General features: G+C 36.4%; 4 protein-coding genes across 8 annotated transcripts in view; 2 read left to right on the top strand and 2 right to left on the bottom strand.

Moving 5' to 3' along the window:
* LOC104883850 (glycolate oxidase 1) overlaps positions 1-4,489 on the top strand; it is a 6,625-nt gene extending 2,136 nt beyond the window's left edge. For 2 of the 4 annotated variants that reach the window (XM_010668414.4, XM_048634364.2), the window contains 11 exons: positions 312-496; positions 845-969; positions 1,766-1,812; positions 1,926-2,003; positions 2,184-2,308; positions 2,574-2,640; positions 2,734-2,796; positions 2,869-2,938; positions 3,031-3,131; positions 3,721-3,825; positions 3,994-4,489. In XM_010668414.4, the coding sequence (XP_010666716.1) occupies positions 351-496; positions 845-969; positions 1,766-1,812; positions 1,926-2,003; positions 2,184-2,308; positions 2,574-2,640; positions 2,734-2,796; positions 2,869-2,938; positions 3,031-3,131; positions 3,721-3,825; positions 3,994-4,179 (1,113 nt within the window). In that variant the 5' untranslated portion in view covers positions 312-350 and the 3' untranslated portion in view covers positions 4,180-4,489. Of the gene's footprint in view, positions 1-311; positions 501-844; positions 987-1,765; positions 1,813-1,925; positions 2,004-2,183; positions 2,309-2,573; positions 2,641-2,733; positions 2,797-2,868; positions 2,939-3,030; positions 3,132-3,720; positions 3,826-3,993 lie in introns of all 4 variants that reach the window. The other 2 variants (XM_019247460.3, XM_048634365.2) reach the window with 2 other exon arrangements.
* A 12,287-nt stretch (positions 4,490-16,776) lies between these two features.
* LOC104883851 (protein TIFY 5A) lies at positions 16,777-18,451 on the bottom strand. Its single transcript, XM_010668415.2, has 3 exons — positions 18,378-18,451; positions 18,196-18,286; positions 16,777-17,094 (listed from the first exon to the last, which is right to left on the bottom strand). Exons 1-3 carry the CDS (start codon positions 18,449-18,451, stop codon positions 16,888-16,890), a joined length of 372 nt encoding a protein of 123 aa, XP_010666717.1. The 3' UTR covers positions 16,777-16,887.
* Positions 18,452-56,279: 37,828 nt separating this feature from the next.
* Positions 56,280-93,591, bottom strand: LOC104883852 (hypothetical protein). 2 transcript variants are annotated; one of them, XM_010668416.4, is made up of 5 exons: positions 93,163-93,591; positions 86,237-86,372; positions 66,228-66,320; positions 63,469-63,669; positions 56,280-57,204 (listed from the first exon to the last, which is right to left on the bottom strand). In XM_010668416.4, exons 1-5 carry the CDS (start codon positions 93,474-93,476, stop codon positions 56,995-56,997), a joined length of 954 nt encoding a protein of 317 aa, XP_010666718.1. In that variant the 5' UTR covers positions 93,477-93,591; the 3' UTR covers positions 56,280-56,994. The 2 variants fall into 2 exon arrangements, with proteins under 2 accessions (XP_010666718.1, XP_010666719.1); XM_010668417.4 differs by having other exon boundaries at positions 86,237-86,348; positions 93,163-93,582.
* Positions 93,592-106,336: 12,745 nt separating this feature from the next.
* Positions 106,337-116,662, top strand: LOC104883853 (pyruvate dehydrogenase E1 component subunit beta-3, chloroplastic). Its single transcript, XM_048634363.2, has 4 exons — positions 106,337-106,671; positions 106,894-106,997; positions 107,272-107,306; positions 115,313-116,662. The coding sequence occupies exons 1-4, from the start codon at positions 106,593-106,595 to the stop codon at positions 116,283-116,285; spliced, it is 1,191 nt and encodes a 396-aa protein (XP_048490320.1). The 5' UTR covers positions 106,337-106,592; the 3' UTR covers positions 116,286-116,662.
* Positions 116,663-144,179: the final 27,517 nt, after the last annotated feature.

Genomic DNA, 144,179 nt, shown 5'->3' with positions numbered 1-144,179 from the left:
CATGGTATCTAATAGGGTGTACATTTGTTATGTTTTTGAGATTTTACATTGAAATTTTTAACAAATGAATCACCCTGAGTCTATGGCTTATTAATTACACAATTCACTGGATAGTACACACAGGTTGTCTAATTTTTTGCCCTTCTGAGCTTCTCTTCTTTGCCTTATAGCATTAATTTCTGAATTGTTAGCCCGAATGACTTTCCAAGGGACATTTCAATCTGAGTTGCTCTTTTATTTTCTATTTTTTTCCCTTTATTTGTTATTGATGATTGATATGATCTTATGCTTCAATGATTTCTATCTCTCAGCTTTAACCATACAGCAGATTACTACCCCAGTCTCTCGCTATGAGCATGATGGAGATAACTAATGTTTCTGAATATGAAAAATTGGCAAAGGAGAGACTGCCGAAGATGATTTATGATTATTATGCATCAGGTGCTGAAGATCAATGGACTCTTGAAGAGAATAGAAATGCATTTTCAAGGATTTTGTAGGTGTTTCTCTTTTAAAGTAGTAGTGCATTCTTTGTGCTGTTTAGAATGTTATTCTATTGTTTTATCTTTTGACCAGTGTCAATCTCCCAAAATTATGGGTTCAGTCTGTGATGAGCTTGATTTGCACTCTCAAAATGCGTCTTATAAAAGCTTGTCCCACAAATAGTGTTCTTTAAGCTTTTAGTAGTATGTTTCACACCATTAGTAGCTCCTGTGTTTGTAAAAACATGTTCGAAACAGAAGTAAAGCAGTATTTGAAGACTTCATTTTTTTTTTTAACCCCATAGTATATCCTTGGCTTAGATTTTGCAGTCTATTGATTTAATGACCTGATGAACTTTCAGGTTCCGGCCTCGAATCCTTATTGATGTAAGCCAAATAGATATCACAACAAAGGTCTTGGGTTTCAAAATTTCCATGCCGATCATGATTGCTCCTACAGCAATGCAAAAAATGGCTCATCCAGAGGGTAAATCATGATCTTCAGTAGTATATCTTATTTTTTATTTTTTGCTAATGTACTTTGATTTGTTAATATCTTTGTGTTTTTCTTTAGTCATGTAAATTTGTAGAAGCTCATGCAATTCATTGCATTAGCTTATTGGTCTTCAACCCCAATGAATGTGTAAATTGTGAATTGAGACAAGCAAATTATGATCAGTTTTGGTTTATTTTTTCCCCATTTTGGGTGGATAGCAAATTCAAAAGGCAAATTAGACAGCGAATTAGGTAACACTGGTCTTCAGTTTTGAGTTGCGTATGTAACTCTAACTGGTCACTGGTGAGAACTAACATAATGAAAGACACCTTTTGGCTGTAGTAAATATATATGACTCTATGATCTGAGATTCAAAATGATTATCATGATAAATTATATACTTTTTTTTCTTACCAATTTGGTAAACTAGATGTTTCATCATATACGAGTGTGGTTTTGAAACCAAGTTTCTTTGCTGCTAGGAGTTAAGTCCTAAATTTGGTGACGATCAATGTGTGGTCTTGAGTGTCTTCAAGAGGGGGAAAGACACCTTCAATATTTTTCTTGTCATTCGGCACAAAAATTTCCTAGGTATTAGGAAAGGTGTATATATTTTGTGATTCCCAGGGTATTCTCACCATGATATTATTATTGCTTTCTACAATATTTATAATTCCTTTTGTTTATTATGATTTTCAATAGATAATTATGGAACCTTATACTTTGAAATGAGAATAAGACTCGATAAAACTCCCTTTTCTAAGGCAAAAGGATCGTTCTCTTGCAGGAGAATTTGCAACAGCGAGGGCAGCATCTGCTGCTGGCACAATTATGGTTTGGACTCACATAACTTGTAGCTTAAATTCTTTGATAGCTCTCATCCTTTTGTGAGCCTTGATCTCTTAAAGTTCATTCCTTGATCAGTCATTTGTGATTAATTGATCCAGACATTGTCTTCATGGGCCACATCTAGTGTAGAAGAAGTTGCCTCAACAGGTCATGGAATTCGTTTTTTCCAGCTCTATGTGAGTAAATTTCCCGGTTTCTGAATGATTGGGTTTTTCAATCCTCTTAAATTGGTAAAAAATTTTGCTGTTTAAAGAGAAAGCAACGTACTGTGGGATCCCAATTTCTGAGTTTATTCCTTAGGATTCGTCCAACTAACATTGGAGTCAGGTGATAATGATTGTATTCTAATAATCTAGGTGATGAGAGACAGGAATTTTGTTGCTCAGCTAGTTAAGCGAGCTGAGGAAGCTGGTTTTAGAGCTATTGTTCTCACAGTTGATACACCAAGGCTAGGTAGAAGAGAGGATGATATTAAGAACAGGTAAAGAAACATACTGAGAAGATTATGTATATGATGTTTAAGCTCATTTTTTGTACAAGCGAGACTTACAAGTAATGCTCTGTTCTGAAAGTCCAAACACAATAGGTCCAGCCTGCACATGATATTTCGCTGGGTGCAGATTAAGTTCTATTTCTTTTTGTACTGACTGCAATGGGTTTTTGGTTTCTTTTCCCCTAATTTTTTAAAAAGACTATTTCCGAGTATGACCCTACATCACAAGAGTTTCACTTTGCATACTTTGCAGATTTGCTCTCCCACCACATTTGACATTAAAGAACTTTGAGGAGCTGGGTATTGGTAAGATTGATCGGGTGAGTGAAAGTTAAGACAAAAAATACAGTACATGTTAGTCCTTCCAGAGACTCTAATTCAAGCACCAATTTTTTTCTGGAATGAACTTGCAGACAGACGACTCTGGATTAGCTTCATATGTTTCGTCACAAGTTGACCGGTCACTGAGTTGGAAGGTGAATACTATGGCTCTTTGCAATGCACTTCTAAGACTTCTCTGAAGCTTTCCCCATGAACACCTTTGGCAGGATGTAAAGTGGCTTCAGACCATTACGAAGTTGCCAATTTTGCTTAAAGGAGTGCTTACTGCTGAGGATGGTAAATGGAGTGTAGTTCTAGTGATAAATTAGTAATGTGATCTCTACAATATCGTATGTGTATGGCCTCTTAGTAAGTTTTCTCGTTTGCAGCAAGACTGGCAGTGCAAGCAGGTGCTGCAGGAATCATTGTGTCCAACCATGGAGCTCGACAGCTTGATTATGTTCCTGCAACCATCATGGCTTTAGAAGAGGTGTTTTCTCTTTATCTACATACATTTGGTAGATCTGGAAAATTTAAATTCTCTTTTCTCATGCAGAAACTAGAAAGTACCTATTTGTCCTGGTTAGTGGCGGGTACTAAATGTTGTTGATGATATTGAAGTTAACTGAAAATTTGTGAAGAAAATGGCACAACAGTCACCATACTAATGGAGATTCATCCCCCAAACATGTGATGTCTTCATAGATGTGCGTTAACACGCATTACCACCTCTAGAATGGTAATTGAAAGTTAAGAAGAAAAGGAGATTTTTGGAGATGAACAAGCATTATTATCATTTTTTTTCACTAAGTTACCCATAAATTTATTACAATTACCACAGCTTATTACCGCCTCTCAAAAGGGCCTTTTTTGAGTTTATTAACATTTCGTAGCATCCTAACAAAAAGAGAATTGAATATGTTCTGAATCATCATGCCCATAAATGTATCAGAGAATTGCTGAAGTTCTAGAATCCCCTCTGAAAGAAAAATTAGATCTATACTATGACGTACTTAGAAAGAGTTCACGGATGGTTTGCAACATGCCTGATTATAATCACCATCTGTGTTAATTTTCAGATTGTGAAAGCCGTGCAATGCCAAATTCCTGTTTTCTTGGACGGTGGTGTTCGTCGTGGTACTGATGTTTTCAAAGCATTAGCTCTAGGAGCATCTGGCGTATTTGTAAGTGATTTCGGTTTGCTCTATAGTATATGACAATCAAGTTCATATAAATTTATCTGATTATTTGATGTGCTTTCAGTATAATTTAACAACGATAGCAATACGTACTAGTTAACCATTTTGAAAAGTTGAAAGAACAGGCTCAGTTTCTCTTCCCTTCGTTTCCAGATTGGTAGACCAGTAGTTTTTTCACTAGCTGTTCATGGAGAAGCTGGTGTTCAGAAAGTGCTTCAAATGCTCCGTGATGAGTTTGAGGTCACAATGGCATTGAGTGGTTGCCGAAAGGTTGAGGAGATTACTCGTAACCATGTAATGACAGAATGGAACACTCCCCGGATCTGTCCGAAGTTATAAGTCGTGCTCATTAGCATTATCATAACCTATGCGAAGTAGAATTCAGGAGTTGGTGAAATAAGGCTTATTGTATTTGGAATTTATGGTTGCACCTCAAAATATATGTCAAAAAATAATGAAATTGCTTGGATTAAATAAAGTATCAGACGTAGATTGCATAGTACAAGAGTACCATGTAGTTTGTTATAGCACCAAGATTGGTGAGGTTTCCTTTAATTTCTCTCTCCTCAACTCATTAGTCGACATCATTTTTCACTAATTGTATCACCTATTGTTTCCATTTTACAATAACATAAATTATTAAGGTCTCCATCTACCTTTTCTCTTCTATTTTTTTCGTACTCCAGTACCTCTTTCACCTACTTTTCAAATTCTAACAATATTTAAAAAATTATTTGATTCATCATATCAATTTTAGATAATATTAATTAAATTGAAATTCGGTAATTATAATTAAATAATTTTCTTCGAACTAATCCAAGTAAGTCATGAATTGTATTACGTTAACAAAAGCGTTATTTTTAATAACACTAGTTCAATGACTAATTGTTAATATACTATTATACATGATTAATGCTACCAATCGAGCTTATTTTATTGATAATTTTTAGTTAAGCTTATTTGATTGATTTCTTTTTTACGCAAATTAGTTTACGGTTTTTCCACCTACACCCAATTTATTGAAAAATTCATCAGGTACCCTCGTACATTTCAAAATTCACGAGTACCCCTGAGTTTCATGGTAATAAATCAAAAGGCCCTCAATGACTCACGACAGTTAGCTTGGTTAGTCATTAACATTAATTTTTTTTTAAATTAATTAATCCCCCGCTAAAAACCCTAATTTGTAATCTCTCCCCCTAACCACCACCACCCAACCACCACCACCTCACCCCTAACCACACCGCCACACACAGCCCACCAGTCGCCCTACCCCAACCCCGCCCCTAGCCCCACCAATCTCCCTACCCCCACCCCCAGCAGCCACATCCCCCAACCCCAACCACCCACAGTCCCTAGCCCCCCCCCTCTCCTCTCCCTATTCCCTTTCTTTCTCTTCCCCTCCTCTCCTCTCCTTCGCCAGCCTGAGGCCATCATCCAACAAGCGCCCTCTTTAATTAGTATCGCCATATTGCATAAACCTAGAAACCTCAACCAAAGCATGATCTGACCCTTTAGAAACATTTGGAACTCGAACAACACGTTCAAGCACAGGAATCACCTCATCAAACCTTCCTAAACTACAATAAATCGTTGTAGAGAGAGAAAGTGTTGATGTGCAAGAGGTCGTTGAGACGAGGGCCTCAAACTGCTCGAGGGAGAGGAAAGGAGAGAGGGAGGGAGGGATGGGGGGTGGGAGAGGAGGGGCAAGGCCTGCGAGGTGGGGGGAGGGTGGGGGTAAGGGGGCTACGGTTGCTGGCGGCTGGGGTGGGGGTGAGGTGGGGTAGGGTGGGGGATGTGGTGGTGGTTAGAGGTCTAGTGTTGGAGTTAGGGTTAGGGGTTAAGGAGACAGATAGGTTAAAAAGGGTTTAAAAAATTAGGGTTAATGACTAACAGAGTTATCAGTCGTTAGTCATTAAGGGTCTGTTCTCCCCAGCTTATTTTCAGTTCAGTTCAATTCAGTTCAGTTCAATTCAGTCCAGTTCAGTTCAGTTCAATTCAGTTCAGATCAGTTCAGTTCAGTTCAGACCAGTTCAGTTCAGTTCAGTTCAGCTCTTGACAATACTTTTACTCTCACATATCACTATTCATTTCAGTTCAGTTCAGTTCAATTCAGTTCAGTTCAGTTCAGATCAGTTCAGTTCAGATCAGTTCAGTTCAGTTCAATTCAGTTCAGTTCAATTCAGTTCAGTTCAGTTCAATTCAGTTCAGTTCAGTTCAGTTCAGTTCAGCTGTTTTATGCCGAAGAGAACATGCCCTAAGGGTATATCGAAGTATTACCATGAAAGTGAAGTGAATTTTCAAACGTGTGAGGGTACCTAGTGTATTTTCTGAAAACGCTCGGGGGGTACTTGTTAAAAAAAAATCAATTAATTTATTATTTTTTAATACGTGTAATAAAACATAAATTGATTAAAAAAAGCATAGATGAAATTGAACATGAAACCATACAATTAATTTTTGATAAATAATTGCAATAATTTACATCTTTAGTCATCATCAGTATAATTTTGCCAAATATGTTGAGCCCTAATTTTGCAAGTCTCATTGTAAGATGTTGTAAACAATTCTATCCCATGCATCAAATCTCCTTTCCATATATCGATCAAGTCCAACATCATTAAATCGATCAGGCTACACATAATAGTTTTAACGAGTTGATCCGCTAGCAATTGTCCTGTTTTCTTACTCGAAATACAACATATCACAATAATTCTGGTATGTATCTCTCTCATCCTCAACCATCGTATTATGAAGAATAATACAGGCCAACATTATCTCCTAGAACAAGTATTCATCCCATACAAGTGCTGGTTTTTATATTAAATTCTGAAAACGTGATTGAAGAACGCCCAATCCCCGATCAACATCTTTTCGAACCGATTTTTGTCGCTGGTTGAACAAATCACTTATATGGGATTCATTGGAAGTCCAATAGCTGGGATGAACACTGCTTATTTAGGGTATATCCCATGAGTTATATAGTATCTTTTGGTATATGTCTCCCATGACTGTAAAGTTCACTTTAGGAGTTTTATCTTGATATAAATCATTGAACACCGAAGATCATTGCAACACGTTGATGTCATTGCAAGTTCCAGGTGTTCCAAAAAAGTTTGTCATATCAACAAGGTACCAACGGTAACGACTTCTAAGAAACTGTTGCAGATTTGCTCCTTTCATTTTGTAATCCCTTCCAAGCACCCGAGCTGTTCTTCCATTGCCAATGGATGCAATCAATACCGCCAACATGCTTAGGAAGTCCAATCTTTCCCCATCATGTAGGAGGTGCTGCAAATATGTAACAATAGGTCTCCTTAAGTATTCTTCTGTGAACATCTGTCGAACCCCTTTAACGAAGTGAGCAAGGCTTTCTTTTGCAGTTGATTGAGCTATTTCTATGTACTCATCATTTGAATAAGCTGTAGTTTCGTAAGTTGGCTTCCTCAAGCTGCCGTGCAATTATGGATGGGAGCGGCTCCTAGCTTAATTTCCTAGTAGCCTCGCGACGTTGCTGGAAGTATTTGTGTTGTTTTGCAGTATCTACCTCCATAACTCGAAGGAATAGAGACTTACGCATACGTAATCTACATCGAAACACAGATTATGGGTACAATGGACGATCAATAAAGTAATCGTTGATTAACCATGTGTTTGCAGCTTCACGATCTCTATCAATATACATAACCTTATTGTAATATATTCTTCTATTGCTAGATTCTTCTGTGACTTGGGCAACAACCAATTGAGCATCTTGGCTCCAATCCTTTTCTTCATCTAAATATTCGTTCACAGTGATAATGTCGTTCACATTGTCATCAAAGAAATCATGACTTGAACTAGAAGAATTTTCATTTGAGTTCATGTTTGTGAGAAATTTGAAGAGGGGGGGGGGGGAGCTCTAGTGTTTATTCGAAGAAGAGTGTTGTTGTGAAAAACAAAAGCAATGTAACTCTTTTTTTACAGACCTATACATATAGGATAAGATTGCAATCTATGTATACGAATAAGATTGCATTATATCTCTGTGGATAAGATTGCAATCTTTCTCTATGGATAAGATTACATGATATCTATGTGGATAAGATTGCAATCTTATTCTATGGATAAGATTGCATTTTATCTCTGCAGATAAGATTGCAATCTATCTTTACTGATAAGATTGTCATCCATTATTTTTGAACATAAAATTGTAATATATCCATGAGACTACAATCTATAACGTCAGTGGATAAAGTATCAATATTAATTTTTTAGTAATTCCATTATATCACTGAAATACAAGTACCTTAATCATAAAAGACTACTACATAAATCATTAAACCGAAATTCCATTAACTAAAACACGATTACATTTAACACAAAAATACAAGTAAATTAATCTTATAATACTCCTACATTAACCATTATATAACACAATTACATTTATCATAAACCATGTTTTATCCTAAAAACAGATAAGTTACTTCATAAACTCTTCCTTCAGCTTTGCAAGATACTCTTCTCAAATGGTTTAAGAGACGATTTTGTCATCAACAATGGAAATATCTTAAACCTCATTTTAGTTTCATCTCGTTGTTTTTACCTTTTTGATACTCGAGCATATCATACATTCCCTTCCTCATTAGACCTCGCTCACTTTGCATCCCACTTAAAGTGTTGTTGTATTCATCTAAGCTTGTTGCAACACCTTTCAATTTATCTTGGGCTTTCACTTTCTTAAAGCCGTCGGGACGCTTCGCATTCCGCCTTCATCGCTTGATCTCTTAGAACTCCCTCGAGTCACAACGGTTGAATCTATATCAGGCATCCATCTCGAAAGGTGTTGTATTCCTACCCAACAATGGTAAGATAGGAAAGGTTGATCACCCTTTTTTGTCTGTAAAGTTTATGTGCTCCTCTAAGTCGCTAGTATCCTGACCACTTGCTCACATACGCTCAGGTACAACTAACAATATTCAAATATAACCAACACTTTTTCCATTCAATAAATAATAATAAATCTTTTTATTTCACTTTATTCACAATTTTTACTTTTTTCTTTTTCATTCCATTTTTCACTTTTTATTTATTTATCTTTCACACTTTTATTTCATGTTGTTTTCTTTCAAACTTTCAATTCAATTTCCAATTTGACTAAACATATTTTTCCATACTAAACCACAAATAAAGCACTCTAACTCAATATATGTCGAACCAAAACTAATACTCGCTCCCCCAAGTTAGGCTTCGGATAAGAATTAGTATGAGTTCAAAACCTTGTAATGTAGGTATAAATCAAACACGGTTAGGAAAGGCTCAGCGAGGTTAGAGAAAGGATAATATGAAAATAAGAATAACTCTGGAGCTAAGATCATGAAATGAAACACCTCAATCATATCAAATGTATGCACTATCAAATATTAAGGAGTACCAAGTTAAAGTCAATATCAATGCAGCAACTGAGGAACTAATCACACATGAAAAATTTATGTAAGAGAAACAAATACATCCGTTTATAGGCCCGGAAGCTCACTTGGATTAGGGTATATACCAATCTTACCTCAAATAATCTTTTGCGAATAATCGTGCTATGGATTATCATGTACAAGATGAGTGACGCTTAATAAATGTAAAATATCAACAAAGTTCTCAAAAAGTATCAGCAATAGTCTCATAGATGCAACTAAAATAAGATAAAGTCTAATATGAGATGAAATATGCTAATGCAACTAAGAAAGGTATACAATTTTTTTAGATACACGTAAATTCCCACTCCTAATGAGCGGTACAAATCATGCAACATCCTAATAAAGTAGTAAAATCTACACATGAAATCTATACAAAAAAATAGAACATCGCTGCCTCAAGCTAGAATCTACAGTCTGCAAGAAACAAGATTAGAAAAAAGACGCAAATGAACCACAATAATCATCAAATCACCGAGCACTTCACCAAGATCCACACAATGCACCGCTAAAAACACCATATACGAATCCCACCAATCCAATCACTCAAATGAACCATATTTCTAATCAATATGTACAAAAGAATCTCAATAATACCACAACAAAATAAATTTCGAGCAACAATTCAGAATTAACATCAAGAATGCAAACAAGAGAAATAGATACTTACCACCCAATGAAATGGGTGAAATTGTCAAATATGCTCGAAAATTAAGTCTTAATGCTTTGTGCCGGCTTAAATGAGTCCTGGTACAATCATTGATGAAAAAAAATTAAAAAATTCGAAGTTCAAGGGGGGAAAAGTGATGACAAAATAAAATGGAAAACAAAAAAGAAAATGAGATTAATAATAAAAAGGAAAAGAAATAAAAGAAACAATTTTTTTACCAAGTACCCACGAGTTTTCAGAAAAATCGCGAGGTACTTCCCAACTTTTCAAAATACACGGGGTACCCCTAAACTTCATAATAATACAGCAAAAATACCCTTAATGACTAACTGGGTTAACCGTCGTTAGTCAAGAACCCTAATTTTCTTTTTTAAATCCTAATTAACCACTAAACCTAACCCTAACCCTAACCCTAACCCTTAACCATAAACTTAAGATAACCCCCTCCCCTACCCTCCCTAGGGGTGTGCACCGGTCCAGGACCAGACCGGAACTGGAACCGGCTGGACCGATGGACCGGAATCCATGATTTTCTTGGACCGGGATCGAAATTTTTCCAGTCTTGGACCTCTTGGACCGGAATTTGAAAAAAAAACTTTTTTATTTTATTTAAATATATTTATAAATTATATTCATTAATAATTAATTTTAATAACAATAATCCTAAATGAATAAATAGTAGGTTTTAAAGTCTAACTTTCTACCTTTTAATATTTTAACATATAAACATTTTTTTTAACTAGAATAATAGAAATTTCAGTCCAACCGACCCGGACCAGAATTTTCCGGGTTTGGAATGGACGAGACCGGTGGTCCGGAATCCTGATATTTGGCCGGTCCAAATTTCGGTCTAGTAGGTCCAAATTTCGGTCGGACCGGTTTGTGCACACCCCTAACCCTCCCACCAAACCATCAACTCTTTCACCCACCCCCAGTAGCCCTCCCTCCCCCCACCACCCCGTCGAATTCTGGCACCTTCCCCCTACCCCATCGCAGCCCCCTTTCCCCACCACCCCGTCAAATTCCCCCCTAACCCCCGTCGAATTCCAACCTCCCCCTACCCAAAGATTGGTATATCCTAGAGTAAACACGCCGCGCTCGCTGCGCCACTGCTGGCCTGCCGAGTGCTGACGAAGAAGAACTGAAGATATGAAGATGAAGAATGAGAGTTGACTGGTGAAGACTGACGACGAAGAACTAAATAGGGTCAAGAACGACGAGCACAAAGAGTAGCTGAATGAATGGCGAGAATAGAGCTTCAAGAACGGCGAATGCACATATTAGGGTTAGGGGAAGGGAAAGGAATTTGGACCGGACATAAGATAGAACGAAAAACAAAGAAAGAGGCGTGATTACTGGGTGCGATGTCGATGTGGTTAATTGTCTGCTGCGCTTGGATGCGGGATTGATGGTGGTGGTGAGCAGGTTAGGAGGTCGGTATGGTGGTTGAGCGGAGAGCAGGGGAAAAGAAGATGTCAGATGGAGATAGATAATCGTGAGGGGGGGGGGGGTAAGCGTTGATTTGCTGTCCGGACCATAAGGGGCCAGTGGTAAGAGGCCAAAATTTTGAAGATCGATGTCGGTGATGGTGGTAAGATATTTTGGTATTTTGGTCAACCGTTCACTCAAAAATCATAACTATAATCGTACCATTTAGACGTTAATTTTAGCAGTTCGTTAACCGCACCGTTGAAACTTGATTTATCGTTACGGTAACTACCCATTTAGACCGTTTTTGGGTATTTCGGTGGTTTTTCGATTTTGATTTTTTATGAACACCCCTAATCAATAGCACATCGTCATTTACAGGTTTGAAGATGATGCATCATAGGTTCGGGATCGGAAAGTTTGTGTTGACTATTTATTATATTTGACTTTGTACTTTTCGCGCTTGACTTTGACTATTGTCGTTGTCTTTTTTGAGGTTGACTTTGACTTTTGTTGGTTTGATTTTTAAAGTTGACTTTTAAGTTGACTAAGTTTTATTTCTAAAGTTTATTTATTATGTTTTCCGTTGCAAAATTCCGAACAAGCCGATACGTTATCACACAGACGATAATATTTTGATAATTCTCTAAGTTTTATATTAAAAACGTATTTTCAAAATTAGAGAATTGTCAGGGCATTAATGTGTTATAGCTTTGCTTCTTGCCTGATACGTTTTGACAACCTTTTTATAAAACGCGTTTTGAACAATTTTTTTACCTTTAAATCTGAAAATCTGATTTTATGGAATAAAACTCCGATTTTAAAAATATCTTTGAAACTATTTATTTATTAAAATAAACAATTAATTATCTTAAATCTTTAATTATTGGGCTCAAAACTTTTTTTCCGGGCTTAGAATGCAATTAATTATCATGAATAATTAATTACGCTTTAGCACTTTCAAATAATTTTGGGATAGCTTTTCGTACTGCTCGGACCAATTAAGATTGCGGTATCTTTCATCATTGGATCCTTAAATGGGAAGTCATGATTATGTGTCTACAACAATTGATAATTTTTTTTGGCATTTTGGATATAATATATATGTTTTATCAATATATAATACATTTTTTGGCATATTCGATATAATACATATGTTATATTAAATATCATACATTGTAGCGGTCATGGTTAAGAATTCAACTTTCGATATAATGTGCCTATTCTATTCACCTTATTTTCAGTCCTTATTAGAAGAAAAAAAGAATGTTAAGATAAGTTCAGATAAATTCTAACTAAAAGTTTATTTCAACAAATATAAGATTTGACAATCTCACAAAATGAGGTTACTATTAGATAATTTTAAATAAGGACTATAATGTCTGATAAGTTCGGATAAGCAAAAATAAGTTGAATAGAACATGCTGAATGTTTAGGCGTTAAAAAAAATGAACGCTCTGAAATGTTTGATCCAAGATCTACCACTGCTTATTAACTTTAATAGATGTTTGGTTCATGCTTTAAAATGAAAAAGAAAAAAGTTATTACTATCAATAAACAGATGTTGTTACTTGAGGAGAAAGGGAGCGTAACAAACTAGGGGAAAGGGGAATTCATGGTGGTATTGGATTGAGTTAGAGTTGAACCAAACAAGAAGATAACGAGTCAGTATGTGATTTTCTTTCTTAGGGACCAACAATATTGAACTAAATATTTTTTAATACTTTATAAATTCCTATTACATCTAGTTTTTTTAATAAAATAACAATTAGTAAATCGAATAATCTATATACATCTAAAACTCAAATCAAACAAATGTCATGCTGCCACATATTCTCTCCCCTCTCAAGCAATTGAGATAAATTAAATAATAAAAATTTGTGTGTTAAGACTCGAACCCACAACGTCTAACACAATAACCAACTAATCTACAAGCCCATATTGCTTTTTTATTGTAAGTAGAAGTAATTATGCTTCTTAAGTTGACACACAAATTAGACTCCTACATTAATTGATCTATCAAGTAAATGAGTAATATATTAAGATATCCTCGTGTTATAAGTCTTACCGTTTACCATAATAGTGATAACAAAATATCAAATCAACTTTGGTGCATTATAAAAGTTTCTAATGGCTGGGTCCACCAAACCTTAATTTATGTTTAGCTTTTTACAAAAATCATAACCGTAATTGTACCGTAATCATACCATTTAACATCAGTTCAGTGCAATTTGTTCAATTTAATTCATTTCAGTTCAGTTCAATTCAGTTCAGTTTAGTTGTAATCAGTTCAATTCAATTCAGTTCAGTTCAGTTCAGTTGCAATCAGTTCAGTTCAATTCCATTCAATTCAATTCAGTTGAGTTCAATCCAGTTCAGTTCAGTTATTTTATGTCGAAAAGAACATGCCCTAATTCCAACACAAAATTAGACAAACCCAAATTTACATTCTCTTAGCAAGCTCATTTAATCGCATCCTAACCAAAACTATTCCTAAGCATCTCACACCAATCCTGTCATCTCTTCTCTTCTCCTTCCTTTGTTTCCTTTTGAATCTCGAACCACAATATACAATTTTAAGAGCATAACCTAGCAGTCTTAGAAAATGGATTAAACTAGTCACTAAATGGATCAAACTAATAACTGAACGAGATAAAGAATGTGATTATTATTAAAAGGATTAAACTGGTCACTATATAGATTCAATTGGGTTCGAAAAAGATTCAACTAATCACTACATTCAGCAAGATGCGATGTTTACTTTTTATACTGGCCTTGGACGGTGCTTAATTTAAAATTAAAAGTAGGTGATTTTTTTACAAGACCACTGTATTTTTAAAATATCAATAATTTCTATTTTTGTAAGTAATGGATAAGATATAAAAAAAGCCAAAATTATGCAGTAACAAGTGTACATGCAAATTATGATTAAACTGGGTTTTTGTGATGGTTGGATCCAGCGGGTTATGACGCGCCTCTCTAGTGTTACTCGTTCAAGCTGAACAAAAGGGTGGATGGAAATATTATACCATCGAGGGGACTTCGGCAAGGAGATATGTTGTCCTCGTAGTTATTTCTCCTTTGTGCTAAGGCTTTTTCGGCATTGTTAACACAAGCGGCGCAAAACAGGGAGATTCAGGTGCAAAGGTTTGTCATAGTGCGCCTATAATCTCACTTTTTTTTTTTTTTGCTAACGATAGTATTTTGTTTACTAGAGCTACACTTTAGGAATGCTCAAAGGTGGTTGATATTCTCAGTACGTATGAATGAACATCTGGTAGGAAAATTAATTTCAATAACTCTAAAGTGTCTTTTAGTAAAAATGTGGATACTAACAAGAGATTGACAATTAAAGCCATGCTTGGAGTTGAGGAGGTGGAGAGACATTATGAGAAATATTTAGGTCTTTTAACTGTGATTGGGAGGTCAAAGAAGATGGTCTTTACTGTGCTGAAAAAGAGAATATAGAAGAAGCTACAAGGATGGAAGGAAAAGTTGTTGTCTCGTGCTGGTAAAGAGGTGCTGCTGAAAGCGGTACGATTGTATAATTTATTCCCACTTATATGATGAGTCTATTCTGCATTCAGGATGACATCCTTGATGATATAAATTCTATGTGTGCAAGATTGGTGGGGGTGCGAGCGGAACGGAGCATAAGATGTAGTGGGTGAGTTGGGAAAAGTTGTGTCTTCCAAAATCTTATGGAGTGATGGGGTTTAGAGATCTTAAAATCTTTAACCAAGCTCTTTTTGCAAAACAGGGATGGCAAATATTATGTAATACCACTTCTTTAGTTCATTAAGTCATGAGTGTTAGGTATTATAAACATGTGACATTGTTGATGCTCTACTAGGTTATGACCCTAGTTTTGTATGACGAAGCGTTTGGGGTGTAAATTCCCTTCTCCTTGAGGTATTAAGTGGCATGTTGGTGATGGTGGCATATATTAGTGTGTAGACTGATGCGTGGCTTCCGAGTGATGATGTTTCGAGGGTTCCTCCCAAATATTAATAGTCCCACGGACCTCAAAGTGGAGGATATTATTGATAGTGATTGGCGGTAGGGTGAAACTGCTCTTACTATTCATTTCACTGTAGAAGATGCTGCGATAATTAGAGCGATTCCTTTGAGTGGGCAGAAGCCTATTAATGTACAATTCTGGTGGCCGACAAAGGCTGGTATTTATACCACTAAGTCGGGGTACTAGTTGGGGCATATGGGACACCTTCGTGGGTGGGCTTTGCGCTTTGTTGGAGACTCTAGTGAAGCTTGGAATGCGGTTTGGAATATTAACGGTCCCCCCAAACTTAGTCACTTCTTATGGAGGGCTTGTATTGGAGCACTTGCTACCAAAGGAAGATTATATGATCGTCATATCCTTGATAATGGAGTGTGTTGCTCTCTTGAGAGAGAATCCATTGTTCATGCCATCGTTGATTGCCTCATAGTCTATCTTGTGTGCCATCCTTCCCCTTTCATGTCTTATATAGCTTATGATCCCAAAACATCATTTATGGAGTTGTTCATGTGGATGAAGTCACAGGTGGATTCTCAAAACTTTCGCACTTTTGTTGCGCTTGCGTGGAGTTTTAGAAACTCCGTGGTTCATGCTGATCTGTGGAAGAATCTGGAACTTGGTGCGGCGACTTTTCTTCGCCTTGTTAAGGAGTATGGGTCATATGCTGCAGTTGTTATCAAGTGTCTACGCTCGAGTGGTTCGTGTTCCTCTCGTTCGAACTGGCAACCCTCACAAGAAGGGGTTATTCGAATTAATTCTGATGCTGCAATGATTGGGGATGATGGTGTGGGTACCGGTGTAGTAATTCGGAATTGGAAAGGCAAGGTGGTCGTGGTGGCTGTGAAGCGGTTCCAAGCAAGGTGGAGCATGGCGATGGCTGAGGCGATGGCGACTAAGTTTGGTGTGCAGCTAGCGCATAGTTTGGGGTTTACTAAAGTGGAGCTTGAAGTGGATGCATGAAATCAGGCCAAAGCTATTGTTGAGAAGAATTTGAATCGTTCTCCTATGGATCCTATGGTTGAAAGATATAAGTGTGTTAAGTCGTTGATTTGAGTCTTTTAATGTTTTTCATGTTAAGTGGGTAGGTAATTGTGTGGCTTACTTTGTTGCTAGATTGTTCCCCTTGGATGGTCGAAAACAAAGTGTATGTGGACTCTTTTCCGCAAGGTGCTTTAACCTTGGCAGAGATGGATATTGATTAATAATACGTGTCTGCTTTCCACTCAAAAAAAAAAGTGTACATACAAATTAAAAATAGTGCATCTATTAATATAGAGGGAATATTAGATTATGTCAAAAGAATCGGATATTTGGAAGATATTAAACTTTGCATGCTCAAACCTCGGCCATATATTTGATTAATGAGGCTCATAAAAATGAAAAATCAATCAAGACAATATAATAAACCCTCTGAAAGGGAAAAAAACATCTCTGTATTCTTCTACTAATACCTAACGTTTTTAAACTAAGATTTCAAGTTGAAACTAACGATGGTAGGGAGAAGTGGCTTGTATCCTATGCTTTCGCTTCTCCAAAAATTGTCGCAACGATTTCTTCATTGAAAGACCATTTTGAGTGTATAATTCTTGACATTGAACCGTTGGTGAGATATGATCGCCTCCTCCTATTGAAGTTCTACTCTTTACTTCTGACGTTTTTGATTTACTTGCAAGAGTTATTATAGATCTTGCCTGTTACAATAACAATGATACACACAAATTTAATGAGATCATTCGAAAATTACAAATTATATTGGCCCTACTTTAGTATACAATATATATAACATCATGTCATATGGTTATGGTAGAGCTGTAAAATCTTATAAAACAATTAAACCAACACATTTTAAATAGGGGTAGATGAGCCGATGAGGGAAGCTCAACAACACCGGCCCCAAAATTATAAGATCCCGAAGTATTATTTTTAAAAAAGTTATTTCATATTTAAGAAAATCACCTGTATTTTAAACCCTTAATAAACTTCTGAATGAATAATTTTTAAATTGTCAATTTTCTACCCAACCTTCCATCTTTATATATCATAAATATGGACGCCTAATTTTTATGTCAGAAAAGGAGCCCCAAAAACTTTTAAACAACAATTTTAAATAAACACTCCTAGTATAGATTCTCGATGGTTTTCTCACTTCAATACTGATAGTCATGTTTTTCACTAAAAAGGACGTCGATGACCTTCGTTTTCATATGTTACTTATTTTAGTTTTATATATTAGATAGATCTAGATTAGAATTCGGGTTTGAAATTCCTTCCTAGAAAGTAGCCATAAAGACCCTATGAAATAGAACATAATAAGTAAAACTATTGACTTATTAAAAACACTAATAACATTACTAGTTTTGCATGAGGGTTTGTGTACAATGGCATATTGCATGTGTGGTTTTTTTTTTGATTTTTTTTTTTTATAAAAAAGACGGTAACAAGAGGGTGTTGCATATGGGGTACTATATGAATGAGTAAAGTGCAAACAAAAGATTGTCAAATTTTAAAAATCCTGCAATTGGGTTGGAAAAAAAAAAAGTTCCATCCCATATTACTCTTTACAATTTCTAAATCGTCGATCCCACTCTCACATCTACAATTATCTTCCTATGACCATAATGTCAAAATCATTAATTTTAAGAAAAAAATGTTAAAATAATTCAACATTTTTTTAAAAGAAATGCAATAATACAATTCACACATTATCAATAGATAAATCTCGCATAAAGTATAAATTAAAGAGATGAAATTTATTATGATGAACATGTAAAATATTATACATTGGTAATTACCTGAAGTTCCGTAACATCGCAAACACAGATTCTTCCATTATAGAATATCGTCATCTGTTCTTGCTTCATAATTTCTCCATCGTTAGATCCCCTGTAAAATAAAATAAGTAAAACAAACATTAATCACAATTAAATCACATCATTTGCACCAAATTTATTACTCTTAGAGAGAGAAGACATACATGGAAATAGTCGAAGCAGATGAAGAGAAAGAAGTGGAAGAATGAAAGAGGCCAAGCTGAAGATTACAATCCATTTGAGAGAGAAAGGTTACAATTTGTATAGCAGATTAATGGTTTGTTGAAGAATTTAAAAAAATATAAGAGGATGGTAGAGAAAGGCGGTTAGGCATACTTTTTAAGATGAAAGATGAAACATGCGTAATTTATATTCGGGGGCTGGAGGTGGGGTCATGACAAATTCAAAATTGACAAAGTACTACTAGTAGATGCCTATGAATGGGCTGGAAGTTATTCTAGGAAAAGTAACACGTGAAAAATGATATTTTAGCATGCACACTGAATTAACTCTGCACTAACAAACTCTTTAGCCGAATTGGAGTTGTAGGCGCTTTATTTATTTATTTGTTAATGTTATTCACCCACGTGTATCAGTCGACACTACAGTCGGCACACAAAGTGTCCGCCTCAATTCCTTTTCATCTTGGGCTATACCGCTATAGCCTACGGAGTAAGACGTGTCGATTTGGAAACTTAGTTATGTCGGGTTATCTTCTATTTTAGATCAACTTTGGATTGGGACATCTTGAGTCAACGTATCCTTTACACTAGGTTTGATTAAGGCTTTGGTAAACAGTTTTCTCTATTTTACATTGTTTGATATGGGCTGGATAATAAAATGAAAAACTTGGGGTGAAATGTTGTTTTCTATCCAACTGAAAACATTTTCCCTAAAATCTGAAAGTAAATTACGTTTTTTTTTTCTATCTCAAACTTAAATGTTTCACGCCAATCTTCTTAACTCATCTTGACGCTACTCAATCTTCTCTCAACTCATCTTCTCAATCTCATAGAAATCCGGTAAATCTCGTTGTTTTAATCTATATTCTCTTCATTGTTAATCTGTTATTGCGCAAATTCGAATGATTTTAGGGTTTTTTTGCTGGAAATTCTAATGATTTTAGGATTGGTTTGCTGCAATTTCGATCAATTTTATGGTTGTTTTGGTATAATTTAGGGTTTTATTTGATTTTTGATTATTGTGTATCTCTATATTTGCTTTATTAATAACTTTTTTTTTAAAATTCGAATTTACATATTATAATACATATGTGCATATTTGTGTGAATTAGAATAGTATAAATTTTTGATCGATTTTTGTACAATTTAGATCGATTGTATGGTTTTCAGGGGGGGGGGGGGTTGCTTGATGATGCTAAAGTTACCTTATATCACTTGCCCGAATTGTGAGAGTGCTTCTGCTAAAGTTACCTTGATGATGCTAGTGTCTTCTGCTAGAGGTTTTTTTATATTTTTTTAGTCTCAATAATAATATCTAATGTCATGCACACAAGATGTTTGATATATTTTCTCGATGAAAATTAGCTAGTTATTTGAGCGGGTGTGCATGATGCGCTTCTCTAAATCTAGTGCATGTAAATAATAGCTAATAGTACAAGCAAATGAAACACTCTCCTATTTTCATTTAATATTATTCCATATATACCAACTAGTCAACTACACAAAGACCAACATATAACTATGGTACTAAGGTGTTATGAATTCAAAAATTATAGATTTTAGTACTAAGGTGTTATGCATACATATAAGTTCAAATTATATTATTAGTTGAGTTGTAATATTTTAAAAGCATTTTGGATTTTTTTTTTGAGAAACGATAATGATGAGGTGTTTACTTCATGATTGCATAATTCAAGTTGTTGGCATTTTTTTGAGCTGTTATGGAGTCGAATGATGTTCAAAAGTCGCAGGTAATATTACTCTTTTCGCATCTATTATATGTTATTTGTCTAGCTTCTCTATTTTGGAACTAAAATCTTTGATTTGTCAATATTTTTAGATGATCCATAAAGGCATGATTATAGGTGTTGTTGCTGCCATTATTGCTTCCTTCCTTGCTTTAATTGAAGTAGATAAGTCTAGGACCAAAAGACCTAAAATAGTTAGACAATCTTATGTAAACCGGGATAGTTTGAAGGAGGCTAATATCAATAGTGTTTTATATTGTGGCGACTCTCATTGTCTTGACTCTTGGGCAAATTCCTATGAGGCGTAGTGCTTTTTTTTTGGCTTATGTGATGTTTTAGTTGAAAGGGGACTTTTGACGAAAAGTAACCAAATGAGTTTTAGGGAGCAAGTATTGGTATTTTTATACTTGTTGGGTCATAATGTAAGATTTCGAGCAGCCGGGGGGAAGATTATTTGGATCTACTTGGACTATACATTACTACTTCCATATTGTGTTCCATGCAACCCATATGTTGTTAAACCAACATATACTTTTGTGCAACCTGAAATTCGGAACAATTCAAGGTTTTTTCCTTGGTTTGAAGATTTTATAGGGCTATAGATGGTATCCATGTACGTGCATATATTCCTATTGAGATGCAAGATCGATTTCGGGGAAGAAAGGATAAGACTGCATAGAATGTCTTAGCAGCAGTTGATTTTGACTTGAAATTCACTTTTATGCTTGCTTGTTGGGAGGAATCTGCCCATGATTCAAGGGTTTTAAGTGATGTAGTTAAGAGGGGTTTAAGGTTCCTGAAAGTAATTTTTTAACGCTTTTTCTATTGTTACTAATTATGGTGTAGTTCACTTAAATTGATTGGAAAATTGATGATGATTTATCAATGTAGGGAAGTACTATCTTGCCGACGTAGGATATGGTGATTGTAAAGGATTTATGCCTCCATATAGGCGAGTGTGTTATCATTTGAAAGAGTATACCAACAACCCTCCCGAAAATGAACGAGAATTATTTAATCTTCGGCACTCTTCACTAAGAATGTGTATAGAGAGGGCGTTTGGAGTTCTAAAGAAGCGATTTCGTGTCTTAGATACAGAGCCATTTTGGTCATTTAAAACTCAAGTGGATGTGGTTCTTGCTTACTGTGTGATACATAATTACCGTAGGGGAGTTGATCCAAATGACTCAATTACAAGAGAGGCGGACTTAGAGATTGTTGCAAGCTTTGATGTTGATTCACGAGACACCAGACCATCACTTACTCGAAGGGAAGTGCATGAAGAATACAAAGAATGTGCAAAAAGGTGAGATGCCACAGCTTTAGGTATGTGGGATGTGTATAAAAAGCGTCGAATTTCATGAACTTTTTCATTATAGTACATGTATAAATGTTTCTTTTTGTCACCTTGGTGTTCTTGAGCTTTGAGTTAGTTTTTGGGATGTTGAACATTTCTGGAAATTGTAAATTAGATAGTTATTTTGGTGGTGAACCTGTTGATGTTCCTATTTTCTAATTAGATGGTTCCCTGCTTCTTCAGTTGTATGTGTTGCTACTATAATCTTGAATGCATAAATGGAAATACTTGCTTTGCCTTATTATGTATTCAGGGGGTATCAACTACAGTTGTTTAACCAGGTGGTACATCATCTTTATAACTTTGTTTACTCAAGTACAGTTGTTCCAAATTTTTATGTTATTTTCTTACTAACTTAAGGATGTTGATAATGTTATCAGGTGGTGAAAGAAGAGAAGAAATTTAACTTCCGTTGGTCAAAGCAAATGTCCAGGGAATTATTGGGATTTCTTGCGAAAGAAGTGAAAAAAGGAAACCGACCAAATAACACTTTCAGAACTAGTTCCTTTGTAGCTGCTGCAAAGTTAATTTCAGAGAAGTTTCAAACTACTTGCAATGCTGACCACATTGAGAATCACATGAGGACACTGAGAACTGCTTGGGGAACTATACCACAAGTTTGGGGAAACTCCGGGTTTAATTTGGTTGGGATGATAATATAAAGATGATAATTGTGTCTCCTAGAAAATATCTTGCTTATGTTCAGGTATGCTTTAGTTGATCAGTCTCTCCTTTACACTATCTTTTTTTTTGTTTCTTTGTTATGTATTAGCATATAACTGTGTTTGTGTGTGGTAATAATATGTTGTGGGCTGCTATACTGTTCTCTGGTTCATCTTACTTGATTAAACTGAAGATTAGTTAGTGTTCAAATTTGCTCGAAAGCATCAGGTCCAAAATGATTACGAATAGGAACACTAGTTTGTGTGGCTAGTTATATGAAGCCAATGAAGAGCCTAGATATTTAGTTTATGTCACTATGTTCAAACTCTTTTCTTGCTTTCTTTGGTTGCAATTTTTTTCTTGTTTTCTTTGGTTGCAATTTTGTCCTATAAGTTTTATAAACTGATTGGCATGTTTAGTCTACACTCCTTTGATATTCTATCTTTGCCACTTCTCTTTTGTGAGGCAACAACATTGTTTATAGTTTCAAATGTTTTTATTTTGTTTTACAATGATATTTATTATGGTAATGGAGTAGCTTCTTATCTTGTGAAATATTTTAGTTATATGTGACAATAAGAAATTTGTTAATTTTCTTCCGTTACTTAACAGCAATATCGATCACATGACAAATATTTGAACAAGAAAATTGATATGTATGAGGAGATAGCAATAGTGGTGGCTATGGACATGGCATGAGGTAATTTCTCGAACACATTCGGTGATATTCAAAATACTTCAAGTGAGCAGCCTAGTACTGAAATTAAGTCTACCAAAGCAGACATAGGAACTTCTTCTGAGCCGAGATCTCATAGGAAGAGGCCTCGAGTTGAAGATGAAGGGGGTGATTTGCAACATATCTCTACTCAACTAGGAGAAGTTGTTAGTGCTTTGAAAAACAATTCGGACAATCAACTTGATGTGTAGAAACTTTATGAGGAAATCATGAAGATGGATGACATTGAAGAAGCTATCCGTGTTGCCGCTTTTGACCATTTAGTTGAGCCTGAGATGCTTGCTAAAGCTTTCTTGACCAAAAGTGAACCTCTTCGCAAGCTTTGGCTTCAAAAATATGTCAAGACTTTACTCTAGTTTAGTAGCTAACTTTGTGTTGTGAACTATCTACTATTTTGAAGGTTTTTGTGTGGACTATTGCTATGCCTAATAGTCTCAATAGTAATGTGCTATGATATGTTATAAACTTTGACAATGTTATAAGAAAGACATTGTTTTCTAGCAAAATGTTATATTATTTGCTTGAAAAAAAATTCAAAAAATTTACATAGATATTCACCTTCCAATAATAATTTAAGAAAGCCAATAGATATATATTTATATATGAGTTATAGAAAAAGTAACAAAAAAAACAATAACTACACAATCAAGAGGTAGCAACTAGATTAATAGTTGAAACTGATTTTCCATTGAACCAAACGAAGGAAAATGCTTATAGTGGAAAATCATTTACCATGAAACCAAACAATGGAAAATGCTTATGAAATTAAGTTTTTCCATATAAAAGGTTTTCAATGAAAACTCATTTTCAGTTGAAAGTGTTTTACATCCTACCAAACGGAGCATAAATCATGTTAGATTTTAATTTGGTTGGGTTAAATTTTGATCGGTTTAACCTTTTATATGCAAATTAAGCTCGGTTTGATCAATTTTGAGTTGATGGGGATTTTGGATTTCAGTTGTTAGTTTTAAATTTCCAATATACAATCGGTTCTTGATGGCTGGCAGGTTAATTTCTTGTTGGAGACAAATTTGAGGTGGATAGTAGTCGAGTCGTCTCATTGTTAGTTTCCTGTCAAGATCTGTTTCATTTTTAGATATGATACATCAAATCGGGTCACTATCAAGTTTGTTCATGTTCGAATTTAGTCATAAAATCTTTTGTTCAACAAATTCGAAACTTATTCGAAATATCATATTAACTCATCTAAGGCTATATATGTCATGTTTATATATACAAAAATATATGTCAAAGTCCTGATCTAGATGGTTGTATGTGCATATACATTTATTGTTACTTTGAAATCACTTCTAAAATTTGATGAAAATATATGTATGATAGTTATATAAAGAGAAAATATAGTATGATAGGTATATAAAAAGAAAATATAGTATATGTGAAAATATATGTATGTATGAAAATATATGTATAAAAAGAAAATATAATATATACTATATATATATACATATATATATATATATACATATATATATATATATATATATATATATATATATACATATATATACATATACATATATATATCATATACATATATATATACATATACATATATATATACATATACATATATATATATACATACATATATATATATACATACATACATATATATGTACATACATATATATGTACATACATATATATGTACATACATATATATATATATATATATATATATATATATATATATATATATATATATATATATATATATATATATATATATATATATATATAAGAGAGAGAAGAGAAGAGGAGAGAGAGAGAGAGGGGGGGGGGGGCAAGATCACATGAGAATGCTCCTTACATGGGAAACGAGAATGAATCTCAACCACATGATTAGTTTAGAGTTACAACACTTGTTCATTAGAGTTATATCTCTCTAAAAAAAATTTGAATTCAAAAAAAAAAAATTGTTTTTTTTTTAAATTTTTTTTTCAAATATTTTGTTTTTGGAGGTACATCACTTTTTCATTAGAGTTCCTTTACTTATTCATAAGAGTTATAGCGTGTAAAATTCATTCTCATTTCTCACATAAGTATGCATTCTCATATGAACTCACTTATATGTATGATATATGTTTAAGTTCATATGAGAACCACCATTACGGTGAGAACTACTTATTTTTCCTCATTTTACGAAGATTTTTCTCATTTTACAATGTTTTTGCCCATTTTATGTTTTGCTTACTTTATGTTTCTCCTCGTTTAACATTTATATGCTCATTTCGCAACATTTTTGCTCATTTTACGTTTTGCTTATTTTTCATTTTTGCTCATTTAACTTTTTTTCCTCTCATTTACGTTTTTCTCATTTTACATCTTTGCCCAATTTACGTTTTTGCTCATTCAATGTTTTTGAGTCATTTTTTTTTTGGGCTTATTTTATGAGGTTTTTTTTTTCTCATTTTAAGTGGTTCTCACGCTTCTCATCATAAGAGGGTTCTCATTAGAACCCATCCGCAACGTTTTTGCTCATTTTATGTTTTGTTTATTTTTCATTTTTGCTCATTTAACTTTTTTTTTTTTTCTCATTTTATGTTTTTTCCATACTACATTTTCGCCCACTTTACGTTTTTTCCCCATTTAATGTTTTCAAGTCATTTTATGCTTTTCACCCTTTTTTTGGCTCATTTTATGAAATTTTGGTTTCTCACGTTTCTCACCATAAGAGGATTCTCATTAGATGATATGCTTGCATAATAACTACTATTCAAGAACTAATCTTGTTTGATTTGTTATTCCTTATGTATAAGATAATATAATACTTCTATGTAATCAATGAGTATTGAATTTCGTATTATTTGGTGGTAATTAATGAACGGGTTTAATTCGGGTCATTTTCATTTTGGATCAAGTCAATTGGAGGTTTCGTTAGTAAGTCTGGTCAATTTTAAATTGGGTATTTTCTGATTCAGAGTAAGTGTTATTTGTGATTTGAAATATTGTGAAAATGGCATAAGGTTGACCTTGAATGCACATATCTCTCAATATATAATTTTTTTTGATGTGATTCAAATTGGAGGTGATATAGCTTATTCCAAGAGTTTTACAACGACAGGTCGTATGCCCAATTCCAACGACCGAGCGACTTTTAGCCGGACCGGGTGTATTGGTGCGGACGATCGTGCGACACATTGTTTTTCACGGGTTATTCTAATTTTTACCTTAAGTTTATTAAGCCGTCATTAGAGTTATACTAGGAGATTATTCTTGGGTTTATTAGGGTATCTTTATGTTATAAAAGGACCATCTTGGTGATTATCGTCTGACACATACACTCTAAGCCATTGGAATTTTTGTACTCCTAGCTTATATATTCTCTTTTATTTTTGTGCATTATAATGAAGAATCTCTCGAATCCCCCAACTTTGGATGTAGGTTTAATTTGTCGAAACACGTAAATCTTTGTGTTCTTCCTGTTTATTTTCTTTATCGTTTTTTTCATTCTTATTATTTTATTAACTTGTTCTGCATTAATCAAATGCTACACCACCCATTTCTTAACAGATGCGAGTCAATTTGGGTTACATCGAGTTTCTAATTATGTTCAGGTTTTTAATTTTGGATCTTACGGTTATGGTCGATCAGTTGGGTAGGATCAGCTTTGCCAAGTGTACTGATAGCTCACCACTTTTTATGTTGAGAAGGTGGCATGCTTTGTCTAAAGCTAGTTGCCAATTTGCTATCGTAAAATCAAAATGTGATCCATGTTTAAAAAAATTTCACGTGATTTGGAGAAAGACATTATGCGAACTTGTCAAGCACGACTTCCAAATTGTGGAGCTCATTTTGGTGCTCGTATAGCTGTCGTCTGTGGAGCCAACAACTGTATCGTGCAAGATACATGTGAATTAAGAACAAAATATTTCGCTTAATCAGTTCATTGTTTTGAGCTTTTTAATTAATTTACATCTTGGTTTCTATTTCTTTTTCTAATTATTCTACCAAAGAACAAAATATTTCGCTTAATCAGTTCATTGATTTGAGCTTTTTAATTAATTTACATTTCGGTTTCTATTTCTTTTTCTAATGATTCAACAAGGATAATTTTTTGGGTTGTAAATCTTGTAATTGAGCGACTAAGGGTGTTATTTCTATAAGACTTTACTAAGTAAAAAGAAGGCATCCATATTAAGGATAATATTAGTTATGTTGTGTATAATGGGAGAAAATTATTTTAATTCCTCCGTGATTTTTTTTAATTGCACCATTTCGTTTTTCACGTTTGTCAAGATGAATATTTGAATGTCAATATCTCTAATTACGTTAAAATAAAGATTATAAAAATCGATATTTGGAATCCTTGTATTGAGTCAAATATAACAAGACTTCACTTCCCTATATTTTTTCTTATATAATGATGCGAATATAGCTATAACAAGTTTGCTGATATAATGACAAAAATGAAATGGTGCATTTTAAAAAAGAAAATATATAACTAATATAGTATGCGGCTTTAGGTGTATCATGCTCATGGTATGCAAAAAATTATTTTATGCTCATAATTCATTTAAAAGTTCAATAATGAGGAAAAAATTCTACTTATTTCTAATCACTTCTGCTCGTTTCATCCAAACGAACAAAATTTTCGATTCATTTTCTTAAATAAGCAAACAGTTCTACTCATTAGTGAATATTTTTTCTTAAATGAGCAATTTATTTATTTTTTTTTGCTAATTTTCTTAAATGAGCATAAGAGTTTGCTATTTTAAAACTCTAATATTGATTTTCAAATATGAAACCAAGTCCACTATTGAAGAACTCTAAAACTTCGATATTTCTTTTCGCTATTAATGAAGCCCAATTTTCTCAAATCATTTCATACAATTCGTTAGTGTGATTGGCCACGAGGAGAGAGAAATATGGAGGTAATAAACAATCGAGGAGAGTGAAATTTTAAGGAAAAAGAAACAATATAGGGGAGAGAAATCTAAAACTAATGTTGAAATTTAAATTGTCTTTTGTATTTATTGATGACTAATTAAGGCTCGTGTTTGATTCAACTTAATTTGACTTATCTAAAATTATTATATGAGTTTATATTATCTTTTCTAAACTTATCTTATCTGATCTTTATCATATTTGAACTTATTTTATCTTATATGAACTTTACTTATCTTATCTTATCTGAGCTTATATTCTAGTTAATTAGGTATCATAACGTAGTTAATCCATTTTATTTAACTTATTATATTTTATATTATATTATCTTATCTTATCTTGTATTGTCTTGTCTTGTCTTTTTTTTACTTATCTTATCTCTGAACTTATTTTTTCTGAAATAAGCTCAAATAAGTTCAAATAAGTTGAAGCGAATATAGCTTATTTATCCTATTGAACTATGTTGATTTTCAAATCTAAAACTAATTAGGTTTGTGATAGTTTTGGGCTTCCCCTTCCCCACCCCCTCGGGCCAGTTAGTGTCGGGCAGCCCTACCCCTTCCTCCATGTTAGTGTCGGGCTTCCCCTTTCCGCTACCCCCACAGTTATTGGAGTTTCCAGACACTTAAGTCAGGTTTTTTCATAAACATTGTGTTCAATCTCCGAATAAAAGGAGTGTGTTGTTATCGATGGTTGGTTGTGGCCATCGAAAAGTTTCAGTCAGTTGGGCCAAGGTTGGTGGTTCAAATTAGTCTGTAACAGTTAAGTATGTCGGTTTTTTGCTTTCTCTGCTGAGGGTCAAGGTGACTCACGATGTTCGTGAGCAAGGACGAGGTGATGATAGGCTTTTATGGTTGGGACGCGTATTTACCGGTTTTGAAAACTGGCGGTGTGTTCGAGGGATCAACTTGTTTGGCCCTCCTTTTAGCTTGGCATTGACCTTCATGGTCTTTGCCTTGAAAACTTCAAATCTGCAGGCAGCACTCCTGTTGCATCTGGAGGATTACAACACTTCCACTCATCAACGTTTCTCTTTCATCAAGGTTCTTAAATCGGGGCCCAAACAACCTGGAAATGACATAGATGTATACCTTCAGCCGCTTGTTGAAGATTTACAGAAGATGTGGAACGAAGGAGTGTTAGTATTTGATGTGTATGCTAATGAGATGTTCACTCTGCTTGCCATGCTTTTTTGTACTATGAACGATTATCCAGCTTATGGGAACTTATCAGGGTATAAGACTAAAGGAAAACAACCTTGCCCGATTTGTTTAGATGACATGAAATCTACACACCTCAAGGGCTGCAAACATGTGTATATGCGCACACGAAGGCTCCTCAGCCGCGACCATCCTATCGGTTCAAGAAGAAGGTATTCGATGGGACGGTTGAAGAAGAAGTTGCTCATAGACCATTAACTGGTACTGAAGTTTATAATCAGGTGAAGGGCATTGAAATAGTCTTTGGTAAACCTTTTAGTGAGGTTGATTGACCTACAGGATTATGGAAAAAATAGTCCATTTTTTGGAAACTCCCACATTGGAAAGATCTAAAGGTCAGACATTGTTTGGATGTCATGCACATAGAGAAGAATGTTTGTGAAGCTATTATCGCGACACTTATGAATATTCCGGGCAAGACAAAAGATGTTAAGGCGTCACGACTTTACTTGGAAAAAGAGGGGATTCGACCATAGTTGTGGGCTCAGAAAAGGGACGGAAGGAAGAAGAAAAGAGGGGAGGAAAGGGTTGATGATGAAACTCAGAAAAGTAAAAAGGTGGAGGATTCGGAGAAGAAGTATTTGCCACAAGCTTGCTACACGATGTCGCGTGCAGAGAAACGGATTTTTTGCGAGTCATTGTATGGCATTAAGGTCCCTACTGGCTACTCATCGAATATGAAGCGCTTTGTTACCTTAAATGGTGAGTTGAAGTTATCGAGTATGAAATCGCACAATTGTCATGTCATGATGCAAGTATTCTTACCGATTGCAATTCATGGTATACTTCCAAAGCATGTGAGGCACACCATTACAGAACTGTGTTCATTTTTTCATACAGTCTGCAACAAAGTCCTAGACCCGTTGACCCTCGATTCCTTGTAGGCCAGAGTAGTTGAAACTCTATGCAAATTTGAGATGTATTCCCCCCCCCCCGCATTCCTTGACATTATGGTCCATCTCATTGTCCATCTAGTTCGAGAAATTAAGCTGTGTGGTCCAGTTTTTTTAGGTGGTGCTATCCTTTTGAGAGATATATGGGAACTTTAAAGGATAAAGTTCGGAATCCTACACAACCAGAAGGTAGTATAATTCAAGGGATTGTGGGTGAAGAGATCAGTAATTTTGTGGCTGAGTATTTTGCTAGTGTTGATCCCGTTGGACTTCCGACATCCCGACACGAGGGCAGACTTGAGGGCAAGGGTACAATTGGTTCAAAATTGATCACACCTTCTGTAGAAAAGCGTAAACAAGCTCACTTATTTGTATTGCATCACGTACCAGATGTCCATCCTTATTTAAGTGAACATATGGAGGAATTACGTGATAGCAATCCTGGAAAAGGAGTGAGGGCATTGACGCAAATGCATAACAAGACTTTCATTGATTGGTTTCATAAACGAGTACTCAATGATTTGGATGAAAGTGTTCCTGAAACAGTCAAGTGGTTAGCATTTGGTCCTCGTGAAACTGTACGCTCTTATGAGGGTTATGATATTAATGGGCATACGTTTTTGACTGAACGTCAAGATCTGAAGTCAAGATCGCAACAAAATAGTGGTGTTTCACTTGTGGCGTCGTCCACACAATATGCAAACTCGAAAGATAAGTCGCCTGTACATGCTAAAAGCAACTATTATGGGCGAATACAAGAAATATGGGAGCTGGACTACTGTACTTTTAATATTTGCCGCTTGTGTTGCAAGTGGGTTGACGATAATCGACGTTGTGTAAGAAACGATGATCCTTGCGGATTCACTCTTCTTGACCTTAGTCGTCTACGTGAAACTGAGGAGCCATTTGTAATTGCATCACAAGTCAAGCAAGTATTTTTTGTAACTGATCCTGCTGATCATAAGTGGTCAATTGTTGTACCTAGTAAAAGGAGTATCCTCGGTATTGGTGATGTTGATAATGAGGAAGAATATGATGCATTTGAGGACCCCCCCCCCCCTTTTACCTATCCTAAAATTAGTGTGGAAGATGATATGAATATGTCGGAGAACTATATGCGTGTAGATCACACGGAAAGGATACATGTACTTGAGGATCCTAAGAAACGGCGGAAGCTCAATAAATCATGAGACATAAAGTCAGGTCTGTGTAATTTCTCCAATTTGTAACTATTTTGGCCTTTTCGCTCCCATATCGTACTTATCGAGTCATTTAACCCCAAATTGTCTTTGAACATGATTATATGAGGCATAATATAACTAGTGTGTAGATTCTTAGGCTTTAATTTGTTGTTGGTTGCATTTCGGGAACGAAAAGACCATTTCCGGCCTATTTTGGCCTTTTCGCTCCCAAAATGTACTTATCAAATGATTTAACCCCAAATTTTCTTTGAACATGATTATATGAGGTATAATATAACTAGTATGTAGATTCTTAGGCTTTAATTTATTGTTGGTTGCATTTCGGGAACGAAAAGGCCATTTCCGGCCTATTTTGGCCTTTTCGCTCCCAAAATGTACTTATCAAGTGATTTAACCCCAAATTTTCTTTGAACATGATTATATGAGGTATAATATAACTAGTATTAGGCTTTAATTTGTTGTTGGTTGCATTTCGGGAACGAAAAGGCCATTTCCGGCCTATTTTGGCCTTTTCGCTCCCAAAATGTACTTATCAAGTGATTTAACCCCAAATATTCTTTGAACATGATTATATGAGGTATAATATAACTAGTATGTAGATTCTTAGGCTTTAATTTATTGTTGGTTGCATTTCGGGAACGAAAAAGCCATTTCCGGCCTATTTTGGCATTTTCGCTCCCAAAATGTACTTATCAAGTGATTTAACACTAGAGGAAAAAAAAGGAAGGGCTGCGGAGGAAGGGCTGCGCTTTTTCTAAAAGCGCAGCCCTACACAACAGAAGGGCTGCGCTTTTAGAAAAAGCGCAACCCTTCTTACTTCAGAAGGGCTGTGCTTTTTCTAAAAGCGTAGCCCTACTAAGTGAAGGGCTGCGCTTTTATAAAAGGCGCAGCCCTTCTGACTAAGTAGGGCTGCGTTTTTGAAGAAAAGCGCAGCCCTTCTTAAAAAAATTTGAAAAATTCAAGTTCGCGGGCTTCAAATATTAAGCGGGATTCGTCAAATATATCCCTCATTCTTCTCTCTCCTCTCTCACGTCCCTCATTATTCCTTTTCTTCCTTCTCTCACATCCCTCCTCCCTCTCCTCCTTCTCTCTAATCCTCTCAAAAACTCCCAGAAATGTTGCGACAAAAACGCTGAAATGATTTGCACGAATCATGCTGACGGAGTCCGATTTCCTATTGTGATACCTTTTCGGAAGCGGAACGAGCCAACGAGTCAAACTCATCGCTATGCCGTGATGTTTAGGATTTTTAAGCCATCCGAGTTCGTTTAAGCCTCCAAATAGCCATTTTAAGTTTTTTCGAATTTTTTTTCCCCTTAAATTATGTATTAGGGTTTTGTTTTATGTATTTAAACATTATTAGGTTAATGTTTGGAGGTAGTTCTTGTATTTTCAGATCTATAATGTTCTTGTATACTTCTCTTTGTTTATATATTTTGATTATTGTTCTTGTATACTTCTCTTTGTTTTGATTAATGTTCTTGTATACTTCTCTTTGTTTATTTTGATTAATGTTCTTTTATACTTCTCTTTGTATATAATTTCTTGTATTTTCATCTTTGTTTTTGATTAATGTTCTTGTATACTTCTTCTATACTTCTCTTTGTATATTAGTTTTTGTTCCTTTTTTTCATTTTCGTTTCATTCTTATTTTGTTTTGGGTTTAGTATTTTCGTTTCGTTTCTCTTCTCTTCTGTTTAATTTCAGAAAATATGAGATTATGAGTAAAAAAATATCAAAAATGTACTTATCAAGTGATTTAACCCCAAATTTTCTTTGAACATGATTATATGAGGTATAATATAACTAGTATGTAGATTGTTAGGCTTTAATTTGTTGTTGGTTGCATTTCGGGAATGAAAAGGCCATTTCCGGCCTACTTTGGCCTATTTTGGCCTTTTCGCTCCCAATGCACCCCTCCCCCACCCTCCCACTTCCCCCCTCCCCGCTTGCCCCCTTCCCCTTGCTGCACCCCCTCCCCCTGCTGCACTGCACCCCTCCCCCTCCCCCCTGCTGCCCCCCCCACTGCTGCTGCCTGCACCCCTCCACCTCTGCGCCCCCTCCCTGCACTACACCCCTCCCCTCCCCCCTTTTGCACCCCCTCCCCTCCCCCCTGCACTGCACCCCTCCCCCTCCCCCTGCTGCCCCCCCCTCCCCTCCCCTCCCTGCACTACACCCTCCCCTCCCCCTGCTGCACCGCTCCCCCTTCTGCATCCCCTCCCCCTCCCCCTGCTGCACTGCACCCTCCCCCTGCTGCACTGCACCCCTCCCCTCCCACTGCTGCCCCCCTCCCACTGCTGCTGCACCCTCCACTCCTGCCCCCTCCCCCTCCCCCTGCTGCACTGCCCCTCCCCCTGCTGCACCCTCCCCCCCTGCATCCCCCTCCCCTACTGCCCCCTTCCCACCCAATTCCCCCCTCTCCCCCCACTGCACACCCCCACTGGCCCCCTTCCCCTACTGCACACCCCCCACTGCCCTCCCCCTACTGCCCCCCTTCCTAGTGACTTAATTTTTAATTTTTTTTTATTAATGCGTATGTTTGTACAATTTCAGGGACATGGCGGAGGTGCATACGGATACGAGTGCGGAACACACTACCGAGGATGAGTGTTCGATTACGAAAAAGGACGGCGGCAATTGGTTAAGGCTCGTCGTGAAGAAAAAGGTTTACAAAGGCCAAGTAAGAACTTGGAGACGAAAAAGAGGAAAGGAAGGGGACCTACAAAGTCACTAGGGAAACCCACCCTAATGACTTTGGAGTACGATCATTTGGGGCAACCTTGTGGAAAATGGCGTCAAAAGTATGCCATGCAAGTTGGGATTTGCATGCATAAGCTCTCCATTCTCCACTCATGGAAAGAGGTGTCCGAGTCTTTGAAAAAGATGATATGGGAAGATACTATGGTAAGCTTCGCGTACAATAATGTTTAGAATCTTAACACTTTAGTTAAATATAGTATGTAATATTTACTAATTTGTGAAATGCGTTTTTTGTAGAATCAATTCAATATTGCAAATGATAAAGCCAAGAAGAATGTGTTTCTATCCACGGTTGCCCAGAGGTTCAGAGACTTCAAGGCCAAGCTAGTGTCGGGGTGGATCACGAAGCGGAGAAAAGTCAGGGGTACAAAGAAGAAGAAAATCTACGGGGGAGCAACACATTCTTCTTCTGAGGCTTCACCGGACACATCATTTGAGGCGCCCTCCAAGTTTCCATATCAGATATGGAGGCATATCACACTGAGGAGTGGCATGCATTTGTTGCACAAAAAACAACCCCGGAAGCTTTGTAAGAATATTTTACTAGCTAAGATTTAATACTTTTAGATCCAATATTATTATATAACACCATATCTAACCTTTGTTTATATTTGTGTGTTTCAGGCATCTCGTGAGAAAAGTAGCGCGAATGCAAAAGCTAGGAAGTACTATCACCATCTGGGTTCTCAGTCGTATGGTCAGGCTAGAGAATCGTGGATGTATAGCCATTACCCCACGATTGCGTCGACCACGCATCGGGACTAGCTCTACGACGACAGTTGCACAGCCGGCAACCAGATAGAGTGCTCGATTGGTGGTGTTCCATGCATGGGGTTGATGCAAAGGGACAGAGAGTCTTGCCTGATCCCGGAACAAAACAGATAGCTAATGCCATTGTAAGTACATATTATAATTTTTTTGATAAGGTATACATAATAATATAACTTGTGCGCTCACGAGTATTTCTCTCTTATCCTTATGCAGATTGGCTTGAAGGAAAAGGAGGCAACTGTGAGTTCACTCCTAGAGGACAAGTTGATGCCTTACACGAGACTCTAGGACGGGACCATATGGACGTGTGAGGGGCTAGGAGGTGTCCGCCTCGGGGTGAGAAAGGGTATGGTGATCAATACACCTCTACGTCAAAATCCAGTGCCTCCAGTGTCAATTCAGCAGCTTCCATAGATGTGGAGGCTATGAAAGCCCAAATTCGGGAGGAGCTCAGAGCGGAGATGACTCAGAATTTCAACGCCGTTTTGGCGCAGATGGGCTTACCGACTTTTGGTGCTTTCCGCGCGGCAGTGTTCCTATGCACCTGTTCTACGAGCCTCATCCAGATCCGGAGTTCACGGTAATCATTTAATATCACAACTATTGTTCTTAAATGCATGAGTTTCTTACTATATATTGTTGTTCATAGACTAACTATGAATAGAGTTTTTTTTAAAGGAAGAGACACCATGTGAGCTATTAGCTCAAGGAGATGGTCATGGCAGTTTCATTGTCGTTGCTTATGGTCTGCACAGCCCCCTAGGGACCGGGTACGATTGCACAACCAGCCAGTCGCTGATATTCACTATGTGGTCAGCGTTTCAGACATTGTCCCGGTTTCGAAGAATTACCTCTTCCGCTGCCGAATGCAGAAGTTGGTGTACAGTCAGTGACTGATGCCCTTGGCAGTTATGTTCTATGGCCGCGTGCATTGGTGCGGTTATCAGATCAGGTACAATGATTAACATAAGTTATATACATAGTTTTCTTTTATAGTTCCTATATATGATTGTCAGTAATATCTTTTAATTTAACTAATTACTAGGGTTCGGGGAAGGCCGACAGGAAGGGAAAGAAGGTAGCTTCACCTCAGGAAGGCCGACGTGCCCAAGTGGAGAAAGTAAATGTTTCTACGGCAAAGTCTCCACTCATTACGGATATCGAGGTGTGCAAGGCCTTACTCAACCGTGCTTTTGGCTACATGAGTGCGCTAGCATGTAGACGATGAAGCAATGATTGAGATTAAGTTGTCGCACCACCAATTCCACTACTTTGAGGATCATCGACCTTCATTTCTAAGGTTGATATTAAAGAATTCTTACTTGAGGAAGAGTTGAATGTTTCCATGATACAAACATTCATGAGGTAATACTTTATTAGTATATAAATAATAAATAATATACATATGCCTTAATTAAGTAGTATTCAATCCAATAATAACTTCCATAATAAGTAAGTTTTATTTTAATCAATATGATTTCTCAGGCTATTATACAATGATTTGAGGCATCTAGTGAGCCAATGTTTGGTTGGTTATGTCCAAGCTTAGTACGAGATGACAGTTGCGTACAAAACCAAAAGAGGTGAAAGCATATCTCAAGGATTCTTTGAAGCATGTTCTCGTCTTGGATATAAGATCATTCTTTTCCTTACATTGAATCGTATGCTTCTTAAACTCACTTTTTACTTTAATAAATTGACCTATTAGTTGTTCTACGATAATAATAACATTTTTATTGTTGTAGGAACCATTGGACACTGATTGCAATATGTTTGCCACGTAACGAAGTCTACCACTTTGATTCTTTGCGTAAAGAAACAATGCGGTCCTTACTAGTCAAATCATTGTTAAATAGGTAGCCTAATCGAAACTCAATTATGCACACTTATTAATATTAAATGTACATCTAATCTTATAATAATGTATTGATGTAGTGTGATGAAGGGGATTATTGCATCTGGACTTCGACAACCAAAACCTCCTGTTTGGCATTTAGTCGAGGTAACATGAGTAATTTTTTGCATCCTTTTATAGAAACACATAATACACATCTAACATGTCATTATTGCATCCTTTGGTGAATTTTAGTGTCCGGTACAAGTAGGTGGACGTGCGTGTGGGTATTACGTCATGAGGTTCATGCTCGATATCGTCAACCTTGCAAAGATGTTGGGATCTTCAAAATGTATGTAACTTTAGGTTTCAATTGTTGTTTGTTGCATTTCGGAACGAAAAGGCCATTTCCGGCCTATTTTGGCCTTTTCGCTCCCAAACTGTAGTTATGAAATGATTTAACCCCAAATTCTCTTTGAACATGATTATATGAGGCATAATATAACTAGTATGTAGATTCTTAGGCTTGCATATGTTGTTTGTTGCATTTCGGGAACGAAAAGGCCATTTCCGGCCTATTTTGGCCTTTTCGCTCCCAAAAGTACTTATCAAGTGATTTAACCCCAAATTCTCTTTGAACATGATTATATGAGGCATAATATAACTAGTATGTAGATTCTTAGGCTTGCATATGTTGTTGGTTGCATTTCGGGAACGAAAAGGCCATTTCCGGCCTATTTTGGCCTTTTTCGCTCCCAAAATGTACTTATGAAGTGATTTAACCCCAAATTCTCTTTGACCATGATTATATGAGGCATCATATAACTAGTATGTAGATTCTTAGGCTTGCATTTGTTGTTGGTTGCATTTCGGGAACGAAAAGGCCATTTTCGGCCTATTTTGGCCTTTTTGCTCCCAAAATGTACTTATCAAGTCATTTAACCCCAAATTTTCTTTGAACATGATTATATGAGATATATTATAACTAGTGTGTAGACTGTTAGGCTTTCTTTTGATTTTGATTGAATTTCGGGAAGGTATATGTCATTTTTAGAAGTACTAACTACGGTAAAATGATTGAATTCCACACCACGTTTGAGGAACTTCACCAAAGAAGAAATAGATGAAGTTCAGGATAAGTTGGCATCCCACATTACCGATGATTGCATAAGATGACATTTTAGCTCGAATGTATTTATATCAATCTATGTACAATTTTTACATTATAAATATATTTGAAGGTAATTATTACCTTTCTCCACTTGTCATATATTATCGTATTGCAATTTGCATTTTTTTTGTCCAAGGGAGGTTTTGGGTGGGGGTGGGGTGGTGGGGGTGGGGGCTGCTGGGTGGGATGTGGATGGGTGTGCAGGGGCTGTGCAGGGGTGTGGCAGGGGGTGGGCTGGGCAGGGGGCTGGGCAGGGGGGTGGGCTGGGGGTGGGTAGTGGGGGTGGGTGCTGGGAGGGCTGCTGTGTGCAGGGGCAGGGCAGGGAGGGGAGGGGAGGGGAGGGGAGGGCTGCTGTGTGCAGGCTGCAGGCTGCCGGGGTAATTAAATTCAAAAAAAAAATTATAAAAAGGGCTCCTCTAGTTTACAAAAAGCGCAGTGCGCTTTTTGTAAACTAGCGCAGCCCTTCTTCCTAGAAGGGCTGCGCTTTTTCAACAAGCGCAGCCCTTCTAAGAAGGAGGGCTCCTGAAGGCTGCAGCCCTTCTAAGGGTTGCGCTTGTTTAAAAAAGCGCAGCCCTTCAATCTTAGAAAGATTGCGCTTTTTTAAACAAGCGCAACCCTTCAAGCTTAGAAAGGCTGCGCTTTACAAGCGCAGCCCTACTTGAAAAGTGAAGGGCTGTTATTGAAAGGGCTGCTGTCAAAAATCACAGCCTTACAGGTCATTTTCAGCGCAACCCTTCTTCATTTTTCAACTGCTGTCTCTAGTTTTTAGTTGGTAAACCTTTTTTTATTCTTCTTCATTAATTCAGGAATTGTATTAGCTTCTTTCATTGATTTCTTTAATTTTGTTTTCCTTTATCGTTTTAGGTTTCATTATTTATTTCATAATAGAGTAGTTTTTATTTCTAGGGTTTGGGAATCCATGTTTTTATGCTATGATTTGATTGATACTTATTGATAATTTTATTAGTTATTGATATCTCGAATAGATTAGTGTTTTATTGTGGTCTAGATATCTTATTAGTTGAACTATTGATGATATTTTGATAGATTGTAAGTATAAACATGATCAGCCATAACCCTAGATACTTTTAACAAACCCCTATTACAACCGTTTAGATTGTAAGTATTCAATTGTTCAGTATTAAGTGAGTCAAACAGTCAAAGTTAAAAAAGTAATTGCTTCATCTGAGTCGATTTGTTTAGGTTGAGAGTTATTATTTAAGCCTTAAACACATGAGAGATTTTAGTGCACATAACTATAGTGAGGTCTGCCATGTTTTGTTTACTTCAACTTGGGAGATATGGTATGTGGTATGATTTGAGAGTCGATTGCGATACATGACATGCTATGCAGCTTTTTTCAAGATTATTTTGATGTTTCGTTTCTGTAGTGATTATATCTCTTGTGTTAATAGTTGAGTGTTTAGCCCTGTCGTAATTCTATATTGTAGGTTGTCTTACTTTTCCCGTGTCTATATCTTATTACTTGGGGACAATCAATGGTGTAGCTTGGGGGAGCTTGATAAGTAAATATATATATAACGTTAGGTGCATTTAGGTTTCATTTTAGAGCATTTAGAGTCATATTTAGGTTCATTATTGCATTATATTCTTAAGTTGTGTTCGTTATTCTACTCCTATTCGATATGTTTTCTTGATACTGATGAATTTCAGACATGAAGGACGTATTTGGAGTATGATTACCTAAACTTCTGGATTAGGCGCACTTGGAAAGAAGCTACAATGCATAAGGATCGTATTGATATGTAATAGTACGAGCTTGAGCGAAAACAAAGCATGAAATCATTAGATAAAATAAGAGAAATGAATCACGTCTACTCTTCTGATCATAACTTTGCTGTGTTTCTTAGAACGTAGTAGTTCTAGCAGATTTGGAAACTAGACTTGAAGATGTTTCCAATGATAGGTGGCACTTCCCGAGGAGACTTCTATTTAAGTAGTTATTCCTTTCCAAAGTTGGGATTGTTTCTATTGTAATGTGTTTTTGTATGCGCGGATCACTAATTCCGTGCCATTCAATGATATTTTCACTTTTTTTTTTGTAACTCACTTTCCTAGTCATATTAGGCTACCTAGTATTAATTATATTAGGCTTTCACTCTTTCTCGCTCCTCCCCCTTACACGTTATTCTCTTAGTTTTAATTCGTAGTTTTTGTTTTCTTCCTTTTCTCTCTAGTTTTTAGTTGGTAAACCTTTGTTTTTATTCTTCTTGATTAATTCAGGAATTCTATTAGCTTCTTCCATTGATTTCTTTAATTGTGTTTTCCTTTATCGTTTTAGGTTTCATTATTTATTTCATAATAGAGTAGTTTTTATTTCTAGGGTTTGAGAATCCATGTTTATATGCTATGATTTTATTGATAGTTTTTGATGGTTTGATTAGTTATTGATATCTCAAATCAATTAGTGTTTTTATTGTTAATCTTGCAATCTTATTAAATTTTTTATTAAATATTGCTAATAATTATTTGTATTGACCAAGATCATACTTTTAGAGGTTAGCGACCGTACTACATATGTTGAATTGATTGTGTTAAGACTCGACCATAGAATTAACATGTGGTCAAGATATCTTATTAGTGGAACTATTGATGATATTTTGATAGGTTGTAAGTATAAACATGGTCAGCCATAACCCGAGATACTTTTAACTCAGCCCCTATTACAACCCTTTAAATTCATCTTGATCATTGTGTATTCAATTGTTCCGTATTAAGTGAGTCAAAAAGTCAAAGTTAAAAAGTAATTGCTTCATCTTAGTCCATTTGTTTAGCTTGAGAGTTATTATTTAACCCTTAAACACATGAGAGATTTGAGTGCACATAACTATAGTGAGGTCTGCCATATTTTGTTTAATTCAACTTGGGAAATATGGTATGTGGTATGATTTGATAGTCGATTGTGATACATGACATGCTATGTAGCTTTTTTTAAGATTATTTTTATATTTGATTTGTGTAGTGATTATATCTCATGTGTTAATAGTTGAGTGTTTAGGATTTTTAAGCCATCCGAGTTCGTTTAAGCCTCCAAATAGCCATTTTAAGTTTTTCCGAATTTTTTTTTTCCCCTTAAATTATGTATTAGGGTTTTGTTTTATGTATTTAAACATTATTGGGTTAATGTTTGGAGGTAGTTCTTGTATTTTCAGATCTATAATGTTCTTGTATACTTCTCTTTGTTTATATATTTTGATTAATGTTCTTGTATACTTCTCTTTGTTTTGATTAATGTTCTTGTATACTTCTCTTTGTTTATTTTGATTAATGTTCTTTTATACTTCTCTTTGTATATAATTTCTTGTATTTTCATCTTTGTTTTGATTAATGTTCTCGTATACTTCTTCTATACTTCTCTTTGTATATTAGTTTTTGTTCCTTTTTTTCATTTTCGTTTCATTCTTATTTTTGTTTTGGGTTTAGTATTTTCGTTTCGTTTCTCTTCTCTTCTGTTTAATTTCAGAAAATGTGAGATTATGAGTAAAAAAATGTCAAAAATGTACTTATCAAGTGATTTAACCCCAAATTTTCTTTGAACATCATTATATGAGGTATAATATAACTAGTATGTAGATTGTTAGGCTTTAATTTGTTGTTGGTTGCATTTCGAAAACGAAAAGGCCATTTCCGGCCTACTTTGGCCTATTTTGGCCTTTTCGCTCCCAATGCACCCCTCCCCCACCCTCCCACTTCCCCCCTCCCCCTGCTTGCCCCCTTCCCCTTGCTGCACCCCCTCCCCCTTCCCCTTGTTGCACCCCTCCCCCTTCCCCTGCTACCCCCCCTCCCTGCTGCACCCCTCCCCTGTTGCACTGCACCCCCCCTCCCCCTGCTGCCCCCCTCCCACTGCTGCTGCACTGCACCCTCCACCTGCTGCCCCCTCCCTGCACTACACCCGAGCCCTGCTGCACTGCCCCCCCCCTCCCCTCCCTGCACTGCACCCCTCCCCCTGCTGCACCCCTCCCTCCCCTCCCCCTGCTGCCCCCTCCCACTGCTGCTGCACTGCACCCTCCACCTGCTGCCCCCCTCCCTGCAGTACACCCTCCCTCCCCCTGCTGCGACCCCCTCCCCCTCCCTGCACTGCACCCCTCCCCCTGCTGCCCCTCCCCCTGCTGCCCCTCCCCTACTGCCCCCTTCCAGCCCAATTCCCCCTCCTCCCACACTGGCCCCCTTCCCAGGCCCACTTCCCTTCCCTACTGCACACCCCCACTGCCCTCCCCCTACTGCCCCCTTCCTAGTGACTTAATTTTTAATTTTTTTTTATTAATGCGTATGTTTGTACAATTTCAGGGACATGACGGAGGTGCATACGGATACGAGTGCGGAACACACTACCGAGGATGAGTGTTTCGATTACGAAAAGGAACGGCGGCAATTGGTTAACGCTCGCCGTGAAGAAAAAGGTTTACAAAGGCCAAGTAAGAACTTGGAGACGAAAAAAGGAAAGGAAGGGGACCTACAAAGTCACTAGGGAAACCCACCCTAATGACTTTGGAGTACGATCATTTGGGGCAACCTTGTGGAAAATGGCGTCAAAAGTATGCCATGCAAGTTGGGATTTGCATGCATAAGCTCTCCATTCTCCACTCATGGAAAGAGGTCCCCGAGTCTTTGAAGAAAGATGATTGGGAAGATACTATGGTAAGATTCGCGTACAATACTGTTTAGAATCTTAACACTTTAGTTAAATATACTATGTAATATTACTAATTTGTGAAATGCGTTTTTGTAGAATCAATTCAATATTCCAAATGATGAAGCAAGAAGAATGTGTTTCTATCGCAGTTGCCCAGAGGTTCCGAGACTTCAAGGCCAAGCTAGTGTCGGGGTGGATCACGAAGCGGAGAAAAGTCGGGGAAAAAGAAGAAGAAATCTACGGGGGAGCAACACACTTCTTCTGAGGCTTCACGGACACATCATTTGAGGCGCCCTCCAAGCTTCCATATCAGATATGGAGGCATATCACAGCTGAGGAGTGGCATGCATTTGTTGCACAAAAAACAACACCCGAAGCTTGTAAGAATTTTTTACTAGCTAAGATTTAATACTTTTAGATCCAATATTATTATATAACACCTATCTAACCTTTGTTTATATTTGTGTGTTTCAGGCATCTCGTGAGAAAAAGTAGCGCGAATGCAAAATCTAGGAAGCACTATCACCATCTGGGTTCTCAGTCGTATGGTCAGGCAGAGAATCGTGGATGTATACCATTACCCCACGATTGCGTCGACCACGACATCGGGCACTAGCTCTACGACGACAGTTGCACAGCGGCAACCAGATAGAGTGCTCGATTGGTGGTGTTCCATGCATGGGGTTGATGCAAAGGGACAGAGAGTCATCCTGATCCCGGAACAAAACAGATAGCTAATGCCATTGTAAGTACATATTATAAGTTTTTGATAAGGTTTACATAATAATATAACTTGTGCGCTCACGAGTATTTCTCTCTTATCCTTATGCAGATTGGCTTGAAGGAAAAGGAGGCAACTGGTGAGTTCACTCCTAGAGGACAAGTTGATGCCTTACACGAGACTCTAGGACGGGACCATATGGACGTGTGAGGGGCGTAGGAGGTGTCCGCCTCGGGGTGAGAAAGGTGTATGGTGATCAATACACCTCTACGTCAAAATCAGTGCCTCAGTGTCAATTCACAGCTTCCATAGATGTGGAGGCTATGAAAGCCAATTCGGGAGGAGCTCAGAGCGGAGATGACTCAGAATTTCAACGCCGTTTTGGCGCAGATGGGCTTACCGACTTTTGGTGCTTTCCCGCAGGGCAGTGTTCCTATGCAACCTGTTCTTACGTAGCCTCATCCAATCCGGAGTTCACGGTAATCATTTAATATCACAACTATTGTTCTTAAATGATGATTTCTTACATATATGTTGTTTCATAGACTAACTATGAATAGAGTTTTTTTTAAAGGAAGAGACACCATGTGAGCTATTAATCAAGGAGATGGTCATGGAGTTTCATTATCGTGCTTATGGTCTGACAGCCCCCTAGGGACCGGTACATTGCACAACCAGCCAGTCGCTGATATTCACTATGTGGTCAGCGTTTCAGACATTGTGCCCGGTTTCGAAGCATTTCCTCTTCCGCTGCCGAATGCAGAGTTGGTGTACAGTTATGATGATCCTTGGCAGTTAATTCTATGGCCGCGTGCATTGGTGCGGTTATCAGATCAGGTACATGATTAACATAAGTTATATACATAGTTTTCTTTTATAGTTCCTATATATGATTGTCAGTAATATCTTTTAATTTAACTAATTACTAGGGTTCGGGGAAGGCCGACAGGAAGGGAAAGAAGGTAGCTTCACCTCAGGAGGCCGACGTGCCCAAGTGGAGAAAGTAATGTTTCTACGGCAAAGTCTCCACTCATTACGGATATGGAGGTGGTGCAAGGCCTTACTCAACCGTGCTTTGGCTACATGAGTGCGTAGCATGCAGACGATGAAGCAATGATTGAGATTAAGTTGTCGCACCACCAATTCCACTACATTGAGGAATCATCGACCTTCATTTCTAAGGTTGATATTAAAGAATTCTTACTTGGGAAGAGTTGAATGTTTCCATGATACAAACATTCATGAGGTAATACTTTATTAGTATATAATATAAATATACATATTGCCTTAATTAAGTAGTATTCAATCCAATAATAACTTCCATAATAAGTAAGTTTTATTTTATCAATATGATTATTCAGGCTATTATACAATGATTTGAGGCATCTAGTCAGCCAATGTTTGGTTGGTTATGTCCAAGCTTGTACGAGATGACAGTTGCGTACAAAACAAAAGAGGTGAAAGCATATCTCAAGGATTCTTTGAAGCATGTTCTCGTCTTGGATATAAGATCATTCTTCTTCCTTACATTGAATCGTATGCTTCTTAAACTCACTTTTTAATTAATTAAATTGACCTATTAGTTGTTCTACGATAATAATAACATTTTTATTGTTGTAGGAACCATTGGACACTGATTGCAATATGTTTGCACGTAACGAAGTCTACCACTTTGATTCTTTGCGTAAAGAAACAATCGGTCCTTACTAGTCAAATCATTGTTAAATAGGTAGCCTAATCGAAACTATATATGCACACATTATTAAATATTAAATGTACATCTAATCTTATAATAATGTATTGATGTAGTGTGATGAAGAGGTTACTTGCATCTGGACTTCGACAAGAAAACCTCCTGTTTGGATTTAGTCGAGGTAACATGAGTAATTTTTTGCATCCTTTTATAGAAACACATAATACACATCTAACATGTCATTTATTGCATCTTTGGTGAATTTTAGTGTCCGGTACAAGTGGTGGACTGCGTGTGGGTATTACGTCATGAGGTTCATGCTCGATATCGTCAACATTGCAAAGATGTTGGGATCTTCGAAAGTATGTAACTTTTAGGTTTCCAATTGTTGTTTGTTGCATTTCGGACCATTTCGGCCTATTTTGCCTTTTCGCTCCCAAAATGTAGTTATGAAGTGATTTAACCCAAATTCTCTTTGAACATGATTATATGAGGCATAATATAACTAGTATGTAGATTCTTAGGCTTGCATATGTTGTTGGTTGCATTTCGGGAACGAAAAGGCCATTTCCGGCCTATTTTGGCCTTTTCGCTCCCAAAATGTACTTATGAAGTGATTTAACCCCAAATTCTCTTTGAACATGATTATATGAGCATAATATAACTAGTATGTAGATTCTTAGGCTTCATATGTTGTTGGTTGCATTTCGGGAACGAAAAGGCCATTTCCGGCCTATTTTGGCCTATTTTGGCCTTTTCGCTCCCAAAATGTACTTAAGAAGTGATTTAACCCAAATTCTCTTTGAACATGATTATATGAGGCATAATATAACTAGTATGTAGATTCTTAGGCTTGCATTTGTTGTTGTTGCATTTCGGGAACGAAAAGGCCATTTTCGGCCTATTTTGGCCTTTTCGCTCCCAAAATGTACTTATCAAGTCATTTAACCCCAAATTTTCTTTGAACATGATTATATGAGATATATTATAACTAGTGTGTAGACTTTTAGGCTTTCTTTTGATTTTGATTGAATTTCGGGAAGGTATATGTCATTTTTAGAAGTACTAACTACGGTAAAATGATTGAATTCCACACCACGTTTGAGGAACTTCACCAAAGAAGAAATAGATGAAGTTCAGGATAAGTTGGCATCCCACATTACCGATGATTGCATAAGATGACATTTTAGCTCGAATGTATTTATATCAATTTATGTACAATTTTTACATTATAAATATATTTGAAGGTAATTATTACCTTTCTCCACTTGTCATATATTATCGTATTGCAATTTGCATTTTTCTTGTCCAAGGGAGGTTTTGGGTGGGGGTGGGGTGGTGGGGGCTGCTGGGTGGGCTGTGGATGGGTGTGCAGGGGCTGTGCAGGGTGTGGCAGGGGGTGGGCTGGGGGTGGGCAGGGGGCTGGGCAGGGGGGGTGGGCTGGGGGTGGGCAGTGGGGGCTGGGTGCTGGGAGGGCATCTGTGTGCAGGAGCAGGGGCAGGGCAGGGCAGGGAAGGGAGGGGAGGGCTGCTGTGTGCAGGCTGCAGGCTGCCGGGGTAATTAAATTCAAAAAAAAATTATAAAAAGGGCTCCGCTAGTTTACAAAAAGCGCAGTGCACTTTTTGTAAACTAGCGCAACCCTTCTTCCTAGAAGGGCTGCGCTTTTTCAACAAGCGCAGCCCTTCTAAGAAGGAGGGCTCCTGAAGGCTGCAGCCCTTCTAAGGGTTGCGCTTGTTTAAAAAAGCGCAGCCCTTCAAGCTTAGAAGGACTGCGCTTTTTTAAACAAGCGCAGCCCTTCAAGCATAAAAGGGTTGCGCTTTACAAGCGCAACCCTACTTGAATAGTGAAGGGCTGCTATTGAAAGGGCTGCTGTCAAAAAGCGCAGCCTTACAGGCCATTTTCAGCGCAACCCTTCTTCATTTTTCAACTACTGTCTCTAGTTTTTAGTTGGTAAACCTTTTTTTTATTCTTCATTAATTCAGGAATTGTATTAGCTTCTTTCATTGATTTCTTTAATTTTGTTTTCCTTTATCGTTTTAGGTTTCATTATTTATTTCATAATAGAGTAGTTTTTATTTCTAGGGTTTGGGAATCCATGTTTTTATGCTATGATTTGATTAATACTTATTGATAGTTTTATTAGTTATTGATATCTCGAATAGATTAGTGTTTTATTGTGATCTAGATATCTTATTAGTTGAACTATTGATGATATTTTGATAGATTGTAAGTATAAACATGGTCAGCCATAACCCTAGATACTTTTAACCCCAAACCTATTACAACCGTTTAGATTGTAAGTATTCAATTGTTCAGTATTAAGTGAGTCAAACAGTCAAAGTTAAAAAAGTAATTGCTTCATCTGAGTCAATTTGTACTGTTTAGGTTGAGAGTTATTATTTAAGCCTTAAACACATGAGAGATTTTAGTGCACATAACTATAGTGAGGTCTGCCATGTTTTGTTTACTTCAACTTGGGAGATATGGTATGTGGTATGATTTGAGAGTCGATTGCGATACATGACATGCTATGCAGCTTTTTTCAAGATTATTTTGATGTTTCGTTTCTGTAGTGATTATATCTCTTGTGTTAATAGTTGAGTGTTTAGCCCTGTTGTAGTCCTATATTGTAGGTTGTCTTACTTTTCCCTTGTTTATATCTTATTACTTGGGGACAATCAATGGTGTAGCTTGGGGGAGCTTGATAAGTAAATTTATATATAACGTTAGGTGCATTTAGGTTTCATTTTAGAGCATTTAGAGTCATATTTAGGTTCATTATTGCATTATATTCTTAAGTTGTGTTCGTTATTCTACTCCTATTCGATATGTTTTCTTGATACTGATGAATTTCAGACATTGAGGACGTATTTAGAGTATGATAACCTAAAATTCTGGATTAGGCGCACTTGGAAAGAAGCTACAATGCATAAGGATCGTATTGATATGTAATAGTACGAGCTTGAGCGAAAACAAAGCATGAAATCATTAGAGAAAATAAGAGAAAGGAATCACGTCTACTCTTCTGATCATAACTTTGATGTATTTCTTAGAACGTAGTAGTTCTAGCAGATTTGGAAACTAGACTTGAAGATCTTTCCGATGATAGGTGGCACTTCCCGAGGAGACTTCTATTTAAGTAGTTATTCCTTTCCAAAGTTGGGACTGTTTCTATTGGAATGTGTTTTTGTATGCGCGGATCACTAATTCCGCGCCATTCAATGATATTTTCACTTTTTTTTTGTAACTCACTTTCCTAGTCATATTAGGTTACCTAGTATTAATTATATTAGGCTTTCACTCTTTCTCGCTCCTCCCCCCTTACACGTTATTCTCTTAGTTTTAATTCGTAGTTTTTGTTTTGTTCCTTTTCTCTCTAGTTTTTAGTTGGTAAACCTTTGTTTTTATTCTTCTTGATTAATTCAGGATTCTATTAGCTTCTTCCATTGATTTCTTTAGTTGTGTTTTCCTTTATCGTTTTAGGTTTCATTATTTATTTCATAATAGAGTAGTTTTTATTTCTAGGGTTTGAGAATCCATGTTTATATGCTATGATTTTATTGATACTTATTGATGGTTTGATTAGTTATTGATATCTCAAATCAATTAGTGTTTTTATTGTTAATCTTGCAATCTTATTAATTTTTTTATTAAATATTGCTAATAATTATTTGTATTGACCAAGATCATACTTTTAGAGGTTAGCGACCGTACTACATATGTTGAATTGATTGTGTTAAGACTCGACCATAGAATTAAGATGTGGTCTAGATATTTTATTAATGGAACTATTGATGATATTTTGATAGGTTGTAAGTATAAACATGGTCAGCCATAACCCGAGATACTTTTAACTCAGCCCCTATTACAACCCTTTAAATTCATCTTGATCATTGTGTATTCAATTGTTCCGTATTAAGTGAGTCAAAAAGTCAAAGTTAAAAAGTAATTGCTTCATCTTAGTCCATTTGTTTAGCTTGAGAGTTATTATTTAACCCTTAAACACATGAGAGATTTGAGTGCACATAACTATAGTGAGGTCTGCCATATTTTGTTTAATTCAACTTGGGAAATATGGTATGTGGTATGATTTGATAGTCGATTGTGATACATGACATGCTATGTAGCTTTTTTTAAGATTATTTTTGTATTTGATTTGTGTAGTGATTATATCTCATGTGTTAATAGTTGAGTGTTTAGCCCTATTGTAGTTCTATATTGTAGGTTGTCTTACTTTTTCCGAGTCTATGTCTTATTACTTGGGGACAAGCAATGGTGTAGCTTGGGGGAGTTTGATAAGCAAATTTATATATAACATTAGGTGCATTGAGGTTTATTTTAGAGAATTTAGATTCATATTTAATTTAGGTTCATTATTGCATTATATTCTTAAGTAATGTTACTCTACTCTTATTCGATATCTTTTCTTGTTTTTGATGAATTTCAGGCATTGAGGACGTATTTGGAGTATGATTAGCTAAACTTCATGATTAGGAGCACTTGGAAAATAGCTACAATGCATAAGGGTCGTATGCATATGTGATAGTACGAGCTTGAGCGAAAACAAAGCGTGAAATCATTAGATGAAATAAGAGAAAGGAGTCACGTCTACTCTTCTAATCATAATATTTGATGTGTTTCTTAGAATCTAATACTTACTAGCAGATTTGGAAACTAGACTTGAAGATCTTTTCAATGATAGGTGGCACTTCCCGAGGAGACTTCTATTCAAGGAGTTATTCCTTTCCGAAGTATGGATTGTTTCTGCTGGAATGTGTTTTTGTACGCGCGGATCACTAATTCCGCCCCATTCAATGATATTTTGACTTTTTATTTTATTTTTGTGACTTACTTTCCTTATTAAGTTACCTAGTATTAATTATATTAGGTTTTCACTCTTTCTCGCTCCTCCCCATTACACGTTATTCTCTTAGTTTTAATTCATAGTTTTAGTTTTCTTCCTTTTCTCTCTAGTTTTTAGTTGGTAAACCTTAGTTTTCATTATTCTTCATTAATTCAGCAATTCTATTAGCTTCCTTCATTGATTTCTTTAATTGTGTTTTCCTTTATCGTTTTAGGTTTTATTATTTATTTCATAATAGAGTAGTTTTTATTTCTAGGATTTGAGAATCCATGTTTAGATGCTATGATTTAATTCATACTTATTGATGGTTTGATTAGTTATTGATATCTCGAAATGATTAGTGTTTTTATTATTAATCTTGCAATCTGATTAATTTTCTAATTAAATATTGCTAATAATTATGTATTGACCAAGATCATACTTCTAGAGGTTTGCCTCCAATTGACAAATCTGATTATGTTAGCGACCGTACTACATATGTTAATTTGAGAGTGTTAAGACTCGACCGTACGATTTATATGTGGTCTAGATATCTTATTAGTTGAACTATTGATGATATTTTGATAGATTGTAAGTATACACATGGTCAGCCATAACCCTAGATACTTTTAACCCCAACCCCATTACAACCCTTTCAATTCATCTTGATCATTGTGTATTCAACTGTTTAGTATTAAGTGAGTCAAAAAGTCAAAGTTAAAAAGTAATTGCTTCATCAGAGTCGATTTGTTTAGGTTGAGAGTTATTATTTAACCCTTAAAAACATAGAGATTTAAGTGCACATAACTATAGCGAGGTCTGCCATGTTTTGTTTAATTCAGCTTGGGAGAGATGGTATGTGGTATGATTTGAGAGTCGATTGTGATACATGATCGACATGCTATACAGCTTTGTTCAAGATTATTTTTATGTTTTGTTTGTGGAGTGATTATATCTCTTATGTTATTAGTTGAGTGTTTAGCTCTATTGTAGTCCTATATTGTAGGTTGTCTTACTTTTCCCGTGTCTATGTCTTATTGTTTGGGGACAAATAATGGTGTAGCTTAGGGGACTTTAATAAGTCAATATATATATAACTTTAGGTGCATATTTAGGTTTCATTTTAGAGCATTTAGATTCATATTTAGGTTCATTATTGCATTGTATTCTTAAGTTATGTTATTCTACTCCTATTCGATATGTTTTCTTGTTTGATGAATTTCAGGCATTGAGGACATATCTGGAGTATGATTAGCTAAACTTCGGGATTAGGAGCACATGGAAAGAAGCTACAATGCATAAGGATCGTATCGATATGTGATATTATGAGCTTGAGCGAAAAACAAAGCGGGAAATCATTAGATGAAATAAGAGAAAGGAGTCACGTCTACTCTTCTGATCAGAACATTTGAGGTGCTTCTTAGAATCTAGTAATTCTAGCATATTTGGAAACTTGTCTTGAAGATCTTTCCAATGATAGGTGGCACTTCTCGAGAAGACTTCTATTCAAGGAGTTATTCCTTTCCAAAGTTCAGATTGTTTCTGCTGGAATGTGTTTTTGTATGCGCGGATCACTAATTCCGTCCAATTCAATGATATTTCGACTTTTCTTTATTTTTGTAATTAAATTACTTTCCCAGTCATATTTGGTTACCTAGTATTAGTTATATTAGGTTTTCGCTCTTTCTCTCTCCTCCCCTTTACACGTTATTCTTTTCTTTTTAATTCATAGTTTTTGTTTTCTTCCTTTTCTCTTTAGTTAACCCTAGTTTTTATTCTTCTTTATTAATTCATGTATTCTATTAACTTCTTTCATTGATTTTTTTAATTGTGTTTTCCTTTATCGTTTTAGGTTTCATTATTTATTTCATCATAGAGTAGTTTTTATTTCTAGGGTCTAAGAATTGATGTTTATATTCTATGATTTGATTGATACTTATGGATGGTTTGATTAGTTATTTATATCTCTAAGTGATTAGTGTTTTTATTGTTAATATTGCAATCTGATTAATTTTCTAATTAAATATTGCTAATAATTATTTGTATTGACCAAGATATTACTTTTAGAGGTTTGCCTACAATGAACAAATATGATTATGTTAGCGACTGTACTACATATGTTGATTTGAGAGCGTTAAAACTCGACCGTACGATTAACATGTGGTGTAGATATCTTATTAGTTGAACTATTGATGATATTTTGATAGTTTGTAAGTATAAACATGGTGAGCCATAACCCTAGATACTTTTAATAACCCGAGCCTCATTACAACCCATTAAATTCATCTTGATCATTGCGTATTCAATTGTTCAGTATTAAGTGAGTCAAAAAGTTAAAGTTAAAGAGAAATTGCTTCATTTGAGTCGATTTACTTAGGTTGAGAGTTATTATTAAACCCTTAAACACATGAGAGATTTGAGTGCACATAACTATAGTGAGGTCTGCCATGTTTTGTTTAATTCAACTTGGGAGAGATGGTATGGGTATGGTTTGAGAGTCGATTGGGGATACATGACATGATATGCAGCTTTGTTCAAGATCATTTTGATGTTTGGTTTGTGTAGTGATTATATCTCTTGTGTTATTAGTTGAGTGTTTAGCCTTGTTGTAGTCCTATATTGTAGGTTGTCTTACTTTTTCCGTGTGTATGTCTTATTGCATGGGAACAAACAATGGTGTAGCTTCAGAGAGTTTGATAAGTTAATTTACATATAACTTTAGGTGTATTTAGGTTTCATTTTAGAGCATTTAGATTCATATTTAGGTTCATTATTGCATTATATTCTTAAGTTATGTTATTCTACTCCTATTGATATGTTTTCTTGTTTTTGATGAATTTCAGACATTGAGGACGTATTTGGAGTATAATTAGCTAAACTTAAGGATTAGGAGCACTTGGAAATAAGCTACAATGCATAAGGATCGTATGGATATGTCATATTACGAGCTGGAGCGAAAACAAAGCGGGAAATCATTAGAAAAAATGTGAAAAAGGAGTCACGTCTATTCTTCTGATCATAACGTTTGATGTGCTTCTTAGAATCTAATAATTCTAGCAGATTTGGACACTAGATTTGAATATCTTTCCAGCGATAGGTGGCACTCCCCAAGGAGACTATTCAAGGAGGTATTCCTTTCCAAAGTTGGGACTATTTCTGCTGGAATGTGAGTTTGTACGCGCGGATAACTAAACTCGCTCATTCAATGGTATTTCGACTTTTCTTATTTTCGTAACTTACTTTCCTAGTCATATTGGGTTTTCAATTTTGCGCTATGCTCTCCCTTCGAGGTTATTCTCTTAGTTTTAATTTATAGTTGGATTTTTTAACTACAATAATACAAACTTTTACGCGTTCTCTTGAAATAATACAAACTTTTGATTATTTTTTAATAATACAAACTTTACATCAAAATTGCTCCAGTAGGTCAAGTTAACTTGTAACCTGTAAAACTGGACAAAAAAAATTACAAAATGATCTTTCTTTCTCCCTCCTCCCCGAACCCCCACCCCCCTAAACCACCTCAGCTTGTTACCTCCTACAACAAGTTAACAATCAGCATTGCCCTACTGGAGGAATTTTGATCAAAAATTTGTATTATTAAAAAATAATCAAAAGTTTGTATTATTACGAGAGAACGGGCAAAAGTTTGTATTATTCTTGTTAAAAAATCCTTTATTGTTTTAAATTTCTTCCTTTTCTCTCTAGTATTTAGTTGGTAAACCCTAGTTTTTATTCTTCTTCATTAATTTATGAATTATATTAGTTTCTTTCATTGATTTCTTTAGTTATGTTTTATTTTATCGTTTTAGGTTTCATTATTTATTTCATGATAGAGTAGTTTTTATTTCTAGGGTTTGGAAATCCATGTTTATATACTATGATTTGATTGATATTTATTGATGGTATGATTAGTTATTGATATCTCTAATTGATTAGTGTTTTTATTGTTAATCTTGCAATCTGATCAATGTTTGATTAAATATTGCTAATAATTCTTTGTATTGACCATGATGTTACTTTTAGAGGTTTGCCTACAAAAAGCAAATCTGATTATGTTAGCTACCGTACTGCATATGTTGATTTAAAAAAACGTTAAAGACCCGATTGTAAGATTAACTTGTGCTCTAGATATCTGATTAGTTAAATTATTGAAGATATTTTGATAGATTGTAAGTATAAACATGGTGAACCATAACCCTATTAGATCCTTTTAGTTTTATTTTCGTAGTTTAATTAGTTTAGAGCTTTAATTATAATATTTCTGATCTTGTTTAGTTTCTCCACGCCTTAGAGGCTAGATTAGAACGACCATCTCTCTGTGGATTCGACCCTACTTACCCTACTATAATGTTCGAAGGTTTGCAGGAATTATTTTTGTCAGGTATACGACATCCCATCAACAACTACATGAATTGATATAACAAAATGTCCAAAAATATTACACCAAGATACCAGAATAACTTTTATCACTAAATCACATAATCTCCTTGATAGCTTATACAAAACACTTCTCTTATACTCCGTCTGTCCCATAATATAGTACTTGTTTTTTTTTACACGGTCTCCAAGATAAACATTTGACCTTTTATATCTTCAGTTCCTTATTATTAAAAAATATAAAAAGTTGATATTATGAAACTATACATTGAGGCGAAACTAACACAATCCCACATTAATATATTTTTTTATATATACAAATGAGAATATTTGGTCAAAGATTGTAAAGTTTGACCTCAAGCGAGAGAAACGAGCACTATATTATGGGATGGAGAGAGTAATACTTATTGATAGAGTATAAGTCTATTCCTGGGGCCTCAACCATCAGCTTAAGCTTTTGGTTGAGTTGGTCCTTTGACATGGTATCAGAGCCAACGTGAGAAAAAGGTCACGGGTTCGAATCTCATCCACCCCTCATTTCTCATTGGAATATTTAGCGCCAGGTATGAGGGAGACCTGTGCTGCATCCACACTTCAAGCCTAAAGGGCTCTTGCGTGAGGGGGCGTGATAGAGTATAAATCTATTCCTGGGGCCTCAACCATCAGCTTAAGCTTTTGGTTGAGCCCCAGGAATAGATTTGTACTCTATCACGCCCCCTCACGCAAGAGCCCTTTGGGCTTGAAATGTGGATGCAGCACAGGTCTCCCTCATACCTGGCGCTAAATATTCCACTTAGCAATGAGGGGGTGATGAGATTTGAACCCGTGACCTTTATGTCACACTGGCTCTGATACCATGTCAAAGGACCAACTCAACCAAAAGCTTAAGCTTATGGTTGAGGCCCCATATAGAGTATAAATCTATTCCTGGGGGGCCTCAACCAAAAGCTTAAGCTGATGGTTGAGGCCCCAGGAATAGATTTATACTCTATTCTGCATCCACACTTCAAGCCCAAAGGGCTCTTACGTGAGGGGGGTGATAGAGTATAAATCTATTCCTGGGGCCTCAACCATCAGCTTAAGCTTTTGGTTGAGTTGGTCCTTTGACACTTATGATCCCTGATCCATTTGGAGCTTTCACAAAACATATAGAATCACTAATAATGATTCTGCTTCTACTAACAGGTTCCAGAGTACACATTGTCGAATCACAAATTCATTCTTGGTGGCTTAAAACATCTTGTCTAGCTCAACATATTTAAGAAAACAATCTAGTTTGCGGTATACAATAGACGGAACAGACTGAATAAACAATTCATAATTTTAACTGTAGACCCTTCAACTTTTTAAAATTCAGCATATACCGCTCAATCTCCTTCCATCTCACAATATGCCATTATTGACTAACAACTGCCAACGTTTTTTTTATCATTAACGATTGATTATGTTACTACACTTTAATTAACTACTATTTGACCTATTTGCCCTAATAGACCTCCATCAAAACACCATTCATGACGAAAGAAAAAGCGAAGAAAGTTATGGAGAAAGAGAGATGAAAGGGCCATAGTTGGTGCTTTATTGGTGGTCGATTAAGATTAATGAGTCAAATAGAGGTCGATTAGGGTCTATTAACATAATTAAGGAGTAATGACTAAAACAATTGATGATCATTAGACATTCACATATGGTGGATTTTGAAGAAATTGAAAGGTGCAAAGTAAATTTTGAAAAGTTGTAGGATATATTGTGAAAACAAAATTATTCAGGGATATATAGTGAAAAATACGTAACAATTTAATGTTGCCAATAGGGTTAACGATAATACTGTAACATTATACTTCATCCGTTTCGTTTTAAATGCAACAAATGAGTATTATTTGTGAGATAAAAAATATTCATTTGTTGCATTTAAAACGAAATGAAACAAGTATATACTGATCAATGTAATTCACTCCAATTAATGAATTTTTTTCCCAAAATCTAACATATTAGATGGCTTACACTTCAAATCTTAAATCTTCTCTTTTCCCCCCTTCTCTCTTTAATTCTCTCCCCTCGATGCCCCCTATGTCCCAACAACAAAGTATTTCCCAAAATCTAACATATTAGATGGCTTAGACTTCAATCTTCTCTTTCTCCCCCTTCTCTCTCTAACTCTCTCCCCTCGATGCTCCTTATGTCCCAACAACAACTTTGCTATTTAGGTTTTTTAACCTTGTATCAATTATCAAATATTTAAGGTTACATTTTTTTTATTTAAATGAGCAACTAAACATAGTAATGTAGATGAGATTTGGTCCCAGGTCTTGAGCATTACTCCCACAAGATTTTACTAACTAAAATAGATTGCATCCACTTTCTTTACTACTAGTACATATGTACAGTAATAAGTTGTTTTATACTGAACCTTATGCATTTAGAGTTTTTCAAAGCATAGTATATTTACACACAACTAATGAGCCCTAACCCATTCTCCAAATAGGCAACACATGATATAACATATTTGAATGAACTTATAAGATAAATGAAAGCCTATTGATACTTGAGGAGTTGAGCCTTGTTGAATAACAAGTCAAGTTAATGCCAGTGAAGAGCAAACTTAATTCCATCTCAAACCCATTTTTCCAGCAAAACTCGTTTTCCACATTATCCTCGCAAATTTCTGGCACTCCACCCGCTCATGATTGGAAGTAATTCTGGATTTCCAGAGGTTTCCATGAGAATTTGATACATCGTTGAAGAACATGTCAACAATATGATAAACGTACATGACCAATGCAACCAGCATTTGAAAAATTACAAGCAAGATTTAGTGCAACTTTTACTCGACGTGTTTCATCATGTTTCTTATACGTTGGACATGCTCTTCAATGGTGCCGCCCGACCAATGGCCGTGAAGATCTAGATTCATCCGAAGCTTCTTGTCAGCCCCAGCATTAAGTTTCAATCTCTTCCAACGCCGCCACATGAGGTTGAAAATAGTTGCTTTACCTGCTCAACTCTGATTACAATGTGAAGATAGAAAGTGGTGCCTTGTAGCATCTATGACCAGGGCCACTTTGCATCAGTCCAACTAAATTGATGCGTTGTTACATTCCTGTCATCTCTTGGGCACAAACCACTTGTTTTAAAGTCCCCTGCCTTGCAGCAATTTATCATCTTATCACGTGATGCAGCTTCCTCTCTGTATGCTGGATTAGTATACCTAGGATGTTGGACGAATGGAATGTTGTTCCACCAAAGCTTGAAAGCCTGGTTCAAGGAAAGGATTAAAAGGAGGAAAAACATTCATGTAGAAGTGATTCTTAACAAGTTTATACTTCATACATGGAATAACAAATGACACAAAATAAGATTATATTTTGTCCAAAGAATGTTGTGACAGATCATAGAAAAACTGGAGCAAGATCAAGAACTAGAAAGCCCCGGATATATGTGACACTATACCAAAGCAAATTGCTGGATATAATAACAGCTTCGATTTTAGTAGCAGCAAATTACCTGAAAGTTTACATCTTGACATTTGGTCTGGCTCTGGCCAATAAATAAAGGGAAATTTCTTATGATAACCTTAAACTTTTCGAATTTGCTATTGGTGACCCTAAGTTTTTTTTATTCCCACTAGTAACCTTCAATTATTATTTTATTTCCAAATGTCACCTTATAGAGTAAAAAAAACTTTAGTTTTGTTAACCTTTCACTAGAATAAATTTCTCATATTGCGTGCTTGAAAATTGTCTAGGTTTACATGCCGCAAATATGGCTTTGCTAAAGTTTTGGGGAACATTTTAACCCTTAAGGGTCAAATTTAAAGTCTAAATTGGTTTTCATGTCTGAAAATTTGTCGACTACGAAATTGAGTGTCATTTTGGCCCTTAAGGGTCAAAATTGAAAGAAAGAATGATGAAGACCACCTTGGTTTGTGTGCCAAGACATTAGTTCTAATGAAAAGTTAACAAAACTAATGGTTAATTTTTTCCTCAATAAGGTCAAATTTAGGAATAATACAACCATTGAGGGTTATCCGTGGGATTAAAAAAAAATCTTAAGGCCACCAATGAGAAACTCAAAAAGTTCAAGTTTATCATTGAAAATTTCCCATAAATAAATACTATATTTTTGGGCCCCTGATCTAGTCAAATAATATTATATGAAGCCATCTAAAAGTCTGTACAACATGTTCCTAAAGGTCCCACCTAAAAAGTCAATATGGCATACTTTCAAGATGCCCATCAGCTTTTTTAGGTTGACAAGAACTTTACCAGAAAATGCAGACAACTTTCCTTAAAGCATGGATGTTCCCAAGATAGGGTTTCGTGTCTGGGAAACCGGGAAATCCCCAACATTATAAAAGCAGTGAACCCACGCAGGGAATAAGTATTCAATTCTCACCTAACCAAACCAAAACATCTCTCTTTACAATTACTCACTTTCTCTCTCTAACCCAACACTAACTTAAGGGTCAGAGTGACTATTCCGGGAACGCCCTCGAGCCAGTCTTCCTTGTTTTGCAGGGCTTTGAGTAACAAGACTCGGGCTTACGCTCCGGCTTGGGATTTGACTCTCACCAACCATACATCATTCCTTTAACTAGTTTCTAGGCGGAAACAGTTTGGCGCCGGTTGTGGGGACACTACATCTCAAAGTCACGTATCGAGAGCAACATGGCACCCGGAAGGAAAATAACCATAGCGTCACTACTGCGGCCACCAACATCGATTCAGTCCCAATGCTGGTCGAATCGCTCGCGATAAACGACGAGGGATCCACCCTTCGCAATGAAGAGCACTCCATTCCTCGTGAACCTTACCATCCATACCTGACTCCCATAACCATGGCCGATATAGAAACGGTTACCCCAGCAACTAAATGCTAACATGCAGTGCAGCCTGCGGGAGCTCATAACAAGAATCCCCCAACTCAACCAAGGGGTACCCCGAGCAATAACAGAAGGGCCAATTAGAAGAAAACCCACCAAGAGGAACAGGCCCATTCCGAACTCCCCAAAAACAAGAATCCCGTCTAGTTAACCGAGGAGTACTTAACTTCATGACACCCTACATTCGGGAGATCATGGAAGTTCCTAACCCGGGTAAGGTCAAGGTCCCCCTGATCGACTAGTACTCGGGGAACAGCGACCCTAATGATCACAAGGCCCAGATGAGTTTGCAAACCGGGTGCAAAGCCAGTTGGTGTCGTTACTTCCCGACGACTCTCAAAGAGTTAGCACTTAGTTGGTTCTCGAAAATCTCTCCCTGCATAATCACAAACTTTTCGGTGTTAGAAACATTGTTCCACCAGCACTTCATTGTCGAGAGTCGGCATAAGAAGACAAGCTTCCATTTAATGTCAATCAAGCAGCAAGAGCATAAGAACCTAGATGATTATATCAAGAGATTCAATGAAGAGTCCGTGAAAATCTCCGACCTTCAGGACGGGGTAGCCTTCACCGCCTTAATGTCAGGGCTCTGGCCAAGACAAGTTCAAATGGTCCTTGGTTGAGAATGAAGTCACTACATTCACTTAGGCTATAAGTCGGGCCCAAAAGTTCATTCAAGCCCCAGACATTTGCAAACCTGTCATAGAGAAGTCAAGAAAGAGAAAGAAGGAAGTCCCTTACTAGGAATCCAACAAGAGCACCAAGAGCAACCAACAACTCCTCCCGAGAGCTACGGATAATGGGAATGATCCCCGCTTCACAAGAACACACGTGAGATCTACCCAGACATGAAAATCAAGTCGATATTACTCATTCCTCCCCCCATAAGAACTTCAAAGGAAAGAGGACTGTCGAGAACTAAGAAAACCTTGGATCACCTAACTGATCAAGGAAAGTTGAACAGATACATCAAGCACTCTCGGGAAGAAAAGGGGAATGAAAAGGAAGCAAAAAACGATAGTGACAACACCGACGGGTATGTCGGGTTGATAGTAGGAGGCTATACCTGTAACCAACCGAGCCCACAAGGCTCGCCTCCAAGCAATGAAGCTAACACGTTCTAGAAATTGAGCGATGAAGGTGGGGTGTCCCGTTATGACGTTTGGGGAGCCTGACTGGAAAATTCATACAGCCCATGACGACCCCCTTGTAATAGAGATGAAAATTGCCTAACTCCCGCGTTAAAAGGATTCTAGTCGATAGTTGCACAAGCTCAAGTACACCGAGAAGGATATAATCCTGACAAACCAGCTGCTGATAGGCTTCGGGGGAGGATCTATATACCCCTCGGGTTTGTGAAATTGGCAATGAGGCTCGGGGAAAGAGGAAAGAGTAGAAGCCTACCAGTCGAATTTCTGGTGGTCGATACCCCACTGCCTTATAACGCCATCATGGGCAGGCCCATCATGAACAAGATAAAAACGGCCATCTCGGTATACCAATTACTCATGCAGTACGAAACAGATGAAGGACAAGTGGGGAAGATCTATGGAGATCAATAGATAGCCCGAGAGTATTATACAAACAGTTTCAAAATCAATACTTAAGAGGAACGCCCGAGAAAAAGGAAGAGGGAAGACCCCGTGGACACCCCCACTGGTCTCTTGTTTACCTTTCAGAAAATCCAAGGTTATATGAACGGCCTCGACCGATCGAAGAAGATGAAGACATAATGATAGATGAAGACCTCCGGCATGGATTGAGGATAGGCCCAAGCATGAGCCCCAAGACGAAGGAAAAACTTGACGAAGGAAAAACTTGTCAACATTTTGCGAGAATACAAGGACTAATTTGCTTACTCTGCCTCCGACATGCAGGGGCTAGACCCTAACTTCGCATGACACGAGTTGAACATCAAAAGGGTTCTGACGTATAAAGCAGAAACTCAGACATCAAGCGCTTGAGAGGAACACAGCAGCAACAAAGGTTAAAAGCTGTTAGACGCGGGCATTATTGAAGAATGCCAGTACAAAGAGTGGTTGGCCAACGTGGTTTTGGTGAAGAAGGTCAGTGGGGCTTGGCGCATGTGCATCGACTTCACTGAATAAGCATGTCCTAAGGATAATCATCCCTTCCATAGATTGACATGCTAGTCACGAGTTGCTCAACTTCATGGATGCCAATACGGGATATCACCAGCTCTCGATGGCGAAAAAGGACCGAATCCACACAGCATTTGTTACAACTCAAGGCGTGCACTGCTACAAGATGATGCCCTTCGGGGGTAAAGAACGCAGGGGATACTTATCAGCAAACAATCAATAAGATCTTTGAGGAGCAACTCGGGAGAAATATTGACGTGTATGTGGACGACATAATCGTCAAGAGTAAGAAGACGATGAACCATGTCGAGGATTTGGCAGAGACGCTGAGTATCCTACGATGACATGGCATGAAGCTGAATCTGAAAAAATGTGTCTTCGGAGTAAAAGGGAGGAAATGCCTCCGGTTCCTAGTTGATGAAAGAGGAATCGAGGCCAGCCCCGACAAAATCAACGCAGTGTTAAACATGTTTTCGCAGCAAGACTGCCTAGTAGCCGACAAGAGCCTACTGTTTTTCAGTGCACTCAAGAGGAAAGAGTTTGAGTGGGATGGCAAGGCTGAGCAAGCTTTCGAGAGCTTGAATAGCACTTGCCAACATTGCATAAACTCATTTAAATTTTGTATCTCTTATAATATATTTCCTGCCTCCTCTGATATGAGTAGGATGGCACAGACTAAGGAATTTCTAAAGAGTAAGAAAGAGCATGTATGAAATAAAATATCCGTGGGATGTAAGCTGATTTCTTGGCATCAAACTCAATAAAGGCAACCATCCAGGTTATATGGCGGTCTTGGGAGGTGTAAAGGAGAGGAGCCCGGTTTACTAATAGTTGGAGGTGACAACACAAGCTACATAGAGGGCAAAGTCCTAGATACGAAGGGGAATAAAAGGAAATAAAGAAGACGATGTCCTTAGAAATCACCTAGTTCAGCAAGTTAGACGAGACTTTCAACGAAGAAGGCAAAGCAACCCTCACTCTTGGTATCGTTATCACAAAATTATACTAACTTTTGGGGGGGGGAGAACGGAAATGTCGTCGGGTGAGGAGGTTGTTTGCCTTCTTAATGCAACAATTGATGAAGCAAGGGGGATCCATGGGCCAAGATGGAGCTATAATGTGACGACACATGACAAAGGAAGGGCACTGAGGTGCATAGTTCCAAGGGAACTGTTAGTATTCCGATGAAAAAGGGCACTTTCAAGCACCTTTTTTAGGCAAAGGCGGATTTGAAAAAGTTAAGGGTGTGAAGGGAAATGTGACCATGGTCGAAGATGAGGAGAACATCATTGATGCTTTCATGGTTGAAGAGGAAGTAAAATCGACAAGAGCATGGGTATTGGATATGAGATGCGCATTTCATATATGCCACAGGGAACAAGATTTTGTCTGTTTTGGGAGGTGTGAAGGAGAGGAGATTAATTTACCAAATGGATAAAAAGGTGAAGGATGATGGGATCAACGAGGTCATGCTTAAGTAATATATCGATTGTAGGTGAGATAGTGACTTTTGAAGATAACAAGAAACACAAGGAGCTGAGCATCGTTGTGGTGGAACATATGTCAATCACCAAAAGCTCTTGGTTTGAGGGATCGTTAAACCACCACCAGCAGAATGCTCTTGGTTGATGATCATAGAAGGTTGACCGTGTTTGGGCTTGAATGCAAAGTTGTAATGTATGCAAGCTAAAGAGATCAAATACAGGAGTAGGGTAACTGCCATTAGATTCTAGATCTTATTGGATGGCTAAAGTTGTTTTCTAATTAATATTATGGCTAGAAAATCATCCTTTATATGGAGGGGACTTGGGATTATTGGTAGTTAAGGCACAATAACAAAGATGAGAGATCACAAAAACTCCTTGGAAACTTCCTAGTGTTCTTCAGAGGTAAAGGTTGTAATTCACAAAGGTGTTAGGTGGGTTCCTAATTTTCGTTGATTGAATAGTGTTGGTAATTTTTCCCCCTACATGTAAGTGAGGGGTGTCTTCCATGTATATCATTTGCCATAGAGCAGCTATGGTAGTAAAAGAGAAAGTTGGCAAATAACTAAATCTAATTGTGCTCATTAAGCTTGTGAAACTAGGTGAGCCAAAGCACGCAATCAACTTCGCTAAGAGAAAAGCAAGTACTCCAAGCATTCATTCTCTTTCTTCGAGAATGAAGCTCGTCCAAAGCCTGCCAAGCTAAATCCCATCATACAGCTCGATAACAATCGCAGCCCACTTAACCACTGAGCGAAAGCTCGGGTCATTTTCTACCTAATGTATCAGACGGCTTAGTGATTTGAAAGTATTCTTTCAAATTATACTAAAAGAGAAATGGTTAACATCATCTAATCCTAAGCTCATTCTGTGCAGTAATTTCTCAGCTGCAGGGGGGAGTAAGTCATGACCAGCTCACAGTTATTGGAATTACTTGTCGAAAACCAAACTTTGTGGAACTTTCATCCTTGAACAATTTAAATAGTAGGATCAGATAGTATAAGCTCAGAGTACAAAAGAATGTTGTTTCCAATGGAAAAGTATCACTTACATGCCAATATATCCACACAGCAACTTTGTGAGGCATCAACCAGAAGAACAACATATGATCTGGTACCTTCGATGAACTCACTCTCTGTGCTCTTAATATAGCGCAGAAATATTCACCAAGGTCCGGATGCTGAACTGTAATAATAACTGACAGATCATCCCCTGGTATCGTTGCCTTCATTTTCCAATTCCCTTCCATATCCTGCAGGATTTATAGAGTCAACATATTGCATTGTCATTCACCAAAAATAAAAAAATAAAATTGACATTGCTGTAGGAATGAGAAAAAGACACCAAACAGTGAAGGGGTTTGGTTAGTGAGTCATCTAGACAACAGTTTCAATTGCAACACAGAGACAACAGCTAAACATTCTGTACTTCCTAGTTCCTAAACCAATAGGCTAATACAGCTATAGAATTTGATCTTATGTGTGAATACAACCAGTTCACAGTTGGACTTTTTGTCCTTATCTACAAGCCAATTTTATAACAACATAGAATTCCAAATTTCACATTAATTGATACCAAGTTTGGTGTATTCCACAAAATGAGGCACGTCAAGATGCAGCAGATACCCAATCATAATTTTGATTTTTTAGCATTCAAAAATAAAGTTGCATTGGGGTTATAAAGAAGTAAAGAACGTTCAGAAGAAGTCAGTAATCAGTATCACTAATCCAGGATAGGGTACATACAAACATGGGCCACTTGGCAAAGGAAATGCATTCATTTATAGTTCCATCAAGGTGTTACAGCATCTCCAATAGAACAAACCTCTAAGAGTAAATCCTATGACATGGAATAAAAATTTCTAAGAGCAATAGAGTATATCTACGCCACAAAATAGAATGCTAATTCCTGAATAATATATTACAAAAAAAAAGTCGCTCTTAGAGATAACCTGAATACAGAAGCTTGGAGATAGATATTGTCATCCCTCTCGAACCATAACATCCACAAGATACATGTGGGAGCAGAGTGATCATATTACTCCCACTAAATGACATCTAAATTTGTGGCTTTAGTACAAAAGAGAGGTATTTTCAAAGATTTTCACAAATATAAAATTGGACAAGCTTCAAATAGAGTATATAGGATTTGAAAGTAGCCAATAGTAAGAATAAAGGAATAGGGATAAAGAGAGGAGAAGGGAAGCCAGTGTCTACAATATTGAAAAACAACTATAATAAGGGAGGAATAAAGAGACACAAAAATGACAGGTGGAAAATGCAAAGATCTGAAACAATTAAAGAGTAACAACCATTAGAAAAGGGAAATTAATTGCATTCTAAAGTGTGTTCTTTTCACATACATTTCACCTATTAAAATTATTTGAACTTATTGGAACTAATCTGAACATATTGAAACTAAAATGAACTTATCAGAACTTATAAGCCCTTAATTTTCTTCAAGGTAAATAACAAAACACACTCTTAGTCCCTATACGGCCTATATCCGTGATGAAATCTAGCTTAGCTAAGTCCTTCTAGTGAACCCCCTTAACAAAGTTCTTCTTTAATTTATCCTCCTTTCCAACCCCAATCACAATTCCTCTACCACCACACTCTGCCACGTCCACGGCCCTTCCAGAAAAAGATAAAAAAAAAAATTAATGAAGAGTCAATTATTCTCTCAAATTCAGGTTTAAGTAATGTTTCAACAAATAACAAGTAGGAAGAGTGAAGTACACCATACTATAGTTTAAGAAACTAAAATTATTGAAGTAAAGAAGTACAGTAAGCATGTTTATCATATTGTCACGTTTGCTTGTATTTATCCTCTTTATAACCTTTGTCAAATTCCCATTGACTTTAACAGTCACAATAATTGAGCATACAACTAGATATGAAGACCGCTCCTGAACTCGAAAGCAGTACTGGAGTAGCTTAGCATGATTATAGGTCATTCTCCACTTTTCTTGTCTTCTCTTATATTTCAATAAGCTCACATATAAGCTGTCCAAATTTCCCTTGACAAGCAAATGAGATTTACTTACGTAAGTTGGATAAGAGCAACCCAAAAATAAAAGGTCAAATAATCCCTCTTTAAGACTAATATATCCTGGATCACACAGAACATTATGTTGGAAAGACTTTTCAATCCACTTTTTGTTCAGGTAATTAGCTGTATAAAGCAAAACCAAATCCTAGAAGAGAAGATCTAATTATCATCTTAAATATTGACAGTATATAAGATAGTAATCCCGCATCTTACTGATCCTTTTTAGAGGTGACAGTGTCACATGTAAGTAAGTGCTCTATTTCATATCAAAAAACAAACTTGTCATCTTGATTTACAAATGAAGCAAATGATATTATTTAATGAATATAGAGCAAAAGGTTTTATCTTGAAGCCTACTGACCAACTTGTGTAAATTTACACTAAAGGGTTTACATTATCAAAATTGATCAAGGACTATTTGTTCATGTCCACAATGGCAGCCTATGCACCATCTTTTCTACTCGAAACAGGAGCTATATGTAATTGTAAGAACTCATGTCCATTCTCAAGTACTTCTCATTTCAGTTTAATGCAAATAGCTTATTTGATACATACCAAAATATGAAATGCAAGATAAATAATACTAATCATAAGGTTACATGATTTCAGGATAATCCTTATATCTTGAAATTCCCAAACGAACCTCAATATGTCAATGAAATATGTTCCTATTTCTGTCAGAAAATAAAATGATTAATGGAATGCACACTGAAGGATTCAGAGAGAGAAAGAGAGCAAATTAATTTGCCAATATCATACCATGAAAGGACTAACATGTAATGATTTTGCCGCCACGTCAGAGTTTGGATTGAAAACAAATGAAACTCTCTCCCCCCATGGCGTATTAGTAACCTACAGAAACAAAATCCGACACGTCAACATCACAACAAGAAGCAAGTTTGATAAACTTTGTAAGCATTAAAAGGGTTTTTGCAATATATGTCAAATTAATCAAGATTAATGTACAGGTATTTTGAATGTGATGCAACTATTGCAATCCATCTCCTCATATTATGATGTTTCAGTTAATACAACTAGAAGTACATGTTACCTTTAAAACCTTCATGAACCATTGCTTTCAGAAGACGATGGCATGAATACGTTCATGTTTTACCTTTGCACCTAGAAAGACTACTGACGTATAAATTAGTGTGGCCTTTTGGTAGTATAATTTAGGAAAATTTTACATGGTGGCCTCTAACTTTCAATTATTCTACATGGTGGTAGGACAAAAAAAATATTACCTAAAGTGACTCCCAACTTTGACAAATTCTACCTAAGTACCTAGTGACCCTATAATTTATCGATATGTTCTGGTAACATAAAAATATGGGAAATTCTACATGGTGGCCTAACTTTTACTTTTTCTATAATGGTGGCAAGGCAAAAAAAATATTATACAAAGTGACTCCTAACTTTGACAAATTCTACTTAGTGACCTTATTTCATTAATTCGTGGAGAACCAATTGGATATAACTCTCTCTCCCCTCCCTCATTACCTTTCCCTCTGTAAACCACAATCCACACCCCTTCACCGCCACTCAGGCCATCGATGAATGCTAGTGGGTCGACCCACTCCCACCACCCATGTTCGCACCACCAAAAGAGCAAACCACTCCAAAGATTGCAAGACGGTTATACATGTTCCATCAACTCCAAGCTCCGTTAGGATGTGCATACCATATATATAGATAGCTTCTGCCTCTGCCTTCTAGGCAATTTCTTAGCTACTGCACACCTGCCATTTCTTTTCTTTTTTTGAGACGTTTAGCCAACTGAGCTGATTCTCATTTCACTCTTACAAAATTTTATACATTTTTTTATACTCCAATTGTAAGCTTTAGATTTTTGAACACATGAAAAACTTCACATCTTTCTCTCAAACAAATATGCAATTGCCAATTGTCATGCATGTAAAATCCTCGACAAACAAGATGAAGTATGCTATGAATCCACGTTGAAGTAACCGATAATAGTTGTATGGATGAAAATAAGAACAGAATCAACCAGTACAACTCCTCACTAATTCGAGAAAATGAGGAACTCTCCCAATATTATTCATTCACTCAGTATTTGCCTGCCTCTATAATGAGCTAACAGCACTACATATATCACTAAAAGATTCCCTCCAAGAGTAGTGGGAGAATCAGTTAGTTAGAGCTAACTTGCAAAAGAAAAAGCAATTTAAAAACATATATAGCATAAAGACAGTATTGCCCTTTTTCTGTTAAGAGTTTCTGTTAAGAGCTATTCCCCTTTAGTTGCTCTTCTTTCTTCTCGCATAGGTAGCTATGATGGGTGGCCTATCCCAATTCTTTGCATTACCCCCCACCCAAACTTTCACCTTGTCCTCAAGGTGGAAAGATGGAAAGTTGGAGTAGCTTCTTGCACAGTGCCAGGGGATGAGCACCACAGTAGTAGAAGAATCCCCATTAGGAACTTGCCTCACTCCGATCACCTCAGCTCGGGAAACCTGCAGCACCAGCTCAGCTGACAAATCTGGAGGGAGGGTGGGTTGTACTGAGTGGAGTCCGACAGCCTTTTTGAGTTGTGAAACATGCAATACAGGATGAATCCGAGCTTGATCTGGAAGGCCAGCTTGTAAGCCACCTTACCAATCCTCTGAAGAATCTCATAGGGTCCATAGAATCTGGCAGCCAACTTTTCAAATGGTCTTTTAGCCAAGGATTTCTGTCTGTACGGAGGTATACCCAATCCCCTACAGCAAATTGCACATCCCTTCTATGCTCATCCTCCTGTCTTCATATAGTTCTGAGTGACTGAGGATGGTAGGTTGTACTCCTCTGTAGCTTGGTACCTTGTAGCTTGAACAACTCACTCCAGAATTTGCTCATAAAGATTCTCTCTCTATCAGAGACTATGCTGCTAGGAAACCCATGGAGCCTAATGATCTCTTTGATAAACAAAGCTGCTACAGTGTTAGCTGTGAAGGGGTGTTTCAATAGCAAAAAATGGCTGTATTTAGACAACCTATCCACCACCACCAACACACTGTCAACCCCAGAGGACCTAGGCAGTCCCTCTATGAAATCAATAGTGACATCTTCCCAAACTAGGGATGGAATGGGTAGAGGGTGTAGTAACCCAGGCTGGTTTCAGAGTTGAAGCTTTTTGTTGTTGACATACTTCAGTAACAGCTTTTCTCATCCCCTGCCAAAACCATTTAGCAGCTATTCTTTGGCAGGTTTTACCAGTGTGTGATACATCTGTAGGATATTCTGAGTGAGTGGAGAGTGACTGGGAATTACCAGTCTCCCTTTGTATTTCAAGATTCCCTCGACAACCTGGGAATTACCAGTCTCCCTTTGTATTTCAAGATTCCCTCGACAACCTCAAACCCTTTAGGAGACAAAGAGCCCTCTTCAACAACTCGTGTGAGTTGCTGGAGAGCCTCATCTTCTTTAATTACCACCTGAATCTGCTCCCAAGGAACTAGATGAGAAGAGAGGAGATGGTTACACTCCACACTTGAGAGAACCACTCTAGACAGTGCATCAGCCACCTTGTTTGAGGGTCCCGGCTTATAGTGTATTTCAAAATCATAGCCAAGAAGCTTACTCATCCACCTCTAGTACTCAGTCCACTTCCCTCTGCTCCATCAGGTATCTCAAGCTATGTTGATGTGAGAGGATGATGAAGTGCCTTCCCAACAAGTAATGCTTCCACTTTTGAACTGCCAACACGACAGCCATCAGCTCCTCTTCATAAATCGATTTAGATTGCGCTCTTTGACCCAATGTCTTGCTAAAATAAGCAATCGGATGCCCCTGTTGCATCAGCACAGCCCCCAACCCATAGCCACTAGCATCAGTCTCCAACACAAATGGCGGTGAAAAATCTGGCATCTCCAACACAGGAGTTGTTGCCAATGCTGACTTCAAAGCTTCAAAAGATTGTGTAGCCGCAGAATTCCACCCAAAATTGTCTTTTTTGAGTTGTTCGGTCATAGGTTGTGCTATGCTAGCATAACCTTTGATGAACTTTCTGTAGTAGCCAGTTAAACACAGGATTCCTCTCAGATCCCTCAAGTTAGAAGGAATAGGCCACTGTATGATGGCCTGGATTTTGGCTTGATCAACCGCCACTCCCTTAGCAGATATGACATGCCCCAAATAGGCTACTTCTTGCTTCCAGAGTTCACATTTTTTCTTGTTTGCATAGAGCTCATGTTGTTGTAGGCTCAAAAACTGTTTTGCTGAACACCAATATATCATCAAAGAATACGAGAACAAATTTCCTCAAATAAGGCTTAAATACATCATTCATCAAAGCCTGAAAAGTTGCTGGGGCACTTGTCAATCCAAAAGGCATAACCAATAATTCATAATGCCTCATGGGTTCTAAAAGTTGTCTTTGGTATGTCCTCCTTCTTCATTCTAATCTGATGGTATCCTGATTTGAGATCCAATTTAGAAAACATGGTAGCTCCATGTAACTCATCTAGTAACTCCTCAATAATGGAGATTGGGATTTATCAGGAACAGGGCCTTATTGAGAGCTCTATAGTCCACACAGAATCTCCAAGACCCATCTTTCTTTTTAACTAACAATACAGGGCTAGAATAAGCACTAGAGGATACTTGGATGATGCCACCCAACAACATTTCTTTAATAAGTTTCTCTATTTCATCCTTTTGAAACTGTGGATACCTGTAAGGTCTTACACTGACTGGGTTCTCCCCATGTTTCAGATTAATAGAGTGCTCATGATTTCTACTAGGAGGCAAGCCAGAGGGCATGTTGAATACCTGATCATACTGGCCAAGGAGTTTCTGCAATTCAGGGGGTCCTTCTTCTTCAACTTGCAACAGGTTCAACTCCAATGTTTCAGATTAATAGAGTGCTCATGATTTCTACTAGGAGGCAGGCCAAAGGGCAGGTTGAATACCTGATCATACTGGCCAAGGAGTTTCTGCACTTCAGGGGTCCTTCTTGCTCCTGTTCTTCTTCAACTTGCAACAGGTTCAACTCCAACAGCAACCCCCCCTCTCTCCTTCTTGATTGTCTTCATCATTGCTTTTAAAGAAATCCCAATTCTGCCCGGGAGGTTATAGTTTTCCCATTCAGCTGAAATTTCAAGGTATCTGTCTTCCAATTAGTACTCATAGTACCAAGCTTCTCTAACCATTGTATTCCTAAGATCACATCAGAATTTCCAAGGGGAAGAGGCAGGAAATCCTCAATCACCATTGCTTCTTGTAACTCCACTCCCATGCACCGTTTCTCCTGTTCCAATGAGACTTCAAACCTACTTAAGGGTGTAACGGGAATATTCAATTTCTCAACCACAAAAGTTGATATGAAGTTATGGGTAGTCCTCGGATCTATCATGATTACCACTGTCACTCCTTCGATGGCGCCTTTCAACTTCAGTGTTTTAGGGCTACTGATTCCCATTACAGAGTTCAATGAAATTTCTGGTTGTTGGATACCCTCTTGGTATTCAACTTCTAGTTCCCCCTCCTCATCTTCACCTTCATCTCCTTCAATTGTAAGAAGAGCACACAACTCTTTTCCCCTACATTTATGATCAAAACTCCATTTTTCATCACATTTGAAGCATAATCCCTTCTCCCTTTTTTGTTGCATCTCATCCTCGGTTAATCTTCTTATCACTCCTTTGGGTCTAAAAAATGAGTTGGTTTGGGTTTTAGGTGTGTTTGAAGCTGTGGATTGAAGGGAGCTTGAAGTTGAGTGGGTTGGGGTGGATGTGTTTCGGTTAGTTTGGCTATATTGGTTAGGAGGTTGTGGATGGTTAGTGTAGCTTGAATTTCTCGGCTGATAGCTAATATTGGGAGGGGTTGAAGGTGAATAAATGCGGTTCAGCCCAAAACTAGGCCCATTATTAGAAGCCCACCTCTTAGGTTCAGCATTTTTAAATTTCACCTCTAATTTATGTGCTCACTCCATAGTAGAGGTGTCAATCTGGGTCACTGGCTGGGTTTGGGTTGACCCAAGCTGGGTCGGAATGATTTGGGTCGGAATAATCTGGGTGACAGTGTGTCATGGGTCGGAACTGGGTGGGTCGGGTGAACTTGGGTCGGGTGAAACTGGGTGAGGGGGTCTCGGAACTGGATCGGAATTGGGTCGGGTGAGACTGGGTCGGCCGGTATCTGGGTTGGGTGAATTTGGGTCGGAATGGAATAAGGTGAAGTCGGTCCAAATCGACTTTCGAAATGACTTGGGTCGGAAGAAATCGGCTTTCGGAATGACTTGGGTCGGAAGAAATCGGGTTTCGAAATGACTTGGGTCGGAAGAAATCGACTTTCGGGTTACTTGGGTCGGAAGAAATTGATATCGGAATAACTTGGGTCGGAATAATTTGGCTTTCGGGATTAATTGGGTCGGAAGAAATCGGCTTTCGAGTTATTTGGGTCGGAAGAAATCGATATCGGAATAACTTGGGTCGGAATAATTCGGCTTTCAGAATTACTTGGGTCGGAAGAAATCGGCTTTCGGGTAACTTGGGTCGAAAGAAATCGATATCGGAATAACTTGGGTCGGAATAATGCGGCTTTCAGAATTACTTGGGTCAGAAGAAATCGGCTTTCGGGTTACTTGGGTCGGAAGAAATCGATATCGGAATAACTTAGGGTCGGAATAATGCGGTTTCTGGAATTACTTGGGTCGGAAGAAATCGATATCGGAATGAATTGGGTCAGAATAAATCGACCTTCAGAATTAATTGAGTATTCAAGAAATCGACTATCGGAATGACTTGGGTCAGAATAAATCAGATTTCGACTTGCGTCGGCATAAATCGGATCTCAGTAGGACTTGGTTCTTGGAACGACTAAATATCAAACCGGCGGCGCCGTGGCCGCGTGGCGTATTGATTTGGGTCGAGATTGTTATAAACTTATAACATGTGATATTGTGATATTGTGGTATACATTATAGTCATTATACTTTATAGTGGTATATTATAGTAATTATACTGATATTGTGAATTGCGATTGAGTGATTGTGAATTTTTTAGTAATACATTGAATCATTAATAGTTTGATACTTATATTACTAATTTGAAACGTTACTAAAGTAAGACTTATAAGTTATACTTATATTATTGGGCCATTCACCATTATTGGCTATTGGTAATTGGCCTATTGCCTAAGTATCGAATATTAGTTATTCACTTATTTAGTTATTCTTATTCATGATTGCATACGTATTCAAGTAACAAGTAACAACTAACAATTAACAACTAACAATTAATAACAACCATAAGGATTATTGATTATAGACTTAGAGTGTTAGAGTTAATAGACTATTAAACTTTAACATTTTGTTAGTTAGTGACTTACTCACTCTCAAGTACGAATTATTCACTAGATAGCAACAAAAGAGTTAGAATTAAAGAATTAGGTTGACATTAAATCATTTATGAAAGCATAGTAATTCGTAATTAAAAAATTGTTCGACTTTCATCGTTAATGGAACAACTCAACAAGGAACAATGATCAACATTAATCACTTAATCTAATATGTCATATGAAGATGATACATAATCATACACTATATTAGTAGAGGATACGTGAAGTGATGAAGTATGATTTATGAAGTTATGAAATTATAAATAGGAAAGCATGAAGATTATGAAGTTTGTTTAAACTTATGAAATTGTACATTAATAGTGATTAGTGAATATCGATTAATGATTGATACATAAACGATCAAACCACACATAGGTCGAATGACTCAAATCAACTTGTTCGATTTTTTTTTTTGCTATAATTCTAGTTTGTTACTTTGTTAATCACTATTCACTAACTTGTTAATTTGTTAGTTGTTAATTGGTAGTTTGTATTTACAGTTTTACAATTTTGCCTTAACAGTTTCGCATCATCTATAATCATCTTTAAAATCATCCTTCATGCTTGTCTTCAAGAAGATAGGTTGGTTATTATCATGTCATTAATATCTTATTAATGAGAGAGTATATTGAATTGATCGTCTGTCATTATTAACTAATTGAATTTTTAATGTATATTAATTTCTAACAATAAGTCGATAATACTAATTTTTAAAGTTAATTAAACCACTAATACTAAAACAATTAATTTAGAGTTCTCACATGAAAATAGTATCAAATTAATCAAAATCACAAAATTAAGTCCATTGATTTGTGAGAAGATTAAAATGGACAAAATCCAACCATTGATCAAAATAGCAATCCATGTACTTGGTCTAACTCAATGCTCATTCGTCAATAAAGTTAGACATAAATCCCTCTTGAATGAGCAAATCTCGACCCTTCATAGAGAAAAACCAAATCTAAGCCCTTCATTTATGATTTAATTTTCTGAAAATAAATTCACCCTAATTTCATAAAAGGAAATCTCAACCCTTCAATCTTTTCATCCAACGGATGAAAACACCCTAAAAAGCCATAGCCTAAACCTTATTATAAACCCCCTATTTTGAGCCCCACAAAGGCAAACCCTAATTACAGCTTCTGTCACGCCTCCACACATACCATCTCACGCATTCCCCTCTTCACCATCCTCTCAGATTAATTTGCTCATTCTTTTGGTGGCAGGATGATGGAAGATATTGGATTTAATTGGGTTCGAGTTCGAAGCTCAACAATGGCAACTCAACCCGAGGAAAAAGTCCACCATCACTATCACTGACTCTTGCAAGGACTCACGATGGACGGCCAAGTATCTTTCTTTTCCTCTCCTTTCAACTAAACCAATGATTTTTTCCTATGCTATTTCATTTCATGTTCATGTTTTTGTTTAAATATGAACCGTGTGTTGTTGAAAAGTTTAGTTTCCCTTGATTAATTTTTATAGGGAATACTACGAGTTTATGTATGTCAAACCATGGAAAGCAATAAATGATTTTTATTTGGATTGGTAAATGGGCGCTCCACTTTGGCTGGGTTGTTTGGAAATAAGGTTGGTTATTTTTGGTTTCAATCAACTTTTGTGGCACTTGATCTGGAACAATTTTATGGGTTGTGAGTGCTTGAACTTTAGTTATTGGGCCATCTTTTTTAGTTTGTCATTATGCAGGAGAATGAAATTGTGAAAACTCCTCAAAAATTACTTTTTTTGGGAATTGAAACTGAATTCATGATATTCAATGTATAGGTTTAGGTTCTTCTCACAGACCAACTCTAATGAATTTATGTTCCTTAGTCAGTATATGGGTTGGGTACAGGAGATTTTAGAAGGATTTTGGGGGAGGGTTTATTCTACAAGCTTGGCTTGGTTTCTACTATGTAGAGTTAAGTGATCCAGGCCATGGAACAAGAGCACAATTTTGGCTCACCTTGCTTCGACAAATTTTGCTCCTGTATAACCTACTAGCTCAATTGGTAGAGCATTGTGCATTTGCACAAAGGTTGTAGGTTCAAATCCTACGTAGGTTGTGGTGTATCTAAGTTCAAATCCTATGCCCCTGAAAAAAAAGTTCAAATCTTATGTATTTAATGGATATTCTACTATAATTATTATTTGATTTTTCTAACGAGTAAACCCTTAAAAAAAAGTTCAAATCTTATGTATTTGATGGATATTCTACTATAATTATTGTTTGATTTGTCTAACTAGTAAAGGAGTAGAACGACTTTTTATATGCTCTAATATTATATATTATAATCAATGGCAATAATAACGACTTTGAACTCGGATTTTTTTTAGGTTCACTTTCGCTTGTCGCTCCTTGAAGACTCTCCACAACCTCTCATCCTCACTCGTCGAAGACTCAGCCACCATGTTTGTCTCAACTTGAAGCCGCTGTGTTTCATTTTGTTGGTTTAGTGTTCTTTATTTTTTATTTTTATTTTTGTATGTTTTAGTTTTAGATTTGATGTTAGTGGTAATGGTAATATTTTTGTATTTTTTTCATTTTTATGTTTTGGAATGAAGGTGATGTTAGTTTCATCTTTAGGAACAAAAATTCATAAACACCAATATGCAAAGATACATCAATTTTACTTTTCGTTTTTGGAGTGAATTCAATAGTCCCTAGTATGTGTGAATAATATCGTCTCTCAACTGTGAATAATAGTCCCTAGTTTAAACATGTGACGCCCATAGAGTTTTGGGTCGAGTTTAGTTGGGTAGGTTGGTAATTGGGTTGGGTGATAACCGGGTTGGCTCACAACTGGGTTGGGTCACGATTGGGTCAGTGATAATTGGGTTGGGTCACAACTGGGTTGGGTCATAACTCGGTTGGGTCACAACTGGGTCGGTGATAACTGGGTTGGGTCACAACTGAGTCGGTGATAACTAGGTTGGGTCACAACTGGGTCGGTGATAACTGGGTTGGGTCACAACTGGGTCGGTGATAACTGGGTTGGGTCATAATTGGGTCGGCTGCTAACTGGGTTGGGTCACAATTCAGTGGGTTTAACTGGGTCATTGGCGGGTGAAGTTGGGTGCGGGTTAGTTTTGGGTCGGAAATAGGTTGGGTCTGGGTCATTGTTCACGGGTGCTAACTGGGCACGGGTCAACCTGGGTCGGCCCAATTCAGGTTGGGTTACCAATTCCACGGGTTCAACTGGGCACGGGTGGACGCTGGGTCGGAATGGGTCGGCTTTCGAACCGAACACTCTCGGCTCGAAACAGGTTGGGTCTGGGTCGCATGCGGGTTCACCCGTGGGTCGGCCCAGTTTTTGGCACCTCTACTCCATAGCATGATCCAAGTCAACTGGCCCCAGCACCCTCACCTCATCTCACCCTCACCTCATCTCGTATATGTTCGCAAAGCCCATTAACAAATTGGCTCTTAGCCAAGTCATCTGGAATGTTCTCTAGAGGTGCCAACAATTCAACAAACTTCTTTGTATACTCCCCCACCTCACCAGTGTGGTGGTGCGCGAGCCACTGCTCGTGTAAGCTCCCGGCGGCCGTAGCTCGGAATTTCTTCAGTAACATTCCCTTCAACTCTTCCCACCTTCGAATAGGGTGCCTCTGATTCTCCCATTGATACCAAAATAGTGCGTCTCCTTCCAAGGCGACCACCGATGCTTCCACCTTATCTTCCTCGCTGAGCCGGTAAAAGTGAAAGAAACGCTCCGCCCCAATGATCCAACCGTTCGGATTGTTACCATCAAAGAGAGGTAAGTCAATCTTCTTAAAACGCCATCCACCCGCTGTTGTTACCTGGGGGTGTCTCAAATACACCGGAGTTCCTTCCATTTCCCAGAGATTTAGTCCTCCCTTCATCTTCTGGAGGTGGTCGTTCCTTTTGAAACGCCACTAGCTCAGCTCTCAACTCTCTTTGAATAACTTCATTTTCTCCTTGATCTGAGTAATCAACACTTCTTAATTGATCTTAGATCTTTCGATCCTTCCGTCCATTCTCGTTGCATGTTGTTCGACTTCTCCGGTGAGTTTTGCGATCGCACTCGCCATTTGAGCTAGAGCATCTTGCAAGGGTTGATTGGCTCGTGCCACTTCCGTTGCAATCACCTGAGCATTCTCCTCCCTAATAACCCCCACTCGATTTACTCGCTGGGTATTTGTTGCTCCAGTCACCATTTATCCCGGGCTCGTGCTCGCTCTGATACCACTTTTGCTATGAATCCACGTTGAAGTAACCGATAATAGTTGTATGGATGAAGATAAGAAGAGAATCAACTAGTACAACTCCTCACTAATTCGAGAAAATGAGGAACTCTCCTAATATTATTCATTCACTCAGTATTTTCCTGCCTCCATAATGAGCTAACACCACTATATATATCACTAAAAGATTCCCTCCAAGAGTAGTGGGAGAATCAGTTAGTTAGAGCTAACTTGCAAAAGAAAAAGCAATTTAAAAACATATATAGCATAAAGACAGTATTGCCCTTTTCTGTTAAGAGTTTCTGTTAAGAGTTATTCCCCTTTAGTTGCTCTTCTTTCTTCTCGCATAGGTAGCTATGATGGGTGGCCTATCCCAATTCTTTGCAAAGTAATTGTATTAACGGGGGTGAGGGAGGAGAGAGAAAGAGCTAGATTCAATTGGTTAAACACCAATTAATGAAATAAGGTCACTAGGTAGAATTTGTCAAAGTCGGGAGTCACTTTGGGTAATATTTTTTTTGTCCTACCACCACATAGAATAATTGAAAGTTACTGGTCATCATGTAGAATTTCCTCTAAAATATTATAGTGTGTATCATTAAACATTTTCAAGTTTCAATTAATCCTCAAAGTATCCAAATTAGGGGTACTTATTCACAAATACAAGCTATATGCAATACTTCTTCACATAATTGTACATAAAGTAAGTGTGAAACATAAACCTAATTGAGAACTTTAACCAAGAAAGACGATAAATTAAGTGGTCACTTGGTTGTACACAGAAAATAATATTTCTAGGAAATTGATTGTTCCATATAATTGCACTTTGCACGAAGTACAACATTGTGTTTGGTTAATCATGAATAGTGTGTTTGGTTCATTTTTAGTAAAGAGAAGGAAGTGAAGAGAAAAGAAGGGAAGGGAAGAGAAAAGGAAAGAATGGAAGAGAAAGGGAAAAAACCTTAACTTCCCATGTTTGGTATAAATTTTCTCTTTCCTTCCAAATTCCCCCACTTTTGGGAGGAAAGGAAAGTGAAATTTTATTAAAGAGTATTTCCTTCCAATTCCTCCCATTTCCTTTCACTTAATTTTTTTTTTTTAATGAACCAAACATTGGAAAATAACAAATTTCCTTCCACTTCCTTTCTTTTCCTTCCAAATTCTCTCTACCAAACAAACTGGAAAAACAAAATTCTGTAAGGGAAGTTCCACTTAATTAGAAGACCTAAGTCGGTAACTTACTCAATTTTGTGAAACATCTAATTTTCTGAAAGTGCAAATTCTTATGCTTCTTTTGTTGAAACACAAACTTTAAAATAGCATCATTATAATTAGTTTTCTAATAATAAAGTTTTGTTAAAATAAATATTGGTTAGGAAATAGAATTGATATCACCCTTTGTTTGTTTAGAACTAAGTTATAAATATAGGTTTTGGCATTTCATTGTAAGAAAAAAAGGAGAAGAAAGAAAAAGAAACGGAAGAATATTTGAGAGATCTTAAGGAGATATAAGAGGAAGTTTATATTTTAATTCAGAAGAAGTTTATATTATATTTTGGGTTGTAACCCATATTCATTTCTCGTTTATATAATCTTTAATATTATAAGAGTTAGCAATTTGTAAATTGTGTACACCAACATCTGGTATCAGAGCCACAGTATTTTCCATATCACCAAAAATACACAAACTTTTATATGAGGCGGGCCACACCTTCAACTAATGGTGTGGCCACCTCCTTTCCTCTAACTAACCCCTCCCCTCCCCTTCTCTCATGTTGTCACACCCCTTTCCCCTTTTCTCTCATTTTTTTTTAACTCTTTCTTTTTTCTATTTTTTTTTCTCTTCTCTCATTTTGTCCTATTTTTTTTGCCTCATTTCCTCTCTCCTCTTATTTCTCCTATTTTTTTTCCTATTTTCTCTCTCCTCTTATTTCCTCTAGAATTTTACCATTAATTCCCCTCCCCTTCTCTCAAGCACGCCCCCCCCCCCCTTCTCTCATTTTTTTTGTAAACTCTTTTTTTTTGTCTTTAATGTCTCTCATTTTTCCTATTTTTTTGCCTCATTTTCTCTCTCCTGTTATTTCCCCTATTTTTTTTTCCTATTTTCTCTCTCCTCTTATTTCCCCTATTTTTTTCCTATTTTATGATACGAGGAACACATTACTTCATAATGAGTCACTATTATTATTTGTACCCTTGTTTTATCATACGAGTAACTCATTTATTCTACAAGTAACCCTCATATATATTTTCAAATGACCATTATATTATAAAAGTAACCTCATTAGTTAATAAAAGTAACTTTAATTAAATGTATGAGTAACCTTATTTATTTGTTCGAGTGAAATCATATGTTCACAAAACTAAACCCAATTATTATATAATTGCTTGAAATATTTATAAAAAGTAACCATAATAAATGTACAAGTAGCCCATCAATTAGTTCATAAAAAGTATCCTCATTATATATATAAAATAATCTTATTTATTCATAAAAAGTAAAACGCGTTGCTTTTCGATGCTAAAGTGTTACTTTTAGTGAATTAGAGATTACTTTATCGAATACTAAGGGGTTATTTTACTAACACTAGGGATTACTTTTTATAATGCTAAGGGGTTACTTTTACTGTAAGTATAGGTTACTTTTTGTACCTATAAGGGTTACTTTTACTATAAATAGGGGTTACTTTTACTGAAAGTACAAGTTACTTTTTGTAACTGTAAGGGGATTACTTTTACTATAACTAGGGGTTACTTTTACTATAATTAGGGGTTACTTTTTGTAATGTTAAGGAGTTACTCCTACTAAAAGTAGGTGCTACTTTTGTAATTACAAGGGGTTACTTTTATTGAAATTAGGGGTTACTTTTTAATTATAAGAGGTTACTTCAACAGTAAATAGAGGTTGTTTTTTGTAATTATAAACGGTTACTTTTACTGCATGCAGGGGTTACTTCAGTTTTTTGGAGGGGTTTACTAAAAATATGGGTTACGTTTTGTAATTATAAAGGGTTACTTCTACGATAAATATGGGTTACTTTTACATTTATTATAGGGTTACTTTATTCTTATGCAAGGGGTTACTTTTTGTAACATGAGTTACTTTTATTAAAATTAAGAGTTACTTTTTCAAATACAAAGGTTACCTTTTTGTAATGTTGAGGGTTTATTTTTTACTCCAAGTATGGGTTAGTTTTTGTGAATATAGGGGGTTACTTTTTACTACAACTAGGGGTTACTTTTACTGAAAGTATAAGTTACTTTTTGTAATTGTAAGGAGTTACTTTTTGTAATTGTAAGGAGTTACTTTTACTATAACTAGGGGTTACTTTTATAGAAAGTGTAGGTTACTTTTTTGTAATATAATGGGTTACTTTTATGGAAACTAGGGGTTACTTTTTGTAATTAGTTGGCGGAACTGAAATTGAATTGAAAATTAACAACCCAATAATCCATGTTCTAGTATCAATATTCAATTATGCATAAAATCAACCCAAAAGATTGAAACAATCACAAAAATCACAACATTCAGTAGAAAAAATGGGGGTTATCTTCTCAGTAAATCACTACAAGTCACTAGCTTCAATTCAAAAATCACAATACACCAAAACTATCACAATTCACTAACTTCAATTCAAAAATCACTACAACTCAACAATAACTCATTATTCAAAAACTAATTTCAATTAGAGCTCATACAGGAGGACTTCGCGGAAGATGGGGGTTATTAACGGCCTGCAAAACCTGTTCCTGGAGACTGCGGGTATCATCTGCATGCACATGAAGTTACTCTGTCCCACCCTAGTACAAATGAGGTAATTATGCCACCAATCTGAACTGTGCAATATTTGGTCCTCATTCTCGTCTTCATATCATGTGTAGTTAATAGCTTGGTTGTTAGAGGATTTATGATCTTTCTTATTTAGTCTATCTCAGTTACAATAAGTACCTGAAGAGATCGCTTCCAGGTAGTGCAATAGCTTTGGATTACTTGCTTTGCTCCCTCAACCGTCAACAGATTGACAACAGCAAGTAGCACAGTGGTCAATTGGAGAAAAACTATCACAAATATGACTTCAAACTTACCTTGTAGAAAATGAATCTGAGAATTGGATCTGGGTTTAGTTTGAGGAGAGAGAAAATTAGTGCGCACTGAGTAGTGGTCGGGGCTGGCGGGGAATGCAATATGCAAAGCACGATCTCTATGTACAGACTACAGAGAATGCAATATGGGGTTATTTTTGCGTCGAACTCCATCTTCGTTTGCCCGCCATTGCAGCTTTAATGGCAGAAGAAACTGAGGAGAGAGAATGGAAAATGGTGAGAGAGAGACGTGGATGACGTGGTTGTTGACGCACATGAAGTCGAAGGTTGAGTTTGCGATGATAAAAAAGTCGAAGATCTGAGGAAGGAGGAAGGAGGAAGGAGGAGGGAGGTGGGAGGAAGGAGGCCCATCGAAGAAGAATTAGGGTGGGAGGAGAGAGAATTGGGGTGGAAGGAGGATATGAGTGTATGACCCGTGTGCGTAAAGCAAGTGGGCAGGAAGGGAGGTGGCCACACGGTTCGGGTTCCGTGTGGCGTGTTGCACAAAAAACGCTTTGCCAAAAATATGTCTATCAACTTTTTTCAACCACAAGTACCCCAGTTGTCTAAAGACCAATATGAAGATTGGTGCATTAAAATGAAAGCATTGTTTGGTTTCCAGGATTTGTGGAAAGTTGTAAGTGAAGGGTTTGAAAAATCAACAGATGAGGTAAAAGCCTCATACACACAAGAGAAGAAAGACGAGTTAAAAGAAATTATAAAAAAAGACCAAAGGGCATTATTTCTTATTTATGCAGGATTAGACCGCGAAACATTTGTTAAGATCTCACATGCAACGACAAGCAAGGAAGCTTTAAAGGAGTTGAGAGAGTTAGAAAAATTCGTCTACAAGCATTACGAGCTGAATTTGAAGAAATCAGGATGATAGTATCCGAGTCTATTTCTGATTATTTTTCTCGGCTTCTGACAAATGTTAACCACCAGAAGCAAAACGGAGAAAAGTTTGAAGATGTTAAGATTGTCGAAAAAATACTACGATCTTGCAATAAAAAATGTAATCATGTATTGCCAGCAATAGAAGAATCAAAAGACCTTGAAAAATTATCTATAGAAGAGCTTATGGGATCACTTCAAGTGCATGAACAAAGAATTCAGAAGAATGATGGACCAGCTATTATCGAGCAAGCACTTTAATAAAAGTTGACATTTAATGAACAAAGAGGAGGAAATCGAAGAGGCGGTTTTCGAGGACGAGGCGGTAGAGGTCGTGGTAACTACCAACCTCATGACCAAAATAATGAGAAACGTTTTGGCTGTGGAAGAGGTCAAATTGAGGAAGAAGTTTCAATGAACGTGGAAAAATAAAAGACATTCAATGCTATAATTGTCAAAAATATGGACATTATGAATCTGATGAACAAACAAAAGATCAGGAAAATCATTTGAATTTTGCTGAATCTTCAAAAAACAATGAGGAAAGTCCTACATTGTTACTAGCGCATGAAGATGCTAGTAATCAGCAAGACATGTGGTTTTTCGATTCTGGTGCGAGTAACCACATGTGTGGTAGAAGAGAATATTTTATTAACCTTGATGAGAATGCACAAGGTAATGTAAGTTTGGGAGATTCATTCAAACTACAAGTTGAAGGTAAAGGGAAAATACGAATATTTCAAGCAAATGGAAATGAAGAATTCATTTCTAATGTTTACTACGTGCCTGATATTGAAAAGCAACATCCTTAGTATGGGCAACTTTTGGAAAAGGGATATATTGTTGATATGGAGGGTAATAATCTTCAACTTAAAGATAAAAGTGGAAGGCTTATTGCTCAATCAAAAATGGCGAAGAATCGCATGTTTCCGCTGTAACTTAACACCGAGGTACAAAAATGCTTCTATGGTGTTATTGAGAATGATTCATGGAAATGGCATAAGTGTTTTGGGTATTTGCATTTCAATGGCCTAAAACTTTTGCAATCGAAGAATATGGTGCATGGCTTGCCTACCATTGAAGATCCTAAACAAGTTTGTGAGATATGCACGGCCGGGAAACAAGCCAGACTTCCATTTCATAAGGGATTATCATGGAGAACAAAAGCACCATTGAAATTGGTACACAGATATTTGTGGACCATTGGAACCAGTATCTTTAGGAGGTAATCGCTATTTTATTACCTTCATCGATGATTATAGCAGGAAACTATGGGAGTATATGTTGAAGGAGAAATCAGCTGATTCGATACATTTATGCAATTTAAGTCTCGAGTAGAGTTAGAAACTGAATATAAGTTGAAAACCCTGAGATCAAATCGAGGGGGTGAATATAAATCAAATGTATTCAAAATTATTGCAAAGCTACTGGTATACGGTAACAATTCACAACCTCTTTTACACCACAACAAAATGGAATTGCCGAAAGAAAGAATCGAACAATTCTAGACATGACACGAAGCATCTTGAAAGAAAGAGGATTGCCAAAGCAATTCTAGGCAGAAGTTGTTGCTTGGACAACTTATATTCTAAATCACTGTCCTATGAAAAGTGTGAAAAATATGACTCCACAAGAAGCATGGAGTGGTGAAAAACCAAATGTTGAACATTTGAGAGTGTTTGGGTGTATTGCCTACGCTCAAATACCAAGGCAAATAGAAAGAAGTTGGATGATCGTGGTGAAAAATGTATCTTCATTGGATATAGTTCACAATCAAAAGCTTATAAATTATATAATCCAATAACTGGAAAGTTTTGATTGAGAGTAGGGATGTGATATTCAGCGAAGGAGAATCTTGGAAATGGGATGAACACGAAAAGGAAAAAGAAAAAGAGAAAATTGTGTATGAAGAGTACAATGATGTTACAGAGAAGAATTTTGAACAAACTCCACCAAGGACTCCAATAAATAACAATGATTCATCGTCATCATCATCAAGAGAAGGATCAGGTTCATTATCTAAAACTCCTGTTGAGATGAGAAGCTTAAGAGACATTTATGAGAACACAACCGAAGTTGAAGAAGTTGATTTATTCTGTCCATATGCTGATCATGAACCCATCAATTTTGAAGAAGCTGTTGAAGAAAAAGAATGGATATCTGCTATGAAAGAAGAGATCTAATCAATAGAGAAGAATGACACGTAGGAGCTCGCTACATTACCAAAAGGTCAGAAGGCTATTGGTGTAAAATGGATTTATAAAATCAAAAGAGGTGCTGATGGAACCATTGACAGATATAAGGCAAGACTTGTAGCAAAAGGTTACAAGTAAAAAATATGGAGTTGATTATGATGAAGTATTTGCTCCCGTAGCTCGTTTAGACACCGTGAGATTATTGATTTCACTTACAGCACATCATAAATGGAAGATATACCAGCTTGGTGTTAAATCTGCATTCCTAAATGGCATTCTCGAAGAAGAAGTCTACGTAGAACAACCAGAAGGTTTCATTATCAAGGGACAAGAAGATAAAGTGCTCCGCTTGAAAAAGGCACTTTATGATTTAAAACAAGCTCCTCGTGCATGGAATGCACACATTGATGGATATTTGATACACAACGGTTTTACCAAATGCCTGTACAAACATGCAGTTTACGTGAAGAAAAATGGTGATAATATCCTTATAGTAAGTTTATATGTTGATGATCTATTGTTCACTGGAACAACGAAGGTATGTTCAAAGATTTCAAAGCGACAATGTTCAAAGAATTTGAAATGACTGATTGTGGACTAGCATTTTTCCTTGGGATAGAATACACAAAGTGAAGATGGGATTTCATTTCACAAAAGAAATACGCAAAAGAGATTCTTGAAAAGTTTAAAATGGACTCATGCAAACCCATGAACACTCCTATTGCAACAGGGACAAAGATTACAAAAGTTGGAGAAGGAAAACTGATCAATCCAACTTTATATAAAAGTCTTGTTGGAAGTCTAAGATATTTAACCATAACTAGGCCTGACATTGTATATGGAGTTGGGTTGTCAGTAGATATATGGAAACACCAAAAGAATCACATTGGTGTGCCGCAAAAAGAATAGTAAGGTATATTAAAGGTACCTTAAATCATGGGATGTTTTACTCTTATGGAGATGAAGCAACACTATTCGGCTATTCAGACAGTGACCGGGCCGAAGATCAAGATGAAAGAAAAAGTACAACTGGGTATGCTTTCTATCTAGATTCAACTGCTTTCACTTGGAGTTCGAAAAAACAACCAATTGTTGCATTGTCAAGTTGGAAACAAAATATATAGCATCTTCATCTGTCGTCTGTGAAGGGTTATGGTAGAGGAACTTACTGAAAGGAATTAGTCATGTTCAAGAAGGATCAACTACGATCTATGTAGATAACGTGTCAGCAATAAAACTTGCTAAAAATCCAGTACAACATGGGAGAAGTAAACATATTGATACTCGATTCCATTTTCTTCGAGATCAAGTTAAACAAGGGACAATCATGCTGAAGTATTGTAATACTACTGAGCAAGTTGCAGATATTTTTACAAAGCCCCTGTCTCTCGACACATTCAAAAGGTTAAGAGAGTTACTTGGAATGACGTTTAAAGTTTGAGGGGGTGTGTTGAAACACAAACTTTAAAATAGCATCATTATAATTAGTTTTCTAATAATAAAGTTTTGTTTAAATAAATATTGGTTAGGAAATAGAATTGATATCACCCTTTGTTTGTTTAGAACTAAGTTGTTATAAATATAGGTTTTGGCATTTCATTGTAAGAAAAAAAAGCAGAAGAAAGAAAAAGAAAAGGAATAATATTTGAGAGATCTTAAGGAGATATAAGAGGAAGTTTATACTTTAATTCAGAAGAAGTTTATATTATATTTTGGGTTGTAACCCATATTCATTTCTCTCTTATATAATCTTTAATATTATAAAAGTTAGCAATTTGTAAATTGTGTAACTCCAACATCTTTTTCAACCAAACAACTTCACTTTTTTTTACTTCTAAGAACTTTTAAATTTCATGCTTTCATATGTCAACCAAACAAGCAGTAATATAATGCGCAACTCCATTTAATACAAGTTGATTCTCACAAGGAATCTCTCTATCTACTCAAAAAGTTTGATAACCTCATTCCATTGCAATTTTATTCTTTATAATCATGTGAAAGAAAAACAATGATAATGGTTGGATTCGAGATGGAAGTAAACATTAACGTTACCTCAGCAATACACTTCTTCAAAGTGCTAGTAGAGGATTCCAGCTCATAGCAGTAATATAAACTTAATGGATTTTGCTCATACCCCACGCTAGGTGGTATTGTCAAGAGACGGCTGCGTATATAATTGCATTGGTAGCTTCAGAAATATATACATATACAACTTAGATAAATTGTCAACAGATTAACAGAATGATACACATAATGATGTCTTGAAAGAAAGTTGATTGTTCATTCTTCACAGCACAGTCACACATATTTACAATATAAATTAGCTAGAGTTTCAACACAATAAGAGCCGCATAAAAACTAAAAAGAGAGGGTCTATGACCCAAAGTTTGACTTTTTAGCCGGCCGACGAAGTAATTATACGACATCTATAATACTGCTTCGGTTTGTTATTAATCTAATCACTTTATACCTTCATACTATTGACATACTTCACTTTGACTATCATCTATAATTCATACATGGACAATTTTACAAGAGTTCATCCATCATACATTAGGTACAACCAAAACTAATTTTTGCTAATTTGGAATTTTCCTTTTTAGACATTTTGCTCATCTCGATAATCTCTATTATATAAGGGAAGAGGGGAGCAATGGTGTCCTCTTTTGAAATGCCTATTTTGCCCCTTCCCTTCTAAATTACAAAAGGAATGTCAAAATCAAAATCGGCACTCAAAGAAAACTACCAAAAATTATTTTACAACACTCACTCACAAATCACCTAAAAGAAGAAACTTTACATATCACTCATACAATTGAGAAAATCACATTACAAAAATCACGCAAATCACTCAAATACTCCCTCCGTTTCCTAAAGATCTTCCCTCTTTCCATTTAAGTGCGTTTCCAAAAGATCTTCCCTCTTTTACTTTATTCCTTATTTGGAATTTTTTTCCCTTTTTACCCTCTCATGTCCTATCATATGATCCACCATTACATTATTAATTCAATTTTACTCAATTTCTCTCTCCTACTTTAACCCCTTTTTATTTGTTATTTATCTTAACCCTTTTCTCTCTCCTACTTTACCCACCTCACACCCCACACAAGTGGATTCTCCTTGGTATTTGTAGGAACGGTAACAAGGAAGATCTTTAGGAAACGGAGGGAGTAATCAGGAAACTTTATTAAAACTAATTAAAATTAACATACAAACTAAAACTACTAACCTAGAACGTCAATACATACAAAAAACATTTACAAAAATTTACTTACAAATCACTATTCTCAAGAATCATTCACAATTAATGGTGGGCCATGATAAAAAAAAATTACAGGTGTATTTGTAGTGAAATCAGTTAGAAGTTGGACAACGAAAAAATTATTTACTTTTTTTGTTGTGTTTCCTATATAAATTAAACCTTTTACATATATTTGGACCTATCTTTTTCTATTATATACTAGCGATTAATTATTAAGGTAAATAGGTTTATGTAAAATATCATTCAAGAATTAAAGTACAACATATTCTATTATCTAAGGGAAGGGGGGAAACTATGGTGTCCCCAAATGAAGAGACTATGTTCTTCCCATTCTAAATTACAAATTTACTTACAAATCAAAGGGGGCACCAAACAAAAATACCAAAAATATAATTATAATAATCACTCACAAACTACAACCCATGAAAAAATTGACTTGAAATCAAATGTCCACTTTCTTTACAATTTATAACGTATTGTACTTAATTCAAAAATCAACTAAAAAATTATAATATTAGAAATCATAAATAAATTCAATAAAATTTCTATTTTGTTCATAGAATTTAACTTTCAAAAGTAAAAAAAAAAAAAAAACAAAAAGAATGGTGAGAGACTTAAGTGACATAAACTAAACCAATCAAATTTTGCAACTAAAAACAATTATAGTTCGTATGTCTTATGTTCAAATTTCGACTCTTATGCCGAAGAAAATCGAGTTTCTGTTTTGAAAAAAAATTCAAGCACGCATCGCGTGCAAAAAATTCTAGTTACAAATGAACAATGAGCAAAAAGTAGCTTTAGGTGTACCATGCTCACGATACATCAGGGTGTATGATGAAATTTGTAATTTTACAATGGCTACAATTTTATTATAGCCACTATAACTTGTGTAAAATGGACCATTTATTAATAATATGAGAGCCACACCATTTATTAAGTTGACTTTATTATTAAACTATAATTAAAATTTATATATTAATAAAATTTTATATATTAATTGGCGTTTGTTGTAACTCTAAGTCAATGTTATTTTGATGATGATAAATATTTTGTGCTATAACATTTATGTATGTAACAGTGATCTAAGAAAGCTATCAAGACTGGATGTTCATGAAAAATCAAGAACTTGAAGATATGGAAGCTTAGGTCTAATTATACTCTTAGTCATAATTATGCAATGTAAAGTATTGGAACCTTATGCTAAACTTTATGCTAAATTAGAATTGTAAAATTAGGATGGTTATCTATTTTCTTAGAGTTAAGAAAATAGGTAAATATATTAATTTCATGTGTCGATATAAAAAGGGGAGTTTTAGTTTCGAAATTTAGTTTATTAAAGAAAACGTTTTTTATAAAGAGTTCGAAAAAAAGGTTTATAAAAACTGATTTAAAGAAAAGGTTTTGTAAAAGAAGTTTGAAAACAAAAGCGTTTTTAATAAAGAAAATCAACAAAAAGAAAAAAGTAAATTGGTTTTTGATAACACGTTTTTTAGATAAAAGTTGATTAATAGTTGACTTAGAGAATTCTTATCTTATAAGGATTAAAAAAAAAACCAACTTTTATAAAAGATAAATTTTGTTTTCAAAAAGGAAAATTTTTATCCCCTAATTTTAGGAATAAAAATTATTCAAGAAAATCATTGTATCTTAGAAAATATTTTGTATTCAGTTGATAAGCTATATAAGTGATAGAAATCAGAAGAACAACTTACGTTTTCAGATTTAGTTTCGGAGATTTTGAGAGCTGAAAACTAAAGCCAGAGAGTTCTAGTCAGTGTAGGTTACTATACTATGTTTTGCTTGAATAAGAAGCACGTTTTTGAGGATTTATTCTTTCTGTAATTTCAATCATTATAAAGAGTAGCTGCACATAGGGTTAAATGTTGGGGAGCACTACTAGAGTTAGTAGTGGGGGAATCGTATTGTATCAAGAGTTTGAAATTTTAGGATTCAAATTGAATAATGAAAAAAGTTGTTTGTGTGGACGTAGATCCATAGGTAAGATTGAACCACGTTATTTCCTGTGTCTATTATTTGAATTCATTGTTTCGTGTTCTAATACAAGTTCGTTCTCGCAAAAACATAAATCGAAGAGTTTACAAGTAAACAACACAATGTAAGGCAATGTGTCATAGGAGTGTTTTTGCGGAAAACGATTAGTTTTTGTCACTCAATTCAAACCCCCCCTTCTTGAGTGTCACCTTGTACTCCAACAGATTTGTATTCCACAAATATTTGGTATTAGTGATAATAATATATTTAAAGAAAGAACGGAACAATAATCCAAATGAGAAAGAAGACTAAGTAATTAACGTTCAACGACAATTTTTTTTCCTTTTTATATTAGAACTAGCATTTTCTCCACTTTCTATGTTTTTAAGTTCTATTAAATCAATGGACAAGATAAATTTATAAAAACAAAGATCTAAGATTTTAGTAGTTATAATAGCTATAATTTTATTGTAGTCATTGAATAGTCATTCTTTATACCTAAGGATAAACATAAATATATAGATTTGTCTGAACATAAAGTTTCCAAAATATCAATTTTTCTATAATTTGTACTTCTACATAATTATATATATTTATGGTTAGAGCACTTGGAATATTTGCTTCAAAGTTAGTGGTTAGTTAGTTAGTTACTATTGTTTAGGAACACCCGTTGTACTTAGTAGCTTAGGATGCTCAAAATAAAATGTTAGTGGTTGTTAGGAGGTTTGTGGTCACAAATTAGATGGTAGACATGAGTCTACCATCTAAATGGTGCACATCACTCAAAGTAATCAACATGAAAATGAAAGTAAAACAAAAGAACAATACACGAGACTCAATGCACATCAGCAATGAACAACAAGAAAACAAGATGAACATAGGATGAAATATATGATGAACAATCACTCAACCCAATGAACAGACAAAGGAAACACAATAAACAGACTAAGAAACATAAAGTTAAAGGTCAACAAAGGAGAATCGTCGAGATCGATCTGGAGAGTAGTTGATGTACATTACTTTCACACGTTTTATGTTTTTTCAGCTGCGTTTTGGCCCGTGTCTACCATTAGTTCTAATGGTAGACATCGTCCAGCATCTACCAATTGGTTTGTGGTGGTTTAATATTTTAAGAGTAATTGTGGAATTTTTTTTCAAATTGTTAACATTCTATTATGACCAACTTTTTATCTAAAGGCTTTATTATACTTTGATTTGATAAATTGAATATATGTTCATCATTTTGCATTCTCTTCTTATCTCTTCTTTTACTTTCTTCAGAAGTTATGTGCTGGCAAATATGAAAAATCAAACTGTGTAAAGGTTTGAGATAGTATCAAATAGTTTGTTGCCAATACATATATTTTTCAATTATTAACATAACTAAAAATAGTATTGTTTTGAAGATGATTGGATACCAATTGAATTCTTTTTTAAAAAGACGACTTTTTTTTCTTTTGGTATGAATCGCAACAGCAATTTCAGCCTAGGGGAGATAATGAGCCTCAGAAGCTCGCGAGCAGCTCGGGCTGGGTTCGGTCAAAGCTCGGCTCGAGCTCGAGACTTAAATGAGCCGAGCTCGACTCATAAAGCTCGTGAACAACTCAATTATTATTTCATACTAAAAAAAATATTTTATATTGAAAAATGGTTTTAGGAATCATCAATGATAATAGAATCATTGAACTCACTTCATACAGATTTTTTGCAAAATAAATTTCCCAAACGAGCTTGGGCCCATAATCGAGAGCCGAGCCTAAACGAGCTCACCAGCCGAGCTCGAGCCGCAAATTATAAGCACAAGCTCGCCTCGAGCTCCCCCAAGCTCGGCGACCTCACGTGACGAGCCGAGCCCAGTGTTAATTCGGGCTCGGCTCGCTCGATAAGCACCCCTAGTTGCCGATACGGAATGTTAGATGCAAGTCATGCACGTCCCGCGCACGTCATACAATTGCCTATACGGGATTTACATGTTAGGTGCAAGTCCCGCGTCAATGTGACACAAACTTTCACGTGCAATTTAATAAAAATAGTTAGGTCACTAGGGAGATGTCCCATTTGAAAGCTCATTTAGACTAAAATATTTCTTCCGTCTCATAATACTCTTTACATTTTCCTTTTTTATCTATTCCATAATACTCTTTATACTTTTATTTGGGATATGACCAACTATTATTTTAATTATTCTTTTTTTTTTAAAGGAATTATTTTAATTATTCTATTTTTTAACTATTGGCCCACATTCTTTTCCTCCAAATAAAATAATACCACTCTTATTACCTACCAACTCTAACCATGACCCATATTCTCTCTCCTTAAAATAAAATAATACTATCTTGCTAACTATTAACTCATACCACATCTACTTTTCAATAAAATAACAATTGATAGTCATACAACAACTTATCATCTAGCTAAAACTATGTGTCTTGATAAGTGTCAAGAGTATTATTGGACGGAGAAAGTATAATTTTAAGGCTAGGATCTTGGGTAGTTAGGTAAAATTAGGTGATACTTTCTCCGTTTGTTTATACATACTACATAGAAAGTGGGGGGTCTAAAGAAAAGTAGAGAGAGAAAGTATGGGACCACTACTTTTTGAATAAATAACATTTTTTAAAGAAAAAATATGAGTATTTTAAAGGAGAATGTGGGAGACCACCAACTTTTTAATAGTATTTTAAGATCTATATGGTGGAAAGGAATCTTTTAATGGTATATAGCATCTATTAAAATATTTTCATCTAAGGAAAAGGTAGCATCTATAGAACAGAGGAAGTATTTTAGTAGGTAAATTAATATCTTGGATGGCAAAAGAATCTTCATATACTTCCTCCGTTCTGTTTTAAATAAAACATTGGATGAAATGACACTATTCATTGATCAATTTTAACTTCAATTTATCGCTATTATATAAAGAAAAACATAGTCAAGTGGAATCTTGTTAGATTCGTCTCGATGCATACTATCAAATTATAACTTTTTTATATTTTTTACGTGTACACAACTAAAGATATTAATGACTAAAGAAGCGCGTTGGGTTGTGTGAAAAAGCAAACGTTTCATTTAAAACGGAACGGAGTAAGTATCACGGAAATATTTTATTTCCATAAAGAATTTTAATGAATAACATCTTTTTCAACAAAGTTTCCACAATGTGCGTGAGTAAAAAATATATTTTTTTATTCCTTTCGTCACATAATATAAGTCCTGATTTTGTTTTTACACAAGTATTACTATAAATGGAATCTTGTTTTATTTGAATAAATAGATTTAGTTTTGTTGGGAAAATACTTACATTGTTTCTTTCTTTTTATACAAAAAATAAAATGAACATCTAATGTTGCACACTTTAGTGTAGAGAAGTTCAATAGGGTAAAATATCCCATTTTGTCATTAAGAATGGTACATTGGAAGTTGAAATTATGAGGTCATTTTGAAAATTAAATTATTTTTATGAAGATATTTTACGCATAATTATTTATTGGAAATAGAAATAAAATTTATAATTTTGGACATTTTATCTTATAAGGAAATAAGACTTATATCATTGGACAGAAAAAGTATAATTTAGGTATTCGTTATCTGCTATATTTGCAAACTGAGGTCTATCCCAATTCCCAGAATGAATAGAATCGTCTAGTTAGAGGCAAAATGAACTAGAATGCAGCCAAGAATTACAAAAGTTGTGCATGCAAATTGCAAGGCAGGTAATAAGACTTACACAGTTCCAGTAGTACCAGCAACCTTTCGAGCCTCATCAGCAGAGAGATGATTGGAGGAGAGCAAATGAGACGAGCGATCAAGGTCAATGAGTGCATACCGAACTTTGTACTCAAATGAGTGCTGAATGGGGCGACGACGTTGGTGCCAAACAATGCCTTCATAAAGAGTGAGGCCTTCGCCGTCGCCGTCCCAGGAGGATGATAGACAAGATAAACCTTGACGGAGGAGGATTTGAAAGGGGAGGAGGAGAGAGAGAGTACAGGATATGAGGGAGTTCCAGATGATGGAGCCCACTAGATAAAGCAACTCCATTTTTTGTGAGATGGGATTTGCTGGTTTCAATGGGTTTTTTTTGTTATTTTTAAGACTAGTTGGAGCACTGATGAGATTAGTGGGTGAGTGGTAACGAGACACTCCACGTAGTAGCGGACTGTGAGCATTATTGACCATCCTCACGAGGTAGCGTCTCCCCAAGTTTGTTTTTTCTCTTCTAAATTTTACTCCTTCTATTTCGTAATAGAGTTAGAGTGCTTACATTTCTTTTTCGGTGTTTTAAAATTGAAATGGTATTGTGTCAGAATCGTCTAATAAACTATTTTTGTTAGACGAAACCACATGCGTCTTAGTTAATTTACTTTTTTTAGTTAGACTTATTGATTTTTCAATTGTTCTTATTCATATTGTTTCATTTACTTTTTCAAAATTTACTATTAGACAAATGGACCATACTCATGTCATTTCTTTTTTCAGGTAAACTTATTTATTTTTCAGTTGGTCTTCATATTATTTCATTTAGTATAATGATTCTTGAGTTAAGTGTCTAGGAGGGTACTCAACTTTGAAGAAAGTTTCAGTTAAGGTACTGAACTTTCATTTGTACCAGTTAAGGTACTCAAATTGGATGTCTGTTAACTTAAGGTACTGAACTTTGGTTTGTACCGTTAACATCCCCAAAAATAAAAGAAAAATATGACATGGCATTAATTAAATAAAAAAAGGTGACATGGCACATGACATTAATTATAAAAATTCCAAACTCTTTTCTCTCTCCTCTGATTCCTCACCTTCTTTTCTCTCTCCTCATATCTCAAACTCTTTTCTCTCTCCTCTTATACCTCACTTCTAAAACATCAAACAAAAAAAACAAAAAAAAGAAGATCATCATAAATTCATAATCAATTTCAACATATTAGTAACTGATAAAGTGAGATATGAAGTCATATGCTTCGGGCTTTTGAATTAGTACAAAAGACGATTGGGAAAGGAGATCGAGAGAAAGATGAATGAAAGGAGTTTCTTTTGAGAAATTTAGGGACAAATGGGTAATTTACGCCAATTAATACAGTATGTCTTTAAAGGGCCAGGATGGTCTTCTCAAAGATTACTTGATGATAAAAATTGGGAAGTAAAGGATATGATACAAATTTTTTGAGGTGTTGGCAACATTGTCCGTAAATTATGGATGCTTTTTACAATCTTGATTTTCTACGTATTTTTTTTCAAAGTATAAAAGGTTTTTGAATTTTCCATTTCAGAGAAACACAGTGGAACAGGGCCTTACAGACTGCTAGCAGAAGTTCACTTGAGAACTTATTTTCCAAAATAGTTTGTTTTCTTGCATTCTTTTGGCTGCTTGAAGTGGTGAACATAAATATTTATTCCATCATAGATTATTTTTGGAGGTTTTTACATTAACGCACTCCTTAAGATGTCTTTGATGTTGAAATACAAGTCAAGTAAGATATGAGGGGTAAATAATGCAGGCATAAGAAGTTTAGGACTAGAACTACCCCTTTCTCCATTCCAGGGTGAAATTAATAAATTATCATAACCAGCGAGGTCTTGATTTAGTTCTTAATTTCTGCTCTTCACATCCGGTTTCCATCACCAATTTTCGAGATGTGAGATTAATATGTTGAAATTGATTATGAATTTATGATGATCTTCTTTTTTTTGTTTTTTTTGTTTGATGTTTTAGAAGTGAGGTATCAGAGGAGAGAGAAAAGAGTTTGAGATATGAGGAGAGAGAAAAGAATGTGAGGAATCAGAGGAGAGAGAAAAGAGTTTGGAATTTTTATAATTAATGTCATGTGCCATGTCACCTTTTTCTTTTTAATTAATGCCACGTCATATTTTTCTTATATTTTTGGGGATGTTAACGGTACAAACCAAAGTTCAGTACCTTAAGTTAACAGACATCCAATTTGAGTACCTTAACTGGTACAAATGAAAGTTCAGTACCTTAACTGAAACTTTCTTCAAAGTTGAGTACCCTCCTAGACACTTAACTCATGATTCTTTCATTTCATTCTATTCCAATTAGGCTAAAAATTTTCAGTTAGACTAAGTGATATTTCAATTGGTCTTCGTATTCTTTCACTTAGTTTAAAATTTTCTATTAGACAAATGGACCATACTCAGGTCAATTGCTATTTTTCAATTAGTCTTCTTGATTTTCAGTTGGTTTTCGTATTATTTTATTTAGTATAATGATTCTTTCATTTCAGGTCACTAACTAGAAATCAAGAAAAGATGAAAAAAAAAAAAAACATATCCAGCAAAAATCACCAAATTATACCTAGAAACTTCATCTCTGATCCTCTTAACACTAGTAGAATAAATGTTTATTGCTGCGGTCATAAAGTGGCATATTGCTGCGCTTTTTAGGCGCGCAGCAATTAAGGGGGAAACAATATGTAATTAATATATTGCTGCGGTTTCTAGGTTAAACCGCAGCTATATATTTATTTTATATCAAATTTATAAAGCATATTGCTGCGGTTCCAGACCAAAACCGCAGCAATATATTACACATATTACTGCAGTTCCTAGCCAAAACCGCAGCAATATGTACAAGTACATGTAAAAAAAAAAATTCATTTTGCCATGAAATTTAAAAGACAAAAAGGCTAAAAGAAAATAAAACGCTATTGATTGAAACTAATGACAAAAGAATATAATACAAAATTCAAAAACATAAAAAATACAAAAAGACAGATCTAAAAAAAAATTATAACAATTATCCTACACCTAACATAAGAACAAGAAGGTAACTCCAAAAGGAATATAAAAAAAATATATACAACTATAATATAATAATACCACAAAATACTAGATCTGAAAATAATATAACAACAATCATCATAAGTTGTAATTTCGTATACAAATAATTAAAAAAAAAAAAATACAACAACCATTACAAAACGCCGGAAGAAGACAAACGAACTGGAACGAACTGGAAGACCACGGAAGACGACGAACGAACTGGAAGACGACGAACCTGGAAGACGGCCGAATTTGGCGAGCCACGTCGAACAGCCCACGAGCGGACGAATATGGCGAGCCACGTCGAACGACCTGCGAGCAAAATTACGTCGTCGAACGGCCTGCGAGCGAAATTACGCCATCGAACGGCCAAGGGTCTGCGACTCAACTTACGCCGTCGAGTCTGACGAGCGATGAAGCAACAGTTGAATCAAGCGAACCATGGAACTGTCGAGCGGCCGAATTTGGCGGTTGACGCCTCGCGAGAGGATGAGAAGTGAGAGGGTGTGTGAAACTGAGAAGAGGAGGAGAGAGAGAACTGAAGAGGTCAAGAGGTGCGTGAGAGGAGAGAGGAAGAGTGAAGGAGAGGAGAGAGAGAGAGGAAGAGAGGAACTGAAGAGCGCTGCGTGAGAGGAGAGATAGGAGGGAAGAGAGAGCGCTTTAAACCCTAGTGAATTTTTTTAATATAAATTTTAAAAGCCTATTACTGCGGTTTTTTGTAGGAAACGCAGCAATAGGTACAAATAATAATTTTTATATATTATTTTAATATATTGCTGCGGTTTTTGTCAGAAACCGCAGCAATATGTTTGGTCAAATAGTCAAAAATTTTCAAAAAAATTCGTTCAAACTATATTGCTGCAATTTTCAGCCAAAACCGCAACAATATGGTTATCTTATATTTTTTTATTTCCCTTTTACGTTATATATTGCTGCGTATGGGTAAAACCGCAGCAATAAGCAATTATTCTACGAGTGTAACCATATTTGCGATGCAACGGTAATCAAATATAAAATTACGAACCAAAAAACAAAGTAAATTTCAACAGCAGAAAAGCAGAAAAATTAAGAGCAAAACTAGAAATAAGGAGAAATTAAGAGAGAAGAAGATTGAAAAAGAAAGAATCAAGGACGAACTACATAAGAAGTTTTAAAACAGTCAAAATATAAAACCTAACCGTTAAATGATTTTTTAAAGAAGAAAAAAATATTTAAAAAAAAGCCCGCGCGTTAAGTTGGGTTCAGCCCGTCCGACGGAACCTATTGGGTCAGATGGTCTGACCCAATAGTTTCACTTTAAAATTTTATGTCTATTTTCTTTTTAATCAATTTATTTGAACTAAATTATCCTTCATTTTTACGTAATCTTTCTAAAATACCCCTACTTTTCTTTTAAATTATGTACCCATATTTATTGTTTTACACCATTTCAAGGAAAAATTATTGCTTTGTTATTTTATTTTATTTTAAAGGAAAAAATATAACTAGTTATAAGACAAAAATATCAAAAAAGCACTTTCTTAATTATATATTTTTTGGAAATCCTGATACTCCTTCAACTTTCTAAATTTACATGAAAAATGAAAACTAAGCACTATATGGAACAAAGGGATGTATGTGGTATCCGTGTGTTTAAGCTTTTTTATGCTTTATCATTAATGTTTCTTCTTTTTGTCTTTGAAATTGTACTCTTATATTTTGTATTTGTTTTATCGATCCTGATAACGGGCGTCCCAGGGGCGCTAGATAAGAAATATATTATTCTACTTAATTACTCATATTTACACAAAATAATAGAATAATATAAAATTTCAATGCAAAACATTTAATGTTTTTCAAAAGAAAAGGGAAAAATATTTAATTCCAATGCAAAGCATTTAAATGTGTTGTATTGGAATTATACATTATTATATATAAATATGAGTAATTAAGTAGAACAATATATTTCTTATCTAGCGCCTCCGAAGCATCCGTTAGTATGGATGGCAGTGGGGCGGGTCAAGTAGGAGACCCGCCCCATTCCCGCCCAATTTGGGCGGGGGTGGGTCTAGGTTTGGCGGGGATGGGGCGGGGATGGGGATTAAAATTGTACCCGCAATGGGTGGTGGAGCGGGTGTGGATTTTATGTTATACCCGCCCCATCCCCGCCCGCCCCGCCACACCCCCGCCCGCCCCACCCCCACCCCACATATTTATTATTAAAATTCTTTTTATATACATATATTACTAATGTATTTGAAAACACTTTTAAAATGTAATAAAATATTTGCCTTTGTTAATGTATTTTAACTTTTCTTTTACTATATTATATTGTGATTTTGTGAAGTACACAACTATAATGGGCTTATGGCAGATTTTTTTGTGGACTTTTTGCGGGGATGAAGTGGGTATGACGCGGGTGCGGGGGTGGGGCGGGGGTGGGTCTAGAATTTCCCCCCGCAATGAGTGGTGGGGCGGGGATAGGGATGGAATATTCCCCCGCAATGGGTGGTGGGGCGGGGATGGGGATGAGAATTTAATGCGGGTGCGGGTGTGGGGGTACCATCCTCCACACCCTCTCGCCCAATTGCCATCCCTATCCGTTAGCTTTTGCCTTGTTTTATATTGTACGCTCCATAAGTTAAAATTAAGTTTTTTTATTAATTTGTTATTTTCCGTTCTTTTTACATACATTAGAAGGGAGAAACAAATTTTGGTTGTAAGAGATTTGGTCACAATGGAGCAACCAGATAAATTATTTGTTGGCTAATTTCTCTCATAGTGTACTAAGTCCAAAAGTCTAAACAAAGGAGTGGGTTGCTTCACCCCTTTACTACTACTCAAGTACAATAAGCTTTGTTTTTTTATATCCCTTGAGATAAATCCTCAGTTCCCCATGGTGTTGGTGTCCATTTTTCTAAAGATGCATGAGATTTTGTTGAGAATGATATAACACCCCGATAATTCTCTCCTTTCAGAAATACTTTTATAATATACAAGTAGAGAATTACCCAAGTATTATCGCCCGTGTGATAACGTATCGGCTTATTCAGAATTTTACAGTGGAAAATATATAACTAAACTTTAACATTTTATTATATATAAATAAACAACTCGGTATTTAAAATTCAACAATCTAAATGAGTCTTATTTAAACCAACTTAATAATGTACATTCCTAATAATGCAGAAAAATAAAATAAACTAGTTACACATTCTCTCCATTCCAGATTTCCCATGATGCACATCTGCGAACCTGTAATGTCAATGCTATACTAAATCTGCTCACCAAAATGGATCATCACAGGATCAATAAGGCATAGCCATGATTACACACACAAACAAAGCACGTAATCAGCAAAGCTGAGAACTACATACTAAAACAAAAGCATTCCTGACATGATATGCAGGGATAAATAATTATATAATCATATAACATTCTGCAGACAACTTTTACTGAACTAAACTCTAACATCTTTTTATTATTCAAAAGGAATAGTTATTGGACCTGAGTTGTCCTACCACCAAAGCCTTCATCACGAAGACGAAATACGGGAGCTACCACGTGTTCCATAATGACCTACGATATCGAGGAACCTTTAGAAATAATAATAGGGATGGTGATCAATCTATTTCCCAAAAAAAAGCCATGGGCTACCACCATGTACCCCAACTCCCAATGTCCAACTCTAGACGTGCACAGGTCTAAAGTCTACAACTATTCTCGTCACACTTTGTGTTAGTTACCAATTATTACTTGTTAATACAAGCAACACAGAAATAATAATCAAATAGTCACAACTGAACTTCTTTTATCTTAGGATTTAATAAGTAATCACAACTTACAACCCAAGATTATTTTCCTTTAATCCAATCCATCATATTTGTTGAACCTAGCCAACAATCCAACTTACCTTTACAAAGGCATAATTTATCAACTTACCAAATAAGGCCCACAATCCTCATAAGATAGTGAAAATAATACTTCTCAGGGAATACATGAATAGCATGATTCAATCTCTATAACATATATTGATTCCTCATGCGAATTAATAAATAGATATCCCTTTTTCATGTTTGCATCAAATGTTCCATATAAACATACAATCTAGTACTCATAACGAATCTCAATTCACATGCTTGCACACAGGCATAAAACATGTAACAATCAAATACTAGAAATCATATATGAACATATAGAGTTCCTATACATGATACTAATATTTCCATCTTCTTAAATCATGATACTAATCACATAGCACACAAGTATGTACGTACCTTGTGTAAACTAGTCGGCAGACCACTTTTAACTTCTTAAAAGTCTCCTACAGGATATTCTCCGCCTAGATTGCAATATAAACTAAAATCAATACTCTTAAATAAAAATACATCAACTCTAAAATATCTAAAATCCCCCTTAAATATATTCAAAAGTTGATTTCAATATCAAAACTTCAATTACTTTTAATTCCTAGCATAGTACTACCATACTAGTAATTAAAATTCTTAAAACTCCATAAATAAAATCTTTTTTGAATTTCCAGCAACTTTAAAAATCATAAAACCTGCTTCAAATATATATAAACAATTAAAATCATAATCTAAGTCAATCTCATAGTATTAACATGCTACTATGGTTTTCTAGTAATTAAAACCCTAAAAATCCATGCTTTAATGATTAAAACTTCAATCTAACCATAATAAACAAATCTGAATTTTTATTCTTATAATATATAATATATATATATGAATCAAGATAATTTATTAAAACAATAAATTAAAACCAATAATCATGATTAACATCAAAAGAAAGCATAAAAATATAGTCTTTAATGGAATCTTGAGGAAGAAGAAAAGAAAACAACCAACAAGAGAAAGAACAAAGAAGACGCCGAAAGTGAAGGACCACGACAGCAGCAAAGCAACGCAAATCTCGATGGTTTTGGAAGGCTTATGATGTTTCGTGTTGAAGAAGAAACATTACTTGATTGAGAAGAAAGAAAGAAAGAACTTGAAAGAGAGAAAGAGAGAGAAAACCGGTGAGGAGGAAGAGAGAGAAAGAGGAATGTCATGAGATTAGGTGAGAGGAGAGAGAAAAATAATTCTTGTGTGGGGTAAAATAATTGGGTATTAGGATATTTAAGACTTCCTTTTGGGCTTAGGAAAAAGAGTTTGGGCTCAATTAAAATTGATGATGAATAGGATAAATAATTTAGAACTTCTATCATCAACATGGCTCCTTTCCTTATTCTTTAGGATTTTGGGTTCCTCAAGTCCATTAGACTTCATTTCCAATATAAATTAGTATTTGAAACTTTTATCAAAGCATGCTTAATTAAAATATTTTTAACTTTCTTAAATCCTCAAAATAATTTCATTTGACCTATAAAAATAGTCAACTCTTTTAAATAGTCAAATCATTTTAAAACTAGATTATGTTTAAATATAAATATATAAATACTAAAATATATTTATAAAAACCTTTAAAATTATGGGGGATTACATCTTCCTTTACCCTTGGATCTAGAATAGACCCAATCTTCAGCGCCCTTTCTACTGGCTCTGGACGTTATAGCCCAATTCCCATGATGGCCATCACCTCTTCTGACGAAGCTTTTTCTTCCTTGATGGCCATGCACTTTCTCTTCTTACTCGGTAGGAGGCTGGACGGTTGCTTATTGGAGGAACTTTCGCCCGAGGTCTCTCTACTACCGTCTTTAGAGCATTTACCCGGCCTTTCACGAACTCGACTGCCTCGTTATCCGCTGCCTTTGGGTGTGATGATTTTTCTCCCTTCCATTCTCTAGCTGCTTGCTGAGCTCCATATAGAGATCCAATTCTTCCCCCATCACACTCGAATTTCGTTAACATTAGATGAGTAACAATCACTGCTTTGATGTGGTTCAAGGTAGGTCGTCCTAGAATGACATTATAGGTCGTCAAATCTTGAACTACCAAGAACTTAACGAACAACGTTCTGGAAGCTTCCTTGTCTCCTACCCTGATGGGCAAGGTAACAGTTCCCATAGGGTGGATTACTCCTCCTCCAAATCTTATTATGGAATGATGAACTGGGACTAAGTCGCCCTCATTGAACTTCAGCCTTGACAAACAGTCCACACTTATGATATCCATCGAACTCCTAGTATCAATTAAGATTCTTCTTACCCGTAATTTGGCAATTTTCATCTCCACAACCAAAGGATCGTCATGAGGAGTTCTCAATTTCCCACGATCCAGCTCACTGACGACTACCTTAGGAAATGGGTCAGACTCTGCTTGATTGGTAAGCATGATATGGCCAAGTACCCTTAGGTAGTTTTATATCCTCGGTTGGTTGGACCTCAAGTTGTAAAACCTCTACATATGACAAGCACCACATCTTCGTCAATACATTCACTTTCTTTTCTCTTGCTTTGACAGTCATCTCTTTTCTGAAACTTTCTTCCTCCTGGAGGCATGTTTGAATTCATCTGCCTTTTGCGAGCCAAATCTTCCAGGGCTCTCTTCAAATGTTTTGCATTCATTTGTTTCATGGCCACAATCTTTATGAAAGTGACAATATTTGCTCTTGTCCCTATTCCTATAGGGAGTTTCATTTCAGCTGACGCCTTTAATTCATGTTGATCTTTTATCTCCATAAGAATGGAGTATTGATCTTTACTGAATTCTATAGGTTCTGCCAATGTTGTTGGTTCACTTCTTTTACTCCTCCTGGATGAGGTCATCATAGATGTCAACGCCCAAGTTTCAGCTTTCTTGGGATTATTTTTCTTTGGCTGAACTGCTTCTTCAGTCTTTTTTGCTTCTAGGTGCTTTGCCTCTGCACATACCTCTGTTGCATGGACAAACGCTTCAGCCTTTTGGAGGGCTTCAACTAGAGTGGTGATCTTTTTCTTTACTAAATCAAACTTGAAACTTCCTGGCCTTAAACCCCTGATAAAGGCGTCGAAGGCCACTCCTGCATTCAGATCCTAAATCTGCAATGCCTCTAGATCAAATTTCTTGACAAAACTTCGCAAACCCTCCTTTGGTTCTTGGATGACCTTCCCAAATGCATGCTAGTTTTCTGCTCCTGCCGATTTGCTACAAAATGGCTAGTGAAGAGATAGCTAAGCTTTCTGAAATTATTCACTAAGTTTGGAGGGAGATTATTGAACCACTTTTGTGCTACCCTTCAAAGTAACTGGAAAATTCTTACACCAAGTAGCATCATCGACTGCTGAACATACATTTGATGCTTGTATGCCGATAAGTGATCGTCTGGATCAGTAGTTTCGTCAAAGGGTTCTATCGTGGGTAGCTTAACCTTTGGGAACAGAGGAGACTCCATGATTCTGGCCGAGAATGGAGTCAGCCAGTTAATCTTGAGTGCCCCTGAAGGTCCTCAACGGGTATGTGCTCCCGATGATATTCTCTTAGCACATGAATAGAAGAGGTGTTTGCTAGGCCTGGACGCCTATACACCATAGGTTGCAATACAATTTTTTCTTGCCTTGGCTGGGCAACAGATGGTCCCTGACTTCTTCCGACAGTTTTGGATGGCAGTCTCAATGGAGGATCTCTCATATAGAGGGTAGACCCTGATGCTGAGCGTTGTAGAGCTGCTGTCTTCTTTGCCTCTAGACACTCCCTAGCGTCCGTCTCCATTTTATGACCAATAGGAGGTAAGTTATCCCCTGGTCGGACCACCAACTTCCAGTCCATTTTCCTGCGCTGCTCACTAACCGCCGACTGCTTTCCTTTTGATACCTGCCTAGACACTTCCTACCGAGGAAACCTGCTTGTCCCTAGCCGGCCCTCATAAGACTGTCCCTTTGTGGGAATTTCAGCAGTTGGGTCTGGATTGACCTGGAAAAAAAGCATGTTATTCTTAATTTGCTTTTCCACGACAGCAACCATCCTAGTCTGAAAATCATTCAAGACGTTTTCCAGATGGGCAGCTATCACCGGACGCTCAAGATTTTCCTGAATGATGGGCTCCCTGCTTTGTCCAGAGAGGTTGACAACGGTAAGGGCCTATCTCTTCCTCTTGGTGGCCTTTCATCGTCCACCGATCTTCCACCCGAATCTCAAAACTCCTGTCCTAGCAACGTTGGATGAGTGACAATTAGTCATTGTTGCGTCTTTCCACAGACGGCGCCAAATGTTACGTAGTGCTAAACTCGCAAAACAATACTATTATCCCCAACAGTAGGTTCTTCGATAGGAGACTTATGCAACAACACCTGGACCCAAACTCGTACCTGAGATCTGCGTTCGAACCTGCAAAAGGGGACCCACCCTGGAGGTTTGGGTGGTATTTTCCCCTCCAAAGCTTAAGTCATGTATCAGGAGTAGAAAAGGAAACTTTTTAGAGAGAGAAGGTAGAGAGAGAGAGAGAGAATTTATGACAGAATAACAGTACACTATTCTGAAAAATGTACCTTTCTCCTGATTTCAAGGACTATTTATAGTGTTTGGAATAATTGATGTACCCTGAGGTCACCCTAATTTGGAAGCACTTGATTGGCTGAGCAATGAAATTATGACACATGACAAGCATTGATCGGAGGGTACACACCATCCACTTTATACTAATGCTTTTTAAATATGCTGGGCCTAAGTACAATTTGGGCCAAAAGGTGGGCTAGTACAATTCTTTATTCAAAAGGTTGTACTTTTCAGCCATATGCCTTTTGGACCCTGTACTTCCTGCAGCAGGGAAGAGACACATGTAGGGACTAGATGAAGCCACATGTTTCGTTTTTAGAGTCGTTGATCTTTAGGCTACAACACAAGGGGTATTTTGATCAAGCTTTGTAAATGAAATTCATAGGCAACTTAGAAATATATAATTGGAAAAGTTGTAAATGCCTTTTTTTTAGTCTACTATGGTCTTGTTTGGCAAATAAAGTTTAGAGTTTGTTGTTAGAGTTTTAACTTTTTGCTCAGCAGATTTGACAACTTTTTTTTTATAAATGTATTTGGTAATAATTAACTGATTGCTAAAAGCTTATTGCTATTTGTTTAAGTAAAATGATATTTATAGACATTTTAATACAATGTGCAGTAGTATTATTAGTGGCAAAAAAGTCATTGGACAAATTTGTACCTAATTCTCTAAAGAAAAAACCCATATTAGAAGCTTTTTCATTTTGAGAGTTTTCATTCCAAAACTCTCTCTAAAACTCTATTTTACCAAACACCCCTTTAAGAGTTTCTGACAGTCAAAACTTTGAAAGTGGTCCAAAACTCTTTTTTTCCTCAAAAACTCTAATTGCCAGACGCCCCCTACATATGTTTTTTGAAATAAAAACCAAAATATTAGAGAAGTTGTAATTCTTAATCATTTTAATTGGGGGTATAATTGTAATAAAGGATGTATATTAAGTACTCTCCTCTTCGTGAAGATTTGGAATTATTTTAGAAAAAGGTAACCCCCTCCCTTGTCCTGACAGGCCCCCATCCTTTCTTTTTATTCCTCTTTCTCCTTTTCCTCCTCCCCTGTTCTGAATTTTTTTTTTTTTACTATTTATCATGGAGCCGACATTTTTTTCGGTTCCATCATAAGGATTTATTCTGTTCTACCATGGTTGAACCAAAATTTTTTGTTTGCTTCCACCATGGTGAAATCGGAATAAATGATCGATTCCACCATGGTCAAAATAAAAATTGGTTCGCTTCATACTAAAAAATTATGAAATTTTTATATTTTTCAGGTAAAAAAATAAAAATGAAAATATAGATGACGTTTACTAAATAAGTATGGTAAATAGCAAGAACAAAAATTATTGGGAAATTTTCTGAGGTATCCTTGAGGTTTGACTTAATTCTCAAAATACCTTTATTGAAATTTGAAGTTCAAAGTTTAAGTTTCAAGGGTACCTTAGGAAATTAATACTCTTGAATTTCGATTGTATGATAAGGGTATTTTGAGCCCAAATACAAAAATAAGAGGTATATGAAAAAATTTCCTAAATATGAGGCATAATTTGAGAATTACTTTAAATATCTGGAATAACTGAGGAAATTTCCCAAAATTATTTGTATCAATATATTGCAACGGAAGAACAAACAAAACAGGAGCAACCTGCTGGCTGCTTGTTATGGTTGGCAAACTAACTTTTAGACTTTCACTAAAACTTGTTTGAAGTAACACCATCAGATATTGCCATATCAGAATTATCATTTTTATAAAACACTGGTGCGCACAAAATCTCAACTCATACTTAAGAAAAAGCGGGCGATAAAAACGAAGTAAGAAAGGAACCCAATTCTCAACATCAATTTATTGTTGTGGCTTCAAACCTGCAAATACACTTCAATTTCTCCGCCCACATCCTTTTTCTCCCTATAAAATTTCATCAATCATCAAGTTTTATTTTTCTCTCTCTCTCCAACTTCTTACCAGTATCAAATCGGAATGGCTGCTACCGTTCAGTCAATTGGCGCTCCATCATCTCTCACTGCCGCTAATGCGATTGATTCTAAAAAATTTCATGGTGGGCGTTTCATTTCTGTTGTTCTTATGTAATTCAATGTGGAATTTGGGTTTTCAGATCTCATTGATTTAAAAAAAATTGTTGGGTTTGATTCTTTTGGTGCTATAAAATCCGGGTCTTTCTTTTTCAGGGTTTTCTTTCAATATTAATGTGTATTGATTGTTCCATTAGTAAGTTTGGGTCTAAAAATTGTGTTTTGATTTGTATTAATTTGGTTTTTAGGAAGAAAAGTGAGCTTTTTGGCAGTAAGATCTGACCTACGTGCCAAATGTGGTTCAATAACTGGCCAATGCAGGACTGGAAATCTGGTTACACATGCTGTGGCTGTGAGTATTTTCTATCAAATTATATGACAATGTATTGTGTTTCATGATGTAAATAAGCAACTAGATGAACTGATATAGACGGGATTCAATCCCAAGTCTTGGGTACCACCCCCACAAGACTACCAACTTATCTAGATGACAAATGATAATGTATTGTTAATTTGTGCAAATAGAGTACTTTTTGCTTATATTAAGCAATTGTGTTGGTTAGTTACATCTTGGAGTTCAAAAATTAAGAAGCTAGTTTAATTTTGTTATTATCTTGTGTATGCAGAGTCCTGCAGCCTCTACTGCATCTTCTAAAACAGGGTATGTCACTGTCTGTTTACCCTAGCACTAAGATTGCAATCTATGTATGATTTTTTATTGTGATTCAGTTGAACCTTTGAAGGTATGGCTACTTCCTGTTGTTCTGGATTTACCCAAATGGTACAATGATGTCTCTAATATGTTTGTGATCTTGGTTTTTTGATTGCTACTACATGTTGCTTACTTCACTGGTGATTAATGTAAGCAACATGTAGTAGCAACCAGAGAACCAAGATCACTAAAGAATACCCTTAGAATGCTTTACAAGGCTTGGTCTTGCATGATTTTCTACCCATTTTGGTGGCCAACTTAACTTCATCATGAAATCTGAAACTTGGTCTAGGGTTCTGCATTAAGTGAAGAATTTTCATCAATTTATCAGCAGCAAAAGAAAAAAAAAATACGGTAGTGTCAGCATTATTCTAGTAAAAACAGCACAAAGGGTTGCAAGTTACTCCTTTTTTTTTAATTGGCACATTTTCCTAGAATGGTTGCTTTTTGTTACTTGCTCTATTGTTTGAACTTTCCTTATATGGAGTACTTAGTCCACCAAAAAGTATAATATTTGCTTTGTTTTGTACGTTTCCTAGCAATTAAGGATTTTTTTTGCTACTTTTCACGTCAAAAAGTAATGCTCCCCACTCTATTTAATGCTAAAGGGGTCAAAAAGTACATTAAAAAAGTTAAAAGGGACATCTGCTAAAATCTAATAAAAACAACAAATCAACAATGTAGCAATTGAAAAACGCACAGGAAATGTGTTCCATTGCTGAATCCTACTAGTAGTTGGAAGTATGTGCAGTAGGGGTAACCAAGTGGTATAACCAAGTGGTAAAAGCACTCATTGGACTTGCAATATATTTGCACACCAATCTACTGCAATCAACCTTAGGATTTTGTCCAAGAAGGCCTTCATACATTTTTTCTTATGCCGAAGTTCCCATTATTGGTTATTTTAGTCCAACCGCCAACCGGTGAACTAATTCTCTGCAGCTCAGCAAGGAACTTGTTGCAGGAATGTTCATTTGCTCGATATCCCTCCTTTTAACATAGTAACTAGCCATGTTCCAGAGAAAGATGGTCTTGATGTTTATCCCACCTATTAACAGGGAAGATCTTGGATTTTAAGTTTGGAGGGGAACAATTCAAGAACAAATTAGACTTGATACACACATTTATCAATCAATTCTTCAAACAAATTGTTTGTGACCACCTAAGTTTAACTTTTATTGTATATAAAGTTATCTTCATCACTAGAAATGTTAATTATAATATCATACTTTATTGATTGTTTTACCATTTTTACGTCTGACACCATTCACATAATTTTTTTTGACCATCTTGTATCATCTATAGGTAGGAAAAATGTAGTCATTTGAAATTTTGTTGAATTTGTTTCCATATATATATATTCTTAATATCAACCTTCTATACTTTTTACTTATACAAAATTAAAGACAATAATGTTCAAAGATGTGCATTGGTCAACTTGTAAAGCAAAATTGGTAAAAGTCAAAAAAGGAGAGGAAATATATTAATAAGGATTTGGAATTTATTTTCTTAAAATACTATGGTTAGAGTTGGAAAAAAAAAAAGAGAGGATTGCTTTCACAAGATAAGAAAAGAAGTAGAAATAGGAAAAGAGACTAGCCATGGCCCATGGGGAATTAATACAAGCGACTAACGAGGGATAGAATATAAAGCATATGCAATAAAACAGAAAGGCATCGAACTCCATACTTCAACACAGCCGCACGGTGAAAAGAACTAAGCTTTGACCACTCCGGCAGCACCTATAACATGAGTTCTACCGTCTACGCACCAGTTCTGATTTCTATAATTTTATTATATAAATGGCTGTCGGATATTGAAAAAAGTATTGGATTTCTTTTAGAGGGCATGTGCCGCCCAAGTGCACTATAGATCCTTCAAATGGACGACAAATGGAATCCCCATCCAGAGGGGCTTCTTTTGAGTGAAGAGTATCCCCAGTTGATAATAAAAGTATGAGTAGTCTCCTCCTTAAGGATCTTCTATGGAAGAAAGAAGAGTTGGCACCAAAATATTGCATGCGGAATAAAATAGATTTCATAAATTGGAGATGACAACATAAAAAACCCAAGTTTCTTAGAGTCCAACTTTTGAACCTAGTTGGGATCTTTCCAATCCAGGTTGTTTATTGATTGTAATTCAGATTTTTTGTGTGAAGATAAATATCGAAAAGGAATCAAGGATGAAAGCTTCATCTGAATCAATCTCACCATTACACTTCATGTGCTATATTTTGTAACAAAGTGGAGATTGGTACTATTGGTTACCGAATACATCAAGTGTGCGTTATAGACCTATATGATGGGATTAGGCTTTTGTAGAAGTGGGCAAGCCTAATATATGTTATGTAACTTCGGCTTGGGTTTGTTTATGTGTGGCCTTTGTTACTTATGGTATAAACTACTCCGTGATGTAATTTCTATCTGCAACAGTTTGCTTCTTTGAAACTATATTATGCCTCTCTAAGCTATATGGTGGGCTTGATTGACATTAACTCTAATGTTAGCTTTAAAATATCCTTATTCCGCATAAACAATTTGCTAATACATTATGCTTCTAAACAGTCTGTTTGATAGGTGACACAAAATGATTATAAGGGTAACAACTTATAGTGTATTTTTGCAAGAACAATCATATGTCAATATCACATGGTAATGAAAGTTCATCCGTAAACATGTGACCTTCATAATATGTTTCATTACTAGTCAATACAACCTCTCAACATGGTAAATGATGAAAATGAAATGTGGTGAAATGAGATGCTTCACAATTTCCATGCAAACTAACATGAGAATTCACTAACAAAATTATACTAAAACTCATTACTATGAGATATGTGATAGGTTTTGAATGATTTAATATTGAAGTATAAGACCTCCTTAAATAGACATACAAAGGTAATCTAGAATAAGATAAGTAGCAGACTAAGTATTGAAAGCAAGATAACAACTTGCTATTTCTGTGTTACGTATAAGGATACTGAATAACAATATAGACTAGGATAGATTACATTTGACTGAAACTAACTACCTAGATTAACATAACCATAATAGTGAATAAGGATATTCTCTAATTATTCCTTAATACACCCTAGCAAGATGGACGGTCGTCGGGCAAGACTGATCTTGAAAAGCAGATTAGAGAAGCGTGTATAAGCAATGGGTTTAGTTAGAGCATCAACAAGTTGATTATCGTCGGAGATATGTTGAACTCGAAGTGCTCCAAGCTGCACATTTTCACGCACAAAATGGAAGGCCAAAGCAAGATGCTTCATACGGGAGTGGAAAATTGGATTTTTGGAGTAGTGAGTTGCACTCAAGTTGTCACTGTATATATTTGGAATATGATCTAACGTGACGTTAAGTTCAGATTGAAGTGATTGTAACCATAATATTTCTGCAATAGTAGAAGCTACAACACGAAATTCGGCCTCCCCGGAAGATTGCGCTAAACCTTGTTGTTTCTTTGAACTCCATTACAAGGGATTGCGACCAAGATAAACAATATAACCACTGATTGAAACCTAATTATCAGGATCACTGGCCCAATCCGCATCGGTGAAGGCATGTAAGTTGAGAGGAGAACTACGATGGAGAGTGATGCCATGATCAAGAGTACCATTCGAGTAATGAAGTAGGCGGCGAAGAGCAACCCAATGTAGAGTTGTGGGTTTGTGCATGAATTAAGATAGACGGTTGACGACAAATGCAACGTCCATGCGAGTCAATGGTAAGTATTGTAAGCTACCATCCAAGGCTCGATATTCGGTGGGATGGGGAAGAGGTGAACCTCCATTAAGTGTAAGTGGTGGATGAGAAACCATTGGAGTAGAAACAGCCTTAGCATGAGACATTTTTGCACAAGCTAACAAATCCCGGATATATTTCTTTTGACTTAGAAATAAGCCTTGTGCATGAGGTAACATGTTTTTACACCAAGAAAATAAGATAAAAACCCCAAATCCTTCAAAGAGAATTTCGTAGCAAGACAAGTGATAAATTCTTGTAAAGCATTAGGGGAAGTACCAGTGACGATTAAATCATCAACATAAACGAGCTAAGTAGAAGACTTGACCATGCTTGCGGTAAATGAATAAAGATGGGTCGATAATGGAATTTGTGAACCCAAAGGAGAGAAGATATGTACGCAGCTCATGGTGCCATGCTCGAGGTGCTTGTTTAAGGCCATACATAGCTTTACATAATTTGCATACATGAGTTGGATGATCTTTGTCAGACATATAAACATCCTCCGGTATAAAAATGCATTGTTGATGTCTAATTGCCGAATGGACCAACCGCGGGTAACAGCAAGAGAGAGCATCAAACGGAATGTGGTGGGCTTTATCACGGGGCTAAAAGGTCTCCGAGAAATCGATACCCTGACGCTGGTGAAAACCTTTAGCCACGAGACGGGCTTTGTAGCGTTCCAGAGAACCATCTGACTTGTATTTGAGACGATAGACCCATTTGCAACCGACTTAGTTTTGAGATGAGCTAGTGGGAACGAGGTCCCAAGTGTGATTGCAGGTTAAGGCATCATGTTTGGCCGTTATGGCAGCACACCATTGAGGGTCTTTCTAAGGCTTGAGTGATGTTTGTTGGTTTAGTGGGTGAATGTGTAGTGGTGATATGATGATCATATTTTGGGTTGGGTTTGGTGATTTTGTTTTGTAGTCGGGTGATAATGGTGCGAGGGGGACGGGAAGGAGGGGGAGGAGGTGGGGGAGGAGGTGGTGGTGGTGGTGAGGGTGGGGCAAAAGCATTTAGTGCATTTAGTGGTGGCGAGGGAGATGGCGAATTTGGTGGTTGACGTGTTGTGCATGGAGCTCCAACATTGGGGGTTGTATAGTAGGTATTATGGGTAGATTAATAACACACCAATCATCCACCGAGGAGCCATGTAATGGAGTATTTTCAGTGCACAAATCAGAAAAAGAAAACACATCTTCTATGAATTTCACATGTCTTGATGTACGAATGCGATAAGTGGGAGGATGCAAACAATAGTAGGCAATTTAGCTCGGGGAATACCCAACAAAGACACAAGGTAAGATCGAGGGTCGAGTTGGTGAGATGAATATGGTCTAAGCCACGAGTAGCATAGACAACCAAAATTTCGAAGTTTATGATAGTTGGGCGAAATATCAAAAAGCTTGAGATAGGGTGATTGATGATTGAGGGTAGGGGTGGGAAGTCGATTTATGAGATAGGTGACAGTAGCAAAGGCATGAGGCCATAAGGTGAGGGGAAGTTTGGCATGAGTGAGCAAAGTGAGGCCAATGTTTGTGACTTTTTTTCGGAATAACTATTATGTTCGGGAGTATGTGGGGGAGAGGTAAGATGAGAGATGCCATGAGAGGAGAGATAAGGGGTAATTTTTTCATATTCACCACCATTATAAAAAAATAGTAAGGACGGACCACTTAAAAAATTTCGAACTAGAGCTTGATAACGTGAGAAAATATCATAGGTGTCTGACTTTTTCTTCATGGGATAAAACCAGACATACTTGGTAAAATGATCTACAAATATGACATAGTATTTCAGCTTATCATGAGAGTAAATAGGTGAAGTCCAAGTGGAAACATCTGAAAAAATAAGTTCATGTGGAGCACTAGACGTGAGAGATGTCATAGAAAATGGCAATTTGTGGCTTTTATTCATATTGCATGATTTACAATGAGACATAGAAAAATCAGAAATTGCTAAATTGAAAATGGAATTTAATGTCCTAAGAATAGAAAAGGAGGGATGGCATAGACGGTGATGCCAATCATGCTTGGGTAGTTTGAGAGATGTGTAGACTTGAGGTGGACTTGGATGCCATTCATAAACACCGGCTGTGGAGGAGGATGGTTCCTTTCAGAAGCTCCTTAACACGAAAACAAGATGATAAGAACTCAATACTAGTATTTTTTTCTCGACAAAATTGAGAGATGGAAAGGATATTACTAAAGATGGAAGGGACATGTAAGATATTAGAAAAATGAAATTGTGTAGAAGATGTAGGGAGAGAGAGAGATAAATGACCAGTGTGTTGGATGGGAAGAGTAGAGCCATCACCTATGCCATTTTCCTCTCTGTGCTATCATATGGAGCATGGAGTGATAAATTGGCGAGGTCATTAGTAACATGGTGCGAGGCACCACTGCCCAAAACCCAAGCACAAGATGAAGGCGTGCTTGCAGTGACAACATGAGCTTGTGGGGCATGGAAAGTAGCTGGAGAACTTGGAGGCATGACACGAGCAAGAGTAGGCACTTGAATGGAGGGAAATTGATTCTTGAAGGTTGGACAATGACTGACTCACTGAGTGACCTTCTTCACGACACCATTGACATTTTCTGAGATACGGGTGGGGTTGGCGAGGAGCCTGATCATGGCGAGTAGAAGGTGGTGGGTTAGGAGTACGATGGTTGGTGTTAGCTTTACCACGATATTGAGCGGCATCCACGGTGGCACGGAATAAGGATGATGGTGTTTTTGTGGAAGTGGCCATGAGCTCTTTGGTAATAAGTTTCTCGTGGAGTTCTTCGAACAATATCGGAGTATCTCGGGCATTTACGACATCAATGACAGATTTGTATTGCTCATAATCTAGACCAAGTAAGATTTTGTTAATAATATCTTCATGATCCATGGGTTTGCCCATGGATGCAAGACGATCAATGCATTGTTTTATAGCTTGCATATAGGAAGTAATGGATTGAGTGGTGTGAGTAATTTGACTGAGATGGTTTTTTATTTGCTTAAAGTGGCCTTTAGAAGGGTTTGCTTAGATGGAGCAAAGAACAAACCATGCATCATGACCGATTGCCGTTTGAGACACAAGAGGAACGAGGTCAGGAGAGAGAGTGCCAACAATAGCGTCAAACACTAAGCGATCTTGGCGGAACCAAGTGAGGGCAGCGGGATTAGCCACGGAAAAACCATCGGAGGTGACGAGGTGGGAGGAGAGGGGTAGCTGCCATCAACAAACTTCCATATGTTGTAGCCGAGGAGAGTTACTTGAAGGTGAGTTTTCCAAGCAATGTAATTTATAGAAGTTAACTTAATGGAGTTATGAACTTGAATTAAAGTAAAAGGTTTGGAGGGATCAGCATGGTTGGGTATGACAGTGTCGTGTACCATGATGGCTGATGGAGTTGAGGAGGCAAAAAAAAAAAAAAAGGGGAGGATCTAAAAGCTTGATACCATATAAGATATGTGATAGGTTTTGGATAATTTAATATTGAAGTATAAGACCTCCTTAAATAGGCATACAAAGGTAACCTAGAATAAGATAAGTAGCAGACTAAGTATTCAAAGCAAGATAACAGCTTGCTATTTCTATTCTACGTATAAGGATACAGAATAACAATATAGACTAGGATAGATTACATTTGACTGAAACTAACTACTTAGATTTACATAACCATAACAGAGAATAAGAATATTCTCTAATTATTCCTTAATAATTACCACCTGTCAGTCGATGTGCAAATATACTTGAATTGTGCTATACAGTATATTTTAGTCAATTTGATTGTGTTCAGATCACGATATATTAGGATTTTGCTTCTTGGTGCTAGGTTAAGCTTTACTTTTTTTATGTTTTTGCATATCTTCTTAGAAGTACACATTACCTTCCAGTTGATCCCTTTCCTACGTCATTACTGTATTGATCATCTGCATTTATTGGCGGCATGATTATGTCTACAATATGAATGTTCTGCTTGTATCTAATAGTCTTAGCCATCTAAAATAGCAATGATAGTAATTCATCTGAAATCCTTTGCTTGAAACTATGAACTTTATTAAATCACTTGTGCTTTGTTACTTACTCATTTATCTCTACAAATTACTGTGTGGGAAATATTATGTATACTATTGTTCAACTGAACTCCATCTATGCAAACTATACTACAGCTGTTCTTGCTGTTTCATTTTTCTGAAATTTCATTGGATTGTCAGGCATGAGGTTTTGCTCTTTGAAGCACTCCGTGAAGGTCTTGATGAGGAGATGCAAAGGGATGCTCGTGTTTGTGTCATGGGTGAAGATGTAGGTCACTATGGGGGATCTTACAAGGTGACTAAAGGAATGGCTACAAAGTATGGAGATCTTAGAGTTCTTGACACACCAATTGCAGAAAATTCCTTCACGGGGATGGGCATCGGAGCTGCCATGACTGGTCTAAGGCCTGTTATTGAGGGAATGAACATGGGATTCCTTCTGTTGGCATTCAATCAAATCTCAAACAACTGTGGCATGCTGCATTACACTTCTGGGGGCCAATTTACCATCCCTGTGGTCATCCGTGGGCCTGGTGGTGTTGGGCGGCAATTGGGGGCTGAGCATTCACAACGTCTTGAGTCTTACTTCCAATCAATCCCTGGTATCCAAATGGTTGCATGCTCTACCCCTTACAATGCTAAAGGACTGATGAAAGCCGCAATCAGGAGTGAGAACCCTGTTATTCTTTTTGAGCATGTCCTGCTTTACAACCTCAAGGAGAGAATTCCTGATGAAGAATATGTTCTATCACTGGAAGAAGCAGAGATGGTAAGGCCTGGAGAGCATATTACCATTTTAACCTATTCCCGAATGAGATACCATGTCATGCAGGCAGCCAAGACATTGGTCAACAAGGGCTATGACCCTGAGGTGATCGATATTCGCTCATTAAAACCTTTCGATTTGTACACAATTGGGAACTCGATCAAGAAAACTCACAGAGTGCTGATTGTCGAAGAGTGCATGAGAACAGGTGGCATCGGTGCCAGTTTGACAGCGGCTATTAATGAAAATTTCAATGATTATCTAGATGCCCCAATCGTATGTTTGTCATCTCAAGATGTCCCTACTCCTTATGCTGGCACTTTGGAAGAATGGACTGTGGTTCAACCTGCTCAAATAGTTACTGCAGTTGAGCAGCTGTGCAGGTAAGAACACATACAGTGGAACTTGATCTTCTTCTCTCTCATCCTCCCTCCTGTCTATCATTCCTTTAGCAATTGGAATTTATATGCATCTTAGTACTTAGCACACTCGTGTCGTTTAATATTGCTGCTACGAGTTAGTTGTTCCTACTTCCTAGTTCATTTCATTAACAATTTCGTGTTCCTACTTCCTAGTTCATTTCATTAACAATTTCTGTCTGCCAAAGAAGAATTTATACTTACAGTGCTTCGAGGTACAATTTTTTGGAGTATCTGCTAAGTCGTCGGAATTGTTCTTAAAGGTTATTGTAATTGAAACTGAAGGAGTTTCTTTATGTTTGTCATCTCAAGAAGTTGCTTATGAAGCTCTGCTTAAATTGTTCATATCTCATGTCACTAAAACATGCATAATACTGCTCTATCTTTCGGCAAATTAGCGCAATCAGCGAACATATCACAAATGATAATATTTGCTGGATAATATAAATGGGTAAAGTATTACAAGACTCGACATGAAGCCGTGATCAGTGGAGAAAGATATACCACTTGGTATGTGCTCGATTCAGTTCAATGAGCTGACGAGGATACTTTGTTTTTGTTTTGGACTTCACTTCATAATCTACCAAGATAATCAACTTCACCCAAACAAAGCGTAAAAGAAAAGGAAAAAAAACAAGAATGTTGATGAAGCTTCCAAACACGGAGTTCGAGTAGCATTATTAAGAGTTACACAAAGATGAGTGAGAGGATAGGAGAGGAGAGAATAGCTTAAAGTTAGGCATATCCAAACCTGATCCGATCTGAAAACATGATTCTAATTAGACCCGAGTTTATCGAGTTTTACGATTATTTGACCCCAAAGCAAATATGATTCGAACTGAACTTGACAAGATTTCGTGTCAGCACAGGACTCCGAGTCAACCCAATGGGCTCCCACATTTGCATATCTTGTTTCGCAGGTCTCACGTCATTATAGAATCATACTAGGTTCGTGAAAAATATAATGTATGGCACTTTTTAATAATAGAGTTATAATTTAAAATTTGACATAATTAATGCCGAGTTATAAACAATATTGATAATGGAGAATCACATGGGAGCCCAATGGTTGGAGCTCCCACCTCAGTTCGAGTCTCATTAACCCTAAATTTGGGGTGTTTGAGTGGATATTTGCTTGTGGGTATGAATCCCTACTTTCCTTCCTACGCCATACTCAGCTGTTGAAATATCATTGAGTAGTGATTGCACTCGCCATTGCAACTTAATCATAGAATCAGACTCGCAAAACACACTATCATGGTGCAACTCATCAAATTTGGGTCCTTGGAATCTCAACTTCAAAATCAAAGCAATGTCCTGGTGCATGTCTCTCTCAATATATCACCATGTTCGAAGCTCAAACTTCGTGGCAGACTTACTAGCAAAGCAAGGGTTACATAGAAAATCTGAAATTTCAGCTTGGGTGTAGTTCAAAATGGCTTTTCACTCTAAGTTGTATCAATCTGATTCACTACTATGTAGCCCATCTTTTTTTTTTTTTTTTTTGACATCAAGTTAATTTGCATTAATTAAAATTGAAAGTACAACCTAATGCTAGTACATCAACATAGATGACAGAGCAAATGAAGCTTCGTACATACCCTACGAAAGAAAAACAAACTATTACATAACAACTTAGCCTAATCTCGAGCAAAGCGATGAGGATGGGGGACAAAGGTCTTGATGAAACAGACCTAAAATGAGAGAGAACCTGTTGAAAGGCAGCACAAAACCGATCTTCAAAAGGAGATTGCCGCAATGCAGCTAGTAACTTCGAAAGTGCACTAACCACAAAATCCCAAGGGCCTTGAACAGAAACACCTTCCTGGGATTCCACTGATGAAAGTAACCAAGAAATCACCTCCTGTGGTGACTTCTGACCCTTAAACAAGGGTAACCAGAGTTTAGTCTCGCAAGACTGAAACTCGAAATGCGTGGAGGACATAACTTGCTCCAAATTAAATTGGAGGGCCTCCCACAAGATGCATTTTTGAGGTGTGATGACGGCAAAGGTCATCACTGTAAAAGTAGGCGACTTATAAAAATAAAATCACCCAATCGACGGATTCGAAAAGCCGTCTTTGCAATCACAAACCTAGAAGATCTAACCACAACAGGAATCAAAAGATCACACCTCTACGTACCCAATACTGCAACCCTAGATAATCATAACTAGATCTGAATAACCCTAAATAAAACTTAGAAAAAGAACAGAAGCAAGAAACCCAAAACAAAACCACAACCAGTACATGATAGAAGGATACCACACCAAAACCAGCACCACACAAACTGCAGAATCTTCACGGCCGACGACGGAGTCCTGAGCGAGCCAACAAACCGACACCTGAACACTAGAGGGGAACGGGAAGGGGACACTAATACTAAAGCTCAAAACAGAGCAGGGGTATGGGGAGGGGAACCTAGAACTAACCACTGTGACACGAACAGGGGGTCCGGGAAGGGGAAAACTAAACCTAACTTCACGCACTAAAAAACAGGGGTATGGGGAGGGGGAACTAACCCTAAAACTAGGACAACGCAGGGGACTCACGGCACACAGGGAAACTGGATGACACTGTGGTGGGCAATACGACACAGACTCGACGACAGGGACGGGGGAGGGAGGCGATGAGGACAACTCGGGGAGAGGGAGGGAGGCGATGAGGACAACTCGGGGAGAGGGAGGGAAGGACGACTGGAAACAGGGTTTGTAGGAGGCTAAAAACTGACGGGAAGGGGACCGACGACGGAGGGGTACACGCCGGAAGACAGACGGACGGAAGCTACGGAGGACGACGGGGCGGGGGGAGTAAAACAACGAAAGGAAAACCAAACTAACCTAGAAACTGAAGAAAACGACAAGCTAACCTTCGGAAAGGATGGCAGCAGGCTCGCCGGCGGCTAAGAGTGCGGCGCGGTGTTCCGACCGGCCACCGGCGAGCCTGTGTGGGCGGTGTAGTTTTGGAGTTTTTAGGGTTAGGGTTTTGGGTGAGTCTAGAGAGAGAGCGGCTTTAGAAGTGTTATTTGTAGGTAGCCCATCTTGAAGCTTGGCCTATGGCCCATTAATAAAACTACAACTTATCAAAAAGAAAAAATTGGGCTATTTTTTTATACTTAAAAATGGGCTAATTATTACTTAAATATATAAGCTAAGATATAATATACACAAAAACCATACTCTATACATTACTTCACTATATAAGCTAAGATATAATATACACACCAAGTTGTAATTGGTCTAGTGGTAAGGAGAGAACCTTTCCAACCTCAAGGTTGGGGGTTCAATCCCCACTAGAGGCACTTTGAGAATAGGAATTCCTCTTACCCTTCCCCCTTACTCTCAAGTGTCCGACCCAGTAAAACCCCGTGTAAGAATTCCTCTTACCTTTCCCCCTTACTCTCAAGTGTCTGGCCCATTAAAACCCGAACGGGGTTCGAGCCACTTCTTCTTACAAAAAAAAAGAAAGAAAGATATAATATGCACAAAAACGATTTTAATATTTAAAAGTATTTAAAAGTTTTTTTTACCATTCAAACTTTAATTACTTATTTTATCTAGCATAGTACTACTCTACTAGTAATTAAAATCCATAAAACTCCATTATTAAAGCCCTTTCTAAAATTTCAGAAACAATAAAATTATAAATGATACATATTGATTAAGCATTCAAGAGCATTCAAAGAAAGAAACAAGAACAAAGAAAGAGAACATAAGTTGTTTGTTACAAACCGGTTCAATTAGATTGAACAACCACCACTTTCACTAACCAAATACCACCAATCTAAGATCAAGTTATAACAATAAGCTTCTAACTTGCATCTACTTTGAGTTTCATCCACCAATTCAACGATTAAGTGAAAGAATTAAGCAAAGATTTGACAAAGGCCAAACTGACCGAAAGAAGCAATAAGCACACAGCTTAATGTTTTGAGTGTAACTCTCTCAATTTTTGAGTCAAATGACTTAATTCCAAAAAGAGTACAAAGCTAACATATTTGTTTACCTTGTGTCCAAAATTCGGCTGATTTGGACCACAGAGCTACCAACTAAGCTAATAAAAACATGAAACAAAAATTACAACTGTCCAGCACACTTCCTACAAACTAGCTTAGATTCTATTGGAAGTTACAAAACAGAAAACTACCAATAGGATACTAAAGTAAACATATTAAACTATTACTCCTCAAAAGCTTGTCCATTTGCAGTAGAATGATTGTTGCCCAAAAGCTTCAAAGAGAAGCTAGGACGACGCTGGAGCTGGGCAGCAGCATACCTTGCCTTGAAGCTTCTCTTTCTCATTGGATGGACTTCGCTTGCCCATGTGAACTTCATTGGCTTCTCACTTCTCCAAGCTTCAATTCAGTAGGAGGTGGCACCAAAAGCAGCAAAAACACTCCTAAATGCTTAAAAACCGGATTACATAAGCTTATACTAGCTTAACTCTTAAAGCATGATTAACTAACTTAAGCATGTACTTAGGCTACTAATCACTTACTAAACTTGATTACCAATACATAATGATGTTTAAGGTGTCATTAAGTATTATAATCTTGCTTAAGTAGAGATTAACATAGGATTAGCCTAATCAAGTTGCTTAAGTAAGGTTTTAGAATAAACCGAGCTAGTTAGGCTTAGAAATTGAACCTCCTTTACCATGTTCTCCTTTTGATCATGTAGAAGAAGACCTTGGTTGCTTGAACTAGATGCTCCTGCATCATTCTCCTCAGGTTCGAAAAGGTCTTCTTGTAACTTAGAATCATCTGCAAGATATGGAGCTAAATCACCAACATTGAATGTAGCTGAGATGTTTCCCATTTCATCTGGCAATTCTATCTTGTATGCATTGTTGTTGATCTTCTCTAGCACTTTGAAAGGACCATCACTTCGTGGCATTAGCTTGTTCTTCCTCCTTGTAGGAAATCTTCTTCCTTAGATGTAACCACACTAGATTCACCTGGTTGTAAAGAACTTCTTCCTGTGCTTGTTTGCTCGAACCTTGTACGCTTCATTCACCTTCTCTATTCTGGTTCGAATTTGCTGATGAAGTTGCTTCATTTCTTTTGCTTTCACTTCAGCTTCTTTGCTACTATGTGCTTCAATAGGAAATGGAAGTAAATCAATAGGACTTAAAGGATTAATCCCATAATTTACCTCAAATGGTGAGTGTTTAGTAGCATAAGTTGGTGATCTATTGTAAGCAAACTCAGCATGAGCTAGCTTTAGATCCCAATCCCTTTGAGACTTGTTCACAAGTGTCCTTAGCAGCATAGTTAATGTCCTGTTGGTCACCTCAGTCTGGCCATCAGTTTGAGGATGAGCAGTAGTACTAAACAGCAACTTAGTACCTAAAAGCTTCCACAAGTTCTTCCAGAAATAGCTAAGAAACTTTACATCTTTATCAGAAACAATAGACTTAGGAACTCCATGAAGTCTAATTATTTCTTTAAAGAACAAATCAGCAACATGAATAGCATCATCAGTTTTATTACAAGGAATGAAATGAGCCATTTTAGAGAATCTATCTACACCACCATGATTGCATCTTTTTGCCTTTGAGTTCTAGGTAGAGCAACAATGAAATCCATGCTCACATCTTCCCATGGTTGAACTGGAACAGGTAGAGGCGTGTAAAGCCCTTGATGAAAGGAACTTTTAGCCTTCTGACATATAGAACATCGAGCTAGAATAGCATGAACATCTCCTGCAAGTTTCGGCCAGTAGAAGTGTTCCTGCAATACATCAACAGTTTTGTTAATGCCAAAGTGTCCTGCTAGTCCTCCTCCATGAACCTCCTTGATTAGCAAATCCCTTAATGAGCATTTAGGGATACACAGCTTGTTGTTTCGAAAAAGAAAGCCATCTTGCAATGAATAAGCTCCATGAGATCCTTCTTTGCATGCTTCTAACAATAAAGAGAAATCTGGATCATCATAATACAAGTCTTTAAGATGGCTAAAGCCAAGTACACGAGCCTCCATAAGAGAAAGCATAGAATGCCTCCTTGATAAAGCATCTGCAACAATGTTAGAAACTCCAGTTTTATATTTTGAAACAAAATCAAAGGACTGAAGGAATTCCACCCATTTTGCATGTCTTGGACTGAGCTTATGTTGTCCATTTATGTACTTCAAAGCCTGATGGTCTGAATGTAACACAAATGAGCTGGTCTGAGATAATGAGTCCAATGAGTCAAGGCACGAACAATAGCATAGAACTCCTTATCATAAGTGCTGTAGTTGAGTCTGATTGATTAAGCTTCTTCACTGAAATAGGCTATGGGCGCCCTCCTTGTTGCAAAACAGCTCCAATGCCCACGCCACTTGCATCACACTCCACTTCAAACACTTTCTTGAAATCAGGTAAGGCTAGAACAGGAGCCTTACTAAGCATGTTCTTCAATTGATCAAATGCTTCTTGTGCTGCAGGAGTCCAAATAAAGGACCCTTTCTTGATACACTCAGTCAATGGCGCCAATATGGTGCTAAAGTTCTTGATAAATCTCCTGTAAAAAGAAGCTAAACCATGGAAACTTCGAACCTCAGTGATAGATTTAGGAACTGGCCATGACTTGATTGCTTCCACCTTAGATTCATCCATAGAAATGCCATTAGATGACACTATGAATCCAAGAAATGTCACACTTGAAGTAAAGAACTCACACTTCTCCATCTTTGCATACAGCTTCTTTTCCCTTAGTTTAAGGAAAACCTTCTTGAGATGCATTAGATGTTCCTGTTCACTTTGACTATACACAAGAATATCATCAAAATAAACAACAACAAAGATACCAATGAAGGGTCTGAGTACCTCAGCATAAGTCTCATGAAAGTACTAGGAGCATTTGTCAAACCAAATGGCATCACACGCCACTCATACAAACCACTCTTAGTTTTAAAAGCTGTTTTCCATTCATCACCCTCTTTGATTCTAATCTGATGATAACCACTTCTTAAATCAATCTTCGAAAATATAGTGGAACCATGTAACTCATCAAGCAAATCATCAAGTCTAGGTATTGGATACCTATACTTCACTGTTATATTGTTAATAGCACGACAATCCACACACATCCTCATAGAACCATCCTTCTTAGGAACCAAAATGACAGGCACAGCACATGGACTAAGACTTTCTTGCACAAATCCTTTAGCTAACAACTCACTAACTTGTTTTTGTAACTCCTTAGCTTCTTCAGGATTACATCTATAAGCTGGTTTATTAGGTAAAGGGGCGCCAGGGTTAAATCAATTTGGTGTTCAATTCCTCTACTAGGGGGTAAACCACATGGAAGATCAATAGGAAAAACATCACCAAACTCCTTCACTAAAGGTTCACCATTTCGTGCACTTCATTAAGTTTTACATCATTTTCATCCAATAACAACAACAAATACATAACCTTCCCCTTTTCTACAGCTTTATCAAGTTGAGGTTTAGAAAGGATTAAGGTTTTTTTGTTTTGTGTTTTAGGTGAGGTTGTTTTGGTTTAATGATTCGGCCATGGCTAGGACTAAGTACAATTTTCTTCTTGTTATGCATGAAAGTGTAAGTATTAGTCCTACCATTATGCAAGGTTTCTTTATCAGATTGCCAAGGTCTACCTAAGAGTACATGACATGCATCCATAGGTAATACATCACATAAAACTTCATCTTTATAAGAATCACCAAAAGAAAAGCTAATTAAAGCTTGTTTTGTTACCTCCACACAATTGCCATCATTAAGCCAATGAAGCTTATATGGTTTTGGATGTGAGAAAGTAGCATGATTGAGCTTGTCCACCATAGAAGATGAAGCAACATTGGTGCAGCTCCCTCCATCAATGATCATCGAACATATCTTCCCTCCAATCAAGCATTTGGTTTGAAAGATTTGATCCCTTTGAGAAGGAACCAATTCAGCTTCTTTGGCATGAAGAACTCTTCTTAAAACAAGGCTTAAATGATCACCTTGAGTCACCTCTCCAACCTCCAAAGCTTCTCACTTTCGGCCTCCTCTTCATCCCTCTTCTTGGTTTTCCTTCTGTTCAAGTGATTCTTCAATGTTTTTAATGTCAATTAAAGTCATTACTCTTTTATTAGGACATTGAGCTTGATAATGACCATAACCATGACACTTAAAGCACTTTACATCAGATTTTTTTGAGGTTTCATCCACTACTTTCTTCCCTTTATCAACACTTTCAACCGCACTTTAGGGGTGTAAGGAGATGTGTATGGTGTTTTAACATTAGAAACTCCCTTAGAATAGGTAGTTCCCTTCACAAAAGGTTTCTTCTTTTCTCCTTAATGTGTTTTTCAACTTTAAGAGCTAACTTAAAGAGTTCATCTAAGGTAGAATAAGGATGTAACTTGTTGAACCCTAGTTTTGATAATGACAAAGAAACAAAGGAACAAACTAAGTAGTGAACTAATAATTATTTAAGTGTATGGTGTCTAAGGTATCAATGCAAGGAACTGGGAGAATACAAAGTCAATGAAGAAGTCAAGAGAGGATTTCAAAGGCTAAGTAAAGAAGTTTCTATGTTGATACTGGAGCAAGCATTGGATCAAGAATAATAGAAGCTAGGCGTTTTATTTCTAGTTCCAATGTAAAGGAACAAAGAAAGAATGGTAAGGAACTGTGGCAGAATATTTGAGAATGAAGCGTTTGTTCCTCTGTAAGGAACAAACTCAGTGGCACTTAGCAAATATGTTAAAGGAACTGAACTAATATAAGGAACTAGACTTAGGCGTGTACTTAGTATAACGATTAAAAGATAATGGAGTAAGTCATGCCTAGATTATAGGAAATTAGTTATTTCTAATTTCAAAAGATAAAATCAGTTTTAAAAAGAAAATCTGTTTTGGAAAAGATTTTATTTTTGGAAAATAAGAAATAAATATCCGGTTGTTAGAAAGATTTTATTTCAAAGATATTATTTTCTTAAAGATTAGAAATTCAGATTTAAAGATAAAAAGAGTTTATAAAAACTGATTTTCGGATAATGTTGAAGAACTCCTATTATTTAGGAGTAATGGCTGCATTTTATCCACATTCATTTATAGTTCATGGGATCATGGGACATGATGTAAAACGTGTTCCTTAGGGGAAGGAACATCATGGGTAAATGGATTAAAACGTGTACTCTAACATTAATCCCACGTTCTTCATGATTAACACTATAAATATAGAAGTCTAGATAAGTTCCAAAGAGTGTCTGACTAAGTAATTAAGTGAGTTTAACTTATTAAGTGTCAGTGCCTTCATTCTATCATAATAGCCATTTGTTCTTTGCCTTCTTACTCTAATTCCACTAAGCTTATTTCGATCAATTGTATTTTGGTTTTTGGGGTAAGGGAACTTTGAGTGAAGTTCTGTAAGAGAAAGGCTTTGAGTGAAGCTTGTATGTGTGAGAAAACTTCGAGTGAAGTTGAGAGGAACTGCTGTTAAGGGAACAGTGGTTCAGGAACTTGAGTTTAGGAACTCAAGGTAGGGCTCGAGTTAGAATTAGGTTGTAACAGAGTTGTTTGGCCTAATTAGTGAAAGTGTTGAGTTTAAAATCCCTAGTGGTCGAGGTTGTTTCTTCTTGTTGGGCCCAAGAAGTTTTTCCTCGTAAAAATCCCTTGTGTTCCTTTAGCTTGTTTATTCGTTTAAGTTTTAATTTCCGCAAAAAGTTACGTTTATTTCTATACCTACAATTCACCCCCCTCTTGTAGTGTTCCTAGGGAAATAACAATTGGTATCAGAGCTAGAACTCACGTAAGATTGGAAACCCTATTGAGGAAAAGATCCAAGGAACAATGAATACCACCGAGAAATTTGAAGAAGGTTATTCCACTCAAAGGCCTCCTATGTTCAATGGGAAGTACTACAACTATTGGAAGAACCGCATGGAGATATTCATCAAGGCTGAAAACTATCAGGTATGGAGAGTCATTGAAGTTGGTGATTTCGAAGTCACAAATACAAATGACAAAAATGAGGTAACTCTTAAACCCCTCTCTGATTATGACAAATCTGATTTTTGAAAAAATGGAAGTAAATGCCATGGCTATTAAACTATTGCATTGTGGACTTGGACCCCATGAACATAATAGGATCATGGGATGCAAATCCGCAAAGCAAATATGGGATTTACTAGAAGTAACCCACGAAGGAACTAATGAAGTTAAAAGATCGAAAATTGATTTACTTATGAATCAATATGAACTGTTCTGCATGAAATCCAAAGAAAGCATCCGAGACATGTTTACTCGTTTTACTAACATTATAAATGAGTTGGCTTCTCTTGGAAAGTTTATTTCATCTGAGGAACAGGTTCGAAAGGTTCTTAGGAGTCTTCCTAAGGACAGATGGATGGCTAAAGTCACGCTCTTCAAGAAACAAAAGACTTCACTAAGTTCAACTTAGAACAGCTGGCAGGGTCACTTATGACTCATGAGCTTCACCTTGATACTGAATATGGTGAAAGCTCCAAATCAAAATCAATTGCTCTCAAAGCAGATGATGAAGATGATTCGGACTCTGAAGAAGAAGAAGCAGCCCTCATGGTTCGAAAATTTCGAAAGATGTACAGGAACATGAAGAATGGAAACTTCAAAGGTAAAACTAAGAAATTTTCTAACAAAGCTGCTTGTCATAAATGTGGAAGTACAGATCACTTCATCAAAGAATGTCCTCTTTGGGAAAACGACAAAACCAAAGAAAGGAACAAGGAACGCTTTGCTGAAAGGAACAAAGAATCAAAAGCACCTTTCTCTAAGGCAAATGTGCGCAAAGCTATGATAGCTGCTTGGGGAGATTCAGAGACGGAAGAAGAAGAGGAACAACCAACTGAAGAAACAGCAAACCTTTGCCTCATGGCAAACATCGACGAAAAAGAAGATGAAGAAAAAATTGAGGTAAGTCAACATGGACTTGAGTCAGAACTAGATGGTAAAACTAGGACTGAAATATATGATCTTCTTTATGATGCAATTCTTGAATGTAGAGATGAACGTGAAAAACGTGAACAAACGGAACAAGCCTTAAAGGTTTGCAAGGAACACATAGAATGGCTTAAGAAAATGAGAACTGATGTCGAAACTAGATTTTTTGATTTGTTTGATAAAAACTTAAAAATCAAAGAATGTTATGAGAGTTTGAAAAATGAAAATTATCTAATTAATTTAGAGATTTCACACTTGAAGGAATTTGTCCCTGTTCTGAGTTCCTTTGATATAAGATCAACCCCTTTGAAAGGATACAGATCTGAGATTGAAAAAATAAATAAAGAGAAAAATATTTTAAAGGAACAGATCTGTAATCTTAAAAAGGAACTGGTTGTCGCAAGGAACAGAGGCAAAATCATGAAAGTTCCTAAGTGGATTGAGAAACCACAGACCAAAAGGAAGGAAGGTCTTGGTTTTGAAAACTACAAGAAAAGGAACAAGACAAAGAAATATGTTGATCTACCTAGTGATAAGTTCTGTATGTATTGTGGCAAGGTAGGTCATTACATAAATCAATGTCAACTAAAATCTGAGATGATTGGGAAAAATGTGACAATAAGTAAGAAAAAATGGGTTGTCAAAACAAATCCTAGTCAAGAACAGGAACCCACGAAAGATGGGGTTCCTTCAACTAACAACTAGTTGATTTTTGCAGGTTGGAGTGAGGGGGAACAACACTTGGTATCTCGATAGTGGTTGTTCCAAGCACATGACAGGAGACAAAACGAAGTTTCTCTCACTCACAACCTATGAAGGTGGCAGTGTAACATTTGGTGATAATAAGAAAGGTAACATTGTTGCTATGGGTAAGGTCGGTAAGTCACCATTACACTCCATTGAAAATGTATTTTTAGTTGAAGGTCTAAAACATAATCTATTAAGCATTTCTCAATTCTGTGACAAAGGAAATACTGTAAAATTTGATAAGAAAAATGCTTAATCATCAACATTAAAACTAAGAAGGTTATTTGGAAGGAACAAGGAAAGGGAACACATACATTGTGGATCTAGACCTTGTTCCTCAAATCAATTTAACTTGTCTTAGTGTTATTGAAGATGATTCACTTCTATGGCACAAGCGTCTAGGACATGCTAGCTTTTCATTCTTGAGAAACTTAGATCAAAAGACCTTGTTTTAGGATTACCATCTATAAAATTTCATATTGATCAAGTTTGTGATGCATGTGCACGAGGTAAACAAGTAAGATCCTCTTTCAAATCTAAAACGATTGTAAGTACCACTAAACCATTAGAGTTAATTCATATGGACTTATGTGGACCCATGAGAATTCAAAGCAGAAGTGGAAAGAGGTATGTACTTGTGATTGTAGATGACTACTCTAGGTACACTTGGGTTATTTTTCTCTCTAGTAAAGATGAAACTTATGATGAGTTCCTTGTCTTTGCTAAAAGAGTTCAAAACCTAAGTGGACATAAAATAATGCACATTAGATCAGATCATGGCAAGGAATTCGAAAATTATAAATTTGATGACCTAAGCAGAGATAATGGCCTAGATCATAATTTTTCTGCCCCTAGAACACCACAACAAAATGGTGTTGTAGAAAGGAAAAATAGAACTTTGGAGGAAATGTCTAGAACCATGTTAATTGCTAGTGAACTTCCAAGGAACTTTTGGGCTGAAGCTGTTAATACTGCTTGTCACATAATTAATCGTGCCATGATGAGACCTATCATTAATAAAACTCCTTATGAACTTTACTTTGGAAAGAAACCAAACATCACCTATTTTAGAACATTTGGATGCAAATGTTATGTGCATAATAATGGAAAAGATAATCTTGGAAAATTTGATGCAAGGAGTGATGAAGCAACATTTTTAGGATACTCCTCACATAGTAAAGCTTATAGAGTATATAACAAGAAATATGTGTGTTGAAGAAAGCATTCATGTAATCTTTGATGAATCTGACAAACATAATCCAAGCATACAGGTTGATGACTATGAGATAGGGTTAGCGAACCTAGTCAAGGAACACAGATTCACAAGAAGAAGAAGAAGTGAAAGAGGAAAGGAACGAGGAATTCGAAAATAATGAATCAATGATATTCCTGTTCCTCAAGGAGGAGAAGATGCTCCTGTTCCTCTAAATGAAGGAACTGAGTCCACCGAGGCTAACAGAGGAACAACTGAGCAGAGTTCCTCATCCACTCAAGGAACTCATGAGGAACAACATGTTCCTATAAGAGAGTTTCAACCAAAACCTTGGAGATTACAAAAGTCACATCCTGTGGAACTCATAATCAGCGACATATCCAAAGGTACGCAAACTAGATCTCAGTTAAGGAACTTTTGTGCATTTCATGCGTTCCTATCAATGATGGAACCAAGAAATCATGAAGAAGCCTTAACTGACTCTGATTGGATTATTGCAATGCAAGCTGAATTAAATGAGTTTGAAAGAAACAAGGTATGGCATCTAGTTCCTTCATCTAAACAACAAAAAGTAATTGGCTTAAAATGGGTGTTTAGAAACAAACTAGATGAATATGGAACCATTGTAAGAAACAAAGCTAGACTTGTAGTAAAAGGTTATAACCAACAAGAAGGAATTGATTATGAAGAAACCTTTGCTCCTGTAGCTAGATTAGAAGCCATTAGAATCTTAATTGCATTTGCTGCTTACATGGGATTCAAATTATATCAAATGGATGTTAAGTGTGCATTTTTAAATGGCTATCTAAACGAAGATGTATATGTTGAACAACCCCCTGGTTTCGAAAATAACAATCTCCCAAATCATGTCTACAAGCTTGATAAAGCTCTTTATGGGTTAAAACAAGCACCTAGATCATGGTATGAGAGATTATCTAAGTTCCTTTTAGAAAAAACTTTAAAAGAGGAAAGGTTGATAAAACCTTGTTCCTAAAATCTAAAGGAACTGATATTTTGCTTGTTCAAATATATGTTGATGACATCATATTCGGAGCTACTAATGAAACATTGTGCAAAGAATTCTCAATCTCATGAGCAATGAATTTGAAATGAGTATGATGGGAGAGTTAAATTTCTTTCTTGGACTACAAATCAAACAAACTGAAAAAGGTATAATTGTTCACCAACAAAAATACATAAAGGAACTATTAAAGAAATATGGCCTCGAAAATTCAAAGATAAATCACACTCCTATGGGAACTTCAACTAGATTAGATGAAGACTCCATAGGAACAAGTGTTGATCAAACAAAATTAGAGGAATGATTGGTTCACTTTTGTATCTAACTGCTAGTCGTCCAGACATAGCTTTCAGTGTTGGTTTGTGTGCTAGATTTCAAGCAAATCCAAAGGAGTCTCACCTCACTGCTGTGAAGAGAATTCTTAGATACCTTAAAGGAACAGATGATCTTGGACTCTACTATCCAAGAAGTGATACATTCGAACTAAAAGGATATGCAGATGCAGATTATGCTGGAGATCTTGTTAATAGGAAAAGCACCTCAGGTATGGCACAATTCCTTGGTCATAGTTTAGTTTCTTGGAGTACCAAGAAACAAAACACAGTTGCTTTATCCACTGCTGAAGCAGAATATGTAGCTGCTGCTGCATGTTGCTCTCAAATGCTTTGGATAAAACAACAACTTAGTGACTATGGAATAAACTTTGAATGTGTTCCTATTTATTGTGACAATACAAGTGCTATAAGTATATCTAAAGATCCAGTGCATCATTCTAGAGTAAAGCATATACATATTAGACATCACTTTTTAAGAGAAAATGTGAAAAAGGTTTGATCAAACTTGAGTTTTGTCAAACTGATTATCAGATTGCTGATATCCTAACTAAGCCTTTGCAAAGAGATAGATATGAGAAATTAAGGCTTGAGTTAGGCTTAATAAAAATTAAGTGATTGTTCCTATGTCAATTCCCCCATGTTTGAATCAATTTGAGTGACTTTGTGTGCTAAAAATAATTGTGTTTAATTGCCTAAGACCATTGCAAATTGGAATGTTGCAAAACATAACCTGAAGTCAAAGAAACTAAACAACTCACAAATGTCACATAATACTCCCCTTACTGTTCCTAAGGTCAAGAAACATGCATAGTATGAAGGATATTGATATGTAGCATTAGTTGTTCCTATAGCACAAGTTCCTTAGCATTTATTTTCTTTCAAAAATTAAAATTCATAAAAACCGAAAAATCAGATAAAATCCCAAAAATTAAGGGGAACCAGTTTAATTAAATCTTGGTTCTTTTTATCTTTTCGTTTTCTTTCTTTTATCTTTATTTTTATTTCTTTTGCCTTATTTCTTTCCCGCGTGTCATAATTACTATTACATGCAAAATTCCTTCTTCAATTCATCTAAGAAACCGTGTTCCTCTCAAACGCTTCATCTTCACCAAATCCGAAACCTCATCACACCCTTTGATACTCCATAAAAACCTCCAAACCTTCATAAATCATGGCAAAAACTTCAAGAAACTCACCTTTTCCAACACCAAAAACAACCGACACTTCAAAAATGGAAATTTCTTCATCTCCAACTAAAACCCTTGAAACCGACATAATTCAAGAAAACCCCATAGAGGAACAGCAATTAGAATCTCCTAGAAGGAGCATGAGAAGAAGAAAATTGATTGGGGAAGACGATGAAGAAGAAACCCCGGAACAATCTCAGGGGGAAGAAGAAGAAACTGCACCTGTTCCTTCCAAAGGAACTGTTTCTTCGTCTTCCAAGAAAAGGGTCGAACGAAGTGAATCTAGGTATGTCTTGGGCTTTTGCGTCGATTTAGAATGGGCAAATAAAATTGAATTTCTAGAATTAACTCCATTCTAAAGGAACAAGGCATGGAATTCTTGTTTGAATTCGCCTTTAATAATGCTCTTGTTCCTCTAGCTATGGACGAGTTTTTGCAAATTTTGTTAATACTAATGGAACTTGCACAACTGAAGTTAGAGGCAAGAAAATAAGGTTTAATCAAGCAACTTTAAGCAAAGTATGGGAAGTTCCTTGCAAAGGAACTGATTTGTATTTTAAAAGGAAAGGAACTGTTTCCTTTCCAATTTTCCTCAAGACAAAATCTTAGAATATTTTGGAGGAACAGCTGGCCAAAACAAACTTAACCATAATCTACTCTCTCCCATTCACAAAGTACTGTTTAACTTGGTTTGGAGAGCACTCATTCCTCGAACTGAAAAGAGGAATGAAGTGGGTCTCTTGGATATGTGTTACATGTTTTGCTTGGACCAACACATACAAATTAATTTCCCTTCCCTCTTCATTCAACACTTAACCCATTGCATTGAAAATCATTGTGTTATTGGTACGGGCCTTGATAACTTCTTACTTCATCATTTTGAAGTAAGACTTACTGGTTGGACCACCATAGGGTCAAACAAGGGAACATTTGAATGAGAAGACCCTAAATGGACTTGGTTGTCGTCCAAGAAGGTGTTCTCATTCAAGGAAGAATGGCTTCCAGTTCCTCAGGAAAAAGAAAATGCCCAACTGGACTTAGAAGAAGATGATGATGTAATCTTGGATAACCTGTTCCTAAGCCGGAGGAACCGAAACCTAAGAGGCGCAAACACATTGCCACTAAGCCTAAACCCTCTGTTCCTTTGAGAGTGAGAAAGAGCACTCGTCGAAAAATTGCTCCTGTTCCTGTTCCTTCCAAGAGGACTCTCCTTTAGTCCTTTCGGATAATGAGGAACAGGTACCCTTCTCTCAAGGAACCATACCTCCACCATCTCCCAAACTCTCTGTTCCTTTCACAAAAATACCCTCCATTTCACCTTCGTCCTTCTCTGTTCCTTCAGTTTTGAGCAGTTGAAGGATGAAATAAAAGGACCAAATCCTTTTGCTTCCACCTCCACAACTCTTCCACCCACACCACCATTTTTTCCTCCCATTTATCACCCTTCACCTTCTGTTTCCATTCCTGGAACAGATGAGCCTTCCACTCAAACCTCCCCAGTTCCTTCACAACATCCCCCATCTGCCTCTAGTTCCAAGGGTAAGGAACAGGAAAATCCGGATGACACTAACTGGGTTAATGAAGTCTGCCTTCCTGCACAACATATGATAAAATTTTACAATCATCTTCATTGGACTTTGGATGCCAAAACTGATACTATGATAAGTCTTATGAAGAAATTGAGTGATACCGTGGTTCGCAGCAACAGAAGATGGAACTATGGCTCGTACCTTGGAGGAGCTGAAGGAACAGGTTGAACTACATCATGGGGTGGTGATGAAAAAGTTGGAGGATGTGGTTGAAGAAGAAGTTGTAGAGGAACACCATTCCCCTTCCCTTTCTTAGTTTCTTTATTGTTGTTTTGTTGTTCCTGTTTCTTTTTAAAGGAACACAACTTTTGTTTCTTCCTTTTTCTTTTCTTTCTTTGTTTTGTTATGGAACAAGTGCTATATAATCAATGACTTTTGCTATATTGTCTATGTTTCTAAATGCTTTGCATAATTTCTTCCTTGGAATGGCTAGTATTATGTGATTGATGTTTGAGCAAGTTTACTCTTTGATTTTCTAACTTAACCACTAATGGTGCTTGCATATTGGTCTTAAGGTGTTAAATCAATTCATCAATTCATGCAGAGTCTATTCTTTTTGAGGATGACAAAGGGGGAAAAGGATTTAAGGAACAAACTGTACATAAACTTAAAAAATGAAAAATTAAAAAGTTAAAAAATTAAGGTAAATGAAAAATCAAAAATAGGTTAAGGTAAATGAAAAATCAAAAACTTCAGTTACTCACATAATTGTGTTTTATTTTTCATTTTCTTCTTTATGTTTTTATTTTCATTCACTTATATTATTTGTTATTTTCCTTAGTTTGTACCTTTGTTGTCATCATCAAAAAGGGGGAAATTGTTGAACCCTAGTTTTGATAATGACAAAGAAACAAAGGAACAAACTAAGTAGTGAACTAATGAATTATTTAAGTGTATGGTGTCTAAGGTATCAATGCAAGGAACTGGGAGAATACAAGTCAATGAAGAAGTCAAGAGAGGATTTCAAAGGCTAAGTAAAGAAGTTTCTATGTTGATACTGGAGCAAGCATTGGATCAAGAATAATAGAAGCTAGGCGTTTTATTTTCTAGTTCCAATGTAAAGGAACAAAGAAAGAATGGTAAGGAACTGTGGCAGAATATTTGAGAATGAAGCGTTTGTTCCTCTGTAAGGAACAAACTCAGTGGCACTTAGAAATATGTTAAAGGAACTGAACTAATATAAGGAACTAGACTTAGGCGTGTACTTAGTAACGGTTAAAAGATAATGGAGTAAGTCATGCCTAGATTATAGGAAATTAGTTATTTCTAATTTCAAAGATAAAATCAGTTTTAAAAAGAAAATCTGTTTTGGAAAAGATTTTATTTTTCGGAAAATAAGAAAATAAATATCCGGTTGTTAGAAAGATTTTATTTAAAGATATTATTTTCTTAAAGATTAGAAATTCAGATTTAAAGATAAAAAGAGTTTATAAAAACTGATTTTCGGATAATGTAAGGAACTCCTATTATTTAGGAGTAATGGCTGCATTTTATCCACGTTCATTTATAGTTCATGGGATCATGGGACATGATGTAAAATGTTCCTTAGGGGAAGGAACATCATGGGTAAATGGATTAAAACGTGTACTCTAACATTAATCCCACGTTCTTCATGATTAACACTATAAATATAGAAGTCTAGATAAGTTCCAAAGTGTCTGACTAAGTAATTAAGTGAGTTTAACTTATTAAGTGTCAGTGCCTTCATTCTCTCATAATAGCCATTTGTTCTTTGCCTTCTTACTCTAATTCCACTAAGCTTATTTCGATCAATTGTATTTTGGTTTTTGGGGTAAGGGAACTTTGAGTGAAGTTCTGTAAGAGAAAGGCTTTGAGTGAAGCTTGTATGTGTGAGAAAACTTCGAGTGAAGTTGAGAGGAACTGCTGTTAAGGGAACAGTGGTTCAGGAACTTGAGTTTAGGAACTCAAGGTAGGGCTCGAGTTAGAATTAGGTTGTAACAGAGTTGTTTGGCCTAATTAGTGAAAGTGTTGAGTTTAAAATCCCTAGTGGTCGAGGTTGTTTCTTCTTGTTGGGCCCAAGAAGTTTTTCCTCGTAAAAATCCCTTGTGTTCCTTTAGCTTGTTTATTCGTTTAAGTTTTAATTTCCGCAAAAAGTTACGTTTATTTCTACACCTACAATTCACCCCCCTCTTGTAGTGTTCCTAGGGAAATAACATAACTCCACCTTCCTCCTAATGTCTTTTTCTAAGCCTCCTAGAAATCTAGACATTGTTTGCTCCTCTCTCTCCTGTACATCCAATTTCATTAACAACTTTTCAAACTCATGGATGTAATGTTCTACCCCTTTATGATCTTGTGTTAATTCAGCAAGTTTGTTATACAAATCAAGGGTGTAAGTAGATGGTAAAAACTTCTCCCTCATTTTCTTTTTAAGCTTACTCCAACTCTTAAGTTTAGGCTTTTGTTTCCTATTTCTAGCTAAAACTACATTCTCCCACCAAAGAGATGCATACCCCTTTAGCTTAGCTACTGCAATCTTGAAAGCCTTAGCATCATCATACTCCTTAAGCTCAAAAATTCGATCACACCTAGACATCCATTCTAAGAACACATCCGGATTTAGGTTTCATCAAACTCTGGAACTTCTAGTTTTATGTCTCTAAAGTCATCTTTCTTTTGTGGTTTTCTCCTAGTTCTTGAAGATTCAGAAAGAACCTCCTCACTACTATCATAAGCTACACCTTCATCCTCCACATTATCTCTCCTTAAAGGTCCTCTAAACCCCTCTCTAACAACAGTCATCAAATTAGCCATTTGTTCACTCAAAGTGGCTATTTGATTCTCCACTCCTACCAACCTTGCTTCACTCAAGTTCATGCCCCTTCTAAACTTATTTTCTTCACCTCCACTCATAATTGATTCAACCTCAATGAAATTTAGGCTAGAAAGAAGAAAAGAAGTGTGTTTGGCTTAGAATTAGGTTCGGTTTTGGGGGGGGGATTGTGTTTGGGTTTTGTATGTGTGTTTAATGTGTTTAAGGGATGAATTAGAATGCTCTTAATCAACCTACAGCTCTGATACCAAATGATACATATTGATTAAGCATTCAAGAGCATTCAAAGAAAGAAACAAAAACAAAGAAAGAGAACATAAGTTGTTTGTTACAAACCGATTCAATTAGATTGAACAACCACCACTTTCACTAACAAAATACCACCAATCTAAGATCAAGTTATAACAATAAGCTTCTAACTTGCATCTACTTTGAGTTTCATCCACCAATTCAACGATTAAGTGAAAGAATTAAGCAAAGATTTGATAAAGGCCAAACTGACCGAAAGAAGCAATAAGCACACAGCTTAATGTTTTGAGTGTAACTCTCTCAATTTTTGATTCAAATGACTTAATTCCAAAAAGAGTACAAAGCTAACATATTTGTTTACCTTGTGTCCAAAAATCAGCTGATTTGGACCACAAGAGCTACGCCAACTAAGCTAATAAAATACATGAAACAAAAATTACAAACTGTCCAGCACACTTCCTACAAACTAGCTTAGATCTCTATTGGAAGTTACAAAACAGGAAAACTACCAATAGGATACTAAAGTAAACATATTAAACTATTACTCCTCAAAAGCTTGTACCATTTGCAGTAGCAATGATTGTTGCCCAAAAGCTTCAAAGAGAAGCTAGGACAGACGCTGGGGAGCTGGGCAGCAGCACTCCTTGCCTTGAAGCCTTCTCTTCTCATTGGATGGAGCTCTCCTTGCCATGTGAACTTCATGTGGGCTTCTCCTCTTCCCTAAGTCTTCAATTCAGTAGGAGGTGGCACCAAAATGCAGCAAAAACAACTCCTAAAGTTGGCTTAAAGAACCGGATTACATAAGCTTAAACTAGCTTAACTCTTAAAGCATGATTAACTTAACTTAAGCATGTACTTAGGCTACTAATCACTTACTAAACTTGATTACCAATACATAATGATGTTTAAGGTTTCATTAGTATTAGTTAATCTTGCTTAAGTAGAGATTAACATAGGATTAGCCTAATCAAGTTGCTTAAGTAAGGTTTTAGAGTAAACCGAGCTAGTTAGGCTTAGAAATTGAACCTCCTTTACCATGTTCTCCTTTTGATCATGTAGAAGAAAACCTTGGTTGCTTGAACTAGATGCTCCTGCATCAATAAAACTCTCTTTAAACATGCTTAAATTCATAATTTAAATCAATCTCATAGTTTATAACATGCTACTATGATTTTTCAATATTTAATATCCTAAAAATTCATGCTTTGATAATTAAAAACTCAATCTAAAAATAATAATCAAATTTGAAATTTTATTCTTTTAATACATAATATATATAATCCAAGAGTAATCATTATAACAGTAAATTAAATTTTTTAATCATGATTAGTACTAAAAAAAATATAAAAACAAAATCTTTGATCAAAACTTGAGGAGGAAGAAAAGAATAAAACCAACGAATCAAGGAAACAAGAAGGAAAAGGCGCTGACAATAGGACACCAGCACCGGCAGCAGTGGCGCACAAGGAGGGCGACAGTTGTGGAGGTGTGGTGACGTTTCTTGGCAAAGAAGAAAGAAAAATTGGAAGAAAACAAAAATCACGTGGAAGGGGAGGAGAGAGAAAGTGTCGGCTGTCTTGGAGGTTGTGAGGACAGAGAAAATTTTGTGTGGTAAAATAATTGGGTTTGAAGTATTTGTAAGTAGGCTTTTCCTATTGGGCTTAGGAAAAGGAGATTGAGTTTAAATAGAGTTTGATGATGAATAGGATTGATGAATTAGAACTCCTAATATCAATAGATATCCTTTTCCTAATCCACTTATAATTTGGGTTCCTCAAGCCCAATTAAACTTTTTTTTCCAAATCCAATTAGTATTTCAAACATTTTTCACAGCATGGCTTAGCAAAAATATTTTAACTTCCTTAAATCCTTAAAATAATTTGTTTGACTTTCAAAATGCTTAACCTTTTTTAAATAAATAAATTATTTCAAACCAAATTATGTTTAAATATAAATAGATAAATACTAAAATATATTTATAAAATCCATAAAATTACTTCCATGATATTATCTTTTAGAATTTCATGATCTTACGAATCATATCCTTAAAATTGCGTTCATGGCTCGTTGGTACATAGCACCAGTATTTTTTAAACCAAATGGCATGGCCACGTAGTCAAACAAGCCTAATGAGTTTGGACATCTAAAGGCTGTTTTATTACAGTCCTCTTGTGCAATCCTTAACTGGTGGTATCCTGCATCCCCATCCATAAAAGATATGTATTCATATCTTGATGTTGCATCTATTAGAAGATCAACTACATGCATGGGATATTGGTCTTTAGGTGTTGCTTTATTTAAATCCCTAAAGTCGACTCTAATTTTGCTATTTTTCTTAACTAGTGGGACTATATTAGAAATCCAGTCAACATATTGGCAGGGTCTTATGAACTTTGCCTTAAGGAGTTTGTTTATCTCCTCTTGTATAGGTTATGTCAGTTATGGCGCTAGTCTTCTGGGACTTTGTGCCATATGCTTATATCCTTCGTTGATAGGTAGTTATGTTCTACTATTTTTCTATCAATACAAGGCATTTCATGATACTCCCAAGTAAAAACAATCCTTAAATTCTTTTAGAATTTCAATTATTTCATGTTTTTCTTGATTAGTGAGAAGCTTACTATGTAAGTGAAACGTGGATTTTCGTTATCACCTAAGTTCATTTCTTATAGTGGGTCATCAACTTCCTATTTAATATCCTCACTTTTAGTCCATACTTTCTCATCATCTTCTTCTAGAGATTCAGATTTATATAGGGTTGAGCAACATGTATTAGAATTTATAACAAAATTCTCTTGGTATTTTCTAAAAACTAATTCTTTCATAACTTGATCAGCAATAAGGGTAAACCAATTATAATATTCTTCTTGGTCTACATACATGATAAACTTAGAAAAATATAGTCTAACACTATAAACTAACTAGAGCTAGTGATTGATCATAGCTTGATGTCTGTTAAGCATATTCATATTTTGATTGAATGTTTTCAACTTCTGGGATGTCTTCGATTTCTTGAATGAGAATTGCACTTGAGTCTTCTATCTCTTGGTGAGTTTGTGACTCAAGTTGTAGAGCAACCTCAATCCTGATGGTGGGAACTAACTTTAGAGAGTCCCTGATAAAAACAAAATTAGGAGATGTGACCAGGCAAAGTTCCTCATCTGCTTGTACCATTTCATAGGATTCACCATTCCGCAAAATTAAAGTCTGATGGAGTGATGATGGAATAGCGTAATTATGATGCAACCAATCTCTTCCTAGTATGAAATTAAAGTTGGTACCATTTTCTACTATGAAGAAACCAATAAAAGTAGTTTTAGTTCCTACTCTTATCTTTAGAATAACCATTCCTTCCACCTTTTCTAACAGACCGGAAAAACCAGTTATGTTGATTTGTTTATTATGCAAATCTTTTCTAGCTTTTTCTTATTTCTTAAATACAGAGAGTGGCATAATACTAACAGTAGCTCCAGTATCTACCAATAAAGCCTTAGTATGCTTATTATCAACATCGTCTGATCTAAAGATTTTATCTATAATTAGCTTCTCTAGATAAGCTTTTAAGGATGTTTACTAGCCACCTTTTTCTGAGGTGGATTCAAAAAAGAAGATAAACTTCGAGAAGAAGTAACTTTGAATTTACCTACTCTCTCTCTTTTGTCAACCTCATCTGCCCATGATGTAGCAGTGGCCTGGAGTCCTGGTTGGTCCTTTGATATCTTGAATTCCGTTGGTAGCATGATTACGTCACATTGCAAATATTCTGGCTCTCACTAACTTCTTTCTGAGGTTAAATTATCGATGCATCTCCATCTAGCAACATGTCACTATCTGATACTAACAAATCCAGATCTTCATATCCAAATTCTGAATCATATTCTTCATTGGCACCATTTCTTAGAGCCTTTTTCATAAGAGAGTCATTTCCTTGATGTTGTTGGTCGTCCATGTTTAGAGATAATGAATCAGGCAGCTTTTTTTTTTCTGAAGGCAACAACCTTGAGATACCAGCTTGTAGAGCTTCCTCATTAATTTTAGTGTTTGCTATGAGAGAGTCTTGCACGTTTAGAGTGCTGATTTGCGCCCTAGCTGCAACAACCATGATGCTTAACTCTTTCATCCTTGATGACCTACTTTTGTGTAGGTTTTGAGCATCTTGTAGTGGTGCTACCCTTACAACTGACTTAAGTCGTGCACCTCCTTGATTCCATTTGGATTTTTCCTTTCTTTTGAGAATTTTAGGTACATGAATTTGACTTAGATCCCTTTCTTTTCCTTTTGAGGAAGGGTATAACCTATGGCCATAATTTTTCCTCGGTCCTTGACTTATGGACCTTTTTTGGATTGGGCGGTACTAAACAAGCACATATGCATAATCATTTTGGATGATCTATGTTCTAACCAATTCAAAGGTTAGTTTGTAAGCACATGATGAGCACATACCTGCCCTTAAAGCCTTTAATCCCTTTATTACCCTAGTTCTTAACGGGAATTTTTGAGGAGCCTCTTTGTAGGTCTTATCTCTTTCCTTAGGCATCGCCAGGCTTAGAGTTGATTTGGAACTAGCATGAACCTTAGCTTTGGCTAACTCGGCCTTGTATGCTTCTAGATTCATCGCATAATGTTCCATTTATAAGACAACTAGTCTGTTGAGACTTAATTGTCTAATAAGGAACCCTTTGAAGACTTGGCACTAGTCTATTGTATGCGACCCATTCATATGCCATCTGCATATGTTTTCCAAATCTTCTTCATTGTCTATCTTTGGCATAACCAAGATTCCTTCATCAAGCAATATTTTGAAGAGTTTGTTACCTATTTCGGTAGCTTGAGATGCCTATAAATTAATAGTAAAATTATTGTTAATTTCCACCATATTACAAAATAATTTTGAATGGTTCTCCCATTCCAATCATATTAACATCTTCTTCATCAGGAAATATGATATTTTTTTTATCAATATCATCCTAGATTTTATTTCTAAACATAATACATTTGGAAGTATCATGGGTTATTGCATCATGCCATTTACAGTATTTTTTACCCTTAACTTCATCAGTAGTTTTTACTTTATACCTTCCTACTAGTTTTATCTTTTTGTTTGATAATAACCAATCAAAAATGGCATTAGATTTTTTTGCGTCAAAGGTGTATGTTCTCTTTTGTCTAGATATCAAGTCCTTTGGAGCCAAAAATTCTTTCTTCAAGGGGAGACACTTATAAAGTATTCCCTGAATGATTTCAGCCACCACTTCTTGTGCAGTTTCAAAGTGGAAGGGCTCTTCATTTTGAGTGAAGAAACTTTGGTGTCTTACTGCACTTTCAGCTTGTAGGTTCCTCTCATACCTTATGGCTAATTCTGCTAACTCAACAAAATTGCCAAAGGCATGACCATCAAACCTTTTATATATGAAACTGAATTAACATTCCCTCTTGAGCCATTTGTACAAATTCTCTTTTAGGGATGCTAACATGGCACCTTATCATAGCCATTTTAAATCTAGCTACGTAGTCTTCTATAGACTCTCCTAACTTTTGTTGGATTCTAGCCATATCACTTAAAGTCACTCCAGGCTTAGTGCATGCAAAATGATTTGTAAATTGCACTTGCATGTCCCGCCATGAATGAATAGAATTTGGTGGTAAATTTGTGTACCACCAAAAAGTTGTCTCAGTTAGAGACATGAAAAACATTCTTAATTTTCAAAAGTCATTATCAATTGCTTCCCTACACTGACAACTGAACCTGGATATCAATTTTAAAAACATTCTGATTTCTTCCTGGATATCCCATATTCTCATTCCACATGCCTCCTGTTTGATCACACATAGGACTAGGGTTAGGTATGAAAGGTTTATTTTGATAATTTCCCATAGGAACATCCTGACGATGTACATAGTTAGGACTGATTGTTCCTTGTGCCATTTATGGCTAGAATGCATGCGCATTTGTGGGTACTCCCTACTTGTAAACGCCAGTTGCTTGAGAAAATGGATATTGGTTCTTACCATAGCCGGGAGCTTTCCCATAATGAGACGTCCCAATGATAGGTGGTTTGTAAGGCATACAAGTAGCAGGTGAAGAAGGGTTCCTAGCCATAGTTTGTTGATTAAGAGGCATATATGCATAAGATGAACTGTTGTTGTTTGCAACAAAAGTACCCTGCCTCTGTCCTCCATGTGATGGTCCTGATTGATGTGTGTTGTCACCAAAGTGTCCACCATCCATGGAAAATAAAGGTTGGTGACATCCTGATGCCTGGTGCCAGCCTGGCTCCATGCCCGCTACCATTCCATCACTTCTCCTAAAGTTTCCATGATTATTCTCTCCAAGACTCAAGGGAATTTCCCTTGTTTTGCGCTCATGGGAGGAAGTTTGTGGATTATTTGAGACCAATGGATCTCTATTTTCAAGATGGGAAAAATGTACCCTTGGTGGGTAAGCTATTGGAAGATCTGGTGTTATGCCACGATCTCCTTGTGTTCTATTTAGTGGGACCTCTTCTAGAGCATTAAGCAATCTCTCATTTAACTGATAATGTATTTTTTCAGCTAGTGGTTCCAAGCGAGTAACTATTTAAGTAGCAAGAGACGTTGACATCGCCGTAAAAGTTGCACTCATAGTATCAATGATATCTACAAGTATTCGGTCAATTTGCCAAGAGTTGATGTCTCTATTCTCCTCACTTATCCTTTGGAGGATATCAGTGAAGACTCTGGCTGACTCATAGGCTAGAGTTCTATAGCTAGAATCAAATTGTTATCTTTGACTCTCTCTGGCTTCCAATAGTAAATGTTTTATTATTTCTGTGAATTTTCCATAGAATTGATGTACAAATCCACCACCAGTACTACTTGGAGATGAAACCTCCCTTTGCGGAGTTTCTCCATTTGACTCTTCCAGGACATGATGAATTGGTTCACCACTATTCTCTGGCACCCTAGTATGAAGGTATTGAATCATTATTTTCCATGTTTTGGGAATTTGATTCAATTCTAGGAAATTCCCTATTCCTTCGAGAACGTGTATCCAACATTTATAGAAAAATAACAATAGTTGTTTTAAACAGTTAAATTGTTAAAGTTATAAAAAAAGAAAGTTTACAATTTGATTATGAATCTTTCTCCTGCCACTGTGGTAAAAAAAAAACTTGTTAGTGTAAAATCAGTTGGTTGACTTTGCAAACAAGTCAATGCACACCGACCCAATAGTTTTATACTAAATGTCACCGGAGTCTTAGTCCCTGGGGATTGCCGGTTTTAATTTGATAAAACATTACTAACGTACTTTGTTGTAATCTAATTGGCTAAACTACAACGCGTAATAAATTCAGGCGACAAACATTAGATAGAACAAGATGCACAATAATTAATCTATTAATCGAGCCAAATGTTCTCATTCACATCACAGACTTCTAGAATAAACTTTTATAGCACATATGACGATAATCCATGCCGGACAATTAAAGGAAAAATACAAAGATGGTTACCTCCATGAGTTCCTACTTAAATTGGAGATAAACAAACTCATCAAGAGTACATGCTCTAAATCCAAGAATTAAGCTATAACCCCAGAAGGGGGTTGGCTAGGCTAAGCTTAGTCTATGCTAGAAAATAAGTTGCAAGTTGTTTTGTCTTGTGTTTGTTTTTCTTTAGCTTGATCATCTCCCTTGTATTTGTGCACCAATGTGCTACATAACTTCCATGCATCTTTGGAGGAAAATGATTTTAATCATGTTTGATTAAAATCATAACTGATTTTCAGGCACTGAAGTAGACACGTTCTTGATGCTTAAATAACTTGTCCCATGATCATG

This window comes from Beta vulgaris, chromosome 8 (genome assembly GCF_026745355.1).
Source record: "Beta vulgaris subsp. vulgaris cultivar EL10 chromosome 8, EL10.2, whole genome shotgun sequence".
Lineage (NCBI taxonomy): Eukaryota > Viridiplantae > Streptophyta > Magnoliopsida > Caryophyllales > Amaranthaceae > Beta > Beta vulgaris.
The sequence above is the reverse complement of the archived record's forward strand: the minus strand, read 5'-3'. Positions and strand labels throughout refer to the sequence as shown.

Excerpts from the sequence above, each read along its gene's own strand:
- LOC104883851 (XM_010668415.2), bottom strand. The coding sequence starts at position 18,451 with ATGGATTGTAATCTTCAGCTTGGCCTCTTTCATTCTTCCACTTCTTTC. Across the intron at positions 18,287-18,377 it reads TCTGCTTCGACTATTTCCAT|GGGATCTAACGATGGAGAAA; the intron begins GTATGTCTTCTC and ends TTTATTTTACAG. Across the intron at positions 17,095-18,195 it reads GCGATGTTACGGAACTTCAG|GCAAGATCTATAATAACTCT; the intron begins GTAATTACCAAT and ends TTATTGTAACAG.
- LOC104883852 (XM_010668416.4), bottom strand. The coding sequence starts at position 93,476 with ATGGAGTTGCTTTATCTAGTGGGCTCCATCATCTGGAACTCCCTCATA. Across the intron at positions 63,670-66,227 it reads TACATGTTAGTCCTTTCATG|GATATGGAAGGGAATTGGAA; the intron begins GTATGATATTGG and ends TAAATCCTGCAG. Across the intron at positions 57,205-63,468 it reads CTGTGTGGATATATTGGCAT|GCTTTCAAGCTTTGGTGGAA; the intron begins GTAAGTGATACT and ends TCCTTGAACCAG.
- LOC104883853 (XM_048634363.2), top strand. The coding sequence starts at position 106,593 with ATGGCTGCTACCGTTCAGTCAATTGGCGCTCCATCATCTCTCACTGCC. Across the intron at positions 106,998-107,271 it reads TGGTTACACATGCTGTGGCT|AGTCCTGCAGCCTCTACTGC; the intron begins GTGAGTATTTTC and ends TTGTGTATGCAG. Across the intron at positions 107,307-115,312 it reads ACTGCATCTTCTAAAACAGG|GCATGAGGTTTTGCTCTTTG; the intron begins GTATGTCACTGT and ends TTGGATTGTCAG.